The sequence below is a fragment of the Salmo salar genome, chromosome ssa12 (genome assembly GCF_905237065.1).
Source record: "Salmo salar chromosome ssa12, Ssal_v3.1, whole genome shotgun sequence".
Classification (NCBI taxonomy): Eukaryota; Metazoa; Chordata; class Actinopteri; order Salmoniformes; family Salmonidae; genus Salmo; species Salmo salar.
The window spans coordinates 44,185,667-44,329,845 of NC_059453.1; the positions used below are offsets into that span (position 1 = coordinate 44,185,667).

General features: G+C 42.8%; 2 protein-coding genes and 1 long non-coding RNA gene across 7 annotated transcripts; all 3 read left to right on the forward strand.

The window, feature by feature from the left end:
- The first annotated feature begins 16,845 nt into the window (after window positions 1–16,845).
- LOC106565289 (uncharacterized) lies at window positions 16,846–42,967 on the forward strand. 5 transcript variants are annotated; one of them, XM_045691396.1, is made up of 4 exons: window positions 16,943–17,206; window positions 25,885–26,005; window positions 28,989–29,032; window positions 42,537–42,967. In XM_045691396.1, exons 1-4 carry the CDS (start codon window positions 17,109–17,111, stop codon window positions 42,550–42,552), a joined length of 279 nt encoding a protein of 92 aa, XP_045547352.1. In that variant the 5' UTR covers window positions 16,943–17,108; the 3' UTR covers window positions 42,553–42,967. The 5 variants fall into 5 exon arrangements, 1 of the variants encoding a protein (XP_045547352.1); XR_006757995.1 differs by lacking the exon at window positions 16,943–17,206 and adding an exon at window positions 21,598–24,071 and having other exon boundaries at window positions 42,537–42,964; XR_006757997.1 differs by lacking the exons at window positions 16,943–17,206; window positions 42,537–42,967 and adding an exon at window positions 16,846–16,915 and having other exon boundaries at window positions 28,989–29,406.
- Window positions 42,968–49,603: 6,636 nt separating this feature from the next.
- On the forward strand, window positions 49,604–51,554 carry LOC106565321 (uncharacterized). Its single transcript, XR_001319654.2, has 3 exons — window positions 49,604–49,906; window positions 51,252–51,345; window positions 51,438–51,554. It is a non-coding gene; the product is annotated as an uncharacterized lncRNA (long non-coding RNA).
- Window positions 51,555–51,685: 131 nt separating this feature from the next.
- On the forward strand, window positions 51,686–69,861 carry LOC106565288 (NFX1-type zinc finger-containing protein 1). Its single transcript, XM_014132233.2, has 13 exons — window positions 51,686–52,699; window positions 52,885–53,171; window positions 53,505–53,743; window positions 55,216–55,341; window positions 55,564–55,712; window positions 55,930–56,073; window positions 60,109–60,226; window positions 60,630–60,859; window positions 61,078–61,217; window positions 61,780–62,080; window positions 65,678–65,788; window positions 65,901–65,996; window positions 66,215–69,861. Exons 1-13 carry the CDS (start codon window positions 51,794–51,796, stop codon window positions 68,603–68,605), a joined length of 5,238 nt encoding a protein of 1,745 aa, XP_013987708.2. The 5' UTR covers window positions 51,686–51,793; the 3' UTR covers window positions 68,606–69,861.
- The last annotated feature ends 74,318 nt before the right edge of the window (window positions 69,862–144,179 follow it).

A 144,179-nucleotide genomic window follows, 5' to 3' on the forward strand; every position in this document is an offset into this window, starting at 1 on the left:
GTTATCTAGTGTCGCGCCCTGTCGGTGAGTCACTGTGGATCTTGAGGTCCCATCTGCCCGTGTCGGACTGCTATCTCCCCTTCAATGCAGTAGCGCGAGCACCGTAGCATCAAGACCTGCACAGATTTATCTTCAGTGGTTGCTGTGGCAACAACACCAAGTGCAAGCTGCATGCAGCTGAGCTGCGCAAGATTCAACGGTCAAACGTGGCTGTGGTCTGTTATGGCTGGAGACAGCAGAATCTGTGGCAGAACCATTCAATTTCAATGTCAGTCAGTGGTAGGCTGTATAAATCTCTGCAATCAAATATATGTTTTGTTTGCAATTGAAATGCTCATATCACAATTTGTTTTTGTCCAGGATATGTATATTGATGAATAAGCCTGTACACCAATAGCCTACACAGGGCAGTAACCAGGGTAAAAGTTTTTGGAAGTTGAAGCTCACTTACTGTATTTCTATACAGTTAATGAGTCATGACCTCAGTAAAATTACACGTGACTGTTTGAGTCACATATCTCCTCTTATGCCCCCTGGACATACGTTGGTAGTACCCAACTCTCTAACGACCAGTGAGTGCATCATTTGTAAAACGGGAGGGGGGGGTCCCAAACACAATGTAGCAGCGCAGCAGACAGATTAAACAGTCGAATAGCCTACTGTCTATGGTGGTGAAATGGACAGCACTCTCCAAGGTGCTGATTCATTCAAAACACTTTAGACGACACTGCAGTATGCCCAAATACTTGAGTTTAGCTGCGGGGCTTACACAAGTCCGCATTTCTTATAACGTATTTTTTTAGACACTAGTGTACAGCAACAATTTCAGATGCCACTGCAGAACACCCTCCATTTGCCAATGCACACATACTCAGCTGTTGGGCTTACAAGACCTGAATTTCATATCATTTTCAAGACATCAATGTAAAAGTAGAACAAATATCACAACATTTGAATATAACTTCAAATAAAATAAATAAATGTAGGCTACACCAGAACACACATATGATAATACATTTACATTTACATTTAAGTCATTTAGCAGACGCTCTTATCCAGAGCGACTTAGAAAATGGTGCATTCACCTTATGATATCCAGTGGAACAACCACTTTACAATAGTGCATCTAAATCTTTTAAGGGGGGGGTTAGAAGGATTACTTTATCCTATCCTAGGTATTCCTTAAAGAGGTGGGGTTTCAGGTGTCTCCGGAAGGTGGTGATTGACTCCGCTGTCCTGGCGTCGTGAGGGAGCTTGTTCCACCATTGGGGTGCCAGAGCAGCGAACAGTTTTGACTGGGCTGAGCGGGAACTGTGCTTCCTCAGAGGTAGGGGGGCCAGCAGGCCAGTGGTGGATGAACGCAGTGCCCTTGTTTGGGTGTAGGGCCTGATCAGAGCCGGAAGGTATGGAGGTGCCGTTCCCTTCACAGCTCCGTAGGCAATCACCATGGTCTTGTAGCGGAAATAATATATAGGCCTCCTGCCTATGTGATAATATGAGGCACATATTCCGATTAACTTCACAGTACATAGGTTTTCAAAACCTCCCACAATGACTCTCCCCATGCCAAGTACATTTTACTCCTGACAGTCACTTTCTTGCTCATAGCCATGAACGGGCTTGTGGCTGTGACGTTTAGTCTCCTAAGGCTGTTCGGAAGACTCTGGATTTTTCCTAAGAGCTCTTCGTTTTTTTTAATGTCGGAGGCAGAGGATGAGGTGGCAGGTAGCCTAGGGGTTAGAGTGTTGGACTAGCAACCAAGAGGTTGCAAGATCAAATCCCTGAGCTGACAAGGTAAAAATTTATTGTTCTGCCCCTGACCAAGGCAATAAACGCACTGTTCATAGGCTGTCATTGAAAATAAGAATTTGTTCTTAAACTGACTTGCCTAGGTAAATAAACATTAAAAAAATGTTACTGTACATTCCACCCACACTTTTGTTTCTAGACCCAAGCTCCCTACCTTTTTGCATGTTGAATTCTGCATGACAAGCCAGGGGTTATATGTTTGCTTGTTCTTGAACTGTAAAGTGCACCTGCTCCGAGCACTTCGTCGGTGGATGCACTGTCCCCTGTCTCAAATCAAATCAAATTTTATTGGTCACATACACGTTTAGCAGATGTTATTGCGGGTATAGCGAAATGCTTGTGGTTCTAGCTCCAACAGTGCAGTAATATCTAACAAGTAATATCTAACAATTCACAACAATACACACAATACACAAAAATCTAAAGTAAAGGAATGGAATTAAGAATATATAAATATTTGGACCAGCAATGTTGGAGCGACATAGACAAAAATTCTGTAGAATAGAATAAAGTACATACATATGAGATGAGTAATGCAAAATATGTAAACATTATTAAAGTGACTAGTGTTCCATTATTCAAGTGGCCAGTGATTTCAAGTATATGTATATAGGGCAGTAGCCTCTAAGGTGCTAGTGATGGCTATTTAACAGTCTGATGGCCTAGTGATAGCTGTTTTTCAGTCTCTCGGTCTCAGCTTTGATGCACCTGTACTGACCTTGCCGTCTGGAAGATAACGGGTTGAGCAGGCAGTGGCTCCGGTGGTTGTTGTCCTTGATGATCTTTTTGGCCTTCCTGTGACATCGGGTGCTGTAGGTGTCCTGGAGGGCAGGTAGTTTGCCCCCGGTGATGTGTTGGGCAGACCGTACCTTCCTCTGGAGAGCCCTACAGTTGTGGGCAGTGCAGTTTCCGTACCAGGTGGTGATACAGCCCGACCGGATGCTCTCAATTGTGCATCTGTAAAGGTTTGTGAGGGTTTTCGGTGCCAGCCTCCTGAGGTTGAAGAGGTGCTGACGCGCCTTCTTCACCACACTGATTGTGTGGGTGGACCATTTCAGTTTGTCAGATGTGTATACCAAGGAATTTGAAGCTTTCCAACTTCTCCACTGCGGTCTCGTCAATGTGGATAGGGGGGTGCTCCCTCTGCTTTCTCCTGAAGTCCACGATCAGCTTGTTTGTTTTGTTGACGTTAAGTGAGAGGTTATTATCCTGGCACAGTGCCCTCACCTCCTCCCTGTAGGCTGTCACGTCATTGTTGGTGATCAAGCCTACAACTGTTGTGTTGTCTGCAAACTGGATGATTGAGTCGGAGGCATGCGTGGCCACGCAGCCATGGGTGAACAGGGAGTACAGGAGAGGGCTGAGCAAGCCCCCTTGTGGGGCCCCTGTGTTGACAATCAGCGAAGTGGAGGTGTTGTTTCCTAGCTTCACCACCTGGGGGCGGCCCGTCAGGAAGTACAGGACCCAGTTGCACAGGTCGGTGTTCAAACCCAGGGCCCCAAGCTTAATGATGAGCTTGGAGGGTACTATGGTGTTGAATACTGAACTAAGAACAGATACAGATATAGCCCTTGCTTCACTCCAGACTTGACTGCCCTTGACCAGCACAAAAACATCCTGTGGTGTACTGCATTAACATTGAACAGCCCCCGTGATATGCAACTTTTCAGGGAAGTCAGGAATCAATATACACAGTCAGTTAGGAAAGCTAAGGCTAGCTTTTTCAAACAGAAATTTGCATCCTGTAGCACTAATTCCAAAATGTATTGGGACACTGTAAAGTCCATGGAGAATAAGAGCACCTCCTCCCAGCTGCCCACTGCACTGAGGCTAGGAAAAACACTGTCAACACTGATAAATCTACGATAATCGAGAATTTCAATAAGCATTTTTCTACAGCTGGCCATGCTTTCCACCTGGCTAACCTTAACCCGGCCAACAGCTCTGCACCCCCCGCACCAACTTGCCCAAGCCCACCCCCCGCTTCTCCTTCACCGAAATCCAGATAGATGATGTTCTGAAAGAGCTGCAAAATCTGGATCCCTACAAATCAGCTGGGCTAGACAATCTGGACCTTCTCTTTCTAAAATGATCCGCTGAAATTGTTGCAACCCCTATTACTAGCCTGTTCAACCTCTCTTTCGTATCGTCCTGCCTTTCTAAAGTCTTCGAAAGCCAAGTTAACAAACAGATCACCGACCATTTCGAATCCCACCGTACCTTCTCCACTATGCAATCTGGTTTCCGAGCTGGTCAGGGGTGCACCTCAGCCACGCTCAAGGTCCTAAACGATATCATAACCGCCATCGATAAAAGACAGTACTGTGCAGCCGTCTTCATCAACCTGGCCAAGGCTTTCGACTCTGTCAATCACCACATTCTTATCGGCAGACTCAATTGCCTTGGTTTCTCAAATGGCTGCCTCGCCTGGTTCATCAACTACTTGTCAGATAGAGTTCACTGTGTCAAATCGGAGGGTCTGTTGTCCGGACCTCTGGCAGTCTCTATGGGGTTTCCACAGGGTTCAATTCTCGGGTCGACTCTTCTCTGTATATATCAATGATGTTGCTCTTGCTGTTGGTGATTCTCTGATCCACCTCTACGCAGATGACACCATTCTGTATACATCTGGTCCTTCTTTGGACACTGTGTTAACAAACCTCCAAATGAGCTTCAATGCCATACAACACTCGTTCCGTAGCCTCCAACTGCTCTTAAGTGCTAGTAAAACTAAATGCATGCTCTTCAACCGATTGCTCCCAGCCCGACTGACTAGCATCACTACTCTGGACGTTCTGACTTCGAATATGTGGACAACTACAAATACCTAGGGGTCTGGTTAGACTATAAACTCTCCTTCCAGACTCACATTAAGCATCTCCAATCCAAAATTAAATCTAGAATTGGCTTCCTATTTCGCAACAAAGTCTCCTTCTCTCATGCTGCCAAACATACCCTTGTAAAACTGACTATCCTACCGATCCCACACTCTACAAATTGGAAGTAGTCTATCACAGTGCCATCTGTTTTGTCACCAAAGCCCCATATACAACCCACTACTGCGACCTGTATGCTCTCGTTGGCTGGCCCTCACTACATATTCGTCGCCAATCCCACTGGCTCCAGGTCATCTATAAGTCTTTGCTAGGCAAAGCCCTGTCTTATCTCAGCTCACTGGTCACCATAGCAACACCCACCCGTAGCATGCGATCCAGCAGGTATATTTCACTGGTCATCCCCAAAGCCAGCATCTCTTTGGCCTCCTTTCCTTCCAGTTCCCTGCTGCCAATGACTGGAACAAATTGCAAAAATCACTGAAGCTGGAGACTTATATCTCCCTCTCTAACTTTTAGCTTCAGCTGTCAGAGCAGCTTACCAATCACTGTACCTGTACACTGCCCATCTGTAAATAGCACACCCAACTACCCCATCCCCATATTGTTATTTTTTTGCTCTTTTGCACCTCAGTATCTCTACTTGCACATCATCATCTGCACATCTATCACTCCAGTGTTAATGCCAAATTGTAATTATTTCACCACTATGGCCTATTTATTGCCTTACCTCCCTAATCTTACTACATTTGCACACACTGTACATATATTTTTCTGTTGTGTTATTGACTGTACATTTGTTTATCCCATGTGTAACTCTGTGTTGTTGTTTGTGTCCCACTAATTTTCTTTATCTTGGCCAGGTCGCAGTTGTAAATGAGAACTTGTACTCAACTGGCCTACCTGGTTAAATAAAGGTAAAATAAAAAAAATGTCAGGGTAGGCAACCCTGTTCCTGGAGTGCCGCAGGTATGGGGGGCATAGCAGGGAATATAAATATGATTCAAATGTATTTAGCCTGTTGTGCATGTTATTTGGGCATTCATACATATCACATATCAGTTTGTAAACAATATAATAAAAAATATATAATTTAGTTAATAAGCCGCACACAAACATGGTTTATTTTTTGCTTTCTCCAAAATGCAGGTGTTTCAGCCTAGCTCAGTGCTTTGTGTGCTGGTGGGGCAGCCAGCGGAAAATACAGAGCATAGTGGTTGGTAATGTTCTCTAATTTCGCCATGATTGGCTCAGTGTTCTGGCACTCATAGGGACATTACGTCACTGCAAAATCTACGGGGAGAGCTCGAAAATTCAAGCTCCTTGGGTGCTGCCATAGACTTACATTAGAAGTGCTCATCAAAGAAGTCTCAAGGTCATTGGGCACAGATAAAATAACGTCAAATCACGTTATCTACGGTAGCTTGATTGGACTGATCATGTCAAAATCATACTTTGAAAATCTTAGCTAGTAAGCTAGCAGTCATCATCATGAATCAAGTCGATAATCTACAGGCAAATCCTTCAATTCTTGTCATATGAAGAGAAATTATGAAGAGAAATTATAGATAAAATGTGTCGGTGCTCATCGGCAATTGGACATAAACAAATTCAACAATGAGTTGTTTGGAATGAATCAGTGGCTAACTGCAAGCATTGCAAAGCAATTACTAGCCTGCTATTTAGTGGAGTGGTGTGTGGTCCAAGTCTGGGTTTAAGGGTCTCTTTCCAAGTGTCGTGTCTTGACTATCATTAAAAGTGAAGACTGTTATATTATCAAATCAATTCTCTAGGTTTATTATTACGTGATTAAACTAATCATGTAAACATTAACTAGAAATTCGTGGCACCACGGGAAAATGTCGTTACAGAGTTACTATTTCCTGAAAATAACTCTTCTGATATTTTTGTATCTTATCAAAACAGTCGCTTGTTAATTAATTTTTCCTCGATCAGTTTCGTTCTTGAATGTCGTAATTCCTTCGTCTGCACGAATCCAGACTTTACTTGATGAATCATCCATACACAAATTGGCTCAATTATTTATTTACTAGCTAATTAAACAATTACAGAAGATATAAAACATCCTAACATTATACAGTAAATACTGTCCCTAAAGGACTTAACAAAACATGACAGTTTGGTTATAGCATGATAGATACAGAGAGAAAAGGAGGTGGAAGGAAGGGAGACAAATAATTCGGTCTTTAGGACAATGGGGAAGCTACTCTCACGGAAATGCAAATACATAAGCCACTAATAAATCGCTAATTCGAAAAAGTAATGCAATGTTTTTATGTGAAGCTGGCTTCGATAGTTGGTCGATGAGGTAAGATTCTGGTTTGTCCAGTAGAGATCGCCATTATCCTTTGTAGAATCTTCCAGGTCGTAGTGGTGTGAGAGGTTCATCCCACTTTATAGATGCTTCCATGATGTCGTCAGTGTTCTCGGACTAGACTTGCGGAAATTTTCAGCTCCAGATTGATATAGGCTGTAGTCTAGGATTCACTTCTTTTGTGATCAATAGTTCAGGGTTCATACCATTTCCAGCCGTGTAGCTCACACTCCACGCCGTCTGGTCTTTTGGTAGGGTTGTAGTTTCAAACCATTTGTAACACCCGGCTTACACCGTGGTTTGCATGGTCTGGTGTGAATTGCGTCACGGGGGCTTTTATACTTGGGTAGAAAAGGGGCCGTCTCATCATGTTTGTGCCCACATGGGCATGGCTTTTGACTGTGCATAAGTTACCATAAAACTAACTAGCTAGCTTGCCTACTCCGACAATTAATCCACAGATAAAAGGGTAAACCAAGTTCGTTTCTAGTAATCCCTCCTTCAGGCTTCTAATTCTTCTTTGAACTTTATATGGCGGTTGGCAACCAACTAAGGTGCATTACCACCACCAACTGGACTGGAGTGTGGACCTCAGTTCATCTTTCAATCACCCACGTGGGTATATGCTCCTAAAAACCAATGAGGAGATGGGAGAGGCGGGATTTTCAGCACATCAAGCGTCACAAATAGAACCAACTTCTATTTTAGCGCCTGGCTATGCAGACCCTCGTTGACGCGCGCAAGTTGTGTGGGTGCAATGATTGAAAAACATGTATGTGTATATTTATTTTGCAAAGCTCGCGCACATGACGCATGTGGTGTGGTCAGCATGTAAGTGTATGTTGTGTAGTAAGCTGTTAGTAGCCCATGTGCCTCACCCTAATAATATGGTCCCTTTTCCTCTTATAACTTATCCTACGGTTCTGACTTGGTGTACAGGGAGAATACTGTAAGAACGGCCCATGTTCTGAATTCTGTCGCTGTACATTTCAAAAGAGCTGAACAGATATTTATATTGACTACGTCCGTCCTAGCTCGCTCATTAATGACTTAATCGATAGCCTCTTATCTGCTCATTTTGTTACATTACAGCATTATCGTGCTGAGGGGATGTTTTTCAGCGGCAGCGACTGGGAGACTAGTCAGGATCAAGGGAAAGATTAACAGAGCAAAGTACAGAGAGATCCTTGCTGAAAACCTGCTCCAGAACGTTCAGGACCACAATCTCTGGGGAAGGTTCAACTTCCAACAAGACAAAGACTCTAAGCACACAGCCAAGACAATGCAGGAGCAACTTCCTTAAGTGGCCCAGTCAGAGCCCAAGCGTGAAGCCGATCGAACATCTCTGGAGAGACCTGAACATAGCTGTGCAGCGACACTCCCCATCCAACCTTGACAGATGTTGAGAGAATTTGCAGAGAAGAATGGGAGAAACTCCCCAAATACAGGTGTGCCATGCTTGTAGTGTCATATCCAAGAAGACTCGAGGCTGTAATTGGTGCCAAAGGTGCTTCAACAAAGTACGGAGTAAAGGGTCTGAATACTTATGTAAATGTGATATTTCCCCAAAAAAATTCTTTATACATTTGAAACTCTATAAAAACCTGTTTTTGCTTTGTCATTATGGGATATTGTAGAATGTAGAGAGGAGGGAGTGAAAGGATGCCAGGTCCGCAGGGAGGCGAGTTTTCCTCCATTTCCGCTCGGCTGCCCGGAGCCCTGTTCTGTGAGCTCGCAGTGAGTCGTCGAGCCACGGAGCAGGAGGGGAGGACCGAGCCGGCCTGGAGGATAGGGGACAGAGGAAATCAAAGGATGCAGAGAGGGAGGAGAGGAGGGTTGAGGAGGCAGAATCAGGAGATAGGTTGGAGAAGGTTTGAGCAGAGGGAAGAGATGATAGGATGGAAGAGGAGAGAGTAGCGGGAGAGAGAGAGCGAAGGTTGGGACGGCGCAATACCATCCGAGTAGGGGCAGAGTGAGAAGTGTTGGATGAGAGCGAGAGGGAAAAGGATACAAGGTAGTGGTCGGAGACTTGGAGGGGAGTTGCAGTGAGATTAGTGGAAGAACAGCATCTAGTAAAGATGAGGTCAAGCGTATTGCCTGCCTTGTGAGTAGGGGGGGAAGGTGAGAGGGTGAGGTCGAAAGAGGAGAGGAGTGGAAAGAAGGAGGCAGAGAGGAATGAGTCGAAGGTAGACGTGGGGAGGTTAAAGTCACCCAGAACTGTGAGAGGTGAGCCATCCTCAGGAAAGGAACTTATCAAGGCGTCAAGCTCATTGATGAACTCTCCAAGGGAACCTGGAGGGCGATAAATGATAAGGATGTTAAGCTTGAAAGGGCTGGTAACTGTGACAGCATGGAATTCAAATGAGGAGATAGACAGATGGGTCAGGGGAGAAAGAGAGAATGTCCACTTGGGAGAGATGAGGATTCCAGTGCCACCACCCCGCTGGCTCGATGCTCTAGGGGTATGCGAGAACACGTAGTCAGACGAGGCGAGAGCAGTAGGAGTAGCAGTGTTATCTGTGGTAATCCATGTTTCCGTCAGCGCCAGGAAGTCTAGGGACTGGAGGGTAGCATAGGCTGAGATGAACTCAGCCTTGTTGGCTGCAGACCGGCAGTTCCAGAGGCTGCCGGAGACCTGGAACTCCACGTGGGTCGTGCGCGCTGGGACCACCAGGTTAGAGTGGCAGCGGCCACGCGGTGTGGAGCGTTTGTATGGCCTGTGCAGAGGAGAGAGAACAGGGATAGACAGACACATAGTAGACAAGCTACAGAAGAGGCTACGCTAATGCAAAGGAGATTGGAGTGACAAGTGGACTACACGTCTCGAATGTTCAGGAAGTTAAGCTTACGTTGCAAAAATCTTATTGACTAAAATGATACAGTACTGCTGGCTGGTGGAGTAGGCTAGCTAGCAGTGGCTGCGTTGTTGACTTTGAATGTGTAGCTGGCTAGGTAACCTCGATAGTTTCAGTACTACACCTTGTCATGATACAAAGCAGCTTTGTAGCTAGCTAGCTAACATAACACTAATCAAGACGTTCCTTGTAATGTATTTAGTTTCTACAATGCTGCTCGTCGGTAATAGTTGGCTGGGTTAGGAAAAATGGCGTCGCGGGGGACGGAAATAGCTGGCTATCTAACCTCGATGGCTGGCTAGCTAACAATTATCAAGCTATGATAAAGACAACTAAGTAGCTAGCTAGGTAACACTGCACTAGTCAAGTCGTTCCGTTGTAAAGTATTAGTATCTACAGCGCTGCTAGTCGGTAACGGTTGGCTAGCTGGCAGTGGGTTAATGATGACTAGGTGTGTTGACTAAGTCAGGCGCCGCGTCGCGGCTGGCTAGCTCACCTCGATAATACTCAAACTCAAACTACACAATTATCTTAGATACAGAGACAGCAAAGACAACTATGTAGCTGGCTAACTAACACTAACACCACACTAATCAAGTCGTTACGTTGTAATGTAATAGTTTCTGCAGTGCTGCTAGTCGGTAGAAGTTGGCTAGCTAGCAGTGATGACTAGCTAGCTAGCAGCTAGCAGTGTTGACTACGTTAGGAGGACGAAGATAGCTAGCCTCGATAATTACTCAATTACTCTAAACTACACAATTATCTTTGATACAAAGACGGCTATGTAGCTAGCTAAGAAGAATTGCTCAGATCAAACAAATCAAGCCGTTGTAATGTAGTGAAGTGTAATATTACCTGTGGAGCGAAGCGTGGTGCTACTGCTCGCTCCAAACCGGAAGTTAAACAAGATTGATGAGAAAATTAAAACAATTTAATCAATTTTAGAATAAGGCTGTAAAGTAAGAAAATGTGGAAAAGGTAAAGGGGTCTGAATACTTTCCAAATGCACTGCAGATAGGACCCATTATTTATGGACTGAATACATTTTCACCCAAAGATAATAGCTTTTTAAACGTAGAAATTCGGGGTCGTGTTCATTAGGCACCAAACAGAAGAAAAACTGAAACAGAGATGGAGTACCTGGACCTGTCCTATAAGAAATGATCATTTTTGTTTCTGTTGCAAAACATTTTAAAGCATTTTCTGTTGTGTGAATGAATACGGACAGATTTCAGACTTTCACTTGTTTTTTTTTCTAGTGAAAAATAAGTGCATTCTTTGGCGTCCCGGGTGGCGCAGCGGTCTAAGGCACTGCATCGCAGTGCTGAGGAGCCACTACAGCCTTGTGTTCGATCCCAGGCTATGTCACAGCCAGCCGTGACTCGGAGCCCTATGGGATGGCGCACAATTGGCCCAACGCTGTCTGGGTTTGGTCGGGGAGATTTCCTTGGCTAATCGTGATGTAGCGACTCCTTATTGGAGGTCCGGGCGCCTGCAGGCTGACGTTGGACATGGTTTCCTCTGACACATTAGTGCGGCTGGCTTTCAGGTTAAGCAAGCAGTGTGTCAAGAAACAGTGCAGCTTGGCAGGTCATGTTTCAGAGGACGCATGCCTCTCCTGAGTCCGTTGGGGGGTTGCAGCGATGAGACAAGATTGTAACTACCAATTGGATATCATGAAATATTTTGTAATTTCCGCACCGTAAAAGTGTCCATAATTTGCAGGATGCTGGATGAGTACTTTGAGGAGCAGATGAAGGAGATCATCAGGATGTGTGCAGAGACAGACCATGCTCTTCTCTGCCACCATGAGCGAGGAAGTAAGGACACAACCTGTATTCCTTTATTATCACATTGGTCACCAAACCTGGTCTTGTGGAGCTACAGGGTGTGCAGGCTTTTGTTCCAGCTCAGCATTAACTCACCTGATTCGACTTGTCGCCGTCATCTTGATGATTGACTGATGAGTTTGGTCATGTGTGGTAGTGTCTGGTGATGGTATGCCATTATGGTTTGTGTTGACAAATATGGAATATTGTTCAATTAGATTCTGATCGTTGTTGCTTTGTTTTCCATTACTTTACCCTCCAGTGGCTGCATTGTTTATTGAAATGGTGTTCTTTCTCTTTCTTTGTCCTCCAGGTGAAAGACTTGGCGTCGGTCTCTCTGAAGCAGCCAGTGCGTATCTTTGTGAAAAGCAACACAGACGTGGCGCCCTACAGGAGTTTGTCAGGATCCGACCAGCCAGGGAAGGAGACAAGGAGGCGGTTGTGGGCGGTGAGTTGTCTGTACAACTATCACAATCCAGTGCTGAGTTATTGTGAAGTAAAGTACAACATGTAGCAGAAAGTTTACTGCTCACCTTTTTCAACTTCATCATTTTCCATTGAACAGAAATGGAAAACCATGAGGTTGAAAAAGGTGAACATTGAACTTTCTTATACATGTAGCAATCTTGACTAACTGTTTGTGTGTCACCAGTCTGTGCATGTGTGTCTCTTGTGTCTCCTGCCTGTGTGTGTTTTGTGTTTGTCTCCTGTGTCTATGTCTGTGTCTCAGCCCTGCTGACACAGATGTTCCAGGACCACGTGATGGTGTTCACTCAGACTAAGAAGCAGGCCCACCGGATGCACATCCTCCTGGGCCTGATGGGGCTAAAGGTGGGGGAGCTGCACGGGAACCTGTCCCAGACCCAGAGACTGGAGAGCCTCAGGTACCTAGACACTTTCCAACTAACTGGCCTTACACCTGGGCTTGCGCTGCTCTGCAAAGAATTACAGTCTGTTTTTATTTACAACAATTGAACATGTGGCTCACGCCCAAGAACACTTGATAAAGTGCTATGCAAAAGCTATGCATCCCGTGTAGCAGCTTAAAACCTACTCTTTTTGCGATGCCCCAGTGTAGCTCCCCTGTAACACTGTAAGTGTTACAAACTATTACCTACTTACACACCGTTGCCTGATTTACACTATTGGACCAAATGAAGTCGAGCTGTAGTGAGCTGGCCTGGTTACGCATCCACCATAGTTGCGGCTGTCACGACTACTGCCGAGGGCGGTTCCTCTCCCTGTTCGGGTGGCGCTCGGCGGTTGTCGTCACCAGCCTACTAGCTGCCATCGATCCCTTTTTCGTTTTTCTGTTAGTTATGTCTTTATGAGTTACACCTGTTTCCCATTAGTAATTAGTTTTATTATTTAAGCCCGCTTCTCTACCTGTTCTGTGTGCGGGCTTGTTACGTGTCGTCACTTTGTATGTTTTGTGGTACATGTATTTTGGACTTCGGGGTTATTGTTTCGCCCTGTCGTGTTTGGACATATTTCCTCGGTTTTCAGTACTTATTAAATTACATATTGTACCAAACATTTTCCTGCTTCCTGCGCCTGACTCCACACCCACGAAGCCCAATGTGTTACAGCGGCAACCGTGCTGAAAAGGACAATGTGAAATGAAACAACGTTCTGTGTCAATCAGGCATTTGACATTGCTAAAATAATAAGTATGCATAATACATACCCAGCCATCTTTTCCCAGAAATTAATTGAGTAGCTGGTGCAAGATTTTTGTTCTGTTGTGCTGAGATAAGTGAGTAGTGGTCAGGGTGGGAAATACATTTTTGGGTCAGCCAGCAAAAAATCTACCAGCCACTCAATATTTACCAGCCCAAATATATAATTTTACATACATTTTTTTAATCAATGGATGAGCATGCTTTGTAATGTTTCTAAAGCAAAAATGTATTACTAATATGTATTACATTCTCAATCAAGCACAAACATTTCAGACTGATATTCTGCAAAAGGTACAGGGATTGTACTGCTGAGGACTTGGGTAAAGTCATTTTCTCTGATGAATCCCCTTTCTGATTGTTTGGGGCAACTGTTAAATAAGTGTCTCATGAAGCCAATACAGTTGGTTTCTCCACTGTATAGTTTTTGTGAGGGTGAACAGTACAATGCTTCAGAGGTTAAGAGCTGTGTGAGGGTGAATGTTTGTCCGGAGAAGACAAGGTGAGCGCTACCATCAGTCCTGTGTCAAGCCAACAGTAAAGCATCCTGAGACCATTCATGTGTGGGGTTGCTTCTCAGCCAAGGGAGTGGGCTCACTCACAATTTTGCCTAAGAACACAGCCATGAATAAAGAATGGTACCAACACATCCTCTGAGAGCAACTTCTCCCAACCATCCAGGAACAGTTTGGTGACGACCAATGCCTTTTCCAGCATGATGGAGCACCTTGCCATAAGGCAAAAGTGATAACTACCCTGTTAGGGCTAGGGGGCAGTATTGACACGGCCGTATAAAAAACGTACCCGATTTAATCTGGTTACTACTCCTGCCCAGTAACTAGAATATGCATATAATTATTGGCTTTGGATAGAAAACACCCTAAAGTTTCTAAAACTGTTTGAATGGTGTCTGTGAGTATAACAGAACTCAAATGGCAGGCCAAAACCTGAGAAGATTCCATGCAGGAACTGACAAGCTGTGTTTCATCTTGGCTCTTTTTATTGAAGACTGAGGATCTTTGCTCTAACGTGACACTTCCTACGGCTCCCATAGGCTCTCAGAGCCCGGGAAAAAGCTGAACGATATCGAGGCAGCCTCTGGCTGAAATACATTAGCGCTTTTGGCAGTGGCCGATCAGAGTACTATGGGCTTAGGCGCGTGCCCGAGTCGACCGAATGCTTTATTTTCTTTCGTCTGTTTACCTAAACGCAGATTCCCGGTCGGAATATTATCGCTTTTTTATGAGAAAAATGGCATAAAAATTGATTTTAAACAGCGGTTGACATGCTTCGAAGTACCGTAATGGAATATTTAGAATTTCTTTGTCACGAATTGCGCCATGCTCGTCACCCTTATTTACCCTTTCGGATAGTGTCTTGAACGCACGAACAAAACGCCGCTGTTTGGATATAACTATGGATTATTTTGAACCAAACCAACATTTGTTATTGAAGTAGAAGTCCTGGGAGTGCATTCTGACGAAGACAGCAAAGGTAATAACATTTTTCTTATAGTAAATGTGACTTTGCTGAGTGCTAAACTTGCTGGGTGTCTAAATAGCTAGCCCTGTGATGCCGGGCTATCTACTGAGAATATTTCAAAATGTGCTTTCACCGAAAAGCTATTTTAAAATCGGACATATCGAGTGCATAGAGGAGTTCTGTATCTATAATTCTTAAAATAATTGTTATGCTTTTTGTGAACGTTTATCGTGAGTAATTTAGTAAATTCACTGGCAGTGTTCGGTGGGAATGCTAGTCACATGCTAGTCACATGCTAATGTAAAAAGCTGGTTTTTGATATAAATATGAACTTGATTGAACAAAACATGCATGTATTGTATAACATAATGTCCTAGGGTTGTCATCTGATGAAGATCATCAAAGGTTAGTGCTGCATTTAGCTGTGGTTTGGGTTTATGTGACATTATATGCTAGCTTGAAAAATGGGTGTCTGATTATTTCTGGCTGGGTACTCTGCTGACATAATCTAATGTTTTGTTTTCGTTGTAAAGCCTTTTTGAAATCGGACAGTGTGGTTAGATTACGAGAGTCTTGTCTTTAAAATGGTGTAAAATAGTCATATGTTTGAAAAATTGAAGTTTTTGCATTTTTTAGGTTTTTGAATAACGCGCCACGGGATTACACTGGCTGTTACGTAGGTGGGACGATTTGGTGCCGCCTACCCTAGAGAGGCTAAGTGGCTTGGGGAACAAAACATCGATATTTTGGGTCCATGTCCAGGAAACTCCCCAGACCTTAATCCCATTGAGAACTTGTGGTCAATCTTCAAGCGACGGGTGGACAAACAAAAATCCACAAATTCTGACAAACTCCAAGCATTGATTATGCAAGAATGGGCTGCCATCAGTCAGGATGTGGCCCAGAAGTTAATTGACAGCATGCCAGGGCGGATTGCAGAGGTCTTGAAAAAGAAGGGTCAACACTGCAAATATTGACTCTTTGCATCAACTTCATGTAATTGTCAATAAAAGCTTTTGACACTTATGAAATGCTTGTAATTATACTTCAGTATTCCATAGTAACATCTGACAGTATCTAAAGACACTGAAGCAGCAAACTTTGTGAAAATTAATATTTGTGTCATTCTCAAAACTTTTGACCACGACTGTAGTCCTCCAAAGTTGTACAATTTGATGTTATTCTTAAAGGATTATTCAATTTGATGACAACAAGTTAAATTGATTTTTTTTTCTTTCTGGTTGTGCTTTTGTGATGACTGAGCTGTTCTCTCTCTCCGTCAGAGGTGATTTCAAAGTTCTGAGACCTGATTGAGAAGCTGAAGAAGGACGTGTACGCCGTGATGCGCCTGGAGAGAGAGGAGAGGGCCATGGCCTACACGGAGGCTCAGGTTAAAAGCAGCATATTGTGTGTATTCAAATAGATGGTAGTGTGTTCCTGTGGTCATATGTGTGTATGTGTATTTTGTGTATGTGTGCGCACGTGTCATTAAGATCAGTGTGGCACAGAAGCAGCTAGCACAGAACGCAGATGAGACAGACCCCCAGAGGACGTGGTTCAAAATGCACGATGAGCGCAAGAAAGACTGCAGTGAGTACCGCAGACCAACACTTATTATAGGCTTGCCAACCTCCCTACCATGTTCCTCGCTGCTACTAGATGGCATCTTCATATCACAACATCCTGCCCTTTCGATGTTATATACACAGTACATGCAGTGCATTACCATGGACAGCATAGCTCATCTCACTGCAACCAATGCCCACGAACTCAACTACAGCTCAACTAAAACAGGCCCTTGACTAAGACCCAGCTATGGTCAGCACTTTGTTGGTCTCTCTTGTATGTACATTGAAATTAGCCTTTTGAGGCTTAACTGTCTGTGTGCAGATGTATCTGTTTTCTTTGAGCTGTGTGTGAGCACCTTGTAAAGCCCAAAGGCAGCAAAAAGCTCTATCTGCATAATTCATGATTTAACTTTATTTCACCTTTGTTTCTGCCAGTGGCCAAAGCTCTGGCGGACTTTGACTTGGCCCTAAGGGGAAAGAAGAGTGAGAAGTTCATCAAAGAGGGGAAAAAGAAAGATTTATCGGTACGAGTGCTCATATTAGTTGTTGCGTCAAAAGACAGGTATTCATATTCAAGGCGTTCAGATTTTCAACTGATTTCAAAGATAAAACACCAACAGGGGGCGAAAGAGTGTATGCATTGTGGAACCCATCATTAGCTTGTGTTTCCCTGGGGAACATATATACTGGTGCACCTTTGTGATAGCAGGTGGTGAAATGTTTGGTGGAAAAGCATTTCACTGGAAGTCCTTCACGGAAGAGGAGACTCTCATCCATACACATTCAGCTCATTTAGGATTCTGGACACTCAACCGGTAGGCACATGGACATTGTTGTGTAAAATTGTTGCCAGTTAGGTGTTTATTTGTGTTGAGAATTGAGACCAATTGTCTAATTTAGTATATAGTATAATTTAGATAATATGACTACATTAAGATTATATATTTAATTTGAAATGACCTTACTTGAAGTAATGTATATTTCTTTTTGTGTTTTGCCTTTAAAGGTTATCAACCTAACTAACTAATGAACTAATTAACTAACTAACTGACTACAGAAATAAAAGAAGTCAGAAGAAAATTGAGTTGTCCCTTGCGTCCTTCAGTCCTTAAAGGCCTTTTTCAAGTTTGGGCAAAGAGCTGCAGTGTGAACCATACACAACTTGACAGTTGATAACCGCGTGGCAGTGAAGACAAAAGGATTAACGGCCTGAAGTCAGGAAAGCTGTCGTCGCAGAGAGGAATATTGACTGACATCTCAACATGGCGGAGGAAGCTCTTGGAATAACAGTGAAGGAGCTGAAGCAAAAAATAACTTTAGCTAAAAGCACTTTTACCAAGCAGGCAAACTTCCTTAGCAGAGTCGCAAAGCACATGACTAAAAGATAACTACAAGAGGAGTTCAAGAAGCTCAAGTCGGAGGCGAGGACGGTCAGTGAGACAAATGACGAGTACAGGGCTGGCCTTCTGGCAGACATTGAAGCTGGAACCGATGAGGGTGAAGAAGCTGAACTGAGCAAGGAGAAGCAGGCTGAACTTGAGAAGACGTTCCAAGAATGCGAGGCACGATTGGATGAGGTCAAGGAGATGGTCCAGTCCAATCTATGGCCTAGATATGGCGAAAATGAGGTGAAGTCTGCAATCCATGAAGCCGAGACATCTGAGCAACTCCATCACAGGCTACCTGTTACCGCTGTAAACAGAGATGGCTTTGAGCTACGGTGGGATAGTGTGAAAACACAAGTCCAAAATGCAATCGCAAGCCTAGCAGAGTGGGAGATGTGGATTCCGGTGGCAGAAAAGGAAAGGCTCGGAGGGAGAGTGAAGGATCTGAAGGCATTCGGCAACAACCTTGAAGCAAGGAGGGCAGGATTTCTCACAGCACAAAGAATTGCAGAAGATGAGAGAGACAGAGGGAGAGTGCTGCAGGTTCCCATGCCAGCTCCACAACCGACACTGAGGATAAAGCCAATCTGTCTACCCAAGTTCAGTGGGTATAAAAGGAACTTCCATCGATGGAGAAGAGACTGGGAGAGTCTGCAAAAGCAGGGGGAACCAACAGGCTCAGTCGAAGTAAAGAGGATCCAACTCATTGACAGTATAGATGAGAGGATATGCAGAGGCCTCCGTTTGTCTTCCTACAACACTGCTGAGGACATGTTCAGGGTGCTGGAAAACAGATATGGAAACAAGTCTACAATTGCCTTGGAGATAATGGAGGATCTGGAGAAAATTCCTGCTTTAAGGGCAAATCAGCCTAGAAAAGTTATCGACATGATCCAAACTATAGAGAAGGCCCTGGATGACCTCACGGCGCTTGAAAACACAGGAGCCATCAACAACCCTCTAGTGATCAGATCCATAGAAAGCAAGTTACCTGACGACATCAAGAGAGAGTGGCTTGTCTTCATGGTTAATCCGAGGAATAATGTCACACCAGATAATCACTTTGAGAACCTTCTTAAATTCCTGAAAACACAAGAGGAAATTCTTGAAAAACTGGAGCAGCTGGGAGTGAGTGAAAGGCCAAAAACGAGAAATGCTTGCATGGAGAGGAAATATGCATCCACGCGGTCCACAACGAAAGGAGGCTGTGTTGTGTGTGTGGTGATGAAAAGCACAGAGAAAATATATTCTTTTGCAAGCGTTTCAAGGAACTGAAGCCGGTGGAAAAGTTGGCTGCTGTAGAAAAGCTCGGGGGCCTGCAAGAGGTGCTTGGTCTGTCATGGAGAAGATGATGAATGCAAAGAGACATACCTGTGCAGGAACAGAAACTGTAAAAAAGACCACCATTTCTTTCTATGCCTGAAGGGAGACTTCAGGAGGAGTGACTCAGAAAGAAGACAATTCAATGTGAGAAGGCATACGCGGACTGAGGAGCGGGAAGAATTTGTATCTAAACTCTCCCCAGAGATGGCGGACAAATTCAAGAGAGCGTTCACCAACATCACCGCAAAGACAAACTGTGGTGAAAAGATCCAGCTTGGAGAGATTGTGTCAGGTGCAGTAGAAGAATTGCCAGTTATTCTAATGCTGCTCGAGGTAACTGCCAATGCAGGACAAAAAATTGGAACCCTGATCGACTTGGCATCAGACACAAATTATATCACCCACAGAGCTGCCAGGAGATTAAATCTTCGAAGTGAAAACATCACTTTAGTCGTCCATGGAGTTGGGGGGATGGCCATGAAGGTTAAAACCAGAAGATATCTCCTCAGAGTGAGGGTCAAAATGCCTAGAGGCACAGAAAGAGCCCATGAGCTTGTCTGCTATGGTTTGAATGAAATTGCCAACATCCACAGAGTCATCAAACCTGAGCAACTCAAGAAGTTCTTCCCAGAAGTCAGTCTAGGAGATCTGAGGAGACCGGAGAGCATTGAGCTCTCCGGTCTGAAGGAAGACTTGCTCCGCAAAGAGTGAAGATGATTGGAGACCTTGTCTTATGGGAGAGCCCGCTAGGAAAGATTGTTGGTGGAGCACATCCAGATCTGTTTGAAGAAGTCGATATGGTCTGGAACGCACTTTGCTCGATCCATGAGAGCAACCGCTGTCAAGTATCAAGAGATAATTAAAACACGAGTTCACAGCTGAAACCAAAAGCACAGTTGCTCGCAGAGAGTTCTTGGATTGGTGGAAATGGGATAGCATTGGAGCAGCTTGCGAACCGAAGTGTGGAGGATGCCGGTGCGGCAATTGTCAACCAGGAGGCAAGGAAATGACTCTGAGTGAGGAAAGGGAGCTGGAGATCATAAGGAAAGGCCTCACGTACATCAAAGCAGATGCTCACAGCGATGAACCGCACTGGGACACAAAATACCCCTGGATTCAAGATCCAAGTTCCCTTCCCTACAACAGGAGTGGGGTTGAAGCCACCTTCTTAAGAACAGAAAAACAACTCAAGAAAGAGCCAGAGTGGAAAATGGCATACACAGCTCAAGTGCATGAAATGGTGGAGAGAAGAGCAGCAAAGAAACTCACCAAAGAGATGATCGCCAGCTGGAAAGGACCAGTATGGTACGTCAGCCACTTGGTGGCGCCAAACCCACACTGTCACAACACCTGTGCGACTGGTATGGAACAGCAGCCAGAAGTTTAAAGGGGTCAGCATGAATGACCTGCTGCTGAAAAGGCCTGATGTCCTCAATCCCATCCGAGCAGTACTACTCAGGTTCAGAAGAGGTGTCCATGCTGCTCTTGGCGACATCAGGAAGATGTACAATTCGGTGTGGTTAGAAAACCTGGAGATGCATCTCCACAGATTTCTCTGGAGAAACACTGAGGAGGAAGAGATTGAAGAGTATGCCATCACCAGAGTCAACATTGGCGATCGACCAGCAGGGTGCATTGCACAACTGGCCATGAGAGAGACAGCAAAACTGCCCATGTTCGCTCACCTGGAGGAGGAACGTAGGATCCTTGAAGAGGATGCCTATGTCGATGACATCCTGACTTCCCATAATGACTTACAAAAGCTGGACAAGGACACCAAAGGAGTTGAAGAGATCCTGAGGACAGGCGGACTTTTCCTCAAACCCTGGGTCCGGTCAGGCCAAAGTGGGAGGCAGGAGATCGTACCAGGAGAACAAGGAGCGGTGTCAGGCACAGTACTTATTCTCCCAAACCAGATGAGGAAAGGAGACAATAAAGCCCTTGGAGTTGGATACCTTGTTGAAGAGGACGAACTGTACCTTATGACTTCAATCAATTTCTCAAAGAGGAAAAAGAAGATGAGAGTCGGACAAAATCTCCTTGAAGAAGAGGTGAGAGGGAAAACTCCAAACCCACTGACGAGAAGAGAACTGCTAAGCCAAGTAGCTAGCCTGTATGACCCAATAGGCCTCGTCACACCTGCCAAACAAAAGGGCGCCATTCTTGTCAGAAAGGCGTTTCAAGAAGCTGGAGGCAAAACTCTGACCCGAAACACGTGGGACAAACCTCTGTCTGAACAATTGAGAGAAGAAGCCATCAAACTGTTTGAGGAGTACACACGTCTTAGCCAAATCACCTTCCACAGAAGCCTCACACCAGTCAACTGGCTTGGTAAACCTTGGGGAATAACATTCTCTGACGGAAGTGAGAAGAGCTATGGAGCTGTAGTGTACTTCAGATGGGAAACCGAGCAAGGCATCCAAGTCAGGTTGGTTGAGTCCAAAGCAAAACTCACACCTTTGGACCAAAAGGGGAGGCAGTGAAAGCTGAAATCTGCGGTGCTGTCTGCGCAGCACGACTTCCAAAGTACATTGAAAAACACAGTCATATAGAAATTGAACGATGGCTCCATCTGCTGGACAGTCAAACTGTGGTGGGAGCTATCCAGAGAGACAGTTATGGGTATCAATCTTTCTTCGCGAACAGAGTCGGAGAGATCCAGAAATCCACATCCGTCGAAGACTGGTGGTGGATCCCGGGAGGCCTGAACAGTGCTGACATCATAACAAGAGGGGCAGCCCCGGAAGACCTCCAAGAAGATTCCATGTGGCAAAATGGACCAGCGTTCCTGCGGCAACCCATGGAAGAGTGGCCACAGAAGTCAGCCAAAGAAATTGCAGCTTATGCCAAGGAAGGCATAAACAAACTTCAAAGGAAATATTTCTCTGCAGCACTGACCAGAGCGCAGGCCAAGAGAAACAAGAATGATGTACTTCCTGAAGTGGGAGTTCAGAAGGAAAGTCAGAGTGATGCACAGCAAAGCAGGCAAAATAACCCAGATGAACCTAAGACTAAGATCCGAAGACCACCAGCTGGCTCTGCGGTAACAAAACTGATTGACATCAGGAAATTCAGCAGCCTGACCAGGCTGATCCGAGTCACTGCCTGGGTTTGGAGAGCTGCAACGAAATGGAAAGAAGTGTTGACCAGGAATTCAGCCTCAGATAAACCAAAGTGGGAGGAAATTCTTTCAACAAACTGGAAGTCCAGAGGCAAACAAGCTGTACTCACTGTTGGGGAGTGTGAAGATGCACTAAGAGACCTGTTCCTTGCAGCACAAGAAGGTATAACCTTTCAAGGCACCACTCTCAACAGACTCGCTGTTTACAGAGATGAAGAGACTGGGCTCTTGGTTTGTGGAGGGAGGTTCAAGATCTTTGATGAGGATGAGACTGCTGTACCAATTCTACCATATGAGGCATGGATATCCACTCTCCTAGCCCAAGAGGCCCATGATGCAAACCATAAAGAAATAGCAGGTACACTCCTCCGGATGAGGAAGAAGGCCTGGGTGATAAAAGGCCGGAAGCTGGCTAAAAAGAGAGTTGACAACTGTGTGGTGTGCAGAAAGGCTAGGGCCAGAAAGTGCCAACAAATCATGAGTGACCTTCCACCCGAGCGTATAACACCAGCCAGACCATTTGAGTACACAACAGTGGACTTATTTGGACCATATGAAGTCAAGGACGAGGTGAGAAAGAAAGTCAAGCTCAAGGTGTGGGGAATTGTCTTCTGCTGTATGGCATCCAGAGCTATACACACAGATGTTGTCAGTGACCAGTCAACTGAAGGCTTCTTACTGGCCTACCAAAGATTCACGGCACTGAGAGGGCATCCAAAGAAACTGTGGTCAGATCCTGGAAAGAACTTTGTGGGTGCCAGACCTGCCCTCAAAGAGCTCTACCACTTCCTGGATCAACAAATTACATCTGAGCTTGAAAATGAAGCTTCAAAGCATGGAACAGAGTGGAGCTGGAAGATCCACCCAGCAGACTCCCCTCACAGGAATGGTGCTGCAGAAGCAGCTGTTCGCACTGTGAAGCGGGCCTTGCACAATATGAGAGGCGAAGGACTCTTCACATGGAGTGAGTTTCAAACATTTATGTTCATGGCTGCTAACCTTGCCAATGAAAGGCCCATAGATGCCAGGACTCAGAGCCGGGAGGACTGCATAGAATACATCAGCCCTAATTCTCTTCAGCTTGGAAGGACTGGACCTAGGGGAGACTTAGGAAGCTTTGAGTTTGAAGACTACTCCTACAAAAGGTTAAGAGTCATTCAAGCAGAAGTTAACTGGTTCTGGAGGAAGTGGAGTCAGTTGGCTGGACCTAACCTGTTTGTGAGGAGTAAGTGGCACACAAAGCAGCGAAACGTGGCCGTTGGAGACGTCGTCTGGCTTGCAGACCAGAACGCTTTGAGGAGTCAGTATAAGCTTGGTAGGGTCGTCAATGTCAACGCTGACAAGGAGGGCATTGTGAGAGATGCAAATATACGAACCTTCCCAAGTTATCCCATCTCAACTTTGAAGCATGTTTGTGGAGACAAAGCAAAGAAACGTTCAACCAAAATCCCTGCTACAATTCTTCACAGGGACGTCAGGCGTTTGGTTGTGTTATTACCTGTAGAAGAGCAGAAGTAAAGCGATCGAAGATGGAGCCGATGTGACCTCCTTGGGTTCAAGAACCAGGAGATCAAGTGGGAGGTGTTGCGTCAAAAGACAGGTATTCATATTCAAGGCGTTCAGATTTTCAACTGATTTCAAAGATAAAACACCAACAGGGGGCGAAAGAGTGTATGCATTGTGGAACCCATCATTAGCTTGTGTTTCCCTGGGGAACATATATACTGGTGCACCTTTGTGATAGCAGGTGGTGAAATGTTTGGTGGAAAAGCATTTCACTGGAAGTCCTTCACGGAAGAGGAGACTCATCCATACACATTCAGCTCATTTAGGATTCTGGACACTCAACCGGTAGGCACATGGACATTGTTGTGTAAAATTGTTGCCAGTTAGGTGTTTATTTGTGTTGAGAATTGAGACCAATTGTCTAATTTAGTATATAGTATAATTTAGATAATATGACTACATTAAGATTATATATTTAATTTGAAATGACCTTACTTGAAGTAATGTATATTTCTTTTTGTGTTTTGCCTTTAAAGGTTATCAACCTAACTAACTAATGAACTAATTAACTAACTAACTAACTGACTAAAGAAATAAAAGAAGTCAGAAGAAAATTGAGTTGTCCCTTGCGTCCTTCAGTCCTTAAAGGCCTTTTTCAAGTTTGGGCAAAGAGCTGCAGTGTGAACCATACACAACTTGACATTAGTTCTCTGTTTGACTGGTACCATTTTTCAATTTTTTTTTTTTTTCCAAGATTTTTCTGTCTTTTTTTCTGTATAATTAAAATGAATGTTAACAGAATTCCCCATCAATGGTATTTCCACTCAGGAATCTTTTACGTAATCATTTACATACTTTATAGCATCAAAACCATTACATTTGACTACCGTAATTTCCAGACTATTAAGCGCACCTGAATATAAGCCTTACCCACTGAATTAATTTTTAAAATTTATTTTCAACATAAATAAGCCGCACATGTCTATAAGCCGCAGGTGCCTACCGGTACATTGAAACAAATGAACTTTACACAGGCTTTAACGAAACATGGCTTGTAAACAAAAATAAATAGGCTTTAACGAAACACGGCTTGTAACAAAAATAAATAGGCTTTAACGAAACACGGTTTGTAACAAAAAAATAAATAATTAGCAGTAAGCTTCAGTTGTCTTTTTGCACTGAGTCAATTCCTCACGCTGCTGTTTCCAACGTCTTATCATCAACTCATTAAGACCAAGCTCCCGTGCAGCAGCTCTATTTCCTTTTCCAACAGCCAGACCAATCGCCTTCAACTTGAAAGCTGCATCATATGCATTTCTCCGTGTCTTTGCCATGATGAGGGTGACAAAATGACTACCGTAATCAGAATGATGGGAAGTTTGAGAGCGCTCGATTTAATCTAAACAGTAAACAAAAAAGTTGTTTGACCGTAACCCGTTCGGCAATTTCATTGGTCTAATGAAAGCTTCATGCCACCAAAAAACTGAGCACGTCATAGAATGTGTTTTAAAAAAAAAAATTAAAAAAAAGAAAAGTGGGAAAAAAGCCTGGGAAAAAAGTTGCGGCTTATAGTCCGGAATTTACGGTAATAATTTGCCATTTCATGTCCTCTGTACACTAGATATGGTATTGAACTAGTTATAAACTGGTAAGGGATGCAACAGTTGAAAGTCCAACTCAGGCTAGCCAGCTCAAATCTCCAAGTGGTCAGTTCTGTCATATAGCTAAATTACATTTATGTTTACTTAGCAATCTTAGAGTATCCTGAAGTTATCCGGGTATACATCAGTCCATATAGTAAGGAGCCTTGTCCGAGCCAGAACGGCCCATATGGCAGAAGCCTATCCTCTGTCTGAAGCGCGAGGCAGCTTGATGTAAAGCTTCCTGGATAGGACGCTACTCTATCTGAGCGTTATTACTTTGACTATGCAGTTGGAGCTAGATACCCTTTTCTTCCCTAGTTGTCTCCACTGAAATTCAATTTGCTAGAGTGACATTGTATTGTGCACGTCTCTCTATAATTTCCGTACAACATACAACTACATAAACATTGTAAAGCAAAGCAGACGTGTGTGTATATACATCATCTTTGGGTCACGTACTTTTTCAGTCAGCTGTGTATATTGTCCAATCACCGCTTTCTCTTTGTGCCTCTCAGTCTGAGGACAGAGCCCAGTTTGAGATCCTCAAGTCCCAGATGTACGCCGAGTGAGCAGCCAAGAGGGACCGCACACCTAAACGAGCCAGGGCCATGCCAGAGGATGAGCCTGTCCAGAAAGGTGGGCTTTTATCAGACACTTTTAAACAGCTAATTACTCATATTCTATAAAGAACTGGGCCGTGTTCGTAAAGCATCTCAGGAGTAGGTGCGCTGATCTAGTATCAGTTTTGCCTTCAAGATCAAAATGAATGATAACATGGAGTATAGTACTCCTACTCTAAGACAATAAGAATATGAGCCATGGTTTTTCATCTTTTGTGTTCCAAGTAGGTGGCTTACTAAATGAATGTTTTACTACTTTAATGGCCATCACCATCATCCCAATCTGGCCATGAACAAGGAGAAGACAGTGTTTTCCATTGGCGCCGGCTGATCAGCCGGTTACAGACTAATTTTCTGCCTGAAACTTTTTCCAATTCATAATAAACAAGGATTCTTTTGATTTCAATGTTTCAATTCAGTAGTCTGTCGAGGCGTCTCGCACGAGAATGAATTACATTTTTTTACATTTTAGCAGACACTCTTATCGAGAGTGACTTACAGTTGTGAATGCATACATTTTTTTCTCCGTACTGGTCCCTCCTGGGAATTGAACCCACAACCCTGGCATTGCAAACACCATACTCTACCAACTGAGCCACACGGGACCCCTGGCACCATTCTATCCATGTAATGGCGCCGGGGGGGGAGTGCTGCCGTTTTATCGGCTCTTAACCAACCATGCTATTTTGTTAGTTTTTTTGCGTTGTTCGTAACTTGTTTTGTACATAATGTTGCTGCTACCGTCTCTTATGACCGAAAAGAGCTTCTGGACATCAGAACTGGGATTACTCAGCTCAAATTGGACGAAGAGTTCTTCTTCAATGAGTCGGACGGGAGAGATACGCTACTACAGACACCCGACCAGGCCCAGATCGCCGTGATTCGATGGAAAAGGAAATGGAGGTTTCGCGGAAAGAGATCAGGGTGCCTTGTGAGGATCAGACAACAAGTGGCTAATCTGCCCTTGCCTTCCATCCTGCTAGCTAATGTTCAATCGCTGGAAAATAAATGGGACAAACTGAAAGCACGTATATCCTACAAACAGGGCATTAAAAACTGTAATATCCTATGTTTCACCGAGTCGTGGCTGAACGACGACATTAACCTGTTGGGTCTAGGGGGCAGCATTTGCACGTCTGGATAAAAAAAATGTACCCGATTTAATCTGGTTACTAATCCTACCCAGTAACTAGAATATGCATATACTTATTATATATGGATAGAAAACACTCTAAAGTTTCCAAAACTGTTTGAATGGTGTCTGTGAGTATAACAGAACTCATTTGGCAGGCAAAACCCTGAGACATTTTCTGACAGGAAGTGGATACCTGATGTGTTGTATTGACTTCAAACCTATCCCATTGAAAAACACAGGGGTTTAGGAATATTTTGGCACTTCCTATTGCTTCCACTAGATGTCACCAGCCTTTACAAAGTGTTTTGAGTCTTCTGGAGGGAGATCTGACCGAACAAGAGCCATGGAACGGTGATGTCCCATTAGACACCTGGCGCGCTACTTCATGTTGGGTACCCTCGTTCCAATACGTTATAAAAGACTATGCATTCGTCCACCTTGAATATTATTCATGTTCTGGTTAAAAAAGGCCCTAATGATTTATGCTATACAACGTTTGACATGTTTGAACGAACGGAAATATATTTTTTCCCCTCGTTCATGACGAGAAGTCCGGCTGGCTTACATCATGTGCTAACGAGACGGAGATTTTTGGACATAAATGATGAGCTTTTTTGAACAAAACTACATTCGTTATGGACCTGTGATACCTGGAAGTGACATCTGATGAAGAGAATCAAAGGTAATGGATTATTTACATAGTATTTTCGATTTTAGATCTCCCCAACATGACGTCTAGTCTGTATCGCAACGCGTATTTTTCTGGGCACAGTGCTCAGATTATTGCAAAGTGTGATTTCCCAGTAAGGTTATTTTTAAATCTGGCAAGTTGATTGCGTTCAAAAGATGTAAATCTATAATTCTTTAAATGACAATATAATATTTTACCAATGTTTTCTAATTTTAATTATTTAATTTGTGACGCTGACTTGACTGCCGGTTATTGGAGGGAAACGATTTCCTCAACATCAATGCCATAGTAAAACGCTGTTTTTGTATATAAATATGAACTTGATAGAACTAAAAATGCATGCATTGTCTAACATAATGTCCTAGGAGTGTCATCTGATGGAGATTGTAAAAGGTTAGTGTATCATTTTAGCTGGTTTTATGGTTTTGGTGACCCTGTCTTTGACTTGACAAAACATTACACACAACTCTTGTAAATGTACTGTCCTAACATACTCTAAATTTATGCTTTCGCCGTAAAACCTTTTTGAAATCGTAAAACGTGGTTAGATTAAGGAGATGTTTATCTTTCAAATGGTGTAACATAGTTGTATTTTTGAAAAATTTGAATTTTGACATTTATTTGGATTCAAATTTGCCGCTCTTGAAATGCACCTGCTGTTGATGGAGTGCACCACGGGTGGCACGCTAGCGTCCCACCTAGTCCCAAGAGGTTAAGAACATACAGCTGGCGGGTTGTACACTCTATCGGCAGGATAGAACAGAAGCCTCTGGTAAGACACAGGGCAGGGGCCTATGCATGTATGTAAACAACAGCTGGTGCACAACATCTAAGGAAGTCTCAAGGTTTTACTCGCCTGAGGCAGAGTATCTCATGATAAGCTGTAGACCACACTATCTACCGAGAGAGTTTTCATCTGTATTTTTCGTAGCTGTCTACATACCACCACAGACTGAGGCTGGCACTAAAACTCCAATCAATGAGCTGTATTCTGCCATAAGCAAACAGGAAAACGTTCATTCAGAGGTAGCGCTCCTAGTGGCCGGGGAATTCAATGGAGGGAAACTTATTATATCAGTTTTACCTCATTTCTATCAGCATTAAATGTGCAACCAGAGGGAAATATATTCTAGACCAGCCCTTGTCTCACAGTCCTCTGTCTTCTGTTTCTAGGCCCATCCCTCCCCCGTGTCATCGATGGCCAGCCAGCGTATACGGTGAGACGCCTCCTGAGGGTTCGACCACGGGGCAGGGGTTTCCAGTACCTGGTTGACTGGGAGGGTTGCTGTCACTTCCTGATCTGTTTCACCTGTCCTTGTGATTGTCTCTACCCCCTCTAGGTGTCGCTTATTTTCCCTGGTGTATGTATCCCTGTGTTTCCTGTCTCTCTGTGCCAGTTCGTCTTGTCAAGTCAACCAGTGTTTTGACCATTGCCTGCCCTGACTCTGTACCCGTATGCTTGACTATTCTGCCTGCCCTGACCTCGAGCCTGCCTGCCTGCCTGGACTATGACCTTGTTATGAACTTTTTACCTGTACACGACCATTATCTTGCCTGCCCCTTGGATCCTAATAAATATCAGAGACTCGAACCATCTGCCTCCCATGTCTGCATCTTAGTCTTGCCCTGTGCCTTATACATATACAGTTGAAGTCAGAAGTTAACATACACTTATGTTGGAGCCATTAAAACTCATTTTTCAACCGCTCCACAAATTTCTTGTTAACAATCTATAGTTTTGGCAAGTCGGATAAGACATTTACTTTGTGCATGACAAGTCATTTTTCCAACAATTGTCTACAGACTATTTCACTTATAATTCACTGTATCACAATTCCAGTGGGTCATAAGTGTACATACACTAAGTTGACTGTGCCTTTAAACAGCTTTGAAAATTCCCCAAAATTATGTCATGGCTTTAGAAGCTTCTGATAGGCTAATTGACATAATTTGAGTCAATTGTAGGTGTACCTGTGGATGTATTTCAAGGCCTACCTTCAAACTCAGTGCCTCTTTGCTTGACATCATGGGGAAATCAAAAGAAATCAGCCAAGAACTCAGAAAAAAATGGTAGACCTCCACAAGTCTGGTTCATCCTTGGGAGCAATTTCCAAATGCCTGAAGGTACCATGTTCATCTGTACAAACAATAGTACGCAAGTATAAACACCATGGACCCACGCAGCCGTCATACCGCTCAGGAAGGAGACGCGTTCTGTCTCCTAGAGATGAACGTACTTTGGTGCGAAAAGTGCTAATCAACCCCAGAACAACAGCAAAAGACCTTGTGAAGATGCTGGAGGAAACAGGTACAAAATGATCTATATCCACAGTAAAACGAGTCCTATATGGACATAACCTGAAAGGCCACTCAGCAAGGAAGAAGCCACTACTCCAAAACCCCCATAAAAAAGCCAGACTACGATTTGCAACTGCACATGGGGACAAAGATCGTACTTTTTGGAGAAATGTCCTCTGGTCTGATGAAACAAAAATAGAACTGTCTGGCCATAATGACCGTCATTCTGTTTGGAGGAAAAAGGGGGATGCTTGCAAGCAGAAGAACACCATCCCAACCGTGAAGCACGGGGGTGGTAGCATCATGTTGTGGGGATGCTTTGCTGCAGGAGGGACTGGTGCACTTCACAAAATAGACGGCATCATGAGGGAGGAAAATTATGTGGATATATTGAAGCAACATCTCAAGACATCAGTAAAGAAGTTAAAGCTTGGTCGCAAATGGGTCTTCCAAATGGACAACTTCCAAAGTTGTGGCAAAATGGCTCAAGGACAACAAAGTCAAGGTATTAGAGTGGCCATCACAAAGCCCTGACCTCAAACCTATAGAAATTTTGTGGGCAGAACTAAAAAACGTGTGCGGGCAAGGAGGCCTACAAACCTGACTCAGTTACACCTGCTCTGTCAGGAGGAATGGGCTAAAATTCACCCAACGTATTGTGAGAAGCTTGTGGAAGGCTACTCAAAACGTTTGATCCAAGTTAAACAAATGAAAGGGATTGGTACCAAGTACTAATTGAGTGTATGTAAACTTCTGACCCACTGGGAATGTGATGAAAGAAATAAAAGCTGAAATAAATCATTCTCTCTACTACACTGCTCAAAAAATAAAGGGAACACTTAAACAACACATCCTAGATCTAAATGAAAGAAATAATCTTATTAAATACTTTTTTCTTTACATAGTTGAATGTGCTGACAACAAAATCACACAAAAATAATCAATGGAAATCCAATTTATCAACACATGGAGGTCTGGATTTGCAGTCACACTCAAAATTAAAGTGGAACACCACACTACAGGCTGATCCAACTTTGATGTAATGTCCTTAAAACAAGTCAAAATGAGGCTCAGTAGTGTGTGTGGCCTCCACGTGCCTGTATGACCTCCCTACAACGCCTGGGTATGCTCCTGATGAGGTGGCGGATGGTCTCCTGAGGGATCTCCTCCCAGACCTGGACTAAAGCATCCGCCAACTCCTGGACAGTCTGTGGTGCAACGTGGCGTTGGTGGATGGAGCGAGACATGATGTCCCAGATGTGCTCAATTGGATTCAGGTCTGGGGAACGGGTGGGCCAGTCCATAGCATCAATGCCTTCCTCTTGCAGGAACTGCTGACACACTCCAGCCACATGAGGTCTAGCATTGTCTTGCATTAGGAGGAACCCAGGGCCAACCGCACCAGCATATGGTCTCACAAGGGGTCTGAGGATCTCATCTCGGTACCTAATGGCAGTCAGGCTACCTCTGGCGAGCACATGGAGGGCTGTGCGGCCCCCCAAAGAAATGCCACCCCACACCATGACTGACCCACAGCCAAAGCGGTCATTCTGGAGGATGTTGCAGGCAGCAGAACGTTCTCCACGGCGTCTCCAGACTCTGTCACGTCTGTCACGTGCTCAGTGTGAACCTGCTTTCATCTGTGAAGAGCACAGGGCGCCAGTGGCGAATTTGCCAATCTTGGTGTTCTCTGGCAAATGCCAAACGTCCTGCACGGTGTTGGGCTGTAAGCACAACCCCCACCTGTGGACGTCAGGCCCTCATACCACCCTCGTGGAGTCTGTTTCTGACCGTTTGAGCAGACACATGCACATTTGTGGCCTGCTGGAGGTCATTTTGCAGGGCTCTGGCAGTGCTCCTCCTGCTCCTCCTTGCACAAAGGCGGAGGTAGCGGTCCTGCTGCTGGGTTGTTGCCCTCCTACGGCCTCCTCCACGTCTCCTGATGTACTGGCCTGGTAGCGCCTCCATGCTCTGGACACTACGCTGACAGACACAGCAAACCTTCTTGCCACAGCTCGCATTGATGTGCCATCCTGGATGAGCTGCACTACCTGAGCCACTTGTGTGGGTTGTAGACTCTGTCTCATGCTACCACTAGAGTGGAAGCACCGCCAGCATTCAAAAGTGACCAAAACATCAGCCAGGAAGCATAGGAACTGAGAAGTGGTCTGTGGTCTCCACCTGCAGAACCACACCTTTATTGGGGGTGTCTTGTTATTGCCTATAATTTCCACCTGTTGTCTATTCCATTTGCACAACAGCATTTGAAATGTATTGTCAATCAGTGTTGCTTCCTAAGTGGACAGTTTGATTTCACAGAAGTGTGATTGACTTGGAGTTACATTGTGTTGTTTAAGTGTTCCCTTTATTTTTTTGAGCAGTGTATTATTCTGACAGTTCACAGTCTTAAAATAAAGTGGTGATCCTAACTGACTTAAGACTGGGATTTTTTACTATGATTAAATGTCAGGAATTGTGAAAACTGAGTTTAAATGTATTTGGCTAAGGTGTATGTAAACTTCCGACTTCAACTGTACATATTACCTCAATTACCTCGACACCGGTGCCCTCGCACATTGACTCCGTACCAGTACCCCCTGTACATAGCCCTGCTATTGTTATTTACTGCTGCTCTTTAAATATTTGTTATTCTTATCTCTTTCTTAAAACTGCATTGTTGGTTAAGGGCATGAAAGTAAGCATTTCACTTTAAGGTCTACACCGCTTCTACACCGCTCTGTGACAAATAAAATTTGATTTGATTCTAGCGATCTATTGATAGGATAGGTGCGTGTCAGTCACAAAGCGAGCCATGACAGGAAAACGCTGTCTGCTGTCCCGCCTCCTGGTACAATTTGTATGCACTCTGGTTGGTTAGAGTCAAATTTCTTTACACAGAGGAGGGAGAGAGCATGATACTCGTGAATTTGCACGTCCCATGTAATGTAAGTTGTAACGATGAGTCAGAATCTTCAACTTATTGTTTTCTGGCACATTAATTTGTGTTTCACATAGCCATCCACGCAGAGTCATGGCTCATGGTAGGCTATTTACTGTGCATTGACTGACAACTGAACACTAAGTGTTAACTAGTTTTCTGACTGAATAAAGTAAATCCCCTATATCCCTTTGCCATTTATAAATCATACAATGTGGATATACATTATGTCCATAGTATCGCATCGGGACAAGCAAACCAAAGGGTTTCCTAGGTTTCCTTTCCTAAGATAAAGTGAGTGACTGTCATCTCGTCAGTCAGTGTAGCCTACCGAATCGCATCGGTGAGAGAACTGTTCACTTGGCAATTGGCTCCCTAATTTTGGTAGGCCTTTCAGCAATTATCTGCAGATAAATTATGAAAACATTCAATGAACATGGTGAATCATCACTGCAGGAAGAATACAGTGCCTTCAGAAAGTATTCACACCCATTGACTTTTTCCACATTTTGTTGTTACAGCCTGAATTTTTTATATTCTAATTAGAGTTGTTATGATTGGCCTGCACAGAATACCCGGGGGGGGTCTAGCTCTAGCTAGACCCCCCCTAGTCTAGCTCTACAGACTGCTAGATTAGCCCGCTAATACAGGACTAGTAAAGCCCCAGTACACTACTTTTGTGAGAGAGGGGCTGCTGTAGCACCCTCAGCACCCCTACTTCCAGCTGAAATGTCTTGAGTCAATAAGTATTCAACCTGTTTGTTATGGCAAGCATTAATAAGTTCAGGAGTATAACTATGCTTAATAAGTCACATAGTAAGTTGCATGGATTCATTCTGTGTGCAATAATAGTGTTTAACATGGTTTTTGAATGACGACCTCATCTCTGTACTCCACACATACAGTACAATTATATGTAAGGTCCCTCAGTTGAGCAGTGAATTTCAACCACAAAGACCAGGGAGGTTTTCCAATGCCTCGCAAATAAGGGAACCTATTGGTAGATGGGTAAAGAAAAGGAGACATTGAATATCCTTTTGAGCATGGCGAAGTTATTCATTACACTTTGGATGGTGTATCAATACACCCAGTCCCTACAAAGATACAGGCGTCCTTCCTAACTCAGTTGCCGGAGAGGAAGGTAACCACTCAGGGATTTCACCATAAGGCCAATGGTGACATTAAAACAGATAGAGTTTAATGGATGTGATAAGAGAAACAACATTGTAGTTACTCCACAATACTAACCTAAGTGACAGCCTGTACAGAATACAACTATTCCAAAACATGTATCCTGTTTACAACAAGGCAATAAAGTAATACTGCAAAACATGCGGCAAAGCAATTAACTTTTTTTCATGAATACAAAGTGTTATGTTTGGGGAAAATACAATACAATAAATTACTGAGAACCACTCTCCGTATTTTCAAGCATAGTGGTGGCTGCATCCTGTTGTGGGTATGCTTGTAATCATTAAGGACTGGGGAGTTGTTTAGGATAAAATATAATGGAGCTAATTACAGTCAAAATCCTAGAAAACCTGGTTCAGTCTGCTTTCCACCAGACACTGAGAGATGAATTCACCTTTCAATAGGACAATAACCTAAACACAAGGCCAAATCTACACTGGAGTTGCTTACCTAGAAGACAGTGAATGTTCATGAGTGGCAGAGTTATAGTTTTGACTTAAATATGCTTAAAAATCTATGGCAAGACTTGAAAATGGTTGTCTACCAATGATCAACAAACAATTTGACAGAGGTTTAACAATTTTGAAAATAATAATGGGCAAATATTGTACAATCCAAGTGTGCAAAGCTCTTAGACTAACCCAGAAAGACTCACAGCTGTAATCACTGCCATGGGTGATTCTAACATGTATTGACTGTGGTGGTTACTTTCTGTATTAGCAAATGAGGAGAGACAAACTTATCACACAAGTCAGAGTTATACTTAAACTAAATCTTTAATAATAAGAGCTTTGCAAAAGCAATGACTTTCAAAGATTCACCATTTCTAATGATCCATTGAGAGTGGCAACACAATGGCTACTGAGATCTTTTATAGCAAAGATCCACCCCCAAGTTGACATAACAAACCACAGATTTTAGGAACAGTTCACAAAGTGAGACTTTATAAATGAGAAAGGAGTATCCCGTAGCCAGATAGCATTCGCTATAAATTATCGTTCAGTTTGGCCCCTAAGACGAGGTTGCTATCTTGTTCCTGTTACTCCTAGCGCAAAAACACCAACTCATCCAATGGCATAAATCAATTGTCAACTCTAGACACTACCACACACATCCCCCAAGGCCAAAGGAGGGAGTGACTGGCACACAAACATTGTGGAAACCAGTAATTGGTTCCCCCTTAATCACACCATCCCTTCACATGGTTTAACAGATACATTCACATATGAAGACAATGTTCCCTCCTGTCCTCTTCCCTTTCTGATATTCTGCATAGCACCAGGGACATGTAAAAGACAAGCCTGACCTTTCCCCTCTCCCCAGCTGAGGGAAGAAGTGCAACTGCCAACACCAGAGTCCAAAGGGATATATTCTAATAACAAGTATATCACATAAGCATATTATGCAGATAAGACATCTTAATTATCTATGTTGCTCAACTAATTCTGATTCATCCACCACATGACTCAGGGGTGTGAATACTTATTTCAATAAGTTTTCAAGAATGTCTAAAAGCATGTTTTCATTTTGTAATTATGGGGCATTGTGTATAGATGTGTGAGAATGTTTTATTTTTTTTAATCCATTTTGAATTCAGGCTGTAACATAACAAAATGGGGAGTCAAGGAGTATGAATACTTTCTGATGGTACTGTAGGTAGTGGAGAGCCGCATTCTGGTCCAAATATGATCATTAGGGCCCTCACGGTATCCAGGCATTAAAACGGAATTCAACAATATAAAAAATGTATTGACCTTAGTAGGGAATCAACTAAATGTATAAAAAATTATTAGTTTACCCATGTTTATCATGAACAGAATGCATCAGTGATTCGTATTTCCTGCCACTTTCTGAAGAGGCAACCAGAGTGTGTGTGTGGTGCGTGCATGTCTACTGCTTTGTGTAGCAGGGAAAACTCACTGAAACTGGGCTGACCACTCTGTCTCCCATTGCTGCCATTGGCAAGGACGTTCTCACCTTTACTGTTAAGGCAAGGCTGCAAGTTTTATCAACAAAATATAATCTAGCACTCTGGTGCCCCGTAAACTATGACCCATTTTGTATTCTACATGAGTCAAATGTAATGGAGTCATTTGCCCATGTTGTGAATGGCTACTGTTCATACAAGCATTTGTACATTGCAATACATAACTGCCTTGTTGACCTGAAAGCCAGCGAGGTGAGACAACGCATTAACATTCTTGTGTAAGGGGAAGCTGGTTTGATGTTGATGATGATGTGTTTTCCTGTGTGCCAAATACGCCAGATATTGTTGTTGTGGGGGAAGGCCAGGGGGAGGTGCTCATTTTGGAAGTGGGCTACTCATTTGACGGCTACATGGAGCAGGCCTTTGCCGAGAAGCTGCTTAAGTACCAGCCCCTCGTGGCACGCTTGGACAGCCTTGGGTGTTCGGAAGTCTAGGCCACGCACACAGGCTTGCAGTGTGTGGCCTCCAGATTGCGGGCCTGACAAAAACTAGGGCAAAGCAATTGGCTAGGTACTGCTCTGTTTCAGCTGTTGTGGGCAGCCCAGCTGTTCGGTGAAGAAGGTGATTTCTGTACCCTTGAGTGCCATACATACAGGGACGTTTGAAATGTTTGGATCCATTTATTGTAAATTTGATAGGTGGATTCAAATAAAGTATTTCAAGTGTGTGTGTGTGTTGCGAGTGCATCTATCACTATGTGTATCTGTTAGCGACAATGCTAATCTAAACAGTTTTCTGGTTGATGGAAAGGCATTTCCAAAAACCTTCTCAATTAAGTATTAACTACTAGCCTATGCTTACCTGGAAAGGTGATATCATGATTATTTTCATCAATCCAGTGGGAATTTGTTCTGCAAACTCTACTATCACATGTGCGCTACAAAAACACCACTAAACAACAGCCTGTTGCTAAGTGCGCACTTGAATTAAAGGGTAACTACACTCCAACATTTTCCCAGACCCCAAAGGTGGTCTCATGATGTGGTTGAAGCATTATTGTGGACTTACAAACATTCAATGTTGTTTTTCTATTTTTAAAAAGTGATTTTGATTGTGAAAACTGGAAAAACAACCTTTAATTTTAACTAAACAAAAATCTAAACGTAACATGTAAAGTGTTGGTCCCATGTCTGATGAGCTTAAATAAAAGAGCCCATGAATTTTCCATATGTACAAAAACGTATTTCTCTCAAATCTGTTTACCTCCCTGTTAGTAAGCATTTCTCCTATGCCGAGATAATCCATCCACCTGACAGGTGTGGCATATCAAGAAGATGATTGAACAGCATTATCTTTACACAGGTGTACCTTGTGCTGGGGACAATAAAAGGCCACTCTAAAACGTGAAATTTTGTCACACAACACAATGCCATGTGCAATTGGCATGCTGACTTCAGGAATGTACACCAGAGCTGTTGCAAGATAATTTCATGTTAATTTCTCTACCTTAAACTGCCTCCAAGGTCTTTTTAGAGAATTTGGCAGTACGTTCAACCGGAATCACAACCGCACGTGTTACCACACCAGCCCAGGACCTCCATATCCGGCTTCTTCACCTGCGGGATCGTCTGAGACCAGCCACCCGGACAGCTGAAGAAACTGTGACTTTGCACAAACCGAAGAAACAGTCTCAGGGAAGCTCATCTGCATGCTTGTCTTCCTCACCAGGGTCTTTTTATTTATTTTTTGGGGGGTAGATCAGCTTTAATATTGCAGATAGATTGTAGCTTCCATCAATGTAATTGTCTGCATCATTTCCAATCCCCCATATATTTTTGGAGTAAATATATTTATATACTGTACCAGTCAAAAGTTTGGACACCTACTAATTCCAGGGTTTTTCTTTATTTGTACTATTTTCTACATTGTAGAATAATAGTGAAGGAATCACATGATGCAGCACCATCACACTCCTTGGTCAAATAGCCCTTACACAGCCTGGAGGTGTGATTTGGGTCATTGCCCTGTTGAAAAACAAATGATTGCCCCAATATGCACAAACCCGATGGGATGGTGTATTGCTCCAGAATGCTGTGGTAGCCATGTTGGTTAAGTGTGCCAACTTCTTCAGGCAAGGGTCTATTTTTCTCCACTTCCTGTCTAACTGACGTGCCCAAAGTAAACTGCTTGTTACTCAGGCCCAGAAGCCAGGATATGAATATAATTGGTACTATTGGATAGAAAACACTTTGATGTTTATAGAAATGTTAAAATAATGTATGAGACTATAACACAATTGATATGGTAGGAGAAAATCCAAAGAAAAACCAAGCTGATTTTTATTTTTGAGCCCATGCTCTTTTAATTGAAAGCTATGGGTCCTATGCAATTCTAGCTCACAGATTGTAATTCCTATGGCTTCCACTAGATGTCAAGAGTATCTCATGATAAACTGTAGACCACACTATCTACCGAGAGAGTTTTCATCTGTATTTTTCATAGCTGTCTACATACCACTACAGACTGAGGCTGGCACTAAAACCCCACTCAATGAGCTGTATTCTGCCATAAGCAAACAGGAAAACGTCCATCCAGAGGCGGTGCTCCTAGTGACCGGGGACTTAATTGGAGGGAAACTTATTAAATTAGTTTTACCTAATTTCTATCAGCATATTAAATGGGCAACCAGAGAGAAATAAATTCTAGACCACTTTTACTCCACACACAGCGACGCGTACAAAGGTCTCCCTCGCCCTCCATTTGTCAAATCTGACCATAACGCTATCCTCCTGATTCCTGCGTACAAGCTAAATTTTAAGCAGGAAGCACCTGTGACTTGATCTATAAAAAAAGTGGTCAGATGAAGCAGATGTTAAACTACAGGACTGTTTTGCTAGCACAGACTGGAAAATGTTCTGGGATTCTTCCCATTGCATTGAGGAGTACACCACATCAGTCACTGGCTTAGTCAATAAGTGCATCGAGGATGTCCTCCCCACAGTGACTGTTTAAAAAAATATATTTCAACTTATTTCACCTTATATGTCACCTTTATTTAACCAGGTAGGCTAGCTCGTTTGCAATTTGCAACTGTGACCTGGCCAAGATAAAGCAAAGCAGTTTGACACATACAACAACATAGAGTTACACATGGAATAAACAAACAAGCAACCAATATACAGCATGTGCAAATGAGGTAGGATAAGAGAGGTAAGGCAATAAATAGGCCATGGTGGCAAAGTAATTACAATATAGCAAATAAACACTGGAATGGTAGGATGTGCAGAGGATGAATGTGCAAGTTGAGATACTGGGGTGCAAAGGAGCAAGATAAATAAATAAATACAGTATGGGGATGAGGTAGATTGGATGAGCTATTTACAGATGAGCTATATACAGGTGCAGTGATCTGTGAGCTGCTCTGACAGCTGGTGCTTAAAGCTAATGAGGGAGGTAAGAGTCTCCAGCTTCAGAGATTTTTGCAGTTTGTTCCAGTCATTGGCAGGAGAGGCGGCCAAAGGAAGAATTCACTTTGGGGGTGACCAGTGAGATATGCGTGCTACGGGTGGGTGCTGCTATGGTGACCAGTGAGCTGAGATAAGGCGGGGCTTTGCCTAGCAGAGACTTGTAGATGACCTGGAGCCAGTGGGTTTGGCAACGAGTATGAAGCGAGGGCCAGCCAACGAGAGCATACAGGTTGCAGTGGTGGGTCGTATATGGGGCTTTGGTGACAGAATGGATGGCAATATGATAAACTGCCTCCAATTAGTTGAGTAGAGTGTTGGAGGCTATTTTGTAAATGACATCGCCAAAGTCGAGGATCGGTAGGATGGTCAGTTTTACGAGGGTATGTTTGGCAGCATGAGTGAAGGATGCTTTGTTGCGAAATAGGAAGCCGATTCTAGATTTCATTTAGGATTGGAGATGTTTAATGTGAGTCTGGAAGGAGAGTTCACAGTCTAACCAGACACCTAGATATTTGTAGTTGTCCACATGTTCCAAGTCAGAACCGTCCAGAGAAGTGATGCTGGACAGGCGGGCAGCGATCGGTTGAAGAGCATGCATTTAGTTTTACTTGCATTTAAGAGCAGTTGGAGGCCACGGAAGGAGAGTTGTATGGCATTGAAGCTCATCTCGAGCTTAGTTAACATAGTGTCCAACGAAGGGCCAGAGGTATACAGAATGGTGTCATCTGCGTAGAGGTGGATCAAAAAATCACCAGCAGCGAGAACGACATCTGAACCCCAACCAGAAGCCATGGATTACAGGCAACATTTGCACTGAGCTAAAGGGTAGAGTTGCGCTTTTAAGGAGCAGGACACTAACCTGGAAGCTTATAAGAAATCCCGCTATGCCCTCTGATGACCCATCAAACAGGAAAAGCATCAATACAGAACAAAGATCGAATGCACTACACCGGCTCCGATGCTCGTCGGATGCGGTAGGGCTTGCAAACTGTTACAGACTACAAAAGGAAGCACTACTGAGAGCTGCCTAGTGACACGAGCCTACCAGATGAGCTAAATAACTTCTATACTCGCTTCGAGGCAAGCAACACTGAAACATGCATGAGAGCATCAGCTGTTCCGGACGACTGTTTGATCACGCTTGCCGCAGCCGATGTAAGACCTTTAAACAGGTCAACTTTCACAAGGCCGCAGGGCCAGACAGATTACCAGGACGTGTACTTGAACCTGACCGTGTGGTGCCAGGACAACAACCTCTCCCTCAATGTGATGAAGACTAAGGAAATGATTGTGGACTACAGGAAAAGGAGGACTGATCGTGCCCCCATTCTCATCAATGGGGCTGTAGTGGAGCAGGTTGAGTGCTTCAAGTTCCTTGGCATCCACATCACCAACAAACTATCATGATCCAAGCACACCAAGACAGTCGTGAAAAGGGCACGACAAACCCATCCCCCTCAGAAGACTGAAAATATTTGGCATGGGTCCTCAGATCCTCAAAATGTTTTATAGCTTCACCATCGAGAGCATCCTGACGGGTTGCAATCACTGCCTGGTATGGCAACTGCTCGTCCTCCGACCGAAAGGCACTACAGAGGGTAGTGCGTACGGCCCAGTACATCAACGGGGCCAAGCTTCCTGCCATCCAGGACCTCTATACCAGGTGGTGTCAGAGGAAGGCCCTAAAAATTGTCAAAGACTCTAGGCACCCTAGTCATAGACTGTTCTCTCTGCTACCGCATGGCAAGCGGTACCGGAGCACCAAATCTAGGTCCAAGAGGCTTCTAAACAGCTTCTACCCCAAGCCATAACACTCCTGAACAGCTAATCAAAAGGCTACCCAGACTATTTGCATTGCCCCCCACTCTTCTATGCTGCTGCTACTCTCTGTTATTAACTATATAAAGTCACTTTAATAACTCTACCTACATGTACATTATGTCACACCCTGATCTGTTTCACCTATCCATGTGATTGTCTCCACCCCCTCCAGGTATCACTTATTTTCCCTGGTGTATTTATCCCTGTGTTTCCTGTCTCTCTGTGCCAGTTCGTCTTGTTTTGTCAACCAGCGTGTTTTTCCTGTGCTCCTGCTGTCACGTCCTGACCAGTAAAAGGGGTTATTTGTTATTGTAGTTTGGTCAGGGCATGGCAGGGGGTGTTTGTTTTGTGTGTTTTGGGTTTTGTTCTATGTTATTCTATTTCTATGTGTTTATCTAGTTTTTCTATTTCTATGTTGGGGTTTTGGAACAACCTCCAATTAGATTCATCCAATTGTCGTTGCCTCTAATTGGAGGCCATATTTAAGTGGGTTAGTTTTCTCTTGTGTTTGTGGGTGGTTGTTCCTTGTATAGTCTGAGCACCTTACGGGACTGTTTTCGTTGTTTGTTTTGTGTAAGTGTTTTGTTGTTTTTCCTTCAAATAAAAGAAGATGATAAATATACCCGCTGCAGTTTGGTCCACTCCAAACGATGAACATTACACCTGCTTTTTCTTATCTCTCTTTTTCTAGTCCTCCTAGTTTTGACCCTTGCCTGCCCTGACTTTGTACCCGCCTGCCTAACTATTCTGCCTGTCCTGACCTCGAGATTGCCTTCCACTCTGTATCTCCTGGACTCTGACCTTGTTATGAACATTTTGCCTGTACGCGACCATTCTCTTGCCTGCCCCTTGGATACTAATAAATATCAGAGACTCGAATCATCTGCCTCCCGTGTCTGCATCTGGGTCTCGCCTTGTGCCCTTATAGTACGAACTGGCCATGACAGACCCAGCAGACTTGGACCGGCTTCGCCACGCTGTCTCCCTGAGACTACTGAACCTTTTGGAATGGCTTTGTTCAATGCGTACTGTGTACATGTGCACTGTAGTAATCTTTTGATATGTTTGTTCTGTTTCAGGTTTAGGAGAAAGTAAGGGTCATTTCGATGGGAAAATGACAAGACGAGCAGTTTGGATGGATCTATTCACCTTCAGTGTATTTTTTTCATTGACGTTAAAAGTTTCTTTCTTCATAAAGCAGTGCTTTCCCACTTTTCAGTGAGGGCATGATAAAAAGACACTCACACAGGTTGTCTGGTTGCGGTGTATAACCATACCAGGGTTTCATGTAACCTGTTGAAGCCTCACTTCAAAAATACGGTGCTGAGAAAAATGGCCTCTGTGTTAATGAAGTTGTCAATTTTATAAAGGTTTAATCTGTATTATTGTGAGATGGGTTTTCGAATGGCCATCAACATCCTTGCAGCAGTGAAATCCATGTAGGTATTATCTTGGTTATAGCTGCAATAATTGGTATCAATAAAGTACAAAACGGTGACGCATGGCCTGTTTTAAATGCTGAAACAACTAGCCCGCTATAACCTCCGCCCCATGCTCAACACAGAGAAAAAGATACGGCTGGGTGGACGGGTTTAGCCCACTGCATTGGCTATCTTCCAAGGTCTTCATGATTAGACATACTGATGAAAGAAGAGTACACCTTAGTATTGCTCAATATCAACCTATAGGGCTTCAACTAGGGGTTCCGGACGTGGATTCTCAATCCTCCAAACCCGTGGTGATATAAAATATTAGCAATAGCGATATTACTGTGCAACGTAGACATTGTACTTTCTACTGAAATTGCAAAACAATTTGTTATGAACGTTTCAGCCATTGAGAATGATAAGCCTCTAGTGGCCAAAAGGCAGTTTTAGCATGGGCAGCGCCATTGAGGGCTTCCACCATGCTTCTGCCATTTTAAAGTAGTCAACTGGGTGGGGATTCCTATGGGTTCAAATGACATTTTATTTGTCACATTCACCGAGTACAATTAACGTGAAATGCTTACTTACGAAATTAACGAGGCTATATACAAGGGCTACCGAGACAATGTGCAGAGGTACGGGTTTGTCGAAGTAATTGAGCGGTGGAGGCTCCTCAGAGGAGGAAGGGGAGGACCATCCTCAGTGAATTTCATAAAAATAAAGATATAAAAGTTATCATTTTAGATAAAACTATACTAAATATATTCATGTCACCAAATAATTGATTAAAACACTGTTTTGCAATGAAGGTGGACAGTAGCCTCAGCAGCACTCCGTAGGCTAGCACCATGGTGTATCCGGAGGACAGCTTGCTTCTGTCCTCTGGGTACAATGACTTCCAATAGAAACCGAGGAGGCTCAAGGTTCTCACCCCCTTCCATAGACGTGCACAGTAATTATGACAACTTCCGGAGGAAGTCCTCCAACCTACCAGAGCTCAGGCAGCATGAACTGACATGTTGTCCACCCTATCAAAGGATCAGAGAATGAATCTAGTACTGAAAACATACAGTGCATTTGACAAGTATTCAGACCCATTAACGTTTTCCACATTTTGTTACATTACAGCCTTATTCTAAAATGGATTAAATAAATACAAATTATTCATCAATCTACACCCATTACCCGATAATGACAAAGTGAAAACAGGTTTTTATAAATTGTTGCTAATTCATTAAAAATAAAAAACATACCTTGATTACATACAGTACCAGTCAAAAGTTTGGACACCTACTCATTCAAGGGTTTTTCTACTATTTTATACATTGTAGAATAATAGTGAAGATATCAAAACTAGGAAATAACACATACAGTGAGGGAAAAAAGTATTTCATCCCCTGGCAAAGAAATGATCAGTCTATAATTTTAATGGTAGATTTATTTGAACAGTGAGAGACAGAATGACAACAAAAAAATCCAGAAAAACGCATGTCAAAAATGTTATAAATTGATTTGCATTTTAATGAGGAACAAATGAGTCATAGGGCAGAACAAGCAGGGAGGGGGGCAGAGCCAAGAACGAGCTAGCTAGCGGTATTTGCATATTTCTGTTAGGGAACGCCTACGCTGTGAAGTGCGGCTGTGTTAAAACTCAATTCGTCCTTGTGCTCCTAAACAACAACTTTTAATAAACATTTACAAAGGATACAGTCTACAAAACTTAATTCACTCTGTTCGTAGCAGATTCTAGTTTTGGGAATAGAAAACTGTATTGACATCAAATATTTCATCAATGAGAACATTTGCAGAATGTCCTCTAAAGTCCATCTCATTCCATCTACCGGCCTGGGATTCCTTCTTTATTATTATTTTTTAAATTTAACCTTTATTTAAAAAGGCAAGTCAGTTAAGAACAAATTATTATTTACAATGATGGCCTACACCAGCCAAACCCTGATGATGCTGGGCCAATTGTGCGCCACCCTATGGGACTCGAAACCACAGCCAGTTGTGATACAGCCTGGATTTGAACCAGGGTGTCTGTAGTGACGCCTCCAGCACTAAGATGCAGTGCCTTAGACCGCTGCGCCACCCGGGAGCCCTCTTAGTAATGAGCGGAACCGCTAAGCAGATGCTTCACATTTATACAGCCAGTGAAATATCTGTCTCATTGTTCTATTTGTGGTATAGGCTTTATTGGCATTTAAAGCGCACCTCCGAGTTTTTCTATCACTAGTAAATCCTATTACGAGTTTCAAGTGTGATAAAACGTATACGACGAGTTCGGCACACACCTATTATATATTGCCGCATTCAAAACAACTGGGAACTCCTAAAAATACGAGGTCAATTCATGACTTTCAGGTCAGAAATTCAGAGCTCTGGAAAGAGGCAAGAATCCCGAGTTGGAATTCCAAGTTGTGTGACCGTTCAAATCGATTTTTCCCAGCCAGGAGCAATTTATTTCTAGAGTTCCCAGTTTTTTTCGAACACTCGGAAGTCGAACATTTCCGACTTCCCACTGGAACGCAGCATATCATTTGGAAAACGAAACTAACAGGAAACGGCCAGTGCCCATTTGAAGAGCGCCTCATGGACTCAGTGTTGCCAACTATTTTTATGTGAGAATCGCTATTGGCTCCTTGATTTGAAGCTAGATTACGTTTCGTTGCCGCGACGACATCACAACATCAATTTGGCTTGCTGTCGCACGACCGCTGGACGAAAAAGGTATTCAAATGTATGCAATCACTAATGTAACTCGCTCTGAATAAGAGGGTCTGCTAAGTAGTACATTTTTGCCCGACGTTACGTTATCGCCCCCTATGCCACTGTACCTATGTGAAGCTGACCACAATAAGGATTATTTTGCCACAATAGCGGAATTTCCGTGTTGCCTTCAAAATAAAAGTTCCCAATTGAAAGAGATTCCAACGGCAAATAGTGGAATCATGTCATATTTGACCTAGACGATGATAGTCAAGGTCAGAATATTGTTACATAAATTCAACAAAAGTCAATAACTAGATAATTTGACCAAAAAATATATTGAAATTGGACTGTTGATGAGACTTTAGAATAGCATTGGGGGCATACTTATATACACTATACAGCCGCCCTAACCTATGGATGTTGGACCCATGAAATGGGGTATCAGCCTACTTCGTGATACTCACAGAACACAACTATGTAGAGTTTACACAAATATTAGCATCTTAGTGTAACAGTCTTGTTTCCATCCCTCGCTTTGCCCCAATCTGGGCTCGAACCAGGGACCCTCTAACAAATCGACAACATTCACGCTCGAAGCATCGTTACCTGTCACTCCACAAAAGCTGTGGTCCTTGCTGAACAAGGGAAACAACTACTTCAAGGTCTCAGATCGAGTGACGTCGCCAACTGAAACACTGCTAGCATGCACCGCTAACTAGCTAGCCATTTCACACTGGTTAGCCTCACAACCCTTTGACCTCCTGCAATAAGAGCTAAGATGCTACTATTTGTGTAAACTCTACACAGTTGTGTTCTGTGAGTGTCACTGAGTAGGCTGATCTCCCATTTAATGGGTGCAACATCCACAGGCTGTACAGTGCTATAATACAGTTCAAACGGCCCAAAACAAACCAATGAGAATTATTCTCAAGCTCAGCTCTAGGACAGCATTGGTCCTAATAATTTCAGGGAACTGAACAAACTGTTGATGGTCATGGCCTTGCCCCCAGTTAGCTGTCTGGTTATTTTAATTTCATTAGAGGCTCAAGCCATGGATTACAGGCAACATCTGCACTGAGCTAAAGGGTAGAGATGCCACTTTCAAGGAGCAGGACTCTTTTATTTAACTAGGCAAGTCAGTTAAGAACAAATTCTTATTTTCAATGACAACCTAGGAACAGTGGGTTAACTACCTTCTTCAGGAGCAGAACGACAGGTTTGTACCTTGTCAGCTCAGGGATTCGAACTTGCAACCTTTCGGTTACTAGCCCAACACTCTGACCACTAGGCTACCCTGCCGTCCCAAACTCTAACCCGGAAGCTTATAAGAAATCCTGCTATGCCCTCCGACGAACCATCAAACAGGCAAAGCGTCAATACAGGGCGAAGATTGAATAGTACTACACCGGCTCCGACGCTCGTTGGATGTGGCAGGGCTTGCAAACTATTACAGACTACAAAGGGAAGCACAGCCGCAAGCTGCCCAGTGACACGAGCCAACCAGACGAGCTGAATTATTTCTATGCTCGATTCGAGGCAACTAGCACTGAAACATGCTTGAGAGCATCAGCTGTTCCAGACGACCGTGCGATCACGCTCTCCGTAGCTGATGTGAGTAAGACCTTTAAACAGGTCAACAATCATGGGCCGTAGGGCCAGACAGATTACCAGGACATGTACTCTGAGTATGCACTGACCAACAGGCAAGTTTCAACCTGTCCCTGACTGAGTTTGAAATACCAACATGTTTCAAGCAGACCACCATAGTCCCTGTGCCCAAGAACACTAAGGTAACCTGCCTAAATGACTACCGACCCATAGCACTCACATCTGTAGCCATGAAGTGCTTTGAAAGGCTGGTCATGGCTCACATCAACACCATTATCCCAGAAACCCTAGACCCACTCCAGTTTGCATACTGCCCCAACAAATCCACAGATGATGCAATCTCTATTGCACACTACAATGCCCTTTCCCAGCTGGACAAAAGGAACACCTACGTGGGAATGCTGTTCATTGACTACAGCTCAGCATTCAGCACCACAGTGCCCTCAAAGCTCATCACTAAGCTAAGGACCCTGGGACTAAACACCTCCCTCTGCAACTGGATCCTGGACTTCCTGACGGGCCGCCCCCAGGTGGTAAGGGTAGGTAACAACATATCCACCACGCTGATCCTCAACACGGGGGCCCCTCAGTGGGGCGTACTCAGCCCCCTCCTGTACTCCCTGTTCACTCATGACTGCATGGCCAGGCACAACTCCAACTCCATCATTAAGTTTGCCGATGACACAACAGTGGTAGCCCTGATCACCAACAACGATGAGACAGCCTATAGGGAGGAGGTCAGAGACCTGGCTGTGTAATGCCAGGACAACAACCTCTCCCTCAACGTGATCAACACAAAGGAGATGATTGTGGATTACAGGAAAAGGAGGGCCGAGCACACCCCCATTCTCATCAACGGGGCTGAAGTGGAGCAGGTTGAGAGCTTCAAGTTCCTTGGTGTCCACATCACCAACAAACTGTCATGTTCCAAACACACAAGACAGTCGTGAAGAGGGCACGACAAAGCCTATTCCCCCTCAGGAGACTGAAAAGATTTGGCATGGGTCCTCAGATCCTCAAAAAGTTCTACAGCTGCACCATCGAGAGCATCCTGATGGGTTGCATCACTGTCTGGTATGGCAACTGCTCGGCCTCCAACCGCAAGACACTACAGAGGGTAGTGCATACGGCCCTGTACATCACTTGGGCCAAGTTTCCTGCCATCCAGGACCTCTGTACCAGGCAGTGTCAGAGGAAGGCCCTAAAAATTGCCAAAGACTCCAGTCACCCTAGTCATAGACTGTTCTCTCTGCTACTGCATGGCAAGCGGTACCGGAGCACCAAGTCTAGGTCCAATAGGCTTCTAAACAGCTTCTACCCCCAAGCCATAAGACTGCTGATCAGCTAATCAAATGACTACCCGGACTATTTGCATTGTCCCCCTCCTTTTAGGCTGCTGCTATTCTCTGTTTATTATCTATGCATAGTCACTTTAACTGTACCTACATGAACATATTACCTCAATTACCTTGACTAACCGGTGCCCCCGCACATTGACTCTGTACCGGTACCCCCTGTATATGGTTTGATACTTTTATTTTACATTTTTTACTTATCTATTTTTTACTTAACACTTATTTTTATTAAAACTGCATTGTTGGTTAAGGTCTTGTAAGCATTTCACTGTAAGGTCTACACCTGTTGTATTCGGCGCGTGTGACAAATAACATTTCATTTGATAGCCATCACACCAGAGCTAGTGTTGCCAGTATCAGACCGCTGCGCTATAGGAGCATGGCAGTAAAACACTTTTTCCTTAACACTGGTGCAGAGGAATGGGATGGTGTACCAAACCATATAAAATCCATCCCTACGCTAGAGAGTTTGAAGATACAGTAAACCTTAAGTAATGGTTTATGGGCAAAATGCTTAATACAGCACAGGCTTAAAGAAAGTATAATTATTTCAATGAATGTTACTTGGTAATCTATTTTATTTCTTGTATGGTTTCCTCCCTATTGATGAGATGTATTTTGTTTTCATGTTATAATCTTGTTTAGGTTTTCTTTTCATGTATTTTCATGAGGACCATAATGGAAATGCGTCTTAACTTTTTTGTCACCTTTCCATATATATATATATATAATAATATGAATGTCCAATACATACAATAGACTGACTGGAAAGGTGATTTCCCACAGTCTAAGTCCTGCAATGAGAGCTAAGATGCTAATATTTGTGTAAACTCTACACAGTTGTGTTGTGTGAGTGTCACTGAGTAGTCTGATACCCCATTTCATGGTTTCAACATCCATAGGTTAGGCTGTACAGACAGTGCTTATAAGTATGGCCCCAATGCCATTCTAAAGTCTAATACATCGACAGTGTGATTTCAACTGCACATTTTTTGTTGTGTCAAATTAACTAATTATTATCTCTTGTTGGATTTATTTAACAACATTATGGCCTTGTTTAGCATTATTTACTCCAAATATGGCATGATTACACTATTTGTATCCGTTTGATTCACTTTCAATGGGGCTTTTATTTTGAAGGCGACCTGCAAATTCCACTATTGTGGTTTATCCTTATTGTGGCTAGTTTCACATAGGTGAATTCACCAACACTGACCCGCAGAGAAGGACTAAACTGATCATTACTGTCAACCAGACAAGGACAACTGAAATCCACATATTAAAACGTTTGATGTAGTCTGAAAATTGGGACAGGAATCACAAAAACAATCACAAGTTCATAACAAGGTATGTTTTTCATTTTATATCGCTTTGTTTTATCGAACGCTCTAGAATAGAAAATGTATCAGGCGACCACACTTTCGGCTCTAGTAAATAACAAGTAAATATATTGAATAAAAATATAAACACAACATTCAACAATGTCCGGTTTTACTGAGTTACAGTTCATATAAGGAAATCAGTCAATTTAAATGAATGCATGAGGCCCTGATCTATGGATTTCACATGACTGGGGAGGGGCGCAGCCATGGGTAGGCCTGGCTCCCATGTGGGTGGGCCTATGCCTTACCCAATCAGAAGGAGTTTTTCCCCACAAAAGTACTTTATTAGAGACAGAAATACTCCTCAGTTTCATCATCTGTCTGGTAGTCTGGTCTCAGACGATCCCGCAGGTGAAGAAGCCGGATGTGGAGGTCCTGGGCTGGCGTGGTTACACGTGGTCTGTGGTTGTGAAGCCGGTTGGACATACTGCCAAATTCTCTAAAACGACGTTGGAGACGGCGTATGGTAGAGAAATTAACATTCAATTCTCTGACGATAGCGCCGGTGGAAATTCCTGCAGTCAGCATGCCTATTGCACGCGCCCTCAACTTGAGACATCTGTGGCATTGTGTTATGTGACAAAACTGCACATTTTAGAATGGCCTTTTATTGTCCACCACAAGTTGCACCTGTGTAATGATCATGCTGCTAAATCAGTTTATTGATATGCCACACATGTCAGGTGGATGGATTATCTTGGCAAAGGAGAAATGCTCACTAACAGGGATGTAAACAAATTTGTGCACAACATTTTTGGGAAATAAGCTTTTTGTAGGTATGGAACATTTCTGGCATCATTTATTTCCGCTCATGAAACATGGGGACCAACACTTTACATGTTGCGTTTATATTTTTCTTCAGTACACAAAATTGTATGTAATATCACAATCACTTGGTTTACACACTTGGCAAATTGTGTTTTTAATTTCAAAATTAGCAAAGCATTCACTATTTGCATCATTGCATAACTGTCATAAAAAGACAGTCCATGCTAAAACTGACATTTTGAGGGTGAAATCGTCACCTTTGGTTTCGAAGGTATACAGATTTAGTTTGACAACAGACTGTTATATTGTATTATGTATTCACTGACTGTATCCAAGTGATGACATTTCTGTAGAAATTAAACCTATGCCATTTCAATGTAATCTCTTGCTGTATCCATTAGATGGCACACATAATCCACCACAATATAAAACAATCATGCATAAATATCAAGTTTGCCTCTGTTTTGGAATCCATTTTAAGAAATTGTAAATTCCATTGTTATAAACATTCAAATTGTGTTGGGTTTCATTACTTGTCTTAGAGGACCAATAGTAAGTCATCCTGAATGGATCCCCCAAACAGAGGGGGGCAACGGAGAGGTAGAGGAGGAGCCAACCATGTCAATCACAGAAGAGGTAAGGAGATGTATTTTTTCTTTTGGAGAAGCAAAACATGATTGGCATTTCCTTCTTTAAATTGATATAGATTTCCCTGTTGTTTGCCTCAGGTGCTGAGGCTGGTCAGAGAGAAGAGGAAGGGATAGCCAACCAAGGGAGAGGGGGAAGAGGTAGGGGGGCCAGGGAAGAGAGGAGAGGGGTTAATGGGGGGAACCCGAGGGAGGATAGGAGAGAGCGAGATGACAGAGCAGGGAAGGGAAGAGGAAGAGCAGGGGAGGATGCCAGGGGTAGGGGTGGTAGAGTGGGAGGAGGAGGAGGAGGAAGGGAGATAGTGGGAGGCAGAGAAGATAGAGGGGGAGGGAGAGGCAGAGGAGGAGAGAGAGGGGGAGGTAGAGGAAGGGGTGGTAGAGGAAGAGGGGGAGGGAGAGGACGATCTATAGACGGTGGCACCCTTCAGGTTCATCCAATGGAGTACAAAACCTTGGAGGAGCTGTCAGGGAAAGACCCTTCAGAGGTAGCCATCACTCTGGCCTCCAACGATGGACTGCAAGATCTCCTCGACGAGAGAGAGATGCGACAGGACCTTGTTCAGCTTCTCTGCCAAGTATTATGCAAGGCCTTCTTGTCCAAAACCGACCGCCAAACCGTACAGTACTTGACTGGCTTAATCAAGGATTCCGGATTCCTCCGAACCATCCTGCCCCATTACGTGATGGGAATGGGATCCGAGTTTGACCACACTCGCCGGGAACAATACCCCCAGCACTTGGACAACATCATGACCCTTCTCTCCAAGGTGCTCAGCATCTTCCCAGCTAGCTCTATAAAGGGGGTGTCCATGATAGTGGCCCTCTTCAGACCAGTCATCAAAAGCCTGCGAGCCGTGGGGGTGGACGTCCTGGAGCAGACGGAGGAGAACCTGGATAGGATCCAGGGCCTGGTCGAGCACCTCCAGGAGAGAGCCAGGGAGGGCACTCTGAGGTCTGACAACTACTCCTTCATCACCCCCCAGGAAGACGCCCCACCTGGGGAGGCCGACTTCAGGACCCTGCCCATCTACCCCACCCCCAAAGAGTTCCACCAGGACCAGAGATCCTACCTCAGGCCCAACCTCATCTCCCAACGCTACGCCAGCGGACTGCTCTACCTGGACACGCACTTCCGGCTCATGCGAGAGGACTTTGTGAGGCCTCTTCGAGAGGGCATCCAGCAGCTGATTCAGAGCCAGCAGGACCTGGGCAATAAAGACATCCCTTTGAGAAAGTGCCGCTTTGATGACATCAGAGTGTACTTTGACACTCGACTGGTGGTTCCATTGTGTACCCCGTCTGGTTTGGCCTATAAGGTCCAGTTTGACTCCCATCCTCTTAAGGTCAGTGAGTTTGATTGAGTATTTGAATAGAAAAATGATAACTTACCAACATTGTGTAGTTATATAACTTAAAATATAGTGAGATTATACAATACTCTTTGAAATTACATTAATACATACAATGTTTTTCCATATCCGATGAGTGTATTCAAATATATGTTCATGTTCTTCTCTGTCCCGCACAGTTTGTCCGCTGGCAAAACTCAAAGCGGCTGATATACGGCTCCCTGCTCTGCATGTCATGTGACAACTTTGACACCTTCCTGTTTGCTACTGTGTCGGATCGGGACCCCAAGGAGCTAGAGAAGGGCTTTGTCCAGCTCAGTTTCTTAGGGGAGAGCAGGCGAGCCCTGGCCGGAGTGGAGGCCCACCAATCCTTCCTCATGGTGGAGACCACAGCCTACTTTGAGGCCTACCGTTACGTCCTCGAAGGGCTGCAGGAGCTGGAGGTAGAGAATCTTCCCTTTCAGAGGTCGGTGTACTGTCTGTCTGTCGTTCTTAATTTCAACAATTAGCTTGTGAATGCACCAGTGTTGTTGATGCTATGAGATAGAGTCGGCTAATCAGCTTTGGGACAAGCTTAAGACAAAATATTGGGTTTTCATCATGCTTTTCTGACAATGAGAATTACAGATTGTATTGATACAGTTCCATGCTTCTGATCTTAAAGTGCTTAACATGATTTGTGAGTGACTTAATTCTTCCACCAGCTGCTAGATGAATTTGGCAGAAATTATGTTCACCACATGTCAATTCTTGTAATGAAGAATGGCATTTATGATTTATGACGACATGTAAATTATAGGTATATAGTGGAATGCAGCTCAGACGTCGAACCTCCTGCCTACCTGCCCAGGGCAGATACGTATGACCTGTCTGCTATTGCGGTGCCTGAGTTTAAGAGCAGTATCAAGAGCTTCCACACCCTGGAACCTGAAGCCTGGCCCCCCATGGAGCAGCTGGGATTGGACGAGTCTCAGATGAGAGCCCTTCAGCTCGCACTCACCAAGGAGCTGGCTATCATCCAGGGACCCCCAGGCACAGGTGGAATACATTTTGAATAAGTCATACATATTGAATAGATCATGTTTACGTAAATGTACAGTACCGATCAAAAGTTTGGACACACCTACTCATTCAAGGGTTTTTCTTTATTTATTTTTTTACTGTTTTCTACATTGTAGAATAATAGGGAAGACATCAAAACTATGAAATAACACATATGGAATCATGGAGTAACCAAAAAAGGGTTAAATCAAAATATGTTTTATATTTTAGATTCTTCAAAGTAGCCACCCTTTGCCTTGACAGTTTTGCACACTCTTGGCATTCTCTCAACCAGCTTCATGTGGAATGCTTTTCCAACAGTCTTCAAGGAGGTCCCACATATGCTGAGCACTTGTTAGCTGCTTTTCCTTCACTCTGCGGTCTAACTCATCCCAAACCATCTCAATTGGGTTGAGGTTAGGTGATTGTGTAGGCCAGGTCATCTGATGCAGCACTCCATCACTCTCCTTCTTGGTCAAATAGCCCTTACACAGCCTGGAGGTGTGTTGGGCCATTGTCCCGTTGAAAAACAAGTCCCACTAAGCGTAAACCAGATGGGATGGCATATCGCTGCCGAATGCTGTGGTAGCCATTTTGGTTAAGTGTGCCTTGAATTCTAAATAAATCACAGACAGTGTCACCAGCAAAGCACCCCCACACCATTATACCTCTTCCTCCATGCATCACGGTGGAAACCACACATGCAGAGATCAACCATCCACCTACTCTGCGTCTTACAAAGACATGGCGGTTGGAACCAAAAATCTCAAATTTGGACTCACCAGACCAAAGCACAGATTTCCACCGGTCTAATGTCCATTGCTCATGTATCTTGGCCCAAGCAAGTCTCTTTTTATTGTTGTTCTTTAGTAATGGTTTCTTTGCAGCAATTCGACCATGAATGCCTGACTCACGCGGTCTCCTCTGAACAGTTGATGTTGAGATGTGTCTGTTATTTGAACTCTGAAGCATTTATTTGGGCTGCAGATTCTGAGGCTGGTAACTAATAAACTTCTCCTCTGCAGCAGAGGTAACTCTGGGTCTTCCTTTCCTGTGGCGGTCCTCATGAGAGCCAGTTTCATCATAGCGTTTGATGGTTTTTACGACTGCACTTTAATAAACGTTCAAATTTCTTGAAATTTTCCGGATTGACTGACCTTCATGTATTAAAGTAATGATGGACTCTCGCTTCTCTTTGCTTATTTGAGCTGTTTTTGTCATAATATGGACTTGGTCTTTTACCACTATTATTATTCTACAATGTAGAATAGAGTCAAAATAAATAAAAACCCTTGAATGAGTACGTGTGTCCAAACTTTTGACTGGTACTGTATACACATAAAAATGTCCAGGCCAAAAGCTGAGAAATTGTGCCACGTTGCTTCATGTAACATAGTCTTTAGTGCAACAGCTCTGCAGGAGTGTAACACTTTTAGACATTTGTTTTCTTTCCTTACTCATAATCCCAGGGAAGACCTACACAGGACTAAAGATCGCCCAGGCTCTGCTTACCAATCAGGAGATGGGGAGAGGTTTCACCTCCCCCATGCTGGTGGTTTGTTACACCAACCACGCTCTGGACCAGTTCCTAGAAGGTAGTCCTCCTTTTTTCTCAACATTGCACTATGGATGCAATGCACACATCTCACGCTACTTTTGCTTCTCAAATTAAGTTATTTTCCACATCAAGCCATTCTTGAAGAATTTCAGATGCTACATACCATAATTTTGTGTTTGACCAAAGATAATTCTGAAAGGCACTTTTGTTGTTGTATGTATGAGCACCTTTTTAATTTGTTAAATAATGTGCACCATAGGCATCCACAAGTTTTTACCAGACGGTATTGTGAGAGTGGGTGGGCAAAGCAACAGTGAGGTCCTGAAGCGTTTCACCCTGAGGGAGCTGAAAAGCTCCCATTACTTCCGCCGCAAACTACCGCAACATCTTCGCCATGCCAACAGTGAGGTGAGGCCCAACTTGAAACCTGAAAGTTACACTGACCAATATGTGAACATTTTAGAAATAGTCTTCAAATGTAAATTGTAAATGTAGCTATTGAAGTGAATGTAGCTCAGCTTTCATTTTTGTCAGGAAAGTAACAGTCAGGTTGGCTATCTTTTGGGAAAAGTCAATCAGCGAAATAATATCACATAGTGATGTTCAGAATATTGTTTCCCCTCAGATCTATGATGCATTGCGGACAGAAGAGACTAAGATCCAGACTCAGTCTGTGCAGCTGGAGTGCAGTCTTCGGGGCGTCCTAAGGGAGCAGTACCTCCAAAAGTTCATCTCAGAGAAACACTGGGATAGCCTGACGCTACAGCCAGTGAGTCTTTGATAGCACTATAAAATATAAAGATTTTTAGCCTCTCTGTCCAACCTTTATAATTACAACTATCAGGCTGGTGACTACTTCTACGACTATAACTAATAGTTCCATCACCACAGCTACTACTAGAACTATGTACCCGCAATCGCGCGCATGTTGATTTTGTCCACCCACACCAGACGCGATCAGGACACGCAGGTTGAAATATCAGAATAAACTTTGAACCAGCTATATTAATTTGGGGACAGGTCGAAAAGCCTTAAACATTTATGGCAATTTAGCTAGCTTGCTTGCTGTTGCTAGCTAATTTGTCCTGGGATATAAACATTGGGTTGTTATTTTACCTGAAATGCACAAGGTCCTCTACTCCAATAATTCATCCACAGATAAAAGAGTAAAACGAGTTTGTTTCTAGTAATCCCTCCTTCAGGCTTCTTTGGACTTCATATGGCGGTTGGCAACCAACGTTAAGGTGCATTACTACCACCAACTGGACTGGAGTGTGGGCCTCAGTTCATCTTTCAATCACCCACGTGGGTATATGCTCCTAAAAACCAATGAGGAGATGGGAGAAGCGGGACTTGCAGCGCATCAAGTGTCACAAATAGAACCAACTTCTATTTTAGCACCTGGCTACGCAGACGCGTGCGAACAGTATGGGTGCAATGATTGAAAAACATGTATGTGTACTTTTATTTTGCAATGCTCTCGCATGCGACACGGGCGGTGTGGTCAGCATGTAAATGACTACTGACCCGTAGCACTCTGTAGCCATGAAGTGCTTTGAAAGGCTAGTTATGGCTCACATTAACACCATCATCCCAGAAACCCTAGACCCACTCCAATTTGCATACCACCCCAACAGATCCACAGATGACACAATCTATATTGCACTCAATACTGCCCTTTCTCACCTGGACAAAAAGAACACCTAAGGGAGAATGCTGTTCATTGACTACAGCTCAGCGTTCAACACCATAGTGCCCTCAAAGCTCATCATTAAGCTAAGGACCCTGGGACTAAACACCTCCCTCTGCAACTGGATCCTGGTCTTCCTGACGGGCCGTCCTCAGGTGGTAAGGTTAGGCAACAACACATCTTCCACGCTGATCCTCAACACGGGGGCCCCTCAGGGGTGAGTGCTTAGTCCCCTCCTGTACTTCCTTTTCACACATGACTGTGTGGCCAAGCACGACTCCAACACCATCATTAAGTTTGCCGACGACACAACAGTGGCAGGCCTGATCACCGACCACAGTAAGACAGCCTATAGAGAGGAAGTCAGAGATCTGGAAGTGTGGTGCCAGGACAACAACCTCTCCCTCAATGTGATCAAGACAAAGGAGATGATCGTGGACTACAGGAAAAGGATGGCCAGGCACTCCCCCATTCTCATCGAACGGGGCTGTAATGGAGCAGGTTGAGAGCTTTAAGTTCCTTGGTGTACACATCACCAACAAACTATCATGGTCCAAACACACCAGTTGTGAAGAGGGCACGACAATGCTTATTCCCCCTGAGGAGACTGAAAAGATTTGGCATGGGTCCTCAGATCCTCAAAAAGTTCTACAGCTGCACCATCAAGAGCATCCTGACTGTTTGCAACACTGCCTGGTATGACAACTGCTTGGCCTCCGACCGCAAGGCGCTACAGAGGGTAGTGTGTATGGCCCTGTACATCACTGGGGCCAAGCTTCCTGCCATCCAGGACCTCTATACCAGGCAGTGTCAGAGGAAGGCCCTAAAAATTGCCAAAGACTCCAGCCACCCTAGTCATAAGACTCTTCTCTCTGCTTCCGCACAGCAAGCAGTACCGGAGTTCCAAGTCTAGGTCCAAAAGGCTTCTAAACAGCTTCTACCCCCAATATGACTGCTGAACAGCTAATCAAAGGGCTACCCGGACTATTTGAATTGACCCCCACCCCCCCTTTTTTTACGCTGCTGCTACTCGCTGTTTATTATCTATACATACAGTGGGGGGGAAAAGTATTTGATCCCCTGCTGATTTTGTACGTTTGACCACTTACAAAGAAATGATCAGTCTATAGTTTTAATGGTAGGTTTAAATGAACAGTGAGAGACAGAATAACAACAACAAAATCAAGAAAAACGCATGTCAAAAATGTTATAAAATGATTTCCATTTTAATGAGGGAAGTAAGTATTTGACCCCTCTGCAAAACATGACTTAGTACTTGGTGGCAAAACCCTTGTTGGCAATCACAGAGGTCAGACATTTCTTGTAGTTGGCCACCAGGTTTGCACACATCTCAGGAGGGATTTTGTCCCACTCCTCTTTGCAGATCTTCTCCAAGTCATTAAGGTTTCGAGGCTGAAGTTTGGCAACTCGAACCTTCAGCTCCCTCCACAGATTTTCTATGGGATTAAGGTCTGGAGACTGGCTAGGCCACTCCAGGACCTTAATGTGCTTCTTCTTGAGCTACTCCTTTGTTGCCTTGGCCGTGTGTTTTGGGTCATTGTCATGCTGGAATACCCATCCACGACCCATTTCAATGCCCTGGCTGAGGGAAGGAGGTTCTCACCCAAGATTTGACAGTACATGGCCCCGTCAAATGATGCGGTGAAGTTGTCCTGTCCCCTTGGCAGAAAAACACCCCCAAAGCATAATGTTTCCACCTCCATGTTTGACGGTGGAGATGGTGTTCTTGGGGTCATAGGCAGCATTCCTCCTCCTCCAAACACGGCGAGTTGAGTTGATGCCAAAGAGCTCCATTTTGGTCTCATCTGACCACAACACTTTCACCAGTTGTCCTCTGAATCATTCAGATGTTCATTGGCAAACTTCAGACGGGCATGTATATGTATTCTTGAGCAGGGGGACCTTGCGTGCGCTGCAGGATTTCAGTCCTTCACGGCGTAGAGTGTTACCAATTGTTTTCTTGGTGACAATGGTCCCAGCTGCCTTGAGATCATTGACAAGATCCTCCTGTGTAGTTCTGGGCTGATTCCTCACCGTTCTCATGATCATTGCAACCCCACGAGGTGAGATCTTGCATGGAGCCCCAGGCCGAGGGATATTGACAGTTCTTTTGTGTTTCTTCCATTTGCGAATAATCGCACCAAATGTTGTCATCTTCTCACCAAGCTGCTTGGCGATGGTCTTGTAGCCCATTCCAGCCTTGTGTAGGTCTACAATGTTGTCCCTGACATCCTTGGAGAGCTCTTTGGTCTTGGCCATGGTGGAGAGTTTGGAATCTGATTGATTGATTGCTTCTGTGGACATTTGTCTTTTTACAGGTAACAAGCTGCGGTTAGGAGCACTCCCTTTAAGAGTGTGCTCCTAATCTCAGCTCGTTACCTGTATAGAAGACACCTGGGAGCCAGAAATCTTTCTGATTGAGAGGGGGTCAAATACTTATTTCCCTCATTAAGATGCAAATCAATTTATAACATTTTTGACATGTGTTTTTCTGGATATTTTTGTTGTTATTCTGTCTCTCACTGTTCAAATAAACCTACCATTAAAATGATAGACTGATCCTTTCTTTATCAGTGGGCAAACATACAAAATCAGCAGGGGATCAAATACTTTTTTCCCCCACTGTAGTCACATTACCCCTACCTACATGTACATATTACTTCAATTACCTCGACTAACCTGTACCACCGCACATTGACTCGGTACTGGTACCCCCTGTATATAGCCTCATTATTGTTATTTTATTGTTGCTCTTTTATTTTTTACTTTAGTTTATTTAGTAAATATTTCTTCTTAACTATTATTTTTCTTAACTGCATTGATGTTTAAGGGCTTGTAAGTAAGCGTTTCACGGTTAAGGTCTATACTTGTTATATTCTGCGCATGTGACAAATACAATTTGACTGGATTTGATGTTATCGTCGGATAGGACAACTAATATGAGTACGCTGACCCCAACTGCCTCTACAAGGCTTGAGATTCAAAAAGTAGGTCTGGCATTCCCAGAAAAGCTTTATGAAACGATGTTGAACTGTGATAATCTGTCATTGGCCAGAGTGGAGACAATACTTACTATTAATATGTAATCCTCAGGCACTGGATGGCTTTGAGAGCAATGGTGGGAAGAAGCCGTCTCTTATTATGGAGTGGCTGGGATTAGGTTTCACTGTCTTCCAGCAGAGGACGCCACATCCTCAAAATTGCAATGCAGGTGAGAAGCCACTGCAGTACCACAGAGAGAAGACAAGACAACATGATCAGACAGATAATAAATGGAACACGTGCAGAGAAATGCTTCTCTTTGTGGGATTGTATTTGTCAACCTTGCTTGTGAATATATTATTCATGTAGCTATCAACACAAGCATTTCGCTGCTCCTGCGATAACATCTACAAATCTGTGTAGGCGACCAATAAACTTGATTGATTTTATTTGATATTATTTAGTCTCTTTGAACTCTTTTTGTTTAATTTAAAACTCCCTTTGATCCTAACTGAAACTATATGGGGGAAAAAAAGAGTTCAGTGCTCATTTTCATGTTGAGAGAACTACTAGGAAGTTAGAAACTCTGGTCCTCACTCCTCACCCATTTTCACCTCTCTATTTTATGATAGATGGGGAAATGGACGAAGCTGAAGAGGAAGAGGACGACCTGATCGAGATAGCGGAGGAGGCAGACATGATCCAGGCGGAACGCTTTGTAGAAGCCTCAAACATGCATCATGGTCGGGATGAAGATCTTAGAAAGACGGAGGAGATAGTCAGAGATATGGCGGAACTGATGCTGGCCATGAACCTGGAGAACACTGAGATACAGGCAGAGCAGAGTGAAGAAGGCTGGGAGGTGAGAACCAATAATTAACCTTGATCCAACAATATAACCAAAAGACATTGCATCATAAATCATGTGAATCATAAACCAATTAAGCTGCTTATTGATTTAAAATGACAACCTCCTGCTTTAAAGTATTTAGCTTAGGAGTATTGTAGAAAGACAGGTGCTGAGTTAAAGTGTTGTTAAAGTTATTTGAAAAGCCTGCGTGTCTCTCTGTATGTGTGCAGATGCAGCGGGTACAGAAGAGGAAGATGAAACATCATATTAGGAGGGAGCTGGGCAGGAGCTCAGCCGTGAGTGAGGATGAGGAGGACACCATTCTGGATGTGTGGACTCTCAGTCTGCCAGACAGATGGAGACTGTACCGGTAATACTCCCCCTCATCCCCTAGGCAACGGCATTCTGCGAGAGCGTTTATTCCCATTGAGCATAATTATGTCAACTAATTACAGAGAAAATGTATGCACTAATCCCCTCACCTCAAAGGCAAGATTTTGCTCTATAAAACTTTCTGTCACCGTGGCAATGTAACTGTGCTTAGCTTGTGAATGCAAAGTCATCATGGCCACACAGACCACACAGGTGTGCACTTGGCTTGATCTGACTGGGGAAAAGACTAGTGCAAGGCTCAGTTGTGTGCCGGCTAAAAAGCTATCTTGGATTAAACCCAAAATGTAATGTTAAGTCACAGCTTCAGCCTGTTTGATTGATTCCGTAAGTCACACAAGTAATAAAGGACTCTGCTCAATGCATTATTACGAATCTCAGATATTCTGATTTTGATTGTGCTGTATAATTATGTCTGGTAAACACACCTGTTCTATGGGTTTTATATAATTGTTATGTCATACTTATTTCGACTATATAAAAGTGGTCTTGCAGTGAAATGCTACTCAATGACGTAATCTACTGCTGCTCTGTGTCTGCAGGTTATGGGTGAGGCGTTACCGGACTGAGCTGCGTATGCGAGCCCAGCAGGCTGAGCAGGACTATCAGGACGCATCCGAGCGTCTGGCTGAGATTCGTCTCCGTGAGGACTTATTTGTCCTGAAGGATGCCAAGGTCATCGGCATGACGACTACGGGGGCTGCTAGATGCCGCAAAGCTTTGCAGGAAGTGAGTCCCCGCCTGGTGATCGTGGAAGAGGCGGCGGAGGTACTGGAGGCCCACACCATCACCACTCTGAGCCAGACTTGCCAGCATCTCATCCTCATTGGAGACCACCAACAGGTACAGGACACTCATTGGTCAGGCATGGTCAACTCCCTCTTAAAGATGTCACTGTTATTCCAATAAATCCAGGAATCCAACTGGACATTGTGCTTGAACATTTTTCAAGTTCCTAATGTAAACTGGGCTTTTTTTAAATTGAAAGTCCATGGTCATTTTCATTTCTTAATTGGCTGGGATTGAAATGCAATCAACATCCAACTCTGCTTGGAGCTAAACTACGAGTTCATCCAGCACACCCAGCTATAAGGTCTTACATAACTTGACTTAATTCCTTTTAGCTCTGAGTGAATACAGTGTCGTCAGTAAGTATTCACACCCCTTGACTTTTTCCATATTTTGTTGTGTTACAGCCTGAATTTAAAATGGTTTAAATATACATTTTGTGTCACTGGCCTACACGATATACCCCATAATGTCAAAGTGGAATTACGTATTCAACCACTTTGTTATGGCAAGCCTAAATAAGTTCAGGAGTAATAATTTGCTTAACAAGTCACATAAGTTGCATGGACTCTGTGTGCAATCATAGTGTGTAACATGATTTTTGAATGAGTACCTCATCTCTGTAACCCACACACACAATGATCTGTAAGATCCCTCAGTCGAGCAGTGAATTTCAAACACAGATTCAACCACGAAGATCAGGGATGTTTTTCAATGCCTCGTAAAGAAAAGTACCTATTGGTAGATGGGTAGTGCTGAACAATTTTTTTAAACAACTAATTGATCAACATCAGTTCAATTATTTGAATTCCATTTAGTTAATATTTTTTCTGTGAGCTCAATGTGCACGTTGCACAGAGATAAATCATATCCAGTAGGAAGTTGTAGTTTCCAACAGGCCAATATTCTACATAGTATTCACATAAAACGTGGAAATTAACTACAGTGACCATAATTCATTGTGCATCTACTTATCCATTCTGCGTTTCTTTTACGTCTGCTACGGAATAGACAAGAATGCGCAATCGTGACGGTATATAGAGAGCAGCTGTTGCTTTGCGAGGTACGCTACATGGCCAAAAGTATGTGGACACCTGCTTGTCGAACATCTCATTCCAAAAACATGGACATTAATATGGAGTTGGTCCCCTCTTTGCTGCTACTGTATAACAGCCTCCATTCTTCTGGGAAGGCTTTCCACTAGATGTTGGAACATTGCTGCAGGGACTTGCTTCCATTCAGCCACAAGCGCATTAGTGAGGTCGGGCACTGCAGTTGGGCAATTAGGCCTGGCTCTCAGTCGGCGTTCCAATTAATCCCAAAGGTTTTTGATGGGGTTGAGGTCAGGGCTCTGTGCAGGCCAGTCAAGTTCTTCAACACCACTCTCTACAAGCCATTTCTGTATTGACCACGCTTTATGCACGGAGGCATTGTCATGCTGAAACAGGAAAGGGCCTACCCCAAACTGTTGCCACAAAGTTGGAAGCACAGAATTGTCTAGAATATCATTGTATGCTGTAGTGTTAAGATTTCACTGGAACTAAGGGGCCTAGCCTGAACCATGAAAAACAGCGCCAGACCTTTATTCCTCCTCCACCAAACTTTACAGTTGGCACTATGCATTCGGGCAGGTAGCGTTCTCCTGGCATCCGCCAAACCCACGTTAGTCCATCGGACTGCCAGATTCATTCCAGAGAACGCGTTTCCACTGCTCCAGAGTCCAATGGCGCCGAGCTTTACACCACTCCAGCTGATGCTTTGCATTGCACATGGTGATCTTAGGCTTGTGTGTGGCTGCTTGGCCATGGAAACTAATTTTATGAAGCTTCCGACTAAATTTTCTTGTCCTGGTCCTGTTCTGTGAGCTTGTGTGACCTACCATTTCTCGGCTGAGCCGCTATTGCTCCTAGACGTTTCCACTTCACAATAACAGCACGTACAGTTGACGGGGCAACTCTAGCAGGGCAGAAATTTGACCAACTGACTTGTTGGAAAGGTGGCATCCATGTTGAAAGTCACTGAGGTCTTCAGTAAGGCCATTCTCCTGCCAATGTTTGTCTATGGAGATTGCATGGCGGTGGGCTTGATTTTATACACCTGTCAGCAATGGGTGTGGATGATATAGCTGAATCCACTAATTTGAAGGGGTGTCCACATACTTTTGGAGATGTAGCGTATCTCTACCTGAAAATACATAAAAGTATGAACTCCAGAATAGTCATTTTGTCAGACAGGATAGGCAGCAGCTCAATAGAGATGTGATGATGACTTGGAATAAAATAATAAAGTCATCAAATAAAACAAATGAAATATAAGCAACTGAAATATTTTAGTAAAGTAATGTGAATAAATTATGGTTAATAAGTGATAAGCAGTAATAGGCAGTCACTACCACCAACACGAGACCAAATCGACACTGGAGTTGCTTACCACGAAGACAGTGAATGTTCCTTAGTGGCCAAATTACAGTTGACTTAAATCTGCTTGAAAATCTATGGCAATTATTATTTTTTTTTGTCTAGCAATGATCAACAACTAATTGGACAGAGCTTAAACATTTTTGAAAACAATAATTGGGCAAATGTTGCATTATCCAGGTGTGGAAAGCTCATAGAGATTTACCCAGAAAGACACAGCTGTAATTGCTGTCAAAGGTGCTTCTACAAAGTATTGACTCAGGGGTGGGAGACCCATGAGGCGGGGTCATGTTTCGGAGGACGCATGGCTCTCGACCTTCGCCTCTCCCGAGTCCGTACTGGAGTTGCTGCGATGGGACAAGACTGTAACTACCAATTGGATATCACAAAATTTGTGAGAAAAAGGGGTAAAACGTACCCTTAAAAATAAAAAATATACAAAGATTTTACTCAGAGTTTATTTGCATAAACACTGAGTATACAAAACATGACATAGACTGACCTGGTGAATCCAGGTTGAAGCTATGATCCCTTATTGTCACTTGTTAAATCCACTTCAATCAGTGTAAATGAAGGGTAGGAGACAGGTTAAAGAAGGATTTTTAAGCCTTGAGACAATTGAGACATGGTTTGTGTGTGTGCCATTCAGAGGGTGAATGGGCAAGACAAAAGATTTAAGTGCCTTTGAACGGGGTATGGTAGTAGGTGCTAGGCGGACCAGTTTGTGTCAAGCACTGCAACGCTGCTGTTTTTTTAATGCTCATCACTTTCCCTGTGTATCAAGAATGGTCCACCACCCAAAGGACATCCAGCCAAATTGACACAACTGTGGGAAGCATTGGAGCCAACATGGGCCAGCATCCTTGTGGAACGCTTTCGAAACAGTCCATGCCCCAATGGATTGTGGCTGCTCTGAGGGGAAAAGGGGGTGGGGGGGTGGGGGCAACTCAATAATAGGAAGGTGTTCCTAAAGTGTATATTTTCCATACTCTTTACTTTATTACATTTATTTGACAGGGACAATGCACATTAAAATCAACATTTCTGCAAATGTTTCAGGTTTAGTCGAAAACATAATATTCATCTGTAGTGAGCAGCATATTAAAAACAGTGATCTCCTCGACTCTATTGTCTGTTTATATTGTCTAAAACTGTTGAAATGAGGTGGTCCATGCCATCCTCTCTTGAGGTTTAGGGGTACTTATGTAGCGTGCAACCTCCATTGTCCCCCTAGCTCCGGCCCAGTGCAACAGTGTTTGACCTGGCCAAGAACTTCAATCTTGAAGTGTCCATGTTTGAGAGGCTGATCAAGATGGATTTTCCGTATGTCAGACTAAACTACCAGGTACGTGTGGGAATCTGTAGGGAAGTTTATATGGACAAACCAGATAAACCAATTACCCTTGCTCTTCATTCTCCACTGACCAATCCTCTCACTCTGGGTCTATCCTACACAGCATCGTATGAGGCCAGACATTGCCCGTCTCCTGGTCCCTCACATCTACTCTGAGCTGGAGAACCACCCCTCAGTGATGGACTTTGAGAATGTTAAGGTAAATTAATGCATACATAAATGAATGCATACATAGATTTTTGACATGGTGGTTTCCCTCCGAGCAGGAGTACATTTGAAGCTGTTTATCAATTAATTTCCCCATGTGGTCAATTCAATGTACCATTAATAAAGCATGATAAACTGTCCATATGTGTAGGCTTTAGAAGTTAGTTGCGGTCCAATATACATTGTATTCAACCTCCTGTTGTCTTGCAGGGGCTTCACTCAAACATGTTCTTTGTGGAGCATAATTATTATGAAGAGGAGATCAAGGATGGAAAAAGTCACCAGAACCGCCACGAGGCCCTCTTCGTGGTAGCGCTGTGTCGCTACCTCCTGTTACAGGACTACCAGCCATTCCAGATCACCATCCTCACCACTTACACAGGCCAACTCCACTGTCTGCGCAACCTCATGCCAGCCAAAGAGTTCAATGGGGTCAAAGTTCATGTTGTTGACAAATATCAAGGGGAGGAGAATGATATTGTCCTGCTGTCCCTGGTTCGAAGTAACAAACAGGGGAAGGTGGGTTTCTTGAACATCCCCAACCGTGTCTGTGTAGCCCTGTCAAGGGCTAAGAAGGGCCTCTACTGCATTGGAAACATGGACATGTTGGGAAAGGTCAAGCTTTGGAGCAACATCCTGCACATGCTGCGAGAGAAAGACCAAGTGGGCCCTGCAATGACTTTGTGCTGCCAGAACCACCCTGAGCGACACATTAAAGTGTCCTGCGGAGACGACTTCAAACAAGCTCCCGAGGGAGGCTGCAACCTGCCCTGCGAGTTCCGCTTGAACTGTGGTCACGTGTGCTCCAGTGCCTGCCACCCGTACGACCAAGAGCACAAAAAGTACACATGCAACAAGAAGTGCCAGAAGGTCCTTTGTGAGCTGGGGCATCGATGCCAACGTCAGTGCTACCAGGAGTGCCCTACTGACTGCCTTAAGCGGTTAGAAAAGATTGTACCACAGTGCCAGCACAAGCAGATGGTGCCCTGTCACCAGGCTCCGGAGAAGTTTGTGTGCCAGGAGCCCTGTCAGCAGAAGCTCATGTGTGGGCATCCATGTGCCTTGGTGTGTGGGGAGTCCTGCACCACCACCTGCATGGTGATGGTCACATTGGAGCTCAAATGTGGACACAAGCAAGAAGATCCCTGTCATTATAAGACATCTACCATACAGCCAGAATGCAGGACACAATGCAAACAGATGCTGAAGTGTGGCCACTCCTGTCCTGGTTCCTGCCAGAGGTGCCACCAGGGCCGCTTCCACATGGGCTGTTTCCACCAATGTGATCGCCTCCTAGTCTGCTCCCATAAGTGTCGGGAGCCCTGTACACGTGGATGCCCACCCTGTCAAATGCGCTGTGAGAATCGCTGCATCCATAGTGTCTGTATGAAGCCATGCGGCCAGCTCTGTGCCCCCTGCATAGAGCCTTGTGCCTGGAAGTGCCCTCATCAGCGCTGCAGCAAGCTTTGCCATGAGCCTTGTGACCGTCCACCATGCACCCAACCCTGTACCAAAACCTTGCACTGTGGGCACCCATGCATCGGCCTGTGTGGAGACCCCTGCCCCAACAAGTGTCGTGTTTGCCACCACGAGGAGGTAACAGAGATCTTCTTTGGTACGGAGGACGATGTTGAGGCTTGTTTCATTCAGCTAGAGGACTGCGGACACTTGTTTGAGTCCACGTCCATGGACACATACATGGGAATGGATGAGAACCAGCAGGCTACTGGAATAAAGTTGAAGGAGTGCCCCATGTGTCGCACACCCATCCGCAGGAATCTCCGGTACGGGGCTCATGTCAACCGGAGTCTGGTGGAAATTGAAAAAGTGAAGGAGAAGATGAATGGAACACAGTCAGATATTGAGGCACAGAAGGTGGTCCTTAAGCAGCAATGGATTGACAAGGAGGACTTGCTAAGGTATCTACCTATGGAGTACATACAGATTAGAGATACACTGAGAGCCTCCGACCTCACAGCAAAGGAACTATGGATCACTGAGAACAAGATGGCCTTACTTGAGAGACTGAACAAGCTGCTGAAGATTCGTAGGGGGCACATGTCAAGCGTAGAAACCTTTTACTTTGACGAGAAGGTTCCGGAGTTCCTGAGGTGGCTGATGGATCATCACCAAAAGTTCTCAGAGCAGCAGGCATCTGATCTGCAGAGCGAGCTACAGAGGCTCTTCTTTTTGGCGGAGCTTAACGCCCGCTGCAAGATGGCTAATGGAACAGGCCGTAGGGTCCACGTTCAGGCTGAGGTCACAGCCATGAGGAAGGTTCTGGAGAGAATGCAGCCATTCACTCAGCAAGACAAGGACTTGGTAAAGCAAGCACTTAAAGAACTGGATAAAAAGCTACCAAGCACTGGCCTGGGGATCACTGATGAAGAAAGGATGATGATTGTTAAAGCTATCAACCTGAGTGTTGGACACTGGTACAAGTGTCCCAACAATCACATCTACGCCATCGGAGAATGTGGACGGGCCATGGAGCATAGCAACTGTCCAGAATGCAACGCTACGATTGGTGGAGCAAGTCATGTTCTGGTCAGTGGCAACAGAGTGGCATCAGAGATGGATGGGGCGCAAGAGGCTGTGTGATCCGAAGTCAATAATGTGCTGAACTTTGATCTGATGCACCTTGATGATTTAAAAACAGATTGTTTTCAGTTTAATTGTGACTTGTCATAACTGATGTGACAGTTATCCCAATTGGCACTCCAGAAAGCATAGCTGTATTAAATTGATATATTTAATTCTGAAATTACAGTAAATGATTCATTGAATGTGATGAAATGAATCTGCTTCGCGAAGTATAATACATCTTCATTTTTATTTTGCAGAGGTGTTGTTTAATAATGTCACCCCAGAGTACAATACTGAAATTATATGTGACTTTTTGCTACTGTATCTGTGTGATCTTGAAAGTTGAAAATGAACGATTGATCCCAAAAAAATCATTACACACTGAACAATAATGAATTATGCAAACAATTAGACTGGATTTTTATGTGTGATGATGGGCCTACATTTTTAGACAACTGAGTGTGGTTTTTCCAGTCACACCAATGGATGGCAGCAGTGTATTGTTCATTTAACAAAGAGTTGGCTTGATACTTGCAATTTTGGCCTTTTACACAAATGTAATACAATTATCTGAGATGATCCAATATGTTTGCAAAACGATTTTCTAACACACACATTCACACATTAATCATTCAGCTGACTCAGTTCATATAATATGATAAAGGAGCTGAAAAACAACTCTGGCATGAAAAGAAAACACTGTAAAAGTAAGTAATATTCACTTGTGCACAAACCAAGTGTTCAGGATACAAAGTGCTGGATACTGTATGTATTTTGGGGGAACCCATATGATTTTTTCTACTGTCTGCAACTTGATATGGAAAATTGCTGTTATTTGAATAGCACTGGGAAAAGAGCAGAGATGAGATGTGGGCAGGGTGAGCATCCACCACATCCTTGCATGGAGTAGATTAGGGTTAGTGTCTCTCCCATTTTGACCTGGTTAATTATGGAGATAAACTGCAACTTCACTTTGTGTCTTGGATGTTGGCCATTTATTTAAATTAGGATAGGCCTACTTTATGTATTAGTTGAATACATTTACTGAACATTTTGTTAACTGAGTTATAGCGTATTTGACCCTAACCTGTAAGTGATGGTCAGGTGACTAGGTAGCAGGGCGGAGGGGTTTGACTTGGTGTGGACCCATCCAGAGACAACCCTTACTCCCTAGGCACTTAAGGCACTGGCAGATCAGTGTAAGCAATATATAATGAACAATGGTCCAATGTTTCATGAGCTGAAATAAAAGATCCCAGAAATGTTCCATATACACAAAAAGCTTATTTCTCTCAAATTGTGGGCACAAATTTGTTTACATCCCTGTTAATGAGCATTTCTCCTTTGCCAAGATAATCCATCCACCTGACGTGTAGAATATCAAAAAGCTGATTAAACAGCATGGTAATTACACAGGTGCACCTTGTGCTGGATACAATAAAAGGCCACTCTAAAATGTGCAGCTTTGTCATACAACACAATGCCAAACGCCTCAAGTTTTGAGGGAGAGTGCAATTGGCATGCTGACTGCAGGAATGTCCATCAGAGCTGTTGCCAGAGAATGTAGTGTTCATTTCTCTACCATAAGTTGTGTCTCTGTCGTTTTAGAGAATTTGTCAGTACATCAAACCGGCCTCACAACCGCAGACCACGTGTAACCACGCCAGCCTAGGACCTCCTCATCCGGCTTCTTTACCTGCAGGGTCGTCTGAGACCAGCCACCCGGACAGCTGATGAACTTGTGGGTTTGCACAACCGAAGAATTTCTGCACAAACTGTCAGAAACCATCTCAGGGAAGCCCATCTGCGTTCTCGCCGTCCTCACCAGGGTCTTGACCTGACTGCAGTTTGGCGTCGTAATTGACTTCAGTGGACAAATGATCACCTTCAATGGCCAATTTCGCAAGAATCTGTACCCAATTCCTGGAAGCTAAAAATGTCCCAGTTCTTCCACGGCCTGCATACTCACCAGACATGTTACCCTTTGAGCATGTTTGGGATGCTCTGGATCGATGTGTACAACAGCATGGGACAACATTTCAGCCTGATCAACTCTATGTGAAGGATATGTGTGAGGCAAATGTTGGTCACACCAGATACTGACTGGTTTTCTGATCCATGCCCCTACCTTTTTTGTTAAGGTATCTGTGACCACAGATGCATATCTGTATTCCCAGTCATGACAAATCCATAGATTAGGGCATCATTTATTTATTTAAATTGACTGATTTCCTTATATGAACTGTAATTATATGTAACTGTTTATATTTTAGATCAGTGTAGTAGTAGCTTTACCTTGCTCTCTGATAGGTTGGGAAGATTTTGTACCATATTTCTTATACCTATCCAATCTTCTCAGATCTACACAAGTCCATAGGTTTAGGTGCGAAGGGTTGATTCTGGATGGGGCCAGGGTTCTTTGTATGTAGCCTTATTTTTTTTCATCAGCTGCAAATGTGGTTGCCGAGCACCAGGACCGTGAGTCAGATATGAGACACATACACACACAACTACACCTGAAAGTCTGAAGTTATAAAGATGACCGAAACACCCTTTATGCATCATTTAGAAAGGTACTCAAGGCTGTGTGGCAGGATCAGCAGATTTCTCGCAAAACAGATTTCTCAGTCAAAACATGACACACGGCTAGCTGGCCAATAATAAAACATTACCGGAATTTCAAACATAACATTCTTGGCAGAGAAGCAGCAAGACCTAAACTGACATTTGTTTTCTCCAATTCATAGGATTCAGGGCTGACATCCATTTTGGGTTTTTGCAGCAGCTTGCATCACTTTATTACATGATGAATGTAGCCCTGTCACAAACCCAGATCTAATGCAAACATTTCTAAAAACCTGTTTTTGCTTCGTCATTATGGGGTATTGTGTGTAGATTGATGAGGAAAAATAATAATTCAATTCATTTTAGATTAAGGCTGTAATGTAACAACAAGTGTAAAAAGTCAAGGGGTCTGATTACTTTTCGAATGCACTGTAGAACAGATCTGATTCTTCAACCTACTTTCAATGATAATGACAGATCTATAACTCACATTTCTATTTGAATTCGGGCAGGTCAGGGCCTACCCGGTGGCACAGTGGTCTAAGGCACTGCATCGTTGTGCTAGCTGTGCCACTAGAGATCCTGGTTCGAGGCCAGGCTCTGTCGCAACCGGCCGAGACCAATGGGGTGTTGCAAAATTGGCACAGCGTTGTCCGCTTTAGGGGAGGGTTTGGCTGGCAGGGATGTTCTTGTAATTTTTTGTTGTTGCAGATTTTGAGTTTAATTAAGCCAATGTTACGGGACTGTGCAGCCATGGCAGATTATTTTGTTTATTAAACAGACAAGACACACCTACCAGATCACAGTCAACACACATATATTTTGCAGTAAGAATATAATGGAAAAGGCTTTAACAGAATAAAATACAACACATTTTTCCAACACAACTTGTCACAAGAACATTTGTAACCACTGGGAGGCGCATGCTCGTACCGATAGGATGCATGGGGTGTGAGGATCTCCATTTTGTACTGACAAAACTGTGGTTATATGTAGAAACCAGACAAAGTTTAAATCAAGCCTCTAAACTTCATAAATCAACATTTTCCCAAGAAACTTGGGTGTGAGCGATCAGCTTTGTACAACAGCTAACCAACCAGTTTGTAAATCAGAGCAGAGACACGAATCCAACAGACAATGGCTTCCTTCAAAAGGAAAAGCCAAAGAGCAACTTGGAGACACAAACAAGAGTAATTAATAGTTAAATGCTATCTAGGAAAACATAGCTAAAATACTCTCAATGCACACCAAAACAAACAAACTGCTCAAATCTGTTTGCTCGAAAAGACAATAGAAGCTATCGTGTCAGACACGAACAAACAAGACAGAACAAGATAACAAAATGTGCCTTTTGGAAACAAAGTTTCAAACTTTAGAAGAGGAATAGGACCAGCAAGAAAACAGAATGAGATGTGAGAATATTGTCCTTACCAGAAGACGCAGAAAAAGGAGACCTTTCTGGCTACATAGTCAAACTGATATCTGAGGAACTTGACGTAGGTATATCACCAGAGAATCTGGAATGATGCCGAAGAACGCCAAATACCCACACATGGTTATCTTCAAACTATGGAACTATCAGACCAAAGTCAACATTCTGAAGGCAAAAGGGGGAAAGGAGATAAAATTCCAAGGCTAGACCAATTGATTTGTCCAGGAACTGTCTGCTAAGCTGAAAAAAAATGCAAGTCACTGGAGGAAAAGGGGACCAAATCTCAACTCTGCTTCCCAGGAGTGCTGTGGGTATGGAAGGGAATGCAAAGGATGGAATTCACAAGTGCCGATGAAGCCCTAATCAAGCTGCAAGAAACCTTTCCAGTCAAAGGCCTACAAACATTGCTCGTAATGGAGACTGGCAGAGTGGGATCCCCTGCACAAAGTGGGAAAAAGCGAAGGGTGCACTGTAAGCTACATACAGTGATGCATAAGACCAGCTTATTGTAAATTGTGACAATATTATTTTCCTCTCCCCAATACAATCTATACTCTACCTTCCCCAAGTAACTGTTCTTCTCTATGAAGTAACGATAGAAGTAGCCGATGCCAGTGGGCTACATGGACACTGATAAGACATTTCAAAGGGGGAAATATAGAAATGTATGTCATTAACTGTTCGAAATGTAACAAGTACTTTTGGTTTTCAGGGAAAATGTACGGAGGAAAAATACATTATTTTCTTTAGGAATGTAGTGGAGTAAAAGTAGTCAAAAATATAAATAGTAAAGTACAGTAGTACTTTAAAGTATTTTTACACCACGGTGTGTGTGTGTGTGTGGGTGTGTGTGTATATGAATGGGTGTGTGAGGGAACAGTGGGAGAGAATGGGTGTGTGGACGCATAGGGTATAGACTGAGTCAAAAAAACATTAAGAACACCTTCTTAGTATTGAGTGGCAACCCCCCTTTTGCTCTCAGAACAGCCTCAAATCGTTGGGGCATGGACTCTACAAGATGTTGAAAGCGTTACACAGGGATGCTGGCCCATGTTGACTTCAATGCCTCCCACAGTTGTGCCAAATTGGCTGGATATCCTTTGGGTGGTGGACCATTCTTGATACACACGGAAAACTGTTGAGTGTGAAAAAGCCAGCAGCGTTGCAGTTCTTGACACAAGCCGGTGCTCCTGGCACCTAAAGTACAATAGTACTTTAACGTATATTTACACCACAGTGTGTGTGTGGGTGTGTGTATACGAATGGGTGTGTGAGGGAAGTGTGGAGGAGGGTGAATATGTGTAGGGGTGCAGGAGAGAATGGGTGTGTGGACGCACAGGGTATAGACTGAGTCAACAAAACATTAAAAACATCTTTCTAATATTGAGTTGCAACCCCCATTTTGCCCTCAGAACAGCCTTAAATCATTGGGGCATGGACTCTACAAGGTGTCGAAAGCTTTACACAGGGATGCTGGCCCATGTTGACTCCAATGCCTCCACAGTTGTACCAAATTGGCTGGATATCCTTTGGGTTGTGGACCATTTCCAGCTACAATATTACAACATTAATAATGTCTACACTGTATTTCTGATCAATTTGATGTTATTTTAATGGGCATTTTTTTTTGCTTTTCTTTCAAAAACAAGGACATTTCTAAGTGACCACAAACTTTTGAATTGTAGTGTATGTATACAATAACTATGTATTCATACTATGACTCTCCCATATCCATGCCCTCTTATGCTTTGTCTGGTTCTTCAATGATAGACAGAAAAGACAAAGTTAACTTTGATTCTATACAAGTAAAGGCCAACAAAATCCAATTTATTACATGGAATATGCACAAGCGCCACGATGGCAAAAAAAAAGCAGAACGTTCTTGAACAATTAACGAGGTTGTCAGCAGATGTGGTTTTCCTGCCAGAGCTATACTTCAAAAAAGGAGAAATGTAATATTTAAAGAGCAGCTGGGTTGGATAGGCCTATGCCGCCACGTCCTGTAGTAACAGCAGAGGTGTAGGCATCCTGATAAATAAGAATACACCGTTTTACCTTATATCATAGCACATGTACCAAGAAGGCCGTTTTCTAATTTTGAATTGTACAAGGTGAAAAATACAGTCAGGTCCATAAGTATTTAGACAGTGACACAATTTGCATCCTTTTGGCTCTGTATGCCATCATAATGGATTTGAAAGCAAGCAATCAAGATGTGCTTTAAGTGTAGACTTTCATCGTTAATTTAAGGGTTTTATCAAAACTATTGTATGAACCGTGTAGGAATTACAACCGTTTTTATATATAGCTCCCCAATTTTAAGAGCTCAAAAGTAATTCATCATAAATTCAATTGTGAGTTTTAATACTTGTTTGCAAATCCTTTGCAGTCAATGACTGCCTGAAGTCTGGAAACCATAGACATCACCAGATGCTGGGTTTCTTCCCTGGTGATGCTCTGCCAGGCCTTTACTTCAGCTGTCTTCAGTTCCTGCTTGTTCTTGGGGTGTTTTGCCTTCAGCAAGTGAAATGCATGTTCAATTGGATTTATGTCAGGTGATTAACTTGGCCATTGCACTTGGCCACTTTGCCTTAAAAAAGTATTCACAGTATATTTTGGGTCATTGTCCATCTGCACTGTGAAGCGCTGTCCAATGAGTTTTGAAGCATTTGGCTGAATCTGAGCAGATAATATAGCCCAAAACACTTCAGAACTCATCCTGCTGCATTTGTCAGCAGTCACATCATCCATAAATACAAGGGAACCAGTTCCATTGGCAGCCATACATGCCCATGCCATAACACTACCTCCACCATGCTTCCCTTCTCCATACTCTTCTCATCCCATCATTCTGGTACAAGTTGATCTTTGTCTCATCTCTCTATTCTGGTCTTCCTGTTTTTGAGGCTTACCAATGATTTACATCTTGTGGTAAACCCTCTGTATTTAGTCTGGTGAAGTCTTCTCTTGATTGTTGACTTTGACACAGATACACCTACCTCCTGGAGGGTGTTCTTGATCTGGCCAACTGTTGTGAAAGGGTTTTTCTTCACCAGAGAAAGAATTCTTCTGTCATCCACAGTTGTTTTCTGTGGTCTTCCGGGTCTTTTGGTGTTGCTGAGCTCACCAGTGCGTTCTTTCTTTTTAAGAATGTACCAAATAGTTGATTTGGCCACACCTAATGTTTTTGATATTTCTTTGATGGGTTTGTTTTGATTTTTCAGCCTAATGATGACTTGCTTCACTGGCAGTGACAGCTCTTTGGGCTTCATATTTAGGGTTAACAGCAACAGATTCAAAATGCAAATGCAACACTTGAAATTAACTCTAGAACTTATATCTGTTTACTTGTAAATTAACTAATGAGGAAATAACACACACCTGGCCATGGAACAGCTGAGCAGCCAATAGTCCAAATACTTTTGGTCCCTTAAAAAGGGGAGGGGCACATATAAAAAGTGCTGTAATTTCTATACCGTTCACCCGATTTGGATGTAAATACCCTCAAATTAAATATTCATTATTTAATTTCAACTCCAATATGCTGTGGTAGACAGCTAAAATAATAATAACTTGGTCAATGTCCAAATATTTATGGACCTGACTGTACACATTGATTTAATTGTATAACCCCCCCGGGGCAAATCTGGTGTTTTTAGAGCTATATTAGATCAAACCCAGACAGGAACTATTATTTTAGCAGGCAACCTAAATCACACATTCGGTAAGTTAGACAGACATAGCAATAAAAAAGGCAAATTCAAAAGCTATTTGAGAATTGGGTTTAAAAAATCCATGACATAGTGGTATTGGATCATTCTCCTGTATCATGCTTCATTACACCAACAGAAAATACACTTAGCGACAGAATATGGAGAATGAACAGAGTGTATCTTCAAAATCCGAAATGTATTAAATGCGTGAACTAAAAAATAAAAAGACTTTAACCATCACAAATGAGGACAGAAAAGCCGACCCCGACATAATTCGGGATGCTTTTAAGGTGTGCATAAGGGAAATGACTCTGCAAAAGCTAAATCTGAGTTCGAAAAAAAAAAGTAATCACTATCTTAGAAAAATAAATAAAAAAGGAATCTGTAATGGCTGTCGTCTGAAGTTGAAGGAGTGGACCAAAGCGCAGCGTGGTAAGTGTTCATATTTTATTTACTATGAAACACACAAACAAAAAGACAAACAGTTCCGCCAGGTACAGAATCACTAAACAGAAAACAACTACCCACAAACACAGGTGGGAAAAGGCTGCCTAAGTATGATTCCCAATCAGAGACAACGATTGGAAACAAAGAAATACATCACATAGAATGCCCACCCCACACCCTGACCTAACAAAATAGAGAAATAAAACGGCTCTCTCAGGTCAGGGCGTGACAGAATCACTATCTTAGAAAAAGCCCATAAAAATCTTTACAAGGTAAAAAATCAAATTAAATGTAGGAACTTAAGCAGGAATATGATGTTTGTCTTTTGAAGAGATCCAACAACTGCAGGTTAAACTCAAATAAAGCATACTATTTAAATGGCAAATAAACAAGGTAAACACCTCACAGACCTCACAAAACAAATACACAACAAACCAGTTAATAAAAAAAAAAAAGAATACAAATGCTTTAATTAGAAACAACAACGCTATTAATAGCAATTTTAAAAGTTTCTATGAAAATCTATATAAATCAGAATTAAACAACAATTCGACTGCTCCTACAGCCTTCTTAGACCCAATAACCCTGAAGCAACTATCAGCAGACAAAAAAATAATCACTAAAAATAGAAATTACCCAAAAATAAATATTAGACACTGTTAAAACATTAACGAGGAGAAAAGCACCAGGTATGGACGGCTTTACAATATACTTTTTATTTGACATTCTGGGACAAAGTAGCACCCCTATTTATGCAAATGACAACACGTCACTCAATTCAGTGCTTCAGAGTTCCATGAATCAGTTATTTCAGTTATATTAAAACCAGGAAAATCTAGTCCCCTGAAGATTACAGACCCATACGTGTCATGCCCTGACCATAGAGAGCCCTTGGTTCTCTATGGTATAGTAGGTCAGGGCGTGACTAGGGGGTGATCTAGTATGTCTATTTCTATGTTGGTGCTAATATGGTTCCCAATTAGAGGCAGCTGTTTATCGTTGCCTCTGATTGGGGATCATATTTAGGTAGCTATTTCCCCACCTGAGTTTTGTGGGATATTGATTGATTGTTAGTGTGTTTGGGCACTACGTGCTCACAGTACTTGTAAGTTTTGTTATTTTGTTTTGTTAGTTTCACTTAAATAAATATGTGGAACTATACTCACGCTGTGCCTTGGTCCACTCATTTTCAAGAACGTGACAATACGTTTAATAAACTGTGACAAAATAATAAAACTCACAAGCAACAGAATGGCAAAAGTCTTACCATATTAATCAATGGTTTATAAAAAATAGACATAAACAAATACAAGAACATGTTTCAGTATAGTAAACTCAGCAAAAAAAAGAAACGTCCCTTTTTCAGGACCCTGTCTTCAAAGATAAGTCGTAAACATCCAAATAACTTCATAGATCTTCATTGTAAAGGGTTTAAACACTGTTTCCCATGCTTGTTCAATGAACCATAAACAACTAATGACCATGCACCTGTGGAACGGTCGTTAAGACACAAACAGCTTACAGACGTAGACAATTAAGGTCACAGTTATGAAAACTTAGGACACTAAAAAGGCCTTTCTACTGACTCTGAAAAACACCAAAAGAAAGATGCCCAGGGTCCCTACTCATCTGCGTGAATGAGCCTTAGCCATGCTGCAAGGAGGCATGAGGACTGCAGATGTGGAAATGGCAATAAATTGCAATGTCCGTACTGTGAGACGCCTAAGACAGCACTACAGACGGACCGCTGATCGTCCTCGCAGTGGCAGACCACTTGCAACAACACCTGCACAGGATTGGTACATCCGAACATCACACCTGTGGGACAGGTACAGGATGGCAACAACAACTGGCCGAGTTACACCAGGAATGCACAATCCCTCCATCAGTGCTCAGACTGTCCGCAATAGGCTTGAAGGCCTGTTGTAAGGCAGGTCCTCACCAGACATCACCGGCAACAACGTCACCTATGGGCACAAACCCACCATCGCTGGACCAGACAGGACTGGCAAAAAGTGCTCTTCACTGACGAGTCGCGGTTTTGTCTCACCAGGGGTGATGGTCGGATTCATATTTATCGTTGAAGGAGTGAGCGTTACACCGAGGCTACTCTGGAGTGGGATCGATTTGGAGGTGGAGGGTCCGTCATGGTCTGGGGCAGTGTGTCACAGCATCATCAGACTGAGGTTGTTGTCATTGCAGGCAATCTCAACACTGTGCGTTACAGGGAAGACATCCTCCTCCCTCATGTGGTACCCTTCCTGCAGGCTCATCCTGACATGACCCTCCAGCATGACAATGCCACCAGCTATACTGGTCGTTCTGTGCATGATTTCCTGCAAGACAGGAATGTCAGTGTTCTGCCATGGCCAGCGAAGAGCCCGGATCTCAATCTCATTGAGCACGTCTGGGACCTGTTGGGCCATTCCTAGGGCCATTCCACCCAGAAATGTCTGGGAACTTGCAGGTGCCTTGGTGGAAGAGTGGGGTAACATCTCACAGCAGGAACTGGCAAATCTGGTGCAGTCCATGAGGAGGAGATGCACTGCAGTACTTAATGCAGTTGGTGGCCACACCAGATACTGACTGTTACTTTTGATTTTGACCCCCCTTTGTTCAGGGAGACATTATTCCATTTCTGTTAGTCACATGTCTGTGTGGAACTGGTTCAGTTTATGTCTCAGTTGTTGAATCTTGTTATGTTCATACAAATATTTACACATGTTAATTAAGTTTGCTGAAAATAAATGCAGTTGACAGTGAGAGGATGTTTATTTTTTGCTGAGTTTACAATACACTAAAAAAGAAGATGTAGATGTATCAGTAATGGCTGTTGATGCTGAAAAGGCTTTCAAACGTTTTGAATGGCCTTCTCTATTCCAAACTTAAGCCTTCAACCTTAAATATTATATACACTGAACAAAAATATAAACACAACATGTGAAGTGTTGGTCCCATGTTTCATGAGCTAAAATAAAAGATACCAAAAATGTTGTTTACATCCCTGTTAGTGAGCATTTCTCCTTTGCCAAGACAATCCATCCACCTGACAGGTGTGGCATATCAAGACGCTGATTAAACAGCATAATAATTACACAGGTGCATGCTCATCGTCCTCACCAGGGTCTTGACCTGACTGCAGTTCGGCATCGTAACCAACTTAAGTGGGAAAATATGAAATCGTGTGCTCTTCACGGATGAATCCCGGTTTCAACTGTGCAGGGCAGATGGCAGATATTGTGTATTGCGTTGTGGGCAAGCGGTTTGCTTATGTCAATCTTGTGAGAGAGTCCCCCATGTTGGCGGTGGGGTTCTGGTATGGACAGGCATAACTACGAACAATGAACCCAATTGCATTTTATCAATGGCAATTTGAATGCACAGAGATACTGTGACGAGATCCCGAGGCCCATTGTCGTGCCATTCATTCGCCGCCATCACCTCATGTTTCAGCATGATAATGAACATGTCACAAGGATCTTTACACAATTCCTGTTAGCAGAAAATGTCCCAGTTTTCCCATAGCCTGCATACTCACCAAACATGTCATCCACTGAGCATGTTTGGGATGCTCTGGATCGACGTGTACGACAGTGTGTTCCAGTTCCCGCCAATATCCAGAAACTTCGCACAGCCATTGAAGAGGAGTGGGACAACATTCCACAGGCCAGATGTTATACTGCATGAGGCAAATGGTGGTCACACTAGATACTGACTGGTTTTTTGATCCACGCCCCTTCTATATTTGTATTCTCAGTCATGTGACATCCATAGATTAGGGCCAAATGTAACAGGTATCAGTATTGGTAAACATTAATATAAACTGAACTTATTTGCCGAAGATCTTCTGATATATCAGACTAATATTGAAAACTCAATGTTCTGTAATTTCAGAATACTCTAAAATGTCAGGATATGAAATGTAAGTGGAAAAAACTGAAATAATGGCAAAAAAATAACTCATGAACTACAGCGATCCTTTAAGTTAAATAATTAGTATGCTTAATAAGTGACAAACACCAAATATATAAAGATAACTTTATATCATTCCTCAACAACATGAAAGCAAATGAATTAATTCATTGGAACAATATTACCATAAATATTACAGGAAGAATAAACCTTGTTAGAATGGCATGGCTCCCAAAGGCTTTATATATATTTTTCTCAGTAATACCAATTACCTTACTGAAGATATTCTTTAAAAAATATTACTTGGCCATTACAGATTTTATATGGGAAAATAAAACTCACAGAATAAATAGGAAAGTTTTACATCTCCCTAAGTCTAAGGGTGGATTTAACCGTCCAGACTTGGAATTGTATCAACTCACCACCCAAGGCTTTTATTTGGGACATTGTTAAAGGCATTAAAGAGGAACAATGGGTACATATTGAAGATGTGCATGCTCATCCCCAGTATCTTTTCATGTGTCTGTTTTCAAAGGATGGAGCTAAGAACACTATAACAATATGGAAGAAAATTAAATAGATTCTACAAGAACCAATATCACTTCCAAAAAAAAACCCTATGGAACAATCCATGCATAGTTTTCAGAATTCACAGATAAATTGGCCCACATCAAAAACTAAAGACATAGAAACCGTAAATGACTTGGTAATAGTAAATAAAATAATTTCCATGACAGAATTAAAAAGCCATTTTGGACTGACCAATATAGAAATCATGAAATTTCGATCTCAAATCTTTTGGACATCAGAGCAATGTTGAGGGAATTCTATTTGAATCAGAAAAGGATACTCATATTATAGGTAGGGCTGTTGCGTGACCATACTGCGACACCGGCAGTATGGTCACGCAGTCAAATTCCCTGTGACCTTTGGTCATGGTAATCTCAATCTAAGACTTTGCAAATGTATGACGCTGATGGGTAGCCTACCAAACTTGCTAATGACCCTTGCTAATGATCTGGTACTCAGTGCTCTATTGTCCCTCTAACCACTCTCTAAAGACATCATGATTGAATTTGAATAATCTGAATGATGAGGACAAAACTTGTATGATGGGAGTTAGATTTCCCATTCCGAAATGGACAATGGAAAGCCCCGGACCCAACATGCATACGTTTTTAAAACCTGTTCTGAAAGGACCTAAAAGGACAACTGGTCCGATCTGAGTGAAGGAAGCAGCAGAAAAGCCAATTGTTTTGATACTTTATTAAACCGGAGACATGGAGAAAGGGCGCGAGAGAGAGGCAAAGAGCGAGCAGCTGTAAACTATTTGGAAGCGGAAGATGTGCGGTGTGTGAATGTGAGTAAAAGGCAATTTATGCTTGATCTGGGTATAGAAAATATGGCCGGAGGCGCCATATGCATGGTGTGACGCAATTGAGGAGCCTTCGGAGGCATGTAAAGGCCTAATTGAGCTCCATACTGCATCGCCGTGCGCTTCTAAAATGTTATAACAATGCAGAGGGCTCAGTATTGCTCTGCATTGACATGATTGGTTGATGTTAGGTGAGGATGGGAGGTCCTGTATAAACACAAACTCACTTCCTTATCAACTTCCTCCACAACATCTCTGCGCTGCTCCGCGAAGCGCAAGAAATATAAATGCCCTGACTTCTGCAGAAGCCATTATCACCGTAAATGCTGCATGGCCAATGCAGAGGTCGGATTTGACCATGCAGTGCCTTTTAGACATGGGAGGCTCATATGGAGAGACTGCAACCACTGTTATCTCGCGCTAGACTAAGTTCTTGCTAGTTATTTATCATCCCATCCGATTGCATTGTACCTGTCTTGACTGCATCAAACCAAGAGAAGCTAGCTAACTAGGCTAATTGAAGCTAGCCATAATGTTACTGCGTTTCTCATCGTCCTACAGTTAAGCCAATTTATGCTTGATCGCAAATCTGGTCAGATGATTCCTATGGAGGGTGTGACAATTATAGAGCCTCCAGAGGCATGCAAAGGGCAAATCAAGCTCAGTACCACATCGGCATGTGCCTCTCAAACTTTGTAACAATGCGGGTGACTCTGTATAGCTCTGCATTGACATAATTGGTTGATGGTAGGTCGGGACGGGTGGTCCTGTATAAACACAAACTCACTTCCTTGACAACAGCTCTGCGAAGCGCAAAAAGTATGTTTGCTCTCTCTTCTGAGGAGGCTGCATGCAGTAAGGCCACTGCAGACCACAGATTGACCATGCAAAGTATTTTAGCCTACACATAATTCCACTCAGATTATAGCCGAAGTAGCAGCCTTCCTGTTGGAATTTGGTCGTTGTGTTGTAGCCTTTCTTTCTCATTTCACTTTTAAATCTGTCATTTTAATTCCATTTGACATTGATTAGATACCCCATAACCTTCTTGCTACACAAGCATAGCAGCAATGCAATTGTCTCTCTCTCCACTGGAAGTGCAAGGATCAGAGCACATGCCTTTTTTTGCAACTTTTTCCAAATCATCAATATAGAGTTGCATCATGCAGCCCTTATGTTTTGATTTCTAAGACATTCCCAGGTTTATAGGCCTATCACAACTAAATAATGGATTTTATTAATGGCTATATTAAATGAATTTATATGACTTTTTAAAATGTAAATGTTTCAAAGGAGAGCTAAACATGTTCAAATTAATTAACGGTCAATTACCATGAGACTGGCAGTCATTTGCATGACAATTGCCATCTGACAAAATGTCATGACGATAGGTAAGATATACAAAACCTTGCAGCAAGTGTCACGACTGTCTGAAGAATGGGACCAAGGCGCAGCGTGTGTATCATTCCACATTTTATTTTAACTGAAACTATGCAAGACATACAAATAAACGAATAAACAAAACAACAAACCGTGACGAAGAGGTGCAACATACACTAACTCAAAATAATCTCCCACAAACCCAGGTGGGAAAAACAACAACTGAAATATGATCCCCAATTAGAGACAACGATGACCAAGTGCCTCTAATTGGAGATCATCCCCAAAAAACCCCACATAGAAATACATCAACTAGACAAAACCTCAACATAGACATAAATAAACTAGACTACACCCTCTGTTACGCCCTGACCTACTCTACCATAGAAAAATAAAAGCTTTCTATGGTCAGGACGTGACAGTACCCCCCCCCAAAGGTGCGGACTCCAAACGCACAACCCCAAACAACAACAAAAAAACAGGGAGGGTTAGGGTGGGTGTCTAATGTCGGTGGCGGCTCTGGTGCAGGACGAAGAACCTTCACATCCCGCGGATCATCCTGCATTGGAGGCGGTTCTGGTGCGGGACGAAGAACCCTCACATCCTGCTTATCCGCCAGCATAGGAGGCAGCTATGGTTCGGGGCGTAGCCCCCAGCCGCTGGCTGATCCCTCCGCTTTCATGTCACCGGACTGTGGGCCGTCGCTGGAGGCTCCGGACTGTGGGCCGTCGCTGGAGGCTCCGGACTGTGGGCCGTCTCAGGAGGTTCCGGACTGTGGGCCGTCTCAGGAGGTTCCGGACTGTGGGCCGTCTCAGGAGGTTCCGGACTGTGGGCCGTCTCAGGAGGTTCCAGATTGGGAACTGTCACCGGAAGCTCTGGACTGGGAGAGCGAGTGCAGGGAGGGCGATGGCAGGGAGCAGGAACAGGACACCCCGGACTGGGCAGGCGCACTGGAGGCCTGATGCGTGGGGCTGGCACAGGGGTGGTAACACGTACCTCAGGGCGAGTGCAGGGAGCAGGAACAAGACACCCCGGACTGGGCAGTCGCACTGGAGGCCTGATGCGTGGGGCTGGCACAGGTGGCGCCAGACTGGTAACACGCACCTCAGGGCGAGTGCGGGGAGCAGGAACAGGACACCCCGGACTGGGCAGGCGCACTGGAGGCCTGATGCGTGGGGCTGGCACAGGTGGCACCAGACTGGTGACACGCACTTCAGGGCGAGTACGAGGAGCAGGCACAGGGTGTACTGGGCTGTGGAGGCGCACTGGAGGTCTGGAGCGTAGGGCTGGCACAATCTGTCCTGGCTACTCACTTTAGCCCGGCAAGTGCGGGGCGCTGGCACAGGACACACTGGGCTGTTAATGCGCACTGGATACACCATGCGTATCACCGCAAAACATGGTGCCTGACAGGTCACATGCTCCCTCAAGCGAGTGCGTGGAGGAGACACAGGACGTACCAGACTGGGGAGGTGCACTGAAGGCCAGATGCGTGAAACTGGTGCATATGACACCGAACTGGTGTCACGCTCCTCAGCACGCCCGCTCTGCAGTGCTCTCAATGCCACCACCTCTCTCCGGAATCTTGCATCGATCTCCTCACTCGTCTCCCTGACTGGCTCTGGTTCACCCCCCCCCCCCATTTTATTTATGAGCAGCCTCTCGGGCTTCCGTTGTTGCCGTGCTAGTTCCTCATATTGTCGCCGTTCCTCTCTCGCTGTCTCCGCCTGCTTGCCTTGATGGTATATCGCCTCGTAATATCGCCGTTCTGCTCTCGCTGCTTCAATCTCCTACTTTGGACAGCAATACTCCCCGGGCCTTGTCCAGGGTCCTGCCCCATCCAGGATTTCCTCCCAGGTCCAGTCCTCCTGACCACGCTGCTTGGTCTGTTGGTGGTGGGAGATTCTGTCACGACTGTCTGAAGAATGGGACCAAGGCACAGCGTGTGTATCGTTCCACATTTTATTTTAACTGTGAAACTATGCAAGACATACAAATAAACTAATAATCAAAACAACAAACCGTAACGAAGAGGTGCAACATACACTAACTCAAAATAATCTCCCACAAACCCAGGTGGGAAAAACAACCACTTAAATATGATCCCCAATTAGAGACGATGACCAGCTGGCTCTAATTGGAGATCATCCCCCCCAAAAAACATAGAAATACAGAAACTAGAACCCCACATAGAAATACAGAAACTAGACAAAACCCCATCATAGAAAAAATAAACTAGAACCAACATAGATGTAAATAAACTAGACAAAACCCTCTGTAATGCCCTGACCTACTCTACCATAAAAAAATAAAAGCTTTCTATGGTCAGGACGTGACAGCAAGCTTATCCAATTTCTAGAAAAAGAGATGAACTAACGAAATGACAGTTTATGAAAATGTATGCTTAATCCAGTATAAACTAATTGTAATAACGGAGCTGTGAGTCTGGAAGCAGGTGCAGGTGAAACGTTTAATAAAACAACAAAACCTGTAATGAGACAATTCAAGGCTACACGGCAGTAAACAAGAACAATACAAACTGGTGAGAAAACATAAGGGAGTGACATAAATGGGAGGAAATTATGAAGATAATGAAGTCCAGGTGTGAATCATAATGATTAATAGGTGCACGTAATGATGAGTGCAAGGTGTGCGTAATGTTGAATCCCAGGACCGGTGGTTAGTATTCTGGAGGGGAGGAGCAGGTGAAGATGTGACACTAATGTACAGAATTTATTATACAAGAGACAAAATTCACACATTTTACAGCACAACGGCAGGGTCATGTTTTAAATGTAAAACTAACAGTGATTAATGATTCATGATATAAAGTCCAAAAGTTATGGGCGTTAGAAAGTTGGCTGTCAGAAATGTTACTATATAGATTTAATTTGAATCCTTCTATCTACATATTTCAAGACATGTTATATGAAGGTGAGGTGAGATACCCAATGGGTTGGACCATACTTTTCTTGTCAATCATTGTTTAAATACTTTAGCCTAAAAACTGGAAATCAAATGACCCTCCATCATTAAGACAGTGGAGGAATCAAGTGCATTATTATCAGAATATTGAAAAAATGTGGGCTACATAGAAAAACAAATAGTCGGTCAATGCCAATGCCAATAACAATCATACTATACAACAATCATACTATACAATAAATATTCAATGTAATTATTTATATAGTTTCCACACTACAACACTTCTCCCCCCTTAATTTCAATTCCCCCTGTAAGGAAAGAACATATGGTTAACCAGAAAACCACATCAGTGTTTTCTCTTCTCTTCACAACACTCTAGTGTTACTGTAAATGTAAACAAACAGTCCTTATATCTTTCCAACTAGGTCTGCTGTTCCAAACAAACACACCACAAGACTCTGTCTCAACTACAGAGTTAGTCTTTCCGGAGGCTTGGGACTACGTTGTGTTCTGCGCAGTACTCCTGGTGTGCCACGAGACACAGGTAAGGCGTGTCCCAGTGGACCTGGGTCTGAGGGCACAGGAGCGCGGGTTAGGTGTTTGTGAGAGAAAGTCCATCACCCTCTGCTGGAACCACTGAATGCCCCTGTTCCTCAGATACAGTTTCCCGTGCAGCTGTTCCACCTGAAAACATGGTATTTTCTTTGTCATAGTGGGATGTGGTACTGGTGTCTGCGAATGACTCAGGACCATCAGTCAGTTTGACCACAAAGGAGACCGGATCACTCTGACTCAGAATAATACCTGGCAACCAGCATTGTAGACAGTGTCATTGGGTTTTAACTGTCTCTCCCTCGTGTGACTTCCGGTTTGGAGCGAGCAGTCGCACCACGCTTCGCTCCACAGGTAATATTACACTTCACTACATTACAACGGCTTAATTTGTTTGATCTGAGCAATTCTTCTTAGCTAGCTACATAGCCGTCTTTGTAGCAAAGATAATTGTGTAGTTTAGAGTAACTGAGTAATTATCGTGGCTAGCTATCTTCGTCCTCCTAACGTAGTCAACACTGCTAGCTGCTAGCTAGCTAGTCATCACTGCTAGCTAGCCAACTTCTACCGACTAGCAGCACCGCAGAAACTATTACATTACAACGTAACGACGTAACGACTTGATTAGTGTGGTGTTAGTGTTAGTTAGCCAGCTACATAGTTGTCTTTGCTGTCTCTGTATCTAAGATAATTGTGTAGTTTGAGTTTGAGTATTATCGAGGTGAGCTAGCCAGCCGCGGCGCGCGCCAGACTTACTCAACACACCTAGTCATCATTAACCCACTGCCAGCTAGCCAACCGTTACCGACTAGCAGCGCTGTAGATACTAATACTTTACAACGGAACGATTTGACTAGTGCAGTGTTACCTAGCTAGCTACTTAGTTGTCTTTGTCATAGCTTGATAATTGTTAGCTAGCCAGCCATCGAGGTTAGCTAGCCAGCTATTTCCGTCCCCCGCGACGCCATTTTTCCTAACCCAGCCTACTATTACCGACGAGCAGCATTGTTGAAACTAAATACACTACAAGGAACGTCTTGATTAGTGTTATGTTAGCTAGCTAGCTACAAAGTTGCTTTGTATCATGACAAGGTGTAGTACTGAAACCACCGAGGTTACCTAGCCAGCTACACGTTCAAAGTCAACAACGCAGCCACTGCTAGCTAGCCTACTCCACCAGCCAGCAGTACTGTATCATTTTAGTCAATAAGATTTTTGCAACGTAGCTTAACTTCCTGAACATTCGAGACGTGTAGTCCACTTGTCATTCCAATCTCATTTGCATTAGCGTAGCCTCTTCTGTAGCTTGTCTACTATGTGTCTGTCTATCCCTGTTCTCTCTCCTCTGCACAGGCCATACAAACGCTCCACACCGCGTGGCCGCTGCCACTCTAACCTGGTGGTCCCAGCGCGCACGACCCACGTGGAGTTCCAGGTCTCCGGCAGCCTCTGGAACTGCCGGTCTGCGGCCAACAAGGCTGAGTTCATCTCAGCCTATGCTACCCTCCAGTCCCTAGACTTCCTGGCGCTGACGGAAACATGGATTACCACAGATAACACTGCTACTCCTACTGCTCTCTCCTCGTCTGACTACGTGTTCTCGCATACCCCTAGAGCATCGAGCCAGCGGGGTGGTGGCACTGGAATCCTCATGTCTCCCAAGTGGACATTCTCTCTTTCTCCCCTGACCCATCTGTCTATCTCCTCATTTGAATTCCATGCTGTCACAGTTACCAGCCCTTTCAAGCTTAACCTGTTGGGTCTAGGGGGCAGCATTTGCACGTCTGGATAAAAAAAATGTACCCGATTTAATCTGGTTACTAATCCTACCCAGTAACTAGAATATGCATATACTTATTATATATGGATAGAAAACACTCTAAAGTTTCCAAAACTGTTTGAATGGTGTCTGTGAGTATAACAGAACTCATTTGGCAGGCAAAACCCTGAGACATTTTCTGACAGGAAGTGGATACCTGATGTGTTGTATTGACTTTAAACCTATCCCATTGAAAAACACAGGGGTTTAGGAATATTTTGGCACTTCCTATTGCTTCCACTAGATGTCACCAGCCTTTACAAAGTGTTTTGAGTCTTCTGGAGGGAGATCTGACCGAACAAGAGCCATGGAACGATGATGGCCCATTAGACACCTTTGCGCGAGTTGATGTTGGGTACCCTCGTTCCAATACGTTATAAAAGAGTATGCATTCGTCCACCTTGAATATTATTCACTGGTTAAAAAAGGCCCTAATGATTTATGCTACACAACGTTTGACATGTTTGAACGAACGGAAATATTTTTTTCCCCTCGTTCATGACGAGAAGTCCGGCTGGCTTACATCATGTGCTAACGAGACGGAGATTTTTGGACATAAATGATGAGCTTTTTTGAACAAAACTACATTCGTTATGGACCTGTGATACCTGGAAGTGACATCTGATGAAGAGAATCAAAGGTAATGGATTATTTACATAGTATTTTCGATTTTAGATCTCCCCAACATGACGTCTAGTCTGTATCGCAACGCGTATTTTTCTGGGCGCAGTGCTCAGATTATTGCAAAGTGTGATTTCCCAGTAAGGTTATTTTTAAATCTGGCAAGTTGATTTGTAAATCTATAATTCTTTAAATGACAATATAATATTTTACCAATGTTTTCTAATTTTAATTATTTAATTTGTGACGCTGACTTGACTGCCGGTTATTGGAGGGAAACGATTTCCTCAACATCAATGCCATAGTAAAACGCTGTTTTTGGATATAAATATGAACTTGATAGAACTAAAAATGCATGCATTGTCTAACATAATGTCCTAGGAGTGTCATCTGATGGAGATTGTAAAAGGTTAGTGCATCATTTTAGCTGGTTTTATGGTTTTGGTGACCCTGTCTTTGACTTGACAAAACATTACACACAACTCTTGTAAATGTACTGTCCTAACATACTCTAAATTTATGCTTTCGCCGTAAAACCTTTTTGAAATCGTAAAACGTGGTTAGATTAAGGAGATGTTTATCTTTCAAATGGTGTAACATAGTTGTATTTTTGAAAAATTTGAATTTTGACATTTATTTGGATTCAAATTTGCCGCTCTTGAAATGCACCTGCTGTTGATGGAGTGCACCACGGGTGGCACGCTAGCGTCCCACCTAGCCCCAAGAGGTTTAACATCCTTATCATTTATCACCCTCCAGGTTCCCTTGGAGAGTTCATCAATGAGCTTGACGCCTTGATAAGTTCCTTTCCTGAGGATGGCTCACCTCTCACAGTTCTGGGTGACTTTAACCTCCCCACGTCTACCTTCGACTCATTCCTCTCTGCCTCCTTCTTTCCACTCCTCTCCTCTTTCGACCTCACCCTCTCACCTTCCCCCCCTACTCACAAGGCAGGCAATACGCTTGACCTCATCTTTACTAGATGCTGTTCTTCCACTAATCTCATCGCAACTCCCCTCCAAGTCTCCGACCCCTACCTTGTATCCTTTTCCCTCTCGCTCTCATCCAACACTTCTCACTCTGCCCCTACTCGGATGGTATTGCGCCGTCCCAACCTTCGCTCTCTCTCTCCCGCTACTCTCTCCTCTTCCATCCTATCATCTCTTCCCTCTGCTCAAACCTTCTCCAACCTATCTCCTGATTCTGCCTCCTCAACCCTCCTCTCCTCCCTCTCTGCATCCTTTGATTTCCTCTGTCCCCTATCCTCCAGGCCGGCTCGGTCCTCCCCTCCTGCTCCGTGGCTCGACGACTCACTGCGAGCTCACAGAACAGGGCTCCGGGCAGCCGAGCGGAAATGGAGGAAAACTCGCCTCCCTGCGGACCTGGCATCCTTTCACTCCCTCCTCTCTACATTTTCCTCTTCTGTCTCTGCTGCTAAAGCCACTTTCTACCACTCTAAACTCCAAGCATCTGCCTCTAACCCTAGGAAGCTATTTGCTACCTTCTCCTCCCTTCTGAATCCTCCTCCCCCTCCTCCCTCTCTGCGGATGACTTCGTCAACCATTTTGAAAAGAAGGTTGACGACATCCGATCCTCGTTTGCTAAGTCAAACGACACTGCTGGTCCTGCTCACACTGCCCTACCCTGTGCTTTGACCTCTTTCTCCCCTCTCTCTCCAGATGAAATCTCGCGTCTTGTGACGGTCGGCCGCCCAACAACCTGCCCACTTGACCCTATCCCCTCCTCTCTTCTCCAAACCATTTCCGGAGACCTTCTCCCCTACCTCACCTCGCTCATCAACTCATCCTTGACCGGTGGCTACGTCCCTTCCGTCTTCAAGAGAGCGAGAGTTGCACCCCTTCTGAAAAAACCTACACTCGATCCCTCCGATGTTAACAACTACAGACCAGTATCCCTTCTTTCCATTCTCTCCAAAACTCTTGAACGCGCCGTCCTTGGCCAGCTCTCTTGCTATCTCTCTCAGAATGACCTTCTTGATCCTAATCAGTCAGGTTTCAAGACTGGGCATTCAACTGAGACTGCTCTTCTCTGTGTCACGGAGGCTCTCCTCACTGCTAAAGCTAACTCTCTCTCCTCTGCTCTCATCCTTCTAGACCTATCTGCTGCCTTTGATACCGTGAACCATCAGATCCTCCTCTCCACCCTCTCCGAGCTGGGCATCTCCGGCGCCGCCCACGCTTGGATTGCGTCCTACCTGACAGGTCGCTCCTACCAGGTGGCGTGGCGAGAATCTGCCTCCGCACCACGTGCTCTCACCACTGGTGTCCCCCAGGGCTCTGTTCTTGGCCCACTCCTATTCTCGCTATACACCAAGTCACTTGGCTCTGTCATATCCTCACATGGTCTCTCATATCATTGCTATGCAGATGACACACAATTAATCTTCTCCTTTCCCCCTTCTGACAACCAGGTGGCGAATCGCATCTCTGCATGTCTGGCAGACATATCAGTGTGGATGACGGATCACCACCTCAAGCTGAACCTCGGCAAGACGGAGCTGCTCTTCCTCCCGGGGAAGGACTGCCCGTTCCATGATCTCACCATCACGGTTGACAACTCCCTTGTGTCCTCCTCCCAGAGTGCTAAGAGCCTTGGCGTGACCCTGGACAACACCCTGTCGTTCTCCACCAACATCAAGGCGGTGACCCGATCCTGTAGGTTCATGCTCTACAACATTCGCAGAGTACGACCCTGCCTCACACAGGAAGCGGCGCAGGTCCTAATCCAGGCACTTGTCATCTCCCGTCTGGATTACTGCAACTCGCTGTTGGCTGGGCTCCCTGCCTGTGCCATTAAACCCCTACAACTCATCCAGAACGCCGCAGCCCGTCTGGTGTTCAACCTTCCCAAGTTCTCTCACGTCACCCCGCTCCTCCGCCCTCTCCACTGGCTTCCAGTCGAAGCTCGCATCCGCTACAAGACCATGGTGCTTGCCTACGGAGCTGTGAGGGGAACGGCACCTCCGTACCTTCAGGCTCTGATCAGGCCCTACACCCAAACAAGGGCACTCCGTTCATCCACCTCTGGCCTGCTCGCCTCCCTACCTCTGAGGAAGAACAGTTCCCGCTCAGCCCAGTCAAAACTGTTCGCTGCTCTGGCACCCCAATGGTGGAACAAGCTCCCTCACGACGCCAGGACAGCGGAGTCAATCACCACCTTCCGGAGACACCTGAAACCCCACCTCTTCAAGGAATACCTGGGATAGGATAAAGTAATCCTTCTAACCCCCCCCCTTAAAAGATTTAGATGCACTATTGTAAAGTGGTTGTTCCACTGGATATTATAAGGTGAATGCACCAATTTGTAAGTCGCTCTGGATAAGAGCGTCTGCTAAATGACTTAAATGTAAATGTAAATGTGTGTTGGTCATGTCTCTCTTTTTGTTTCTCCTGCTTCCGTTCCACTTGTGCTTTGATGTCCGGACGCAGTAGATCCAGGTGAGCTTTTAACTTTCTGCCCATCAACATCTCAGCTGGTGCCTGTCCTGTTGTTGTTTGTGGCTTGATGTGGTACTGGAACAAGAACCGAGAGAGCTTAGTTGTGATGGTTCCCCCAGTTATCCTTTTTAGCCCCTCTTTCAGTGTCTGAACGGCCCACTGCGCTAAGCCGTTTGAGGCCGAGTGAAACAGAGCGCTGCAGACATGGCAAATCCCATTTCTCTGCATGAATTCTTGGAACAAGTCACAGCTAAAGGTTGTTGCGTTGTCGGACACAAGAGTCAGGCAGACCATGAGTTGCAAAAACCTGCAGAAGCTTTTCGATGGTTGTGGTCGCTTGATGTTGCTCATGATGTGAGCCTCCAGCCATTTGGAGTGCGTGTCCACCATGACAAGGAACACGTGGCCCACAAAGTCTATGTGCAGCCTGGACCATAGGCGGTCAAGCCACTCCCACAGATGTAGTGGCGCGGGTGGCACCATATTCTGGTTGATCTGGCACTCAGAACATGATTTCACTTTGTTTTCTACGTCCTGATCCATGTTAGGCCACCAGATGTAAGATCTGGCTAAACTTTTCATCCGGAGACACCCGGGTGAGCTTCATGGACTTCATCCATGACTTGGGAACGGCCAGGGGGCGGAACAACCACTCTGGACCCCCAGAGCATGCAGCCATCCTGCTCTTTTACGCTTTGCTTAAGGTTTCAGTCCATCATCCTCTATGACAGGAGGCCAACCCTGCATAAGGAATCTTTTCACTTGGACCAGGATAGGAACCTTGTCTGTCCACTGTTTGATCTGTTTGGCATTCACAGGTGAGTTTGACAATCTCTCCATTAGGAAAATTGTCTCGGGAGGTACCACAGTTGTGGCGGGCATCTCTGATAGCGGGAGACTGCTGAGCGCGCCTGCGTTTGCATTGTCCTTCCCCACTCTGTACACTATGGTGTACTGGTAAGCTGACAGTGTGAGGGCCCAGCGCTGTATCCTTGCTGAAGCCTTGAGAGGAATGCATCTTGATTCACTGAAAAAAGATCAGTGGTTTGTGGTCAGTGCATATGATGAAATGATGCATGTAGAGGTACTGATGAAAATGTTTCACAGCAAAGACTATGGCCAGACCTTCCTTGTCTAACTGTGAATAACCCTTCTCAACACTTGTCAGCGTGCGCGAATCCAATGAATTTCTTTGACCCGTCCTCCATCTGATGAGAGAGTACTGCCCCGATACTATAGGGTTATGCGTCACATGACAGAATGATATCTTTGTTTTGGTCAAAATGAACCAGCAGTTGTGCTGATTGTAGTAGTGCTTTCACTTCCTTGAAAGCTTTCTCTTGTGCTGGCCCCCACTTCCATTTACAGTCTTTGAGGAGCCATCACTATTGACAGCTCAGGGAGGAACTTACCATGGTAGTTCACCATGCCCAGGAACAACCTCCACAAGACACAAACCCTGCGCTGTGATTTTGTGACCTAGGTATGTCACAATCTGGGCTTGGAATGTGCACTTGCTACGCTTCAGGCGCAGCCCTGCCTTGGAGAATTTCTTTAACACCTGATCCAGATGGTGGAGGTGCTCCTCCTCCGTCTCCCCTGTAATGTCGTTCAGGTACACTGCTACATGAGGGGATCCCCTGCAGCAGATAGTCTATTGTCCTCTGGAAAATGGCTACACTGGACGCCACTCCAAAAATCAAGCAGTTGTACCTGAACAAGCCTTTGTGCCTGTTGACTGTGACATTCTCTTTTGAGTCTTCGTCCAGGAGGAGCTGTTGGTAAGCGTGACTCATGTTAAGCTTTGAGAACGTCTTGCCTCCTGCAAGCGTCGCAAACAGGTCCTCTACCCGCAGCAGTGGGTAAGCGTCCAGCTTACCTCTTGCATCTAGACGTTTCGCTAGCGGAACGCCTCGCCAAATATCCAATGGAAGAACGTGGCGCGAAATACAAAAACCTCAAAAATGCAATCATTTAAATTTTTCAAACATACGACTATTTTAGACCATTTTAAAGACAAGACTCTCGTTAATCTAACCACATTGTCCAATTTCAAAAAGGCTTTACAGCGAAAGCAAAACATTAGATTATGTTAGGAGAGTACACAGCCAAAAATAATCACACAGCCATTTTCAAAGCAAGCATATATGTCACATAAACCCAAAACACAGCTAAATGATGCACTAACCATTGATGGTCTTCATCAGATGACACTCCTAGGACATTATGTTATACAATACATGCATGTTTTGTTCAATCAAGTTCATATTTATATCCAAAAACAGCTTTTTACATTAGCATGTGATGTTCAGAACATGCATTCCCACCCAAAACTTACGGTGAATTTACTAAATTACTCATCATAAATGTTGACAAAATACATAACAATTATTTTAAGAAATATAGATACAGAACTCCTTTATCCTGTTGGGGCTAGGGGGCAGTATTTTCACGGCTGGATAAAAAAACGTACCCCATTTAATCTGGTTACTAATCCTACCCAGTAACTAGAATATGCATATACTTATTATATATGGATAGAAAACACCCTAAAGTTTCTAAAACTGTTTGAATGGTGTCTGTGAGTATAACAGAACTCATTTGGCAGGCAAAACCCTGAGACATTTTCTGACAGGAAGTGGATACCTGATGTGTTGAATTACCTTTAAGCCTATGCCATTGAAACACACAGGGGTTGATTAATGTTTTGGCACTTCCTATTGCTTCCACTAGATGTCACCAGCCTTTACAAAGTGTTTTGAGTCTTTTACTGTGAGATCTGACCGAACAAGAGCCATGGAACGGTGATGGCCGATTAGACTCTGGCGCGCGAGTTCATGTTGGGTACCCTCGTTCCAATACGTTATAAAAGAGAATGCATTCGTCCACCTTGAATATTATTCATGTTCTGGTTAAAAAAGGCACTAATGATTTATGCTATACAACGTTTGACATGTTTGAACGAACGTAAATATATTTTTTCCCCTCGTTCATGACGAGAAGTCCGGCTGGCTTAGATCATGTGCTAACAACACGGAGCTTTTTTGAACAAAACTACATTCGTTATGGACCTGGGATTCCTGGAAGTGACATCTGATGAAGAGAATCAAAGGTAATGGATTATTTACATAGTATTTTCGATTTTAGATCTCTCCAACATGGCCGTTTGCTATACAGACAAAGCATATTTTTCTGGGCGCAGTGCTCAGATTATTGCAAAGTGTGATTTCCCAGTAAGGTTATTTTTAAATCTGGCAAGTTGATTGCGTTCAAGAGATGTAAATCTATAATTCTTTAAATGACAATATAATATTTTACCAATGTTTTCTAATTTTAATTATTTAATTTGTGGTGCTGACTTGACTGCCGGTTATTGTAGGGAAACGATTTCCTCAACATCAATGCCATAGTAAAACGCTGTTTTTGGATATAAATATGAACTTGATAGAACTAAAAATGCATGCATTATCTAACATAATGTCCTAGGAGTGTCATCTGATGGAGATTGTAAAAGGTTAGTGCATCATTTTAGCTGGTTTTATGGTTTTGGTGACGCCTGGCTTTGAATTGACAAAACATTACACACAGCTATTGTCAATGTACTCTCCTAACATAATCTAACTTTATGCTTTCGCCGTAAAACCTTTTTGAAATCGGACAACGTGGTTAGATTAAGGAGATGTTTATCTTTCAAAGGGTGTAAGATAGTTGTATGTTTGAAAAATTTGAATTTTGACATTTATTTGGTTTCAAATTTGCCGCTCTTGAAATGCACCTGCTGTTGATAGGGTGCACCACGGGTGGCACGCTAGCGTCCCACATAGCCCCAAGAAGTTATGCAATCGCTATGTCAGATTTTAAAATAGTTTTTCAGCGAAAGCACATTTTGCAATATTCTTAGTACATAGCTCAGCCATCACGGCTAGCTTTTTTGACACCCGCCAAGTTCGGGGCTCACTAAACTCATAATTACTATTAGAAAAATTATATTACCTTTGCTGATCTTCGTCAGAATGCACTCCCAGGACTGCTACTTCAACAACAAATGTTGTTTTTGTTCCAAATAATCCATAGTTATGTCCAAATACCTCCGTTTTGTTCATGCGTTCAGGTCACTATCCAAAGGGTAACGCGCGAGCGCTTTTCGAGACAAGAAAATTCAAAATGTTCCTTTACCGTACTTAGAAGCATGTCAAACGCTGTTTAACATCAATTTTTATGGTATTTTTCTCATAAAATAGCGATAATATTCCAACCGGACAATAGTGTTTTCATTCAAAGAGGAAAAGAAAAAACAGCATGGTCGCAGGACCGCGCATCTCCAATCTCTTTGTCACTAGGCAGACCACTGACAAACTGTGCTAGTATACTCTGCCCAGAGACAGGAGACGCCTCAATCTGCTTTCTGAAGGCTTTAGAGATTTGGTTTGATCTAGTTTGAAGTCCCCACATATACGCACCGAGCTGTCACTTTTCAGAACGGGAATGATTGGAGCTGCCCAGCAAGAGAACTGAATGGGAGTAATGATGTTTATTTCCTGCAGCCGCTCCAATTCATCCTCAACTTTCTTTTTCATGGTGTAAGGCATTCTCTTGAGCTTGAAAAAGCGAGGCTCGGCCTGAGAATCCACAAACAGCTTAACTGAAGAGCCCTGCAGTGTGCCCAGTTCATCTTTGAAAATCTCAGGGTACTTTTGAATGACATCCTCAGTCACTCGTGTGTGTTATATCTCACCCCAGTTCAGTTGTATTTTGGTGAGCCAGTCACGCCCTAGTAAACTAGGCCCATTCCCTTTCACCACCAGCAGCCATGCTCTCGCTTCCTGGCTGTTGTATGCAATGTCCACCTCTAGAGCCCCCAGCAATGGTATGGTCTCCCCGGTGTACGTACACAGTCTGAACCCTGCTGGTGTGAGGGCTTAAGCCTGTTTTGAGCCCCACATTTGTTTGTTGGTCTCAATGATAACCAAGGCAGAGGCCCCCCGTGTCAGCTTCCATCTTCATCTGCTTTCCATCTACCTCGACTGTAGCATAGATAGGCTCTGCACACGGCTCACTCACATTAAACATGTTGTAGGAACAATGCTCTTTCTCCTTTTCTATGCTATCTCGGTGGTGCGCTGCTGACTGCGGCTTCTTTGCTGTAAACTTGCCCTGCCCACACATCTGAAACATTCTATTGCTTTTCCCCTTTTTCCTGCCACCTCTTCTGTCACTTGATACACTGCACAACTTCCACTGTTGGCCTTTTGAATATTTTTAGCATTACTAGTGGCCATCTCCATCCCTTGAGGTAGTTCCAATGCTCTCTTGAAAGTCAGTGTGGCTTCCCCCAGCAAACGGCGCTGTATACTGTCCTCATTAATGCCACAGACTGTCACGGAGCATGTCCTCTAACATAGCCCTAAACTCACAATGTTCAGAGAGTTCACGTAATTCAGCAACAAATTTAGCAACAGACTGACCTGTTTTCCCGAAAGTTAAACTTGAAGTTAAACTTGAACCTCTGGACAATAACTGAAGGCTTTTGATTGTGGTGATACTGAACGAGAGCAACTACATCCACAAAAGGAATTTCACCCAGTCTCCGTGGTGTAACCAAATGCTTTATTAGCTTGTAGGTTTTAGCCCCACACACACTCAATAGAATAGAGTGCTGTTTAGCCTCATCTGTAATTCCATTTGCGAAGAAAGTGTCCCAACCTTTCCACATCGTCTGTCCAGTCCTCGTTCTCTTCCACAAACTCAGTGATAGTCCCAAACATTGCCATTATAACACCAACTTGTCCTTGATCCTCGTTAGCGATTTTCACTTGCTGCTGATTGTCACCATCGGCGTTTCCCTCCAGTGGCGGCTGGAGGGAAACGGATAAGGATCAGTGTCCCGCTAGTGGGACAACTTCCGGTGAAACTGGAACAAATAAATTCTAATAAATATTATGGATTTTAAACATTTAGGTACATAAGTGTCTTATATCAGCTGAAAGCTTAAATTCTTGTTAATCTAACTGCACTCTGTCTGATATGCAGTAGCTATTATAGCGAAAACATGCCATGCAATTGTTTGAGGACGGCACCCCACATCAAAATATTTTTCCACCGGGAAAGGTTTCATACATTCACATATAAATATAAAATATTTACTTACTTTTTGAAAATCTTCCTCTGATTTGTCATCCAAAGGGTCCCAGCTATAACATGTAGTGTTGTTTTGTTAGATAAAATCTTTCTTTATATCCCAAAAAGTCTGTTTAGTTGGCGCCATCAATTTGAGTAATCTACTCATTCAACTTGTAAAGGAATCCAAAAATCTACCCCCAAACTTTGTTTCAACAAGTCAAAATACGTTTCTATTTACTCCTCAAATACCCTAAAATGTAATCAAACGATAATATTAATTTCGGAAAGATGTTCAATAGGAAACTGATTAAAAAAAATATTCTGGTTTTTTTCTTTGGATTTTCTCCTACCATATCTATTGTGTTATATTTTCCTACATTATTTTAGCATTTCTACACACTTCAAAGTGTTTTCTTTCCAATGGTACCAATTATATGCATATCCTGGCTTCAGGGCCTGAGCTACCGACAGTTTACTTTGGGCACGTCATTCAGGTAGGAAGGGGAGAAAAAAGGGGCCTAGCCCTAAGAATTAAACAAGGCTGCTATACTAAACCTACTAATGATAATGACATTACTTATAAAAATAAGAAAGATATCAAGAAAAAGGAGTGTTATTATTATCGTAAATATAATTTTTCTGACAATTTGGAACAGTGTAAACACTAAATAAATTATAAATAATACCAGAGAGGCTGTTCTAGCGAAAAAGTCTTTATTACAGCAAAACAAATATTAAAAACAGCCGAATATGTGAAATTGTTTACTTGACATGTCATTTCATGATGCTTGGCTTGGAGTTTTCAAGGTATGCTATGGGTATGGGTGCACCCTAAAAAACTTACTAGGAATACACCGATCATAGCACATACAAATGTACAAGGCTAGACACACAAAACAATTAGCCTACACTTTTTAAAAAGAGAATGAGATATACAGAGTTAGCTGAAATGTTCAAGTGATTATCTTCATATTCAAGCATCAAGCATATGAAAAGTATCAAAAAACTTCAAACATACACATTCACTGAACTTGAACATAAGCTACAACAATGTAAGTAGGTATAATACAAAAGTCAAGAAAGCACTCCTCTACAAAAAAAATGTAGATTACAATGTTCACTCACTGGTGTCCATAAAGCAAACAGCACAAAATAAACACATCTATACACTGAGTCAATGAAATTGAACATTGGCTACATAACTGCAAATATAATATGAAAGTATAAAAACATTTCGCTGTACAAAAGCTTTAACTCACAGCAAAAAATGTTTCACCATTGTCAGCCTGTTAAGGAAGAGTCATAGCATAGCTACTTCAGGGTAACCAGTAAGTAATTACCACTAGTAAACCAGTAGGCGGCGCAGTAACTCACTGCTCTCTGCCATCTTGTCAATGATGTCATCTTTGTCAAGTCCCATAAGAATCTCCTTCTCTGTTGCCATCAAAAGGAACGCTTCAAGGTTCTCTTGAGTGAAGGAGGTTTTTAGGCGGTTCTTCACGAATTTCAGGGTGGAGAAGTTTCTCTCACAAGCCACCTGAGTGATGGATAGGGTGAGGAGGAACTTGTAGCCAAAACTAATGATGTGATACGCATCCGTGAGCAGATTGTACTGAGACAGGTTAAGATAGCAGCATATCGGGCAGTTTTCACATGTGGAACAACTTCTGCTCACCAACTCCACACTTTCATCAGGATCATCAAAGCCTTTCCCTGATTCATCACTGGCGGCAGCGGCCCTGGTGTTGTACTCCTCCAATGCTGACGGTTTCAGTCTTACCCACTGTTGTGCAAGGCTGATCAGTTCAGCCTACAATGCCTCAACAGTGGCATGTTCATCAAATTCCAGTAAACATTTGCTGAGCTCCTTCATGGCTGTCTTTGGAAGACCCTTTTCTCTGATCTCAGGAAAATGCTTCGGATTCATGCAGGAGACATCTGCACACAGCCCTGCATTTGCTGCATAACGGCGATGAATACTTTCAACAACAGTGTCCAGTACCACATTGTGATTTTGTAATCCATGTCTGCATTAGCAATGGGCTCGTCTTCAGCCAACTCACCTGGTTTTCTCTTATTTTTTTTGTTCTCTTCTCTGGGAGAGCAGTTTGAGCTTCAGCATCACAGTCCTGCTGCTCCTCCAGAATGCCATTGGCCCGCTCAACAAAGTTGTCTGCTGCCCTCTTCACACCCTCAAAGTCTCGGGCACACTTTCTCAGGTTATCCTCCGTTCCCGTCACCAAGTGCTATGCTGTTACAATATCCATGCCACTTGTTTGCAAGTATTTAGAGAGAGGGGACATCTGCTCAAAAATCCAGAGAAAAACCTCAGCTGTAAGTATGGTTTTATACTTTAGGAGAGCATCCTTGTACCTTTGGGCCTTGCTTCGGATGGCAGGTTTTATGGTCACATCCTTTTCAATTCTTTCCATAGTGATGACCACATCCATGTAAAGTGCACGGTCAGGCTTTGCAAAGCTTCCAAATACTTTCCTCGAGGCCTCATCTTTGGCCCACCAGCATGTTTCACCAATTACATCAAGCCGTCTGTGTCTCCTGTCCTCACTGGTTTCCTCCTATAGCTTCATGCGCTTGTAGGAATCTCGAATTAATACTGCAATGTCATTCAGTAGTGAGAAAAGGGATTCACTTGCCACAACAACCCCAGTGGTGTCAGTTAGCACAAGGTTGAGGACATGTGAGTAACACAATATGTGTACTTGGTTAGGAGACCCTCTTGTGAGCAATGCAGAGAAGCCCCTGTATTGTCCCTGCATATTAGCTGCTCGTCTGTTGCATTACCAACACACTGTTGATATATATGTCCATCTTCTCAAGGGTCTGTTTCACAAGGCCCACAAAGTACTGTCCATTTGATGACTCACAGTCAATGACCGCAATGAGTCTCTCATAGACAACATCAGTGACATATCGCAGAACTACTGCACACTGGTCTTTGGATGTTAAATACTGTGTTGTGTCCATTTGTATTGAGAACATCCCTGCCTTTCTCACTTCAACAGCAATTGTCTGCTGAATCAACATTCTGATGACTTCAATTACTTTATTTGTTGTTGTTTGGACATCATAGTTACCAAGGACCCCCTTCCTTTATTTCCCATCTGCTTCTTGCTCTTCTCAATGCAATCACTAACATGCTCTTGTAGGCAGACATCATATTTGCTTAGCAACAATATAAGCTCAAGAAACTTGCTATGCTCGACAGCCATGTTTTCCAAGTTATATGCAGCTTTGTGTCTGTGTACTCTGTAGCTAAGCCCACATTTACCAATAACTTTAACTACATCAATGACACGTTCTATGACCTCCCTCCTCTTTCTGATCTGGTCTTGTTGAACTGACATTTTCTTATCACTCAGAAAGGTACGGATGTCTGCTTTGCTGGCTCTGAGGAAAAAGGCTTCTGCACTTTCTTTATGGGTCTTGCTTCTCTCATGTTCCTATACTCTCTGATGGGCATGTTTCCAGGCCTGCATGCCTCCTTTGACAAATGCCCTATCACTGGCTGAAGGTTTTGCGAATGCAAGACATACTGAGCAGAACAAGGAGTGAGTTACTTAATTGTATGTCAGCCATTTTCTGTTTGTGCCATCTTTGGAGTGGAATACATTGGGAATGACTCTTTGAGGGGTTTGTTTTGGGTGGTACTGAAAAAATAGGTCGAAATCTTTGGACTGAGGACGGGCAAAATGTTCAGTGCTTTCGCTGTCCCTTTCTTTTTCCCCCTGTAATGGTCTCTCTCTAAGTTGTATTACTTGTGCAGTCATCCGTTGTATGCCCCCCGATTACAGTCCTACTGATAATCTCAAAAATAAAGCACATATTAATGTGGAATCATAGCCTACATGTTTAGGTTTGTGCTCTTAAATTGTACCTGAAGGTTCCTGCTCTGAGTCTCTCTGAACTGACCACCATCTCCAGTTCTGCAGGACCACCTGAAGCTCTAGTGCTGCTGCTTCCGCCTCCACCTTTTCAAAGAAAAGACTCTATTATCATACTCACTATCATTAGTGTATCAGTAGGGTACATTAATACAGCTCTGGAAAAAATGATGTTCTCTTAATTTGGAGTTGTCTCTTAATTTTTCCCAGAGCTGTATATTATTGTAGTAACTTGTAATGCTGGTACTAATGATCTTTGTCATTGCCTGTGCTGTGTCACACAGCAAAAAAAAATGCCTACCTTCTGTGCCTAAAATTGTCATCTCATATGAAATCCATGTTTCACCAGGTACTTCACGACTCATTAAAGCTCTCTTGTGTTTGTTCGGATCCGTATAAGGTGGCCATAACGTTATGGATGAGTTCTCCTGATTCTATTTTTGCCGTTTGTAGGACAGTACGAGCTTGCTTTGGATGGAATTCCTTCAGCACACCAAGAAGATCTGAGAGGGTGTCCTGTGGTATATCATTTCTCAATGCCCACTCACATAACACTTTGCAGAATTATTATCTTCCTCTTCTTCCTCATCAAAGCTGTCATTTGCCTCTTTCCTATCATCACTAACAAGATTTTCATCAGAAGAACTTAAGCAATCTAGATACACATCTTCTTCATGATTAGGCTCCTCGTGGAGATTCAATTCCAGATGAATGTTTTCTAACACTTGAGAATCATTAATATCCTCTAGTGAAGATGATGAATTGGCAAACGATTGGAGTATTCTTAATGTGCGCCTTCATTTCGTCCAATAACGTCTGCCAGACATAACTGCCTTTGGACAGCCACTACTGCTGCAAGTCAATTATGCTTCAGATAAACTGACTACATTCAGAGGATGACTGGCCTTTAACTCTGAGGCTTTTGTTCAGTGTAGGTTTCAGAAAATCTGTGAAAAAAAGAAGACGTGAAACAGTGTGGAATAAGTGAAGAATGTGGGTTAAGTATACAGGATATGGTACAGCTAAATTATGGACACATCATTTGATAGATTACTTGCCTTGCAAAATGTTAGACAGTTACACATTAAATTGAAAATTTTACTGTATCCAAATGACTGTTGACTAATCCCATTCAGTACAAATTTGCGTAACCACAGCATTCAAACGAGGCTGCAATGAAAACTAATGGGACTTTAGCGACTGTATTGACAGCAAAATCTGGGGAGTGAACTACGTTTCTATTCAAGCGTTGATTGACATGGTAATGGCCCGATAGTATTGGAGAAAAGTTGAAAAAACAGACCCCTCTGACGCTTTACTTTAAATTGGGAGGTGTCATGACATAATGTACAGCATGCATAATGCAATTCATTCTGTGTCGTACATCCTCTCTCCACCAGGTGTAGCGCTTCTCTCACAGATTAAAAACAAGAAAGGGACAGGGTAAGGGGGATACCTAGTCAATCGTACAATGCATTTATTTTTTGCGTCATCACTGCAAGCCAACATGACTCTCAAAAGCCGCAACAGCCGCTGTTTACTTCTGAAGATAACTTTAGCGCCGCCCTAAAAACCCGATTCAAATTCGACACAAACCTTCAAACAAGTATGTAATGACACATTATATAAACTCTTTAAAGTGTTTTATTTACATTTTAGAGGTGATACGTTGGACAGATCTGGTGAAGAAAACAGTTTCCCCACACGGCTTATTTCCCACTTTCCTTATCATGTATAAGGTTTCACTTCCCCACCCGTCATTTTTAAAAAGACCCGACAGAGCTCATTGCCTTCTTCAATCATGCAGAGACGGGCAGCATGAAGGTCTCGTCATTGATTTTGCTGGAAAGGGGAGAAATTGTGCTTTACAATGGTATTCATATTACAGTTGACCTGGAAGTATTACGTTTTTTGGGCACTAAAATAAGATAAATTGTACATTACAGCGCGATGTACAAAAGTTCGTTAGCTAACTATAGCTAGCTAATTATTGAATATCACCACAGAAAAGAATGGTGTGAACTAACTTGCTTAGCCAGTCAAGTTAGAAGTGCACACATCTAGATGCTAGCCTGTGGTAACGTTAGCCCAAAACCAATAACCTTAAGATAGCAACCTAGTACTAGACATAGATGTATAAGCTTACTCCCTTGCACTAGATGTGTACATTTTCATCTCAAGTTAGTTATGTCCCCTTTCATAGATGTTACTTAGCTAACGACTTACATGAGTCTTATTAGCCAAGTGATCTTAGTCAATTTAGGCTTTGTAATATTTTTATACTAACCGTGAGCTACCGTGGCTAACGTAAGCTAACATTGTAATTCTGGGCCACCACACCACTATAACCAGAAGCTAACTTTGGGTAAGTGACAGATTTCTGATCTATGGTGGCAGTTTAGCTTTAAAATACGTATCTGTGCGTTGAAACAGGTTGGGTTGAAACAGCGAATTATCTGATAATTGACTTACTTAATGTTGTAAAAGGCCGTTTTACAACATTAAGTAACTTCATCATAGTGCTAACGTTGACCAGACAAGCAATGTAACCATCGTTAAAATTTTCAAACCAGTTAGTCTAGGTAGCTTACCCATTTACTAAGTTAACAAATCACATTTTTCACAAAACAAGTAACTTAACAAATGTTATGGCTGAGCCGATTGCTTACTACCTGTCAGTTTGTGAAGTCGACCGTTCCCTCAATAAAAACCGTTTACATTTAAACGCAGGCTCGCGCTGGTCTTCACTGAGCGCGGGTCCAATCTCAACTGCTCAGTGGTGGCCCAGAATGTTCTCCACCAAGAGGGGCCACTGATGGCTGATTTCGGGCTCTCTCAGCCCCAAAGGGCCTCGCTCAATCATGTTTGCTTGGATAATAACCATGAACACAGGAATAGCATACATACTATACTGCAGGTAAGTACAATACATATTCAATGCAATTATTTATATAGTGTCCACACTACAACAATGTGTATTAGACTAACTTGTCAAATTGCTCTCTGTGTAAAGTGACATAAGTCCACGTAATTATCGCAGATTGAATCTCACATGAGTTTTGCCCTCCCTTTGAATGTGGAGTTACATGCATTGTGTTAGTGTGTTGAAAAGGCAGGCCTACAGCCAATTTATAGAAAATTAAGATTATAAATTAATTTAATAAGGAGCTAGCTCTTTCTTCAACCTTGCACATAATAATCATATTACATACTGTTGGCTATATTAAATGGATGTGTACACATAAATGTAGTCCTACAATGTTTTATATGCATTTTTATAATAATCTGCTTCGCCACATATGCGTTATTTGACTCGAGGAGGAAGAGCATTACAAAGTGTAAAATAGGATTGTAGTTTGCACTCTCATTATCATCGTACAGATGGTAGTATTGCAGTTCTTTTAACTTCTTACATCTAGGCGTTCCGCTAGCGGATCCCCGTTCCGCCAGTGGAACCCCTAGCCAACAGCCAATGGGATCACATGGCGCGAGATACAAAAACAACTAAAATACCACAATTGAATTTTCTCAAACATACGACTATTTTACACCATTTTAAAGATACACTTCTCCTGAATCCAACCACGTGTCCAACTTCAAAAAGGCTTTACAGCGAAAGCAAAACATTAGATTATGTTAGGATACCACCACAGCAAAAAAACAACAACACAGCCATTTTCCTAGCAAGGACAGCCATTTTCCAAGCAAGGGTAGCCATCCAAAAGCACAAAACCAGCTAAAATTATGCACTAACCTTTGACGATCTTCATCAGATGACACTCCTAGGAAATTGGCCTTCCCTGTAGCTCAGTTGGTAGAGCATGGTGTCTGCAACGCCAGGGTTGTGGGTTCGATTCCCACGGGGGGCCAGTATGCAAAAAAAAAAAAAAATATATATATAAAAAATAAAAAAAAACGTATGAAATGTATGCATTCACTACTGTAAGTCGCTCTGGATAAGAGCGTCTGCTAAATGACTAAAACAGAGCCATTATGTTAGACAATACATGCATTTTTTGTTCCATCAAGTTCATATTTATATTCAAAAAACCCATTTTACATTGGCGCGTGACGTTCAGAAAATGTATTCACCCCAAAATATCCGGTGAATGGGCACCATAATTTACAGACATACTCATCATAAACGTTGACAAATATATAACAATTAATTAAAGAAGTATAGATGAACTATTCCTTTATGCAAACGCTTTGTCAGATTTCAAAGGACATTGTTTAATATTCTGAGTACTGAGCCCCAAGCTATTCAGTTAGCCGTCCAGCCATGGCATCCACAAAACGCTGAAATATGTCAAAAATATTATCTTACCTTTGCTGATCTTCGGCTGAATGCACTCGGAAGGTCTCCCACTTTCACAAGAAATGTTCATTTGTTCGATAAAGTCCATAATTTGTCAAAATAAATCAGTTTTGATGGCGCGTCCAGATCACCATTCCAAGACGAAAAGTTATAAAGTTCCCTCAGCGTTTGTAGAAACATGTCAAACCATGTTCACAATCAATCTTTAGGGTGTTTTTAACCTCTTGAGGATACCGTAGGATAGGGGGCGCCACAGCGCATTTTGAAAAAAAAATCGTTCCCATATTCAACGGCCTACTAATCAAACTCAGAAGCTAGGGCATGCATATACTTATTATATATGGATAGAAATCACCCTAAAGTTTCTAAAACTGTTTGAATGGTGTCTGTGAGTATAACAGAACTCAAATGGCAGTCAAAACCCCGAGACCGATTGAAACAGGAAGTGGAATTCAGAATTGTGGACTCGACTTCTCATCTTTCCCTATAAATCACACCGTTAACCATGGTTCAGTGAGCACTTCCTATTGCTTCCACTAGATGTCGCCAGTCTTTTCACAGTGGTTTGAGCCTTATACAGTCGAAACTCAGTGAATGAGACTCATTGGAAATTGGTCACAGGGGATGGGCCATCACCATTATGACGCCGGGCGCCATGTCTACCCCCACCTTTGGAAACGGTTTGAAAGGCAATGAAATCATCCCCCTCGAATCTTATTGGCTCTCTTGGTGTTACAGGCCCTGAAGATTAATGTTTTACAACGTTTGACATGTTTGAACGAACCTACAGGCGGGAGAATCTCATTTTATCCGGAACTTCAGCCCTGCGCTTGGAGAGAGCCCTAGGACGCGCTACCAACAGCAGGCTAATGGAACGTGAAGTATGGACTTTTTTCGACCGAAAATACATCTGTTGTGGACCTGGGATGCTTTCTGATGAAGACAACTAAAGGTAGGCGATTATTGACAATATTATATAAGATGAGATGTGACATGCGATTGTTCCAAGATGGCGCCGAGCTCTGTATATTAGCTCATTTTCTGAGTATCGCATCTCCTTTTTATCGCAAAGTGTGATTACCCAGTAAAGTTAATTTAAAATCTGGTATGACAGGTGTTCTCAAGAGATATTCATCTATAAATGTTAGATTGACAATATAAATTTAAAAAATCGTTATCGGATAGTAATTTAGGGAATTGTAGCATTGTTTACCGGGACGCATTTGAGGGGAAATTATTTAGTCAACGTCAGACACCGATGTAAAATGCTGTTTTTATATATAAATATGACCTTTATTGAACAAAAGAATGCATGCATTGTATAACATGATGTCCTAGGTGTGTCATCTGATGAAGTTTGTAAAAGGTTAGTGCTGCATTTAGCTGTTTTTTGATTATTTGTGATGCAAGTGGTTGGTCGGAAAATGGCTATGTTGCTGCTTTTTACGATGGACTCATCTAACATAATCTAATGATTTGCTTTTCCTGTAAAACCTTTTTGAAATCGGACGACGTGGGTCGATTCAGAAGAGGTGTATCTATAAAAAAAAAAAAAAAATATTGATTTTTTTTTAATGCTAATTGGCGATATGATTTTTCGCTGGATTTTGATCCCGCTGACGGGATGAGACGCTGAACAATCTGATCATAGCGAAAAAGAAAATACTTCTGCATTTCCCGCTGTGTAAACACATTGAAAATAAGCTTGCAATAACTCCTGATAAAGTTGGGTAACTGATATTCAGTGCTTTAAATAGTCAAATTGATTAATCACAGGAATCAGGACTAATAAAGCCAACGCAATGGCCTGTTTAACAAATGGTGGGCCTACCACATGGATGGGCATTCATCAAATTCCATTGTGGGGCGACATGGTAGGCTACATCCTTGTAATTACGAGCAGACGTCGTTTGGCCGTTTTTTATTTTGGTCCTGTCCAGACATCGTTTTTTGTTGTTGGTGTTTTACAAATGGTAGGCTTACCACAAAGATGGGCATTCACAAAATCCAACTACAGGCAACACTGTAGGCTACACCTCAGTAAGCACAGACCGATGCAAACGCCTTTTGAAAATATTTTTTGGGTGCAGTTCTGGCCTTGATTTCCACATCCACGGGCATCGATTATTGGTCCAGTCCATACCAAATCTGAATGAATCATAAACTTTTATGTTTAGTTCGGATTTATTCCTGTTTGGACCAGCCGTGATTTGGTCCAAACATAGATGTCTATTAAATGACTTCTTTTCAACTTTCCTTCAGAACCGAAAATGAACCTGATTTCAACGTTTGGAAAAGGTGCCTTTTCAGCATCCTGAAAAATATCTATTTTAAAACATACAGAAAATACATTTTTACCTTTTATTCAGAACCCAAATTTAACCATCAGGAAAATATGTATTTTAGACATTTTTTCAGCGTAATTTTGCTTATTGTGATAATTCTAATATTGTTGGAGGCCGCATTTTTTGGTCTTGCCTATGGCGGCAGAACGGCAAAGACCGGCCCTGGCTATAGGTCAGGCCCTATTGTGTCCTATTCAGACGAGATTAGTTTTGCTGGGGATGTCGGGTAATGCAATGATGTGCACAAGCACAAAACACCACATCTGTCAATTTTGTCCTGTCCGAATCTGCCATGTCAGTAATTTTTACATTGCAGGAGAGAAACATATCCAACCAGAAACACATACTATGTTTTGGTGAACTCCAAGGTCCTCTGATAATACTAGTCCCATGTGAATCTACATCCCTGTGTTTTGAGAGAAATGTCTCTATGACAGTTGTTCCTCGCGGTTTGCGCAAGAAAACAATAACTGATTCGTTAAATTAAATTGGAAAGCAGCAGCATACAACTGACCTAAATGTTTGGAAAGAATGAGTTAACTTTCTCATCCATAGCCTCAAAATGCATCTTAAGTGCAATTGCACTGTTTAGCTGACATCTGAAGGCTGGGGGGCATTTAGGATGTACTGCGGATTGCTTAAATATCCTAATGATCAGTGGCGACAAGTCATTGAGGGCAAGTGGGGCAGAGCCACCTGTTTTTTGTTGTTGTGTGTGCCTGTTTTGCATCTTATTTTGGCATTAATACTCATGGGGACACTATGTCACCACAAAATCTACAGGTAGAGCTTGAAAATTCAAGCCCTTTGGGTGCAGCCATAGAGTTACATTAGAAGATCCAAGAAGGCTCAAGGTCATTGGCCACAGATAAAATTATGTCAAAACACAATATATCTATTTAGGGGTGGAGAAAGTACTCAATTGTCATACTTGAGTAAAAGTAAACATACCTTAATAGAAAATGACAAGTAAAAGTGAAATTCACAGAGTAAAATATTATTTGAGTAAAAGTATGTGGTTTTAAATATACTTAAGTATCAAAAGTAAATGGAATTGCCAACATCTACTTAAGTATCAAAAGTAAAAGTATAAACCATTTCAAAGTCCTTATATTAAGCAAACCAGACGGCACAATATTCTACGGTTAGCCATTGGCACACTCCAACACTCAGACATAATTTACAAACAAAGCATTTGTTTTTAGTGAGTCCATCCAATCAGAGGCAGTAGACAATTTTCCTGTCAAAATGTAATAGATACTTTTGTGTGTCATGGAAAATGTATGGAGTACATTTTCTTTAGGAATGTAATGAAGTAAAATTTGGCTAAAATATAAATAGTGAAGTACAGATACCCCAAAACACTACTTAAGTAGTACTTTAAAGTATTTTTACTTAAGTACTTTACACCACTGTATCTACTGTAGTTTTTATTGGACTGATCATGTGAACATCATACCTACAAAATCTTAGCTAGCAAGCTAGAGAAGCAGTCATCATCATGCATCAAGTCGGCAATCTACTGGAAAATTCTTTTCAATCCTTGTCATATGAAGAGAAATTATAGATAAATCATATCGGTGCTCATCGGCCATAAAGAGAGAATTGGTCAGCTAAAAAACTGAAATAATTCCTTAATTGATGCCAAAGTTACACAAAAATACTGATAATTGTCATAATATTACAAAAACCTACTCTTGATCTAACTGGCATCAGTTGTGAAACTAAAGAATTGTTAAGCAGAAAAAATACATTACTCCTTAATTGCTGCCAAAATATAGCTAGAACACAGATAATTATCATAATATTACAAAAACCTACTCTCAATGTAACTATTATTGTGAAAATAAAGAATTCTCCAGCAAAAAAATGAAATAAGCAACATTAGACAGGGATTTCCATATATATATCAAATCAAATGTATTTATATAGCCCTTCTTACATCAGCTGATATCACAAAGTGCTGTACAGAAACCCAGCCTAAAACCCCAAACAGCAAGCAATGCAGGTGTAGAAGCACGGTGGCTAGGAAAAACTCCCTAGAAAGGCCAAAACCTAGGAAGAAACCTAGACAGGAACCAGGCTATGAGGGGTGGCCAGTCCTCTTCTGGCTGTGCCGGGTGGAGATCATAACAGCACATGGCCTAGATGTTGAAATGTTCATAAATGACCAGCATTGTCAAATAATAATAATCATAGTAGTTGTCGAGGGTGCAACAAGTCAGTAACACAAGAGTAAGTGTCAGTTGGCTTTTTCATAGCCGATCTTTGAGAGTATCTCTACCGCTCCTGCTGTCTCTAGGGAGTTGAAAACAGCAGGTCTGGGACAGGTAGCACGTCCGGTGAATAGGTCAGGGTTCCAGCAGGTCTGGGACAACAGGTCTGGGACAGGTAGCACGTCCGGTGAACAGGTCAGGGTTCCATAGCTGCAGGCAGAACAGTTGGAACTGGAGCAGCAGCACGGCCAGGTGAACTGGGGACAGCAAGGAGTCATCAAGCCAGGTAGTCCTGAGGCATGGTCCTAGGGCTCAGGTCCTCCAAGAGAGAGAAAGAAAGAGAGAATTAGAGGGAGCATATTTAAATTCACACAGGACACTGGAAAAGACAAGAGAAATACTTCAGATGTGACAGACTGACACTAGCCCCCCGACACATAAACTACTGCAGCATAAATACTGGAGGCTGAGACAGGAGGGGTCAGGAGACACTGTGGCCCCATCCGATGAAACCCCCGGACAGGGCCAAACAGGTAGGATATAACCCCACCCACTTTGCCAAAGCACAGCCTCCACACCACTGGAGGGATATCTCCAACCACCAACATACCATCCCGGGACAAGGCTGAGTATAGCCCACAAAGATCTCCGCCACAGCACAGCCCAAGGGGGGGCGCCAACCCAGACAGGAAGACCATATTGTATGTATATATATATATATATATATATATATATATAAGATGTATTATGTATATTAACTTACTCAATACACTTTCAAACCTTAACCTGTGCGTGCAGTGGCATGACAGAGGTAAAGGGGTAGAAAGGGAGGGATGGGAGGGGTGTGTTAAGAAGAGGGCTATCAGGTAATCTCAGTGTACAAACATTTCTGGAACTATACACATGATTGTTACGGTGTCAAATATAGGAAATTCAATTAAATATATATATTTTTTACAAAAAAGATCAGTATTTTGAAATTTTGGTTGTAAAATTTTGGTCAAGTTATTATTCTGTCATCCTAACCCACAATTATATGGGGTTGTGTGTAGGACAAGTAACACATTTGAAGGTAAGACCCAGGTGCAGACAATGTCAAAGTAACAAAAGTTTATTAAATCGAACACGGGCAGTCAAAAGTACAGGACGGCATGCAGAGTCAGGTCAGGCAGAGGTCGGTAATCCAGAGTAGCGGGGCAAAGGTACAGGACGGCAGACAGGGTCAGGGCAGGCAGAGGTTGGTAATCCAGAGTAGTGGGGCAAAGGTACGGGACAGTAGGCAGGGTCAGGACAGGCAGAAAGGTCAAAAACGGGAAAATTAGAAAACAGGCACTATAGACGGGACAAGAGCAAAGGGAAAAACGCTGGTAGCTATGAATGAACAAAACGAACTGGCAACAGACAAACAGAGAACACAGGTATAAATACACAGGGGATAATGGGGAAGATGGGCGACACCTGGAGGGGGTGGAGACAATCACAAAGACAGGTGAAACAGATCAGGGTGTGACAAGGTATGTCGATCCTAGTGCAAAAACATTTCTTGAACTCAACTTGACATATACTGTGTCAAACATTCACTTAAAAGCAACTTACAACATGCTATCACGACGCTAGCAGTTTCAGTGAATTGGCTAGCAGAGATGTGAACAACCCCCCCCTCCTCCTGTTAAGGGGGGGGGTGCAGTTTTACGACTTTACAACCACGTTGTAAATTCCTTGTAGAGACTCTTGTCTCCTTGACCATGCAGTGTGGGAGAGAGAGGGTCACAGTAGAACAAAGTAACTCTCCCGCCAAATTCTACATCCCAGAATTTCAGAACTGATAAATATTCCTATTTTGGAGAATGTGTAAATGGTCGGTGAAGAAGCCAGCTATGACCCGGTCCGTTTAGTTTCATGTTTGTGATCTCATGAAACAGTCACATTACCCTTACTATGTTCATACAGGTTCCTCAGTTATAAGGCTTGCATATAAGTCTTCTATAAAATGAATGAGTAAAGATGAAACTTTTTGCGAAATGATATAATGCAATGTTAACTTTTAAAATTAGAAAATTGTCTTCCCTGTAAAGTTTAACTAAGTCAGTAGCTACGCCCAAGTGAATAGATATTGGTTGGAAATGAACTAACCCCTTTTCTACATTTCTATAAAAGCCACCGTGACCCAAAGTCACCTAAGTTCCAAATACCGTGAGGACTCCACACGTGAAATGGTATGAACTCCGAACTATTGATCACCTAAAGAATAAGTGCATACTAAACTAGCATATATCAGACTGCAGCTGAACATATGCGCAAATCTAGTACGAGAACACTGACAAATGCAGAAGCATCTCCAGAGTGAGATGAACCTCTTAGACCACATGAACCTCTCACACGACGACCCGGAATAATCTACAAAGGTCAATGGTGACATCGACTGGGCAAACCAGAGCCTCACATCACCAGCTCAACTATCGAAGCCAGCTTCACGTAAATACATTGCATTGCTTTTCCGAATGAGCAATCATTAGCGACATATTATTTATGTGAGAATAGCTTCCCAGGTTCGATAGAGACCCATGTTCCTTAGTCTTCCTTCCAAAAACCCCTTCTCTTCTCTCTGAATCTATCGTGTTATAACCAAATTGTTTTTGTTTAGTCCACTAGGGACAATATTTTTTGTATAATGTTATTATGTACAGTCATGGCCAAAAGTTGAGAATGACACAAATATACATTTTCACAAAGTCTGCTGCCTCAGTTTGTATGATGGCAATTTGCATATACTCCAGAATGTTATGAAGAGTGATGAATTGCAATTAACTGCAAAGTCCCTCTTTGCCATTCAAATGAACTGAATCCCCCCCCCCCCCCAAAACATTTCCACTGCATTTTAGCTCTGCCACAAAAGGACCAGCTGACATCATGTCAGTGATTCTCTCGTTAACACAGGTGTGAGTGTTGACGAGGACAAGGCTGGAGATCACTCTGTCATGCTGATTGAGTTCGAATAACAGACTGGAAGCTTCAAAAGGAGGGTGGTGCTTGGAATCTTTGTTCTTCTCGTCAACCATGGTTACCTGCAAGGAAACACGTGCCGTCATCATTGCTTTGCACAAAAAGGGCTTCACAGGCAAGGATATTGCTGCCAGTAAGATTGCACCTAAATCAACCATTTATCAGATCATCAAGAACTTAAAGGAGAGTGGTTCAATTGTTGTGAAGAAGGCTTCAGGGTGCCCAAGAAAGTCCAGCAAGCACCAGGACCGTCTCCTAAAGTTGATTCAGCTGTGGGATCGGGGCACCACCAGTACAGAGCTTGCTCAGGAATGGCAGCAGGCAGGTGTGAGTGCATCTACACGCACAGTGAGGCGAAGAGTTTTGGAGGATGGCCTGGTGTCAAGAAGGGCAGCAAAGAAGCCACTTCTCTCCAGGAAAAACATCAGGGACAGACTGATATTCTGCAAAAGGTACAGTGATTGGACTGCTGAGGACTGGGGTAAAGTCATTTTCTCTGATGAATCCCCCTTCCGATTGTTTTCGGCATCCGGAAAAAAGCTGGTCCGGAGAAGACAAGGTGAGCGCTACCATCAGTCCTGTGTCATGCCAACAGTAAAGCATCCTGAGACCATTCATGTGGTGGGTTGCTTCTCAGCCAAGGGAGTGGGCTCACTCACAATTTTGCCTAAGAACACAGCCATGAATAAAGAATGGTACCAACACATCTTCCGAGAGGAACTTCTACCAACCATCCAGGAACAGTTTGGTGACAAACAATGTCTTTTCCAGCATGAGGGAGCACCTTGCCATAAGGCAAAAGTGATAACTAAGTGGCTCGGGGAACAAAACATCGATATTTTGGGTCCATGGCCAGGAAACTCCCCAGACCTTAATCCCATTGAGAACTTGTGGTCAATCCTCAAGAGGCAGGTGGACAAACAAAACCCCACAAATTCCAACAAACTCCAAGCATTGATTATGCAAGAATGGGCTGCCATCAGTCAGGATGTGGCCCAGAAGTTAATTGACAGCATGCCAGGGTGGATTGCAGAGGTCTTGAAAAAGAAGGGTCAACACTGAAAATATTGACTCTGCATCAACTTAATGTAATTGTCAATAAAAGCCTTTGACACTTATGAAATGCTTGTAATTATACTTCAGTATTCCATAGTAACATCTGCCTATAATACCTAAAGACACTGACGCAGCAGACTTTGTGAAAATTAATATTTGTGTCATTCTCAAAACCTTTGGCCACGACTGTAGTTCTGAGATAGTGGTAATGCGTCTGTGTGTAGCTGGTGTAGATGAGTCAGGCGCAGGACAGCAGATATGAGTAATGTACGCAATTTTACTCAACAATAATCACACTACACGTCAAATAAATCCAAGGCCACAATAACGGACCGCAATACAATAAACAATCACTCACAAACAAACATGGGGGAACAGAGGGTTAAATAATGAACAAGTAATTGGGGGATTGAAACCAGGTGTGGAAGACAAGGACAAAACAAATGGAAAATGAAAAGTGGATCGGCGATGGCTAGAAGGCCGGTGACGTCGACCGCCGAACACCGCCCGAACGAGGATAGGGACCGCCTTCGGCGGAAGTCGTGACAATACTGAGCATCAAAGTATACAGAATGGTGTCGGCTGCGTAGAGGTGGATCAGAGAATCACCAGCAGCAAGAGCAACATCATTGATGTATACAGAGAAGAGAGTCGGCCCTAGAAATGAACCCTGTGGCACCCCCATAGAGACTGCCAGAGGTCCGGACAACAGGCCCTCCGATTTGACACACTGAACTCTATCAGAGAAGTAGTTGGTAAACCAGGCGAGGCAATCATTTGAGAAACCATGGCTGTCGAGTCTGCCAATAAGAATGTGTTGATTGACAGAGTCGAAAGCCTTGGCCAGGTCGATGAATATGGCTGCACAGTAATGTCTCTTATCGATGGCAGTTACAGTGGAGGAAAAAAGTATTTGATCCCCTGCTGATTTTGTACGTTTGCCCACTGATAAAGAAAGGATCAGTCTATAATTTTAATGGTAGCTTTATTTGAACAGTGAGAGACAGAATAACAACAAAAATATCCAGAAAAACGCATGTCAAAAATGTTATAAATTGATTTGCATTTTAATGAGGGAAATAAGTATTTGACCCCCTCTCAATCAGAAAGATTTCTGGTTCCCAGGTGTCTTTTGTACAGGTAACGAGCTGAGATTAGGAGCACACTCTTAAAGGGAGTGCTCCTGACCGCAGCTTGTTACCTGTAAAAAGACACCTGTCCACAGAAGCAATCAATCAATCAGATTCTCAACTCTCCACCATGGCCAAGACCAAAGAGCTCTCCAAGGATGTCAGGGACAAGATTGTAGACCTACACAAGGCTGGAATGGGCTACAAGACCATCGCCAAGCAGCTTGGTGAGAAGGTGACAACATTTTGTGCGATTATTCGCAAATGGAAGAAACACAAAAGAACTGTCAATATCCCTCGGCCTGGGGCTCCATGCAAGATCTCACCTCGTGGAGTTGCAATGATCATGAGAACGGTGAGGAATCAGCCCAGAACTACACGGGAGGATTTTGTCAATGATCTCAAGGCAGCTGGGACCATAGTCACCAAGAAAACAATTGGTAACACACTATGCCGTGAAGGACTGAAATCCTGCAGTGCCCGCAAGGTCCTCCTGCTCAAGAATACATATACATGCCCGTCTGACGTTTGCCAATGAACATCTGAATGATTCAGAGGACAACTGGTGAAAGTGTTGTGGTCAGATGAGACCAAAATGGAGCTTTTTGGCATCAACTCAGCTCGCCGTGTTTGGAGGAGGAGGAATGCTGCCTATGACCCCAAGAACACCATCTCCACCGTCAAACATGGAGGTGGGAACATTATGCTTTGGGGGTGTTTTTCTGCTAAGGGGACAGGACAACTTCAACGCATCATTTGATGGGGCCATGTACTGTCAAATCTTGGGTGAGAACCTTCTTCCCTCAGCCAGGGCATTGAAAATGGGTCGTGGATGGGCATTCCAGCATGACAATGACCCAAACACACGGCCAAGGCAGCAAAGGAGTGGCTCAAGAAGAAGCACATTAAGGTCCTGGAGTGGCCTAGCCAGTCTCCAGACCTTAATCCCATAGAAAATCTGTGGAGGGAGCTGAAGGTTCGAGTTGCCAAACGTCAGCCTCGAAACCTTAATGACTTGGAGAAGATCTGCAAAGAGGAGTGGGACAAAATCCCTCCTGAGATGTGTGCAAACCTGGTGGCCAACTACAGGAAACGTCTGACCTCTGTGATTGCCAACAAGGGTTTTGCCACCAAGTACTAAGTCATGTTTTGCAGAGGGGTCAAATACTTATTTCCCTCATTAAAATGCAAATCCTTTTATAACATTTTTGACATGCGTTTTTCAGGATTTTTTGTTGTTTTTCTGTCTCTCACTGTTCAAATAAACCTACCATTAAAATTATAGACTGATCATTTCTTTGTAAGTGGGCAAACGTACAAAATCAGCAGGGGATCAAATACTTTCCCCCCCCCACTGTATGATGTCGTTTAGGACCTTGAGCGTGGTAGAGGTGCACCCATGACCAGCTCTGAAACCAGATTGCATAGTGGAGAAGGTACGGTGGGATTCAAAATGGTTGGTAATCTGTTTGTTAACTTGGCTTTCGAAGACCTTCAAAAGACAGGGTAGGATAGATATAGGTCTGTAGCTGTTTGGGTCTAGAGTGTTAACCCCTTTGAAGAGGGGGATGACCGCTGCAGCTTTCCAATCTTTGGGAATTTCAGACGATACGAAAGAGAGGTTGAACAGGCTAGTAATAGGGGTTGCAACAATTTCAGCAGATAATTTTAGAAAGAGAGGGTCCAGATTGTCCAGCCCGGCTGATTTGTAGGGGTCCAGATTTTGCAGCTCTTTCAGAACTTCAGCTATCTGGATTTGGGTGAAGGAGAAATGGTGGGGGCTTTGGCGGGTTGCTGTGGAGGGTGCCGGGCAGTTGACCGGGGTAGGGGTAGCGAGGTGCAATGCATGGCCAACCATAGAGAAATGCTTATTGAAATTTTCAATTATCGTGGATTTAACACTATAACAGTGTTTCCTAGCCTCAGAGCAGTGGGCAGCTGGGAGGTGGTGCTCTTATTCTCCATGGACTTTACAGTGTCCCAGAACTTTTTTGAGTTAGTACTACAGGATGCAAATTTCTGTTTGAAAAAGCTAGCCTTAGCTTTCCTAACTGCCTGTGTATATTTGTTCCTAACTTCCCTGAAAAGTTAAAGAATAGCCAGGCATCATCTACTGATGGGATGAGGTCAATGTCATTCCAGGATACCCCATTGGCCTCATGGTGAAATCATTGAGCAGTTCCTTCCTCTCCGACAACTGAGAAAGGACGCCTGTATATTTGTAGTGACTGGTTGTATTGATACACCATCCAAAGAGTAATTAATAACTTCAACATGCTCAGAGTGATGTTCAGTGTCTGCTTTTTTATTTGTACATAGCTACTAATCTGTGCCCTTCTTTGCGAGGCATTGAAAAACCTCCCTGTTCTTTGTGGTTGAAATTCACTACTCGGTTGAGTGACCTTACAGATAATTGTATGTGAAAGGCAAAGAGATGGGGAGTCATTCAGAAATCGTGCTAACCAATATTATTGAACACGGAAAAAGTCCATGCAACTTATTATACGATTTGTACATATGTTTACTCCTGAAGTTATTTACGCTTGCCATAACAACGAGGTTGAATACTTATTGACTCAAGACATTTCAATTTTTTATTTGTTATTAATGTCTGAGATTTCCTACAAACTAAATTCCACTTTGACATTATGGGGAGATCAGTGTGTAGATCAGTGACACAACATATCAATTTAATCATTTTTATTGAACAAAAATAAAAATGCAACATGTTAAATGGTCCCATGTTTCATGAGCTGAAATAGAAGATGCCAGACATTTTCCATATGCACAAAAAACCTACTTCTCTCAAATTTTATGCACAAATTTGTTTAAATCCCTGATAGTGAGCATTTCTCCCATGCCAAGATAATCAATCCCCCTGACAGGTGTGGCATATTAAGAAGTTGATTAAACAGCATGATCATTACACAGGTGGACCTTGTGCTGGGGACAATAAAAAGGCCACTCTAAAATTTGTCTCACACACAATGTCACAGATATCTCGTTTTGAGGGAGCATGCAATTGGCATGCTGACTGCAGGAATGTTCATCAGAGCTGTTGCCAGAGAATGTAATGTTAATTACTATACCCTAAGCCACCTCCAACATTTCTTTGGGAGAATTCATGCAACCAGCCTCACAACCGCAGACCACGTGTAACCACGCCAGCTCAGGACCTCCACACCCAGCTTCTTCACCTGCAGGATTGTCAGAGACCAACCACCCGGACAGCTGATGAAACTGTGGGTTTGCAAAACCAAAGAATTTCTGCACAAACTGTCAGAAACCATTTCAGGGAAGCTCATCTGCCTGTGCGTCATCCTCACCAGGGTCTTGACCTGACTGCAGTTCAACATCGTAACTGACTTCAGTTGGCAAATAATCACCTTCGATGGCCACTAGCACGCTGGAGAAGTGTGCTCTTCACGGATGAATCCCGGTTTCAACTGTACCGGGCAGATGACAGACAGCGTGTATGGATTTGTGTGTGCGAGGTTTGCTGATGTCAACGTTGTGCCCCATGGTGGCGGTGAGGTCATGGTATGGGCAGGCATAAGCTACTGACAACGAACACAGTTGCATTTTATTGATGGCAATTTGAATGTACAGAGATACCGTAACAAGATCCTGAGGCCCATTGTCATGCTATTAATCTGCCTACATTACCTCTTGTTTCAGCATGATAATGCATGGCCCCATGTCGCAAGGATCTATCTGTACACAATTCCTGGAAGCTGACAATGGCCTGCTTACTCACCAGATATGTCACCCATTGAGCATGTTTGGGACGCTCTGGATCAACGTGTACGACACTGTCTTCCAGTTCCCGCCAATATCCAGCAACTTTGCATAGCCATTGAAGAGGAGTAGGACAACATTCTGATCAACAGTCTGATCAATTCTATGCAAAGGAGATGTGTCGCGCTGCATGATTCAAATCGTGCTCACACCAGATACTGACTGGTTTTCTGATCCCCCTTTTTTTTAAAGGTATCTGTGACCAACAGATACCTGTGACCAACAGATACCTATCTGTATTCTCAGTTATATGAAATCCATAGATTAGGGCCTAATTTATTTAAATTGACAGATGAGCTGTAAATCAGAAAAATCTTTGAAAACGTTGCATGTTGCGTTTACATTTTCTTTCAGTGTATGAAGAGAAGTAGCGACAAATGTCAGTGTTTTCACAGCATTACGTAAAGTGGAAAGCTGTTTTTGCAAGTAAGCTTGGCCCCTTGGGTTGTATGGTCTCCTGACAGAGTTGTTAAGGGTCAGGGGCCCCTGTTGGCTCCTGCCAACTCTCTCTGGCCCTAATTCTCGCCATCTCCTATTCACCATGCAGCTCAAGTCCCAGTGGAGATAAAGAGAGCTAGAGTCTGGGAGTGAATTGGGAGGGAGTGAGCCCACTGTCACTGGTTTAATCAACTGTCATCCTTCCATCACCATTTGATAACTGCTGAAAGAGGCATCACCGCCCTCCTCTTTAATTGCTCTGATTGAATTTTTTCCACTCATTTGAGTGTCCATCTATATGGTCCTCTTTGTAATTTACCATTATATTCCTCTCCAGACTCCAATACCCAATCTTTCGCTTTAGCTCTTACTGATTGAACTCAGTATCATTTGTTATTAAAGGCCAAAAGCATTCTTTTAAAAAAAATATTTTACTTTTTTATCATTTCCGGGTAACAATTAAGTACCGTACTGTGATTGAAAGCAATCAAAAAGTACAAAAACAAACAAAAAAGGTTCTTAGCAAGAGCAATTTTGCTAGGACTGTCTGGGAGTGGTCTGAGTGGGGAAGGGAAAACTAGCTGTTATTGGTCGAGAGGTTTGGAACTCTTTCTTATTGGTATACTAATCTGATGTCACCAGGCAGGCCAAAACTCCATCCAATCAAAACAGGCTGAAATGTCAGATGTTTTGTTTCCAAACAGCTCTTACACTCAAAGGACATCATAATGTTCACAATTTCACAGTATAATTCCAACCTCAGTGTGGAAATATATATAAAATACAGGAAATCACATTTTTGACTGCACTGGGCCTTTAATAAGCCACATTAGAATTAAAAAGACATGCGTTGCCATTGTCTGGGGGAGAAGAACATGACAGTAAATTCATGAAGCTACTAGTGCAAGAACTGGGTTTCCAGATGCAGTGTGTTATGTTCTTCTTACCGTAAAAGCTCTTGGTATGGCCCTGAGGGAAACATTGAGGGGAAGATTATCATTATTTGTTGTTTCCAAAAAGGGAATACTAGAAAACTGTAATTTGAATGTAAACCTTGTCGAGTTTAAATTGTAAAATTCTAACGCCAACCTTGGTACAGTCTCTTCTCAGAATGAAGGTACACTTTCTTCTATTTGAAAATAAGGGAGAGCCGCACACTCTAGGAGCTCAGATGCAAAAAAAAAATATTTTTTTTCCTTCTAGAATCGGAGTTTGAGAATTATGATATCAAAATAATACTGTCTTTCTCAACTCTTGATGGTTCTGAATGAACGGAAGTCGTAATATTGCTTATTTTAGCTGTGGGTCTTTCCCTGTCAACACAGCCTAGCTAGCCTAGCTAACCTAAATCCTCGCTGTTGCTCTCTAACTAGAAAACGGCACATACAGGTTCAGAGCCTGTTTGAATTGACATTGAAGGGGAGCAAGTGATCGGTTTAATGGACTGGAGCATTGCAGGAACATGAAGTCAATGTTTGATTGCAGGCTAATTAAAAGGTGTGTAGTATATTAACAATCGATTACCTTCCCCTTCTCTAGAGATGCATGTCGACACCTCGTGGAACATATGTCACTGCATTTCAAAACTTTGATTAAGGCTGAGGGAAACACTGGCCTAAACAAGGTTTATTCCCCGATTCAGTTTCCAGGCTATAAGGTACATTTATTTTTATTTCAACAAGCCCTCTACGGGAGCATCTCAGTGTTGAAAAAAACTAAACCTGGATGAAATCTGACCAGGTAAGTATATTTACCTTGGTGTGATTTTAAACTAATTTGAATAAATCTGTGAAACACAAATTTGTGTAATTAGGCTTTCATTTCAGAACACCTGCAACTGGATTAGTGACTGACATTAAGTTATTTTGCTGCACTGGGCCTCCAAGTGCATCATAACTTTGGATTTAATAAAAAATGTTTAATACAATACCATATGTGATTTACAGAATATCCAATAAGGTTGGCTGATGCTTAAAACGTACTGAAATATGGCTAAGAAACATTAATATAGTATGCCCCTAATCCATTCTACTCTCCTTCTCCTGGCTACCGTGACTAAGGTTGTTTATTACATTTACATTTACATTTAAGTCATTTAGCAGACGCTCTTATCCAGAGCGACTTACAAATTGGTGCATTCACCTTATGATATCCAGTGGAACAAGTAGCGACATTATTAGTAGTGACATTATTACCAATACATGTTACGGCTCACACTATAGAGTATAGACTAACAGGTCCAACAGGCTGTGACAACTATTTAAATAAACTTCGTCCCAGGCTTTACCCAGAGAAAACATTCAGGACCTTTACGCCAGCTGAAACCTGCCAGTTACAGTAAGTTGAATGGCTGTTTGTGTTAGTGGGAAGCCTGGCCCCTTGGCCATCCGCTTTTTGTATGCTTGTGTGGCTGAGTGATTTGTGCACTGCCAAACCCATCGCTCAACTACAAATTAGAACAAATACTGCTGCCTGGCTTCCTTTTCGCTGCCTTTCATTAAAAATGGCTCTTTTGATAGCGCTGTTTATGCCAAGATTAATGTGATCTGCCGCTGACAGGATGTCATTAGGTGATTATTTAATTCAGAGCTGGATAACAAAAGGAAGAAAGGGGGTTGGGGGTAAAGGTAGAGAGGAAAAGTAGGCAAGGGAGGGAGTGAGGTAAATTAAACCCGTTAGTTGCTCTTACGCCTGTATAGTAATAACATTGTATTAACAATGTTACATTACCACTTTAGTAATTGCATAGTGACCAGTGTATTTTTTGTTGTAGCGACAGCTCCTTATTTCATTTGTGTAAATTTAAAAAAATGCTCTGTACAGGGAATTCATGTAAACCAGAGATAGAAGATTGCTACTGTCTGCTCCAGCACATGAGTTTTGTGTCAGTTCCCTCCGGTGTGGGAAAATGGTGAGAGTGGTGTAGGTCTTGGATACCGATCTTGGACCATGTGGTAAACAAGCCTATAACTGTAAGACAATTAGGCTATAATGGTAAAAGACTGCATGGACTCCATCATACTTCTAGTCTCCAGTTTATTTGTTGGTAGTGAGCTTTTAGAAGTACAGTGAAGAATGCAAGACAGGCCCTCTGACTGAGAAAGATGTGATATCATCATTGTACTTATATAGAAGTACAATGACAAGGCAATACACCGGTAGACTTCAACAAGACTAGAGCGATTTAGAAATGTCCATGTTCTGGAGTGGAACACTGATGTGGCAGCACAACAAAAGAGAAACATGTAACTGTGTGATGGGACATCGCTCATGGACCTCTACGGGAGACTATATTTTCCTGCTGAAATAAATACATTTTCTGCACCCTAGGCACTCAGCAGCCGTAGATAATGAATTGTGACAGCTGCACAGGCACAGATAGTCGCATTGTGCCACTACAGCAAACGAGCCCCTGGGAGTGAAGGATCCAAGGATCCAGGAGGAGGGCAGAGAAAGCCCTGTGTCAGACCTTTTACCGCGACAATGTCCCCTCACTTCCATGGGCAGACGGACCTGTCATGGCCTTGTCAGGTGGATTGCCACGGCAACAACATGCGGCTAGCATCACTGTCTGCTTCCAACCGGATCACAATTAGCAGCCGCAGACAGGCTGGTCAGATAGTTCTTCTCTCACCTGCTTATAGGGTAAAGAGAGAGAGAGCGAACATGGCAAATGGGCAAAGAGAGGTATAAATGTGTTTGCATTGAAGTTTCAGATAGATCAAATAGCATTGGAGGATGAGTATCAATGGATATACAGGAGTAAGGCATTGAGGGAGTTCCTTTTACTGTATGTACTGTTGGGCAAAAGTAATGCCACTTTTTTAAAGCTTGTGTAACTGTCCATAAATGTATGCCTATAGCCCTTTCTTTTTCAATGCAGGGAATGTGGAAAGTGTTTACTGTTTTCTTGATTGTAAAATGATTGTTTACATCAGCATAGATATACAGTAGGTGCAAGGACTGAAAAGTATCCATAGAATAAAGTGCCCTTGACCGAAATAATACAAATTAGTTACCTTGACAACCCAACCCAACTGTGACTCAACTCTGACAGGTGTGCTGGTCAGTTTGACCTTTGACTCTGCCCATGGGTGTTCTTTAAGCTTGGTCTGAAACGGAGTAATATTCAATTTCATAGAGTTTGTATACAATATATAATGCTGTTATGTAGTGCAGGTTTCAAGGGAGAGCCATTTGGAGGACACAGCATTGAAATTGATTATTAAACCATTTAGAGAATGAATAGGATATAAAAGTAAATAAATAAAATAAAAACCTGGTGAAAAAGAGTAAAAACTGCGGAAAGAATCCAGGTGTCAGTGTGCCGTGAACAGCTTCAAGGATACAGAGAATAAGCAACAGAACGCCCCAGTCATTTGCATCATTGCCCTCTTCTTGATAACGCTTACTCTGAAAAAACACAACACTAGTAATACAGTTTGTTCCTTGCCTTAGGTTATACTTGGGATATGTACGCATGAATTCACCACTCGGTGTTCAGTAATATTGAGCCAAACAAGGGGCAATAGCATTTCAGCATTAAGAGTTCAGCGTCATCATCATCCCGGAGTTACGGAAACAACTTTTTGACTGTTGCATGTGTTCGGCTTCTGCCTGACCATCAGCTGCCCGAGGTTAATTACAATGTGCTTTGCCAAAGGGACAGGGATGGAAATGAAAGTGAAGTGCTTTGTGTACGGCCTAGCCCACTGCAATTCTCTTTTTACCTAACCATCCACTCAAAGAGACAGGCCTCTTGTAATCTGTGCTTGAGCAAAGAACAGCATTTTAATTGCCTCCCATTTTATTTATCTATGTCTGTATTTATTTATTCATTCATAATTGTATTGAGTTATGTATGGTCATGTTGATGCATTTAAATATTTATTAAACTCAAAGCAAACTTATTTGATATGGAGCAATATTAGTAGATTGTATAAAGTGGTTCATCAATTAGAAGTTTTGAGATTATGCCAGTGGATTTAAAGGTAATTTGTGGGTTAGTATGTTACCCCCAGCGTCACTGCTTCATTGCTCCAGACCACCGCAAGGGGGAGTTAGAGCACTGATTATGCTTTTGGCTCCCAAGGCCTAATGTGTCTGACAATGCATGGACGATATTAACCAAATTGAAACTGATATTTGTGCCCGACTTCAAAATTGAATTTCAATGAACTGAATGATGAGGATGAAAAAGGTGATTGAATTTAGAACAATAGTGTAAGAATTGCTATTCCTCTGTCCTGCACGCACACCTGAATAAAGACAGAAGAAGCTGTAACTGGACTGTAGCATATGACTTACTAAAACTTGTTGCACTAAGGTTTTTATTCTAATAGAAACAAAAATGTTCAATTATATTCCATGATATTCTTAAGATATATGTGTTGACTGAATATAAGCAAGTGATGTCTGCTAAATAATCAAGTCGATGGCGCAGTCATATAGCCTTGGCACGTACATAAAGCTGATTCATTCATGGCTTTGGATCAAAATAAATAAGTAGCAATATTATTTCTGATAGTCTTTAATAAAGAAATGTTTTGGTTATCCTGACCTGGAAGCCATGTATTATAGTCTCTAAAAGGAAAAATATTACTACCGTCTCTTGGGCATGTCCCTTAGATATTAATTTAGAATCCTCCAATCCTTTAATGTAATTATTTGCGAAGAGCCATATAGATTGCAAAATAGTTGGGAAGAGAGTCGATGGCACATGGTTTATGAATTGACACGCAATTTTCCATTCCTCCTGAAAGTGCTAATAGTCAAATGCATTCTCTCCGTCGCCCACACGCACTTTAAACATGGTTAGAACATTGGGCCAGTAACCGAAAGGTTGCTAGATCGAATCCCCGAGCTGATGAGGTAAAAATCTGTCATTCTGCTCCTGAACAAGGCAGGTAACCCACTGTTCCTAGGCTGTCATTGTAAATAAGAATTTGTTCTTAACTGACTTGCCTAGTTAAATAAAGGTTAACTTTTTTTTTTAAATAAAGCAATTAAAGTTTGACATTGGTTGATTTTATGCGTTCGTGAATTAAATTGCGCTAGCTGACATGTTGCGGTTCATCTGATGACGGTGCACATGGGCCTATTTATATAATGAATATGAATTTAGAGGGCAGAAATTATTCAATATTAAAGCATTAGACCTCTCACTAAAGGCGTCAGTCATTCAAAAGTTATACTTAAATCTGAACTGGTTGGAGATAAGAGTACATGGCCATAAAGGCTAGATCATTTTTCAAGCTGTTGAAACATTCATAGATGACCAGCAGGGTCAAATAATATAAACAGTGGTTATAGAGGGTGCAAGCGGTCAGCACCTTAGGAGTAAATGCCAGTTGGCTTTTCATAGCCGAGCATTGAGAGGTCAAGACAGCAAGTGTGAGAGCGAAACACACAGTAACACGTGGAATATAGCAATAAGAATGTCAGTTTAATATGCAGTGCAGATCACCTCTTATTACCCTTCTCAGATTTGAAAAAATTGTGGCATTTAAATTGTGGCATTTGAAGCAATAGGATTTGAAGCAATAGCCTACCCGCATCTGGTCAACTTTTTCAGCACCGTTTCACCTTGCTCTGAGACAATCATGGGGACTGGTCTTGATAAATCAATGAGATTTTACATTTTCACTGAATCTCCGTTTGGGTATTAATTAGACTACAATTAGGGTTTGGAAATGTTAGGATTATTTTGCTCTTAGTACTGTAGCCTACTTCCGACCAGTCACGTTGTACAGCGCCATATTTTCCTAACGGAGACCCTGAGGGTTTCGTTTTTCATTTTTCTTGGAATAGAAACACCATAATATTAATCAATTAAGCTACATTTCTTAAAATCAATCCCATGTACCTTGTTCTTACAAAAAAGGTTTTAAATTCTCTAGTGCAGCCAATATTAAAGACTGTCAAATGCTTCTCAAAGATGCCCTCTGGTGGTCAAACTAGCACTAACTAGCATTAATGGCAAAAATCGCTGACACTTAAATAACGTGCCATAGAACTCTGCGGCAGCCTGCAAGGTGTGCTGCAGTATGACGCAACTTTTACAGAAAGAACCACTGTAAGTGAGATAACAGCTCAATTTCAGCATCAGTGACACAGCCAGCAAAATGACATACAGTATGAACAGAAATGTAATCAACTACTCTTATTAGTAGTTATAACATACATGACAGGTTGTCAACTTGATTCTTCAACTGACATCAACAATCTCAACTTTGTAATGCGGCCACAAGTGTGATGTGATAGGCACATACACACATTTACACTGAGGTCCAAAAGTATTTGGACAGTTTTTGTTGTTTTGGCTCAAAGTGTAGTATTTGGTCCCATATTCCAAGCATGCAATGACTACATCAAACTTGTGACTCTACAAACTTGTTGGATGCATTTGCAGTTTGTTTTAGTTGTGTTTCAGATGATTTTGTGCCCAATAGAAATTAATGGTAGTGTATTGTGCCATTTTGGAGTCACTTTTATTGTAATTAAGAATAGAATATGCTTCTTAACACTTCTACATTAATGTGGCTGCTACCATGATTATGGATAATCATGAATGAATCGTGAATAATAATAATAATGAGTGAGAAAGTTAGAGATATAAATATCATGCACATTTTTTCTCATAGTTGCACACGGGTCGGTTTTGTTGCTAAACAACCAACCCGTCTATTCTCAGTATGCGAAAATAACATTTTATGTTATATACATTATTGAAAATCAAATATGCTTTAAATGCCAGGATGTTTGAATCATTTTGGCTTTTCATCTAGTAGAATTCGCTGAACAGTTTTGGGAATTTCACAGCCATAATGCATTGGAAGAGGGGGGCTGCGAGTTTCTATAACTAGATCTCTTCAAGTGAACAACAAAACAACTTGGAGGATGGCGAATAGCATAACTCTGCGGTGGTGTTAAAATGTAAGTCGTTTTTGTTCTCCTTAAAATGATCACGACTATTTCCTTGTACATCTTTGAAGAAAAACATCTTTGCAGTCTGCCATGCGTTTAGCTAGCTACATGATTTAATTTGACTAGAAGTTATAACTGATCTAACAGTAATGTTTGCTACAGGGTTACTTTGCTGTTGAGTGAAAATGTATTTAATGTTAGCTAGCTTATTAGTTTCATTGCACATAACCTACTATGGTGAAAGTAATGGTAAGCTGCATTTGTTACTGTTTCACCTTGACACTAAAATGTTATAAAAACATGTGGCTGTCTAGCTACAGAAAGTTGACACAACCCTAAATAGCTCATATTTGGGTGAAAATTGTACTTTATTCTATGTATTTTCAGGATCAATTATTAGTCAATGAAATGTATTTATAAATTCCTTTTTACATCAGCAGAAACCCAGCCTAAAACCCCAAGCAATGCAGATGTAGAAGCATGGTGGCTAGGAAAAACTCCCAAAAGGCAGGAACCTTGGAAGAAACCTAGAGAGGAACCAGGCTCGGAGGGGTAGCCAGTCCTCTTCTGGCTGTGCCGGGTGGAGATTATGAGAGTACATGGCCATTTAAGGCCAGATTGTGCCCAATGGGTATGAGCTGGAGGGGCAGCTGTCACCAGCATGGGTGAAAAATCAAATGTATTGCTGTCCTGTACTTGTCCAATAAAGATCCCCTTCTCTCTGAGAGCAACAACACTTTCCTGTCTATTTTTCCATATTTTTCAGGAGTTGAAAGCTCCCCCCACCGGAGTCAGCATAGAGGGAAGGGAGGCTACAGCTGCATCCTGGAAGTGGAATGCGGTGATGGATGAGGCGCTGCAGGGGCTGCCACTCCATCACCCCACTGGTCATTATCTCCTCATCCTCCCAAGTTGAGGCTGTGGGCTCCTCTCCCTCCCAGAAGGGTCCAAATGTGGAGGCGGGAGAAGGAGGTGACTGCCAGGTAGGCACGCCTTGTGGCCATTTTAGAATCTATTTTATTTATAGCTATTAATGAATTTTCTGTTTTTGGTGGTCCTTTTTTTAAACCCAAAGTGAATTACTGTTGTTTTCTCACTGAAAAGTGTTTCTTGTTTGTAATAATTTTTTTATTTGATACCGGTACATCTGTGTTTTACATTCAACATTTCAAAATAAAAAAATTCACTCGCATATCCGAGCTCTCTTGTTGAAGGTGCATGGTAACAATTAGATAAGTTGAAATAAAAAAGAAAACCTGCATACTGCTTTTGCTAGTATCACTTTTTTATTGAAGCTTAAGTGTCAGCCTCTTAGCCGTCGATAGAGCTTTTTGCTCTGCTAAACTAAATACACCATCTTTGGTGTAATAATAATTGATTACATTTCTATAGCGCTTTTCATAACAATATCAAAGCGCATCAAAAGCAAAAACAAACAAGCAATACATCATCCCGAGTAGCCTAGCTATAGTTGGCTAGGTCAACCAATAGAGGCCAAGTCCATACTGTTTGTGTAATGTACAGTCGTGTCCAAAAGTTTTGAGAATGACACAAATATTAATTTTCACAAAGTTTGCTGCTTCAGTGTCTTTAGATATTTTTGTCAGATGTTACTATGGAATACTGAAGTATAATTACAAGCATTTCATAAGTGTCAAAGGCTTTTATTGACAATTACATGAAGTTGGTGCAAAGAGTCAATATTTTCAGTGTTGACCCTTCTTTTTCAAGACCTCTGCAATCCGCCCTGGCATGATGTCAATTAACTTCTGGGCCACATCCTGACTGATGGCAGCCCATTCTTGCTTAATCAATGCTTGGAGTTTGTCAGAAGTTGTGGATTTTTGTTTGTCCACCTGCCTCTTGGGGATTGACCACAAGTTCTCAATGGGATTAAGGTCTGGGGAGTTTCCTGGCCATGAACTCAAAATATCGATGTTTTGTTCCCCGAGCCACTTAGTTATCACTTTTGCCTTATGGCAAGGTGCTCCCTCATGCTGGAAAAGGCATTGTTCATCACCAAACTGTTCCTGGATGGTTGGGAGAAGTTGCTCTCGGAGGATGTGTTGGTACCATTCTTTATTCATGGCTGTGTTCTTAGGCAAAATTGTGAGTGAGCCCACTCCCTTGGCTGAGAAGCAACCCAACACATGAATGGTCTCAGGATGCTTTACTGTTGGCATGACACAGGACTGATGGTAGCGCTCACCTTGTCTTCTCCGGAAAAGCTATTTTCCGGATGCCCCAAACAATCGGAAAGGGGATTCATCAGAGAAAATGACTTTACCCCAGTCCTCAGCAGTCCAATCCCTGTACCTTTTGCAGAATATCAGTGTTCCTGATGTTTTTTCTGGAGAGAAGTGGCTTCTTTGCTGCCCTTCTTGACACCAGGCCATCCTCCAAAACTCTTCGCCTCACTGTGCTTGCAGATGCACTCACACCTGCCTGCTGCCATTCCTGAGCAAGCTCTGTACTGGTAGTGCCCCGATCCCGCAGCTGAATCAACTTTAGGAGACGGTCCTGGCGCTTGCTGGACTTTCTTGGGCGCCCTAAAGCCTTCTTCACAACAATTGAACCGCTCTCCTTGAAGTTCTTGATAAATTCTTGATCCGATAAATGGTTGATTTAGGTGCAATCTTACTGACAGCAATATCCTTGCCTGTGAAGCCCTTTTTGTGCAAAGCAATGATGACGGCACGTGTTTCCTTGCAGCTAACCATGGTTGGCAGAGGAAGAACAATGATTCCAAGCACCACCCTCCTTTTGAAGCTTCCAGTCTGTTATTCGAACTCAATCAGATTGACAGAGTGATCTCCAGCCTTGTCCTCATCAACACTCACACCTGTGTTAACGAGATAATCACTGACATGATGTCAGCTGGTGCTTTTGTGGCAGGGCTGAAATGCAGTGTTAATGTTTTTTGGGGGATTCAGTTCATTTGCATGGCAAAGAGGGACTTTGCAATTAATTGCAATTCATCTGATCACTCTTCATAACATTCTGGAGTATACGCAAATTGCCATCATACAAACTGAGGCAGCAGACTTAGTGAAAATTAATATTTAAGTCATTCTCAAAACCTTTGGCCACGACTGTATCTGCCAGTTTTGACTGCATTATTTACGCTGGCAATCAAAGACGGCCACCATTGCCATTTCTTATAGAGGACTCTAGATGGATATAACCTGTTTTAGCATGGAGACTGCCATTCAGGGCTTTGCCAAGATAATCCATCCACCTGACAGGTGTGGCATATCAAGAAGCTGATTAAACAGAGTGATCATTACACAGGTGCACCTTGTGCTGGAGACAATAAAAGGCCACTCTAAAATGTGCAGTTTTGTCACACAACACAATGCCACAGGAAGCGTGCAATTGGCATGCTGACTGCAGGAATGTCCAACAGAGCTGTTGCCAGAGAATTTAATGTTCATTTCTCTACCATAAACTGCCTGCAACGTCGCTTCAGTGAATTTGTCAGTACATCCAACCGGCCTCACAACCATAGACCGCATGTAACAGCGCCAGCCCATGACCTCCACATCTGACTTCTTCACGTGTGGCATCGTCTCGGAGGGGTAAAATCTTTGAAATTGTTGCATGTTGCATTCATATTTTTGTTCAGATCTCTTGACTTTTTCCACATTTTGTTACTTTACAGTAATATTCTAAAATGGATTAAATATTTTTTCCCCCATCAATCTACACACAATTGGGGGCGCGGCACTGCTGCCAGACCCTGAGCTCATCTTCGTGAATTGTTTGTTTGTTTCTAGTTATATCGTTAAATTTTGTTTTGTTTTTCTGAATCCAAGTGCGTCGCAAGTTTGAAAGTGGATTGTACGTAGCATGTGTGACGACCTTAATCCTAATCGCTGTAATATGTGGAAAACTTTACAATCCCATCCGGAGGTTGTGTGGATTCAGTGAGTAAATCAACCACCATCACCTACTCCTGTGAGTTTCTGCTCTCTTTGAGATAAAGCTCACACTCTCCAAAACAGCATTGCCTTGCCTGATGGTTGTTCTACAAAGACATAAAGGGAAACTAAGAAGAAGTGAGGCTCAAGAGATGGTGTCAGGAACAGACTACAGAGGCAGGGAAGCCGTCACCCACTCCCGGTGATCACCCTGTCAAATGTGCTCTCACTAAATAACAAACTGAATGAGTTAACGGAAAGGGCTACATTTGAAGAGGACTTTAGGAGAAGTCATTTAAATCTGCTTTACAGATACGTGGCTCAAGCAGGACAATATTGATGTGAACATTGATGGGTACACTGTTATTAGAGCAGATCGAGACAAAACAACATCACTTAAATTAATGGGTGGGGAGCTATGTATCTTAGTTGATAATACTTGGGTCACGCAGTGTAATGTGATTGAACAAGTGTGCACCAGAGACAATGAGATTCTCATTGTATCATTCAGGCCATTCTGTCTACTACACGAGTTTGGACAAATTACCATTATTCTGGTCTATGTGCCTGGACCTAACAATAAGGAAAGCTGCTGACAGGATAACAGACTGTTTCAAAGCTGCGCTTTCACAATCAACTGACCAGCCAGTATTTGTGCTTGGGGATTTTTTATATGCTCTCCCTCTCCGCGCACCTCCCCACTCTGCAACTGTATGTCACCTGTCCAACTCACTTCCTGGACCAGTATTATGGCAATGTAGAGGACGCATACAAGGCAGTGTGCATAGCATCCATCAGGAACTCCGACCATAACGTTATCGCTACACTACTGAGATATAGGCAGCCGATTGAAACGTGATAAATCCATTCAGGTATGGACAGAGGAGAGTAGGGAGGGGCTCAAGGATTGCTTTGATGCCACAGACTGGGAGGTGTTCTTTGACTCGTGCAGGGATCCACACGAGTTGACAGACAGCATTACATCATACATCCAGTTCTGTGAGGATTGTGTCATTAACACAAAAACTGTGTTAAAAGAGTATTTCCCAACGACAAGCCCTGGGTGTCTAAAGACTTGAAAATGTGTCTCATTGAAAGGAAGTTTGCATTCCCGTAAAGGAGATACTGATGCTGTAAAGGAGAAATAAAATTAATTCAGGTCAAAAATGTGGAAAGCAAAAAAGGCCTTCAAGGTTATAGTGGGGCAGAGGTTCTGTACAAGAAATCCAAGACAAGCATGGGAAGGGCTTAATGCAATGATGGGATGAGAAAGAAAAAGAGAACAATAAAATTACTATTCATCCTTTTGTAAACAACCTAAACTGTTTTTATGGAAGATTTGACACTGTCGATTTTAAAGACGAATGTAAACAAATGTGAGAGCATCCCCAAATCCTCTCCTGTCCAGATAACAGAGAACGAGGTGGCCTCATGCTTGTCAAATATTAAGCCACACAAAGCACCGGGCCCAGACGAACTACGGGGCAAAGTACTGAAGGTCTGCGCCGACCAGCTCAAGGGAGCCTTCACACGAATGTTTCAACTCCTGTACAGTGCCAAACTCCTGGAAGGTGTCGACCATTGTACCGACGCCTAAGAAGTTAGGCCAAATTACCAAATTACTTTCGACCAGTGGCCCTCACGACCCTTTTGGCCATATGCATGAAAAGGCCTGTAAGTAAGCACCTTACCCTTTCCATAGCACATCAACTGGACCCGTTACAGTTTGCCTATAAGGCACAGGGGGACTGAGGATGCTACCCTGACCTTGGTGAACATGGTGGCTAGTCACCTTCAACATGGAAAATCATATGTACACATTTTATTTATTGATTTTAGTTCAGCTTTCAATACAATGCAAATACACACACTGCTGAAACGACTACTGGACCTGAATGTCAACGGAGGCCTCGCAGGTTAGATCAAGGACTGTTAACTGACCGCCCACAGAGGGTCCTCATGAATGGGGCCCTTTCTGATGAACTGACTCTGAACACAGGGGTGCCCCAGGGGTGTGTCCTTTCACCGTTGTTGTTCTCTATCTACACCAATGAGATGAAGATCCAAGGAAACAATGAACTTTTTCAAGTACGCAGATGACATGGCTCTGGTAGGAATCTTTTTTTAAAGATACTATCAAATGGGGACAGCCATTTTAAAGTGCCCCCCACATCAATGTGGAAAAGACAATGGAGGATCATCAATGGCAACAACTTTCCTCGAGTTTCCTCGAGTTCTGCGAGCGAAACTGAAGGGAAGCCGCCATCTAAAATTCCAAATTTAACATTGGAGGGGGACGTTTTTATAACTATGTCTCCAGAAGATAGAGCATTGCTTACAAGCATGAGCGAGCAGTTAAAAAAAACTGGATCTATTGCCTGGGCTACTGGGTGAGGTTGAGGCCTTAAAAACTTGATCTTGATCTAAAGTGCAGCAGTATGAACAATAATATTGTTATAATGGGAATAAAGGAGGATGAAAACGAAAACTATCAGTCAACAGAGGAAAAAGTCAAGGTGTTCATGAAACGTAATCTCAAGTTGATGGACAAACAGGTGGAAACAATTGATTTTCAAAGGGCTCAACGTTTCGGTGGCAGAAGGAAGGCCCCGTCTGATTGTAGCTATGCTAATCCACTACAAAATTAAAATTGCCTTGTTACAACAGGGTAGGGAGTTGAAGAACACCCCATTCTCTATTAATTAAGAATTTCCCATTAAATAGTGGAGAGACGACGTGCCCTGTACCCCACTTTCAAAAGGCTCCGAGCAGAGAAGCAGAATGTTTACATATAATTTATCGACCACTAGACAAACAATCAAATGTTCAAGAACTCGAAGATTAAAACGTGGCTGTGAGTGATAGCTACCTCCTGTTGAAGTAGTCCCCGATACATATTTGCACCGCATTACACAGTACAAATATGGATTCATTTGTTTTTTACATGAACTTTTTTTATTCATACAGTATGGAACCGTGGACTATGTGGACTTAAAATAAGGTTGGACTCATGGTAGTTGTCACGTCCTGACCAGTTAAAGGTTATTTGTTGAGTTTGGTCAGGATGTGGCAGAGGGTATTTGTTTTATATGGTTTGGGGTGGTGGTGTAGGTAGTAGGTTGTTTTATTTATGTATTCCGGGGGTTTTGGGCACTGCTCTGTGTTTATGTATTTCTAGGTTTAGTTAGTTAGTTGTGGGTATAGGTTCTAGGTTTGTTTTCTATGTAGAGTTAATTGGGATTGGACTCCCAATTGAAGGCAGGTGTGTTGAGTTGCCTTTGATTGGGAGTCCTATATAGGAGTGTGTGTTTTTCTTTGGGGTTGTGGGTAATTGTTTCTGTTCAGTGTGTTATGCTGTCAGTACTGTTGAGCTGTCGTTATTTTCTTGTTTTGTAGTGTTCCAGTGATCTTTTTTTGAATTAAATGATGCTGAACACTAACTCTGCTGCATTTTGGTCCACTTCTTCTCTCCATGACGACAGTTGTGACAGTAGTACAGAATGGGTATGATGACCTGATCCTTTTTCAATTTTGGCAATATGGAACTTTGGACTATATGGATTTAATATCAGGTTTTGATTTAGGGGAAAGCGAAGATGGTTAAGGCTGACCTTTTTTTTCTTAGATTTTTTTATTTATTCAATTTGAGGATTGTACATTAGAAATACGAAGGTTGTTATTTTAGTTTGATATGCTATGAGGTCGGGTATATTATGACTTAAAAGCTGTTACATAGTGCGGCCCTTGTTCGCCGATGTGAATCGGAACGATTAGCTTTTAAGATAAAACTAAATAAATATATTATAGGGCTAGGATAAAGGACTATATAATTAAACACCTGCCTAGGTTCTCCATTGGAATAGGCCTATATGATCCTAAAATAATTGGTGTTATTACCCTTACATTTAAAAAAATAAATCTCAATGTAAAAAATGTAAAAGATGATTATTGGTTCGATACACACCGGCAAATGGATTAGGTATTGTCAACAGGATTGTCGTCTCTATTAGTGTGTTGCGGGCTAGTTAACACTGGGATAAATGGATTAAAGCTAACGGTATAACTAACAATAACTGGCATTCTGCTGGAAGCACTTCTAAGCGAGAGAGAGATATATTATATATTTCTCTATATATACTATTTATGCTACCTTTTATATTATTGATCCTAATGATATATGCCTAGGTGTAAAACAGCTGAGGTGAGAGCAACAACCCTGGAATAAAAAACAAAATGTGTATGGGTGGAGAGAGGGATGTTTTTACAGGTTTACTTGCTCTGGGTTGTCAGTAATGCATGTATTCTTGGCTATCATGCCATGGCTGTGTCAGAGTCGATTGTAAGTTAAACTTGGGTATTCCTTTATGGACAGTGGGATGCCTAAGACATTTTTACTGCAGTGATTGGCGGACGTTGGAATCTCTGTTCCTTTTTTTGTCGGAATACAACAGGATATAATGAGGACTACATGAAATATGTCTTGCATGTAATGGACATAAAAAAAAAGGACTGGTCTTGCGATATATTTAGGTTGTTATCTCTTCTTTTTTTCAAACATTTCAATCCAATGAACTGAGCAGGCTTTTTTATTGGCTTAGCAAATCATAAAAAAGTAAAATAAATGTTTAACTCAAAAGGAGTGATTATACTAATTAATACAAATGTTGATCTGATTGTGCAAACTGATCCACAAGGAACATGGATTATTTTAAATATGCTATTGGACCAAAAACAGAAATGGCTAATTCATCTATATGGGCCAAATAATAATGATCCACAATTCTTTGAAAATGTATATAATAATCTATTGAGCACACAAGCAACGAATGATCTATTATTATGGTGGGAGATTATAACACGGTTTGAAGTACCTCAATGGATCGTAAAGTAAATCACTCTACAAATGATCACCCTCTAGCACTTAAGGAGATCACGAAGATCATGGATACATTAGAACTAGTGGATATATGGAGGCTGAAAAACCCTGACCTAGTGAGATATACATGGAGGCTTAATCAAGATAGCCGTCTTGATTACTTCCTAGTCTCATTCTTGCTGGCATCAAAAGTTTAAAAAAGTATTAATAGGAGACTGAATGCGATCGGACCACCATCTAATTGGCCTCCATATAGAATTTCCACGTGGACAATGGAAATTGAATCAAAACCTATTGGATGACAATTTGTTCTTAAATAAGACAAAATAATTAATAATTGACTTTTTTTGCACAACATAGGTACAGCAGATCCCCTTATTGTATGCAACACTTGCAAATGTACTTTTATAGGCCATTCAATACAATACTCATCATTAAAACAAAAGCAGTTTAGGTCAAAAGAGATTAGACTAATAAAGGAAATAGAGGAAGTAACAGCGCAGGTAGATGGTAATGGTAACTATTAAATTGAGGTACTTATTGAAGAACGATCAAGTGTAATGTATTACAAAAATGAAGCGAATTGGATGGAAAATGGTGAAAAATGCTAATTTTAAACAGAAATTCTACCAATAAGATTTTATAGAAACTCATTATGAATGATGGTGTTATCCATGATTCACCAAATGACATGTTGAAAGAGGAAGCAAAATATGTTAAGCATATGTTTTGTTTTCAGTCTCCTCCATTTCCACTGAATGATGTTAACTGTAAGGATTTCTTTCATAATAATAATAATAATAATAATAATTGTAAAATTAACACATTTACAGAAAGACCTGTGTGAAGGCCAACTTACAGAAGAGGAACTTTTTGAGGCAATAAAATCTTTTCAGTCTGGAAAAACACCAGAGCTTGACGGTATCCCAGTAGAAGTATATCAGACCTTTTTTGATGTACTCAAAGATCCATTATTAGCATGTTTGAATTACTCCGATACAAATGGTAGACTTTCAGGTACTCAACAAGGTCTGATATCATTACTACTAAAACAGCACCCAGGTGGAAAGTATAAAGATCCAGTCCATTTAAAAACTGGAGGCCTCTAACACTTCAATGTTGTGATGCGAAAATCCTGGCAAATGCATAGCACATGTAAAAAAAAAAAACGTTTTTATTCTATGGACGATATATTGGAGATAATATATGACAATTACTTGAAACAATTGAACATTATGAAGCATCGAAGATACCAGGCCTGGTCTTCACAGCACATTTTGAAAAGGTGTTTGATAAGGTACGACTAGAATGTATATATAAATACCTGGATTACTTTAATTTTGGTGAATCTTTTATACAATGGGTTAAAGTTACGTACAGCAATCTCAGTTGTAAAATAATAAATAATGGTTACTTCTCAGAAAGTGTTGAGCTTTTAAGAAGAGTAAATCAAGGCTGTCGTCTTCATATCTATTTATTATTGCAATTGAAATGCTAGATATTAAAATGAGCTCTAACAAGAACATCAAGGGGTTAGAAATCCAGGGAATAAAAACTAAAGTGTCAATGTATGCCGATAACTTGTTTTTTATTAAGTCCGCAATCTGGATCCCTGCACAGTCTCATTGAAGATCTTGATCACTTTCCTAGCCTCTCTGGATTAAAAACGAATTATGACAAGTGTACCATATTACTTATTGGGTCATAAAAAAATTGTGTTTACACTACCTTGTATTTTTCCAATAACATGGGCAGATGGTGAAGTAGACATACCTGGTATTCACATCTCAAAAAATATAAATTAACTTACCAAAATTAATTTCAATAGAAAGTTAGAAAAAATAGATAAGATTCTGCAACCATGGAGAAGTAAATTCTTGTCTATTTATGGAAAAATCACATTGATTAACTCTTTGGTCCTATCAAAGTTTACTTACTGACGGCACTTCCTACTCCAGACGACTTGTTTTTTAAATCATATGAGCAAAACATATTTAATTTTATTTGGAATGCTAAGCCAAATAATAATAATAATAATACTTTTACTAAAGAAGCCATGCTAATCCATCACGACTGGACTACCGACTTAATCTGGGTTCTTTTTCCAACAGGCCCCTCCGTCACAACGTCCCCTGAATGCCCATCAGCTAGCCTGCTAAACGCGGCCCGCTAGCTGTCGAGAGCATATCAGACTGTTAGCTGAATAGGTCCATTGGCCAATTTCTTGGGCCACTATACATATTTTGCCAATTGGACTGGGCACCTTTACTACACAGAACCCTACTAATCCATCACGGCTGGCCTGCTGACGGAACCGCATGACTTCTTCCGTTACGACGTCCCTTTAAGGCCCTTCTGCTAGCTTGCTAGCCCCGGCCCGCTAGCTCTCTGAATCGCCGTGTCTCCAGCCAGCTTAACTACTAACTGGACCCTATGATCACTCGGCTACGCATGCCTCTCCCTAATGTCAATATGCCTTGTCCATTGCTGTTCTGGTTTGTGATTGTCTTATTTCACTGTAGAGCTTCTAGCCCTGCTCAATATGCCTTCGCTAACCCTTCAGCTCCACCTCCCACACATGCGGTGACATCACCTGGTTTAAATGATTTTTCTAGAGATTCAATATCTCTATCATCGTCACTTTATGCCTAGGTTTACCTCCACTGTATTCACATCCTACCATACCTTTGTCTGTACATTATGCCTTGAATCTATTCTATCGCGCCCAGAAACCTGCTCATTTTACTCTCTGTTCTGAAAGTACTAGATGACCAGTTCTTATAGCCTTTAGCCGTACCCTTATCCTATTCCTCCTCCTCCTCTGTTCCTCTGGTGATGTAGAGGTTAATCTAGGCCCAGCAGTGCCTAGCTCAACTCCCATTCCCCAGGCGCTCTCATTTGTTGACTTCTGTAACCGTAAAAGCCTTGGTTTCATGCATGTTAACATTGGAAGCCTCCTCCCCAGGTTTGTTTTACTCACTGCCTTAGCACACTCTGCCAACCCAGATGTCCTTGCCATGTCTGAATCCTGGCTTAGGAAGACCCACCAAAAACCCTGAAATTTCCATCCCTAACTATAACATTTTCCGACAAGATAGAACTGCCAAAGGGGGAGGAGTGGCAATCTACTGCAGAGATGGCCTGCAGACTTCTCTCATACTATCCAGATCTGTGCCAAAACAATTCGAGCTTCTACTTCTAAAAATCCACCTTTCCAGAAACAAGTCTCTCACCATTGCCTCTTGCTATAGACCACCCTCTGCCCCCAGCTGTGCCCTGGAAACAATATGTGAATTGATTGCCCCCCATCTATCTTCAGAGCTCGTGCTGCTAGGTGACCTAAACTGGGACATGCTTAACACCCCGGCCATCCTACAATCTAAGCAATCTCACACAAATTATCAATGAACCCACCAGGTACAACCCCATTCCATAAACACGGGCACCTTCATAAATATCATCCTAACCAACTTGCCCTCCAAATACACCTCTGTTGTCTTCAACCAAGATCTCAGCGATCACTGCCTCATTGCCTGCATCCGTAATGGGTCTGCGGTCAAATGACCACCCCTCATCACTGTCAAATGCTCCCTAAAACACTTCTGCGAGCAGGCCTTTCTAATCGACCTGGCCCGGGTATCCTGGAAGGATATTGACCTCATCCCATCAGTAGAGGATGCCTGGTTATTCTTTAAAAGTGCCTTCCTCACCATCTTAAATAAGCATGCCCCATTCAAAAAATGTAGAACCAGGAACAGATTTCACCCATGCTTCACTCCAGAACTGACTGCCCTTGACCAGCACAAAAACATCCTGTGGCGTACTGCATTAGCATCAAATAGCCGCCATGATATGCACCTTTTCAGGGAAGTTAGGAACCAATATACACAAGCAGTTAGGAAAGCTAAGGCTAGCATTTTCAAACAGAAATTTGCATCCTGTAGCACAAACTCAAAAACGTTTTGGGACACTGTAAAGTCCATGGAGAATAAGAGCACCTCCTCCCAGCTGCCCACTGCACTGAGGCTAGGAAACACTGTCACCACCGATAAATCCACGATAATTGAGAATTTCAATAAGCATTTTTCTACGGCTGGCCATGCTTTCCACCTGGCTACCCCTACCCCAGTCAACTGCCCTCTACCCCCCACAGCAACTCGCCCAAGCCTCCCCCATTTTTCATTCACCCAAATCCAGATAGCTGATGTTCTAAAAGAGTTGCAAAATCTGGACCCCTACAAATCAGCCGGGCTTGACAAAAATTATCTCCCGAAATTGTTGCAACCCCTATTATTAGCCTATTCAACCTCTCTTTCGTATCGTCTGAGATCCCCAAAGAAGCTGCCGCGGTCATCCCCCTCTTCAAAGGGGGAGACACTCTAGAACCAAACTGCTACAGACCTATATCCATCCAACCCTGCCTTTCTAAGGTCTTCAAAACCCAAGTAAACAACAGATCACCGACCATTTCGAATCCCACCGCACCTTCTCCGCTATGCAATCTGGCTTCCGCGCTGGTCATGGGTGCGCCTCAGCCACGCTCAAGGTCCTAAACGATATCATAACTGCCATCAATAGGAGACAATACTGTGCAGCCATATTCATCGACCTACCCAAGGCTTTCGACTCTGTCAATCACCGTATTCTTATCGGCAGACTCAACAGCCTTGGTTTCTCAAATGACTGCCTCGCCTGGTTCACCAACTACTTCTCTGATAGAGTTCAGTGTGTCAAATCGGAGGGCCTGTTGTCCAGACCTCTGGCTGTCTCTATGGGGGTGCCACAGGTTCAAGTCTCGGGCCGACTCTCTTCGCTGTATACATCAATGATGTTGCTCTTGCTGCTGGTGATTCTCTGATCCACCTCTACGCAGACGACACCATTCTGTATACTTCTGGCCCTTCTTTGGACACTGTGCTAACAAACCTCCAGACGAGCTTCAATGCCATACAACTCTCCTTCCGTGGCCACCAACTGCTTTTAAATCCAAGTAAAACTAAATGCCTGCTCTTCAACCGATCGCTGCCCACACCTGCCCGCCCGTCCAGCATCACTACTATGGACGGTTCTGACCTAGAATATGTGGACAACTACAAATACCTAGGTGTCTGGTTAGACTGTAAACTCTCATTAAGCATCTCCAATCCAAAATTAAATCTAGAATCAGCTTCCTATTTTGCAACAAAGCATCCTTCATTCATGCTGCCAAACATACTCTCGTAAAACTGACTATCCTACTGATCCTCAACTTTGGCAATGTAATTTACAAAATAGCCTCCAACACTCTACTCAACAACCTGGATGCAGTCTATCACAGTGCCATCCATTTTGTCACCAAAGCCCCATATACTACCCACCAACGCGAACTGTACGCTCTCATTGGCTGGCCCTCGCTTCATACTTGTCACCAAACCCACTGGCTCCAGGTCATCTACAAGTCTTTGCAAGGTAAAGCCCCGCCTTATCTCAGTTCACTGGTCACCGTAGCAGCACCCACCTGCAGCACGCGCTTCAGCAGGTATATTTCACTAGTCAACCCCAAAGCCAATTTGTCCCTTGGCCACCTTTCCATCCAGTTCTCTGCTGCCAATGACTGGAATTAATTGCAAAAATCACTGAAGCTGGCGTCTTATATCTCCCTCACTAGCTTTAAGCACCAGCTGTCAGAGCAGCTCACAGATCACTGCACCTGTACACAGCCCTTCTGTGAATAGCCTACCCAACTACCTCATCCCCATACTGTATATATTTATTTATTTATTTTGCTCCTTTGCACCCCAGTGTCTCTTCTTGCACATTCATCTTCTGCACATCCATCACTCCAGTGTTTAATTGCTATATCGCAATTACCTCGCCACTATGGCCTATTTTTTTGCCTTACCTCCCTTATCTTCTCATTTGCACACACTGTATTTTTATTTTTTCTACTGTATTATTGACTGTATGTTTTTTTATTCCATGTGTAACTCTGTTGTATGTGTCGAACTTCTTTGCTTTATAGTTGTAAATGAGAACTTGTTCTCAACTAGCCTACCTGGTTAAATAAAGGTTTAAAAAAAGCCAGACAGAATAAACGTGCCTATTTATATAATGAATATGAGTTTGGGGGGGCTAAAATTATTAAATATTAAAGCTTTAAACCTTCACTAAAAGCTTCACTCATACGTACTGTAAGTTATACTTAAACCCAAAATGGTTCTCCAGTAGATTATTAAGAAAGGCTCATCCCTTGTTCAAAAATTGCCTTTATATAGATTACAACTTCTCATTTCCGACAAATTGAAAATGACATTTTGTTTAAAGTATCGTCCTTTCTTAAACAAGCCATACAAAACTGTTTAC

Bases quoted from the DNA above. Each gene is read 5' to 3' on its own strand.
- LOC106565288 (XM_014132233.2), top strand. From the start codon at position 51,794: ATGGAGTACAAAACCTTGGAGGAGCTGTCAGGGAAAGACCCTTCAGAG. The intron at 60,227-60,629 runs GTGAGAAGCCAC...ATTTTATGATAG, and splicing joins TCCTCAAAATTGCAATGCAG to ATGGGGAAATGGACGAAGCT. The intron at 65,789-65,900 runs GTACGTGTGGGA...TATCCTACACAG, and splicing joins ATGTCAGACTAAACTACCAG to CATCGTATGAGGCCAGACAT.
- LOC106565289 (XM_045691396.1), top strand. From the start codon at position 17,109: ATGTTTGGTGGAAAAGCATTTCACTGGAAGTCCTTCACGGAAGAGGAG. The intron at 17,207-25,884 runs GTAGGCACATGG...TGTGCCTCTCAG, and splicing joins GGATTCTGGACACTCAACCG to TCTGAGGACAGAGCCCAGTT. The intron at 26,006-28,988 runs GTGGGCTTTTAT...TTCTGTTTCTAG, and splicing joins GGATGAGCCTGTCCAGAAAG to GCCCATCCCTCCCCCGTGTC.